This window comes from Dendrobates tinctorius, unplaced genomic scaffold (genome assembly GCF_039654945.1).
Source record: "Dendrobates tinctorius isolate UK_male_01 unplaced genomic scaffold, ASM3965494v1 ptg000145l, whole genome shotgun sequence".
Lineage (NCBI taxonomy): Eukaryota > Metazoa > Chordata > Amphibia > Anura > Dendrobatidae > Dendrobates > Dendrobates tinctorius.
In genome coordinates, this window is record NW_027361812.1 from 2,829,405 (window position 1) to 2,973,583 (window position 144,179).

At 44.3% G+C, this 144,179-nt stretch overlaps 3 protein-coding genes across 7 annotated transcripts; 2 read left to right on the top strand and 1 right to left on the bottom strand.

Moving 5' to 3' along the window:
• Positions 1 to 26,807: 26,807 nt before the first annotated feature.
• On the top strand, positions 26,808 to 114,913 carry CERS5 (ceramide synthase 5). 2 transcript variants are annotated; one of them, XM_073546121.1, is made up of 11 exons: positions 26,808 to 27,149; positions 56,263 to 56,368; positions 63,648 to 63,778; positions 67,993 to 68,050; positions 68,844 to 68,894; positions 77,989 to 78,081; positions 82,398 to 82,526; positions 91,210 to 91,316; positions 92,477 to 92,633; positions 92,871 to 92,900; positions 114,211 to 114,913. In XM_073546121.1, exons 1-11 carry the CDS (start codon positions 26,977 to 26,979, stop codon positions 114,358 to 114,360), a joined length of 1,185 nt encoding a protein of 394 aa, XP_073402222.1. In that variant the 5' UTR covers positions 26,808 to 26,976; the 3' UTR covers positions 114,361 to 114,913. The 2 variants fall into 2 exon arrangements, with proteins under 2 accessions (XP_073402222.1, XP_073402223.1); XM_073546122.1 differs by lacking the exon at positions 92,871 to 92,900 and having other exon boundaries at positions 26,819 to 27,149.
• LOC141049561 (uncharacterized) lies at positions 85,552 to 90,764 on the top strand. Its single transcript, XM_073546120.1, has 2 exons — positions 85,552 to 87,137; positions 87,353 to 90,764. Exons 1-2 carry the CDS (start codon positions 86,936 to 86,938, stop codon positions 88,126 to 88,128), a joined length of 978 nt encoding a protein of 325 aa, XP_073402221.1. The 5' UTR covers positions 85,552 to 86,935; the 3' UTR covers positions 88,129 to 90,764.
• An 11,037-nt stretch (positions 114,914 to 125,950) lies between the features above and the next one.
• On the bottom strand, positions 125,951 to 133,129 carry COX14 (cytochrome c oxidase assembly factor COX14). Of its 4 annotated transcripts, none has more exons than XM_073546125.1 (2): positions 132,979 to 133,129; positions 125,951 to 126,322 (listed from the first exon to the last, which is right to left on the bottom strand). In XM_073546125.1, exon 2 carries the CDS (start codon positions 126,313 to 126,315, stop codon positions 126,139 to 126,141), a length of 177 nt encoding a protein of 58 aa, XP_073402226.1. In that variant the 5' UTR covers positions 126,316 to 126,322; positions 132,979 to 133,129; the 3' UTR covers positions 125,951 to 126,138. The 4 variants fall into 4 exon arrangements, with proteins under 4 accessions (XP_073402226.1, XP_073402227.1, XP_073402224.1 ...); XM_073546126.1 differs by lacking the exon at positions 132,979 to 133,129 and adding an exon at positions 132,683 to 132,923; XM_073546123.1 differs by lacking the exon at positions 132,979 to 133,129 and adding an exon at positions 132,080 to 132,100.
• Positions 133,130 to 144,179: the final 11,050 nt, after the last annotated feature.

The window sequence follows — 144,179 nt, forward strand, 5'->3', positions numbered from 1 at the left end:
TATCCCACATCATCTCGTCAGAGCCACCGGATTACTACCCCTAGTATCCCACATTATCCCATCAGCCAGAGCCACCAGATTACTACCCCTAATATTCCACATCATCCCGTCAGCCAGAGCCATCAGACTACTACCACTAAAATCCTGCATCATCACATCAGCCAGAGCCACCGGACTTCTACCCCTAATATCCCACATCATCCCGTCAGAGCCAACATTGTCAGGTTAGCGCTGTTACACTGATTAAAATGATACCTAGGTTGGAGAAATCCATCTTATGTTTCTTTTTTAATCTGTTTGAAGTTTTAAGTTAATGAGATGCTTCATGCCAGACAAAGAGAAGTTACTGATTCTGGGCTCCCCTGCAGTCTGTGTCAGAGGGTGGTCTGTGTTGGCACAGTAATAAATTGTGCTATTTCCAGCTTTACAGAAGGACGATAACACCATAGAAATGATAAGAATAATAGGCCTCAGTTACCACAACTGTCTACTGGGAAAACTGTTGCTCATAGCAACCAATCACAGCTCAGCTTCTTTTAAACAGCTCCAGTGAAATGAAAGATGCTTAGTGATTGGTTGGGGCTATGCAGAGTGGGCATGGCCGATACACACATACATACATTCATTTTTATATATATAGATTGTGAAAGAATGGTTTGTTCTAAAGATCTCACTGAATTTGAGTGTAGTACTATAAAATAGGATGTCACCACTGTAACTACAGGAAAAAATATATATGTTTGTACCGTGTTAGCCAGTAGAAAGAAAAATGTTCAAAATTGTGAGTCCTCAGTGATTGATACCTTTTAATGGCTAACTGAAAAGATGGCACCATATTTTTCGTACTGTAAGGCTACTTTCACACATCCGTTTTTTTAAATCCGGCATGATGTGGCGAAATTTGTGAAAACCGGATCCGGAATTGGATCCGATTTTTTCACATAGCATGTAATGATCGCCGCATCATGCCGGATGGACATGCCGCGCCTCCGGGTTTTGCCGGATACGGCAAACATGCGCCGTCCGGCATCTGCAAAAAATGTTGGCTGCAACGTTTTTTTGCAGCGCCGGACCGGCTTTTTCAACTGCGCATGCCCGGGCACTATGAGTTTTAACCCCACAAGTGCCCGGCGCGCATCTCTCTCTCTCCCCTTCTCTCCCTCTCTCTCTCTCCATACGCTCCATACCTTTCTTTGGCTGGCTCTGTAGTCCCCCTGTCTCTCTGGCTGCTCTCTCGTCCCCCGCTGTCTCTCTGGCTGCTCTCTCGTCCCTCGCTCTCTCTCTGGCTGCTCTCTCGTCCCCCGCTGTCTCTCTGGCTGCTCTCTCGTCTCCCGCTGTCTCTTTGGCTGCTCTCTCGTCCCCCGCTGTCTCTCTGGCTGCTCTCCCGCCTCCCGATCTCTCTCCGGCTGGCTCTCTCGACCCCCGGTGCTGCGGCTCCTTTAAATGTCCTCCAAGCCGCATCAGGGGCCGCATGTACATCCGGTGTCATCGCTGCAGGCCGGATCCGGCGGCCCGGCTATTCGCCGCAGGCCGCCGGACCCCTGACACCGAATGTGTGAAAGAGGCCTAAGACACACCTAGGTTTTATAGGAGGAAATTAGAAAGAAAAAATTGAAGCAAAAAATGTGGTAAATTCTATACTTAATATCCCATATCCTGATATATATGGTCCCCTCATCCCCATCCTGATACACATGGCCCCCCCTCATCCCTACCCTGGTATGCATGGCCCCCTCATCCCTATCCCTGGTATACATGGCCCCCCTCATCCCTATCCTGGTATGCATGGTCCCCTCATCCCTATCCTGGCAGGAATGATTGCCCTCATCCCTATGCTAGCATGCATGACCCTCCATCTCATCCTAGAATGCATGGCCCCATCTCTAATCTTGGTATGCAGGGCCCATCTTCTTGTCCTAGTATGCATAGCCCCAATCCCTATCCTGGTATGCATGGCCCCCATCTCATCCTAGTATGCATGGCTGTAAAATAATGCATATTCTTGTAAAATACTCAGGACTAGTTACCAGATAAAAATATAGTGATTTATTTGGATTCTTCCATCAAAGAAAAGATTATTACAGAAAAACATAAAAATAGGTGAAAGAGAGATTGTCCATTAGTTCATAGCAAAAGCTTGTCACCTTCTTTCTCTGGGATTCCACATGGCAAATGGCCTCTGTCTCTCTTAGGCTTCTTCGTAGTAAAGTTACATACCAGTTGTTCAGTTATGTCCGTGCAGAGATGACATCTTGCGTCTGTGTCTCATGATGGTGAGGGAAGGAACGAGCCACCTCTACAGTTAGCCATGAATTATATACGTCTCTTAAAGCACGTGATCTCTGTATATATGGAGTTTGACATTTACCTCAAGCTAAACTTAAATATGTAGTGGAGCTGACATTTACCACTTGCTAAAATAGCACATGCAGTGTCAATAGAAGGCAATGTCCAGTACAGAACTGAGTGTGATAAGAATACAACTCCATAACTAATATATAAATCCATAACTAATATAAATCCATAACTAATAATATTTAACAATTCCCCCTTTTGAGGGAGACAGACATTAATTGGAACCCTCAAAATATAACAAGATCTTCTTTCTTCTTTTCTTCTTCTTTGACAAAATAATTTAATATAATAATAATAATAATATCAGATTACCGTTAGAAGTACTCAATGACATAATTGATGTGAATTCATGTTATGGTAAGCCGTGAACAATATTCATATGCAATATGTATAATTATACTTCCCTAAGTCTAAATTAAAGCATCTCAGGTCCAGTCATCATCATCTGATGTCATCTGTTCTTCATTTTGATGTCTTCTTCTTGGTTCTTTTAAAACCACAGTTTTTTCTCTAGCATATAGATGTTGTAGAAATCGTGTCGTGATTAAAATCAAAGTTCATAAATTCAAATGTTAATAAGAAAACAAAGTCTATAGATGAAATGCAGCTTTAATATCTGTGCAGTGTCACCTTTAAAAACCTGGGCTTACATTGGCTCGCCTTGGATATTCTGGAATCCTCCATCGGCACTGGTCTTTGAAAAGGTGTTACATCTTTGGTCAGCAAAGCAAGGGTTAAAATGACTCTTCCTTGCTAGCACCATAACCAGTCCTCAGTCCTAATGCACAGGACACGTCAGGGTTGTAGCTTCCTGACAATTACCTTATTGTTCACCAGCCTTCATCGAAGCTTTCAGGTGATTGGAAACTTCTGGAACTTGATAAGAACGTGAAAACACAGTTCATCTCAGCATCATAGGATCATCGTCCTCTGGTTGTCAGGTTAGACACTTTAATTGTGACTGTCAGTGGTGGATACTGCACTTGTAATTAACACAGAAATCATAGCTTTGTTACCTTCTATGAATATGAAAATTCTTTATTAACGTAATTTCAGTATGTTGCTTGAAGTCTTCATTCCCTATTCTATACCAAATCTGCTAATTTTCCTTTCCTATAATATCACAGCGTACCATAGCAATCAGTAATATCCATATAATTATTATCAGAATTTGTACCGTATATGGATTTCAATGTTTGAAATAATAAACCAATAATAAGTGATAATACATTATTATCCATATTCTTCATGTGATAGAACATTTTTTTATGTCATAGGTGTAATTACCTTTTTCAACCCATAGGTGTCACTGTGTTTTATGTAACCAGTGTTTTCATCTTTATTAATAAGGAATATATTTATTATACTAATAATATGTAGGAATGTATAACCATGAACCAAAATAAGAATATATGAGTGAGCGAATTAATGAATAAAAGAATTGTTGCATATAACTCAGAAGTGAAACATTTTCCTTTGTAATAGAACCATATCATTGCTATATTTAATGAAGCAATAGTCTCTAGTTATAGTAGATATTACTTTATTAAATATTGATTGACAGAAAAAATAAAAATTTAAGAATAAAAATAAAAATAAAATAAAAAACTGAAAATTAAAAATAAGAATAAAAATAAAAATAAGGCCTTTATGTTGATGCAGAGTAGTTATGTCCTCAGTAACATATACGCTTAATATTTCCATGATCTGGATTATTTCATAATTGTCATAAACTTGTGTTACCAAAATATTCAAATTATGCAACTTTGCATGTAATATTCTTCTTAGTGGAAAGAAATGACTCTTTATATCACTTAATGTTATTATACCCAATACTTATACCATTGTACCTTATTAATATTTCTTTTTTATTAAAATGTGTGAAGAAGAGCTATTAATCATTATCAATCAATCATTAATCATCAGTCAATACGATTAGTCCCCAGTCCCCACAATTTTAAGCGTGTCCTGAAAACGCATTTATTCAGACTGGCCTATCGCCTCAACACATTAACCTAACCTATCCCTGTGTGGCAGAGCCAAAAATTTTACCATAACCAGGTTCCCAGCATCATGTTCCCACATGCTTTATGCATCCATTAGCCCTCTGTGTCTGTACTGTTACACACTTAACATTATGGCTGGTCCATACAATCAGGGCAACTGTTACCACCCACCTTTCGTGTCTACCTCTTTCCTCATAGACTGTAAGCTTGCGAGCAGGGCCCTCACTCCTCTTGGTATTTGTTATAATCTACTGTATGTGATTATTGTTATGCTGTAATGTCTATTGTCTGTACAAATCCCCTCTGAAATGTAAAGTGCTGCGGAATATGTCGGCGCTATAAAAATAAAATTTATTATTATAATCAAATGTGATGATGTAGTCAGGATCAAAAACATATTTTCCCCCTTAATACCAAAAAATATTGTTCTATGAAATAATTCATTTATCAAAACCAAAATTATAAATAATTAATTTATAAATTGTGTGAATTTATACTTGCTTATACCATTATTTGTCTGAAGATGTGTGACCATTAAAATTAATTTGAATATCATAAAATTATCCTTTGGAAAAATTAATTCAAATGTAGATTTTCTTCATAAACCATTTTGATGTGCGATTGCACGTATCCACAATTAACTAAATCAAGAAATTACTAAAGAAATATATGTTGTGTAGATAATATTTCATTATATATCCTAATATTCTAATAATTTAACTGATCTGCATATTTCTTCTAAAGATAAAGGTTTTTGTTTTTTTTTCCTCACGTATTTTAACCCAAATTATCCTAATTATCAATGCATTGTAAACTATTTAAATTTAGTCTTAATATTTCTTTGAATATTCCCCAAATACACATGACATAAATATATGTATAGCTATACTTGAAACTTTAGGCCTGGAAAAAATTCCTTTGATTTGCAAAAGTTGAGACCCCCTTAAACATCATTTCCCTAAGAACAGGGACATAGTATACTGGTATACTTATTATTAGAACAAGGTTCAAATTTCACATGCCTCGGTTGTCATTCATGCCATGCAGTAAAGGCACACACACAGAACACATTTTAAAATGCAGTTAGTTATTTTCTTTTAAGTGTTAAATATGTGAAATCATGCAATTATTGCAACTTCCTGTGTAAATAAAGGCATAAATCCTTGTAAGAGAATTTTTCCGATTAAGTCCTGCTTTGAAATGAAAATTCTAAGGAAAAATAAAAGAGAAGGTTAATATCATATTCATAATTCTCTACTTCTACAAACACTCTATATATACTGTATATACTGCATGAATATGTATCTATCTACCAAACTATAGAACTACAGAATTATACTCTATAAAATAATTACATATAACTGACTAATTGTATAATTCTTTTACACAATATATATAATTACTTTTTCTAGCCAATTCCTACACCCACTCTTTCCCTGTAAAAGATGTCTTTAAATATTCTTGCTATTTTGAAGTTAACAGATTTTCTGAGCTGCTCAGATGGACCCTTCAGCTCAAAGTCAATGATGTCACTCACCACCTGCTTCTGTCTGTTACATTCTGCCATCTTTTTTACAGAAAGAAGATCAAAACTCATCATTTTCCTTAATTCAATCTGTGTCTTTTCGGTGATCCTTTGCATCATTCCATATGGCTTAAAACAAACATGCGATTTTCTTCGTTCTTCATAGATTTGATTTTGGGGAAAACTCATTTTAGAAGGCTTTGCTAATACCGGCTTCTGATAAGATTTTACTTTGCCTGTCTTCACAAAATTGGCACAATTTACTTTCCTTTCACTATTCTCGTGTTTTCTGGCAAAATCAAGGGATTGCGCACATTCAAATAAAGAATCTTTTTGTGACGCAATAACACGAGATGCAGGATTTAAAAACCAAAATTTGCTTACAAAACTCCTTATGAGGGACTGTGTTTTGACATTCTCACTCAGCATTTTGTACAGACGTTCATATATGGACATAAACGTAAAAGTACATTCCTTCCGACCAATCCTTAATTTTTGAAGTATATCAATATCTGGATGATTTTCATTTGATGAACAAAAAATAAGAATTTGTAATCTGTCTTTATCATTTAAATTCTCATGTGTTTCACCAGATAACTTTAAAGTCAATCTCCTAGCAAAGTTTACAGGGATCCACATTTTGAACAACTGATTCTTCTCCTCGTTAGATAAATCAAATTTGTCAACACAGCTTTCAAAAACCTCAGAGTTTCTACAAACATGGATTTTGTTATCATATGGAGGAATGATTTTGCATATTTTTAGCAAACTTTTCCTTACTTTACTTCGGAGTTGGGCCTGTGAGTCGTCTATTCTTAGTGTTACGTCTTTCCCTTGTACGTCCTCTACGTCAGTTCTGAAGTCTCCTCCTACTTCTCCATCTTGTTCCACGTCTGCAAGGTCACCTTCAATGGCCGCTACAGACACTTGATTACAGTCAATCTCGGGAACATCACTATTTTCCTTCACACAATCATTTTTGGATTTCTCTGACACAGATCTATGAAATATATCTACCATCTGTAGAATATTTTTTAATTTATCTCTTTCTCTGTTGAAAAACTTAGAATCTAACTTCAGATTCTCCATTTCACACTCTGCATATAAGCTAAGCCATAATACTTCTGAATTAGACTTGTCTACAGACTTAAATTTCAATTTACTCTGCTTAGCAAGAGAATTAATGACATCCATTTTATTTCTCTTACCTTGAAATGTCTCAGCTTGTTCCTTTGATGGACAACGCTGGGCACTTGTCTTCACACGTCTGGCTTCAGCACGTCTGGCACTTGTAATACTTCTCAATCCATCTGGCAATTCTTAGTCCTCACTTCTAGGTTCTGTCTGATTCTTGTGAGTAGTGGAGTTCCTGATAACTTGCACATATGACTGACGTTAGCAAAGTTCAATCCCCTTTTGGGCAAGTTGAGGGAAAACCGCAAAAAAAATACAAAAATTCAGATCTGGCTGGCTCTCCAATGTAAAATAATGCGTATTCTTGTAAAATACTCAGGACTAGTTACCAGATAAAAATATAGTGATTTATTTGGATTCTTCCATCAAAGAAAAGATTATTACAGAAAAACATAAAAATAGGTGAAAGAGAGATTGTCCATTAGTTCATAGCAAAAGCTTGTCACCTTCTTTCTCTGGGATTCCACATGGCAAATGGCCTCTGTCTCTCTTAGGCTTCTTCGTAGTAAAGTTACATACCAGTTGTTCAGTTATGTCCATGCAGAGATGACATCTTGCGTCTGTGTCTCATGATGGTGAGGGAAGGAACGAGCCACCTCTACAGTTAGCCATGAATTATATACGTCTCTTAAAGCACGTGATCTCTGTATATATGGAGTTTGACATTTACCTCAAGCTAAACTTAAATATGTAGTGGAGCTGACATTTACCACTTGCTAGAATAGCACATGCAGTGTCAATGGAAGGCAATGTCCAGTACAGAACTGAGTGTGATAAGAATACAACTCCATAACTAATATATAAATCCATAACTAATATAAATCCATAACTAATAATATTTAACAATGGACCCATTCCTATCCTGGTATGCAGGGCCCCCATCTCATTCTAGAATGCATGGCCACATCCTTATTCTGGTATGATTGACCCTCATCCCGGTCCAGGAATGCATATCCCCATCAAAAACACATAAAAAAAAACCAACCCATTACACTTATCTTCCCGTCGCACCCTCGCAGCATCTTGCTCCGTTGCCAGCAGCTGCTTTCTGCTTGTAAGCAGCGCATGGCAGGGACACCATGGGCTGCTTATGGGTCGCCCTCCCAAGGCTGTGGTGTACTCGGTACCGGGCCGGTGCAAGGGGGGAACGTGTCACAGCAGCGGTGACCCGGTCCGTGGCCCTGGGCGCCCAAATCAATGGTGGATGTAGTTAATGTAATAGTTCGTGACGCCACCTGTGGTGCTCGGCAAGGGAGGTGTTAAGCCGACGCTGCATGCAGATCTGCTGGGACTGATGGTGTGGTGCAGCAAAGATGGTGTAGCTCCCCACAGGTGGAGCTGTAGTCCCAGGGTAGTGTAGGTGCAATGGATGAGGAGAGGCGCAGAGTGGTGTGGATGCTGGTATACAGATGTAGCGGTGCTGAAGGTGTTAGCGCACAATTGAATGGAGGACACCAGGGCTTGCAGTTTCAAAGCTTTACTCACAGTCCGTGGTACACACTGGTGCCTGCCTCCGTGCCGCGTCCTCCGGGGCAGAGACTCAATCAACCTCCCGGGCAAGTCAGGACTCTCCTCTCCAACACTCCGCCAACATGTACCTTCCTGAACGACTCCTCTATAGCGCCTTGTGGTGTGAAGCACCCCAGTACTTAGTTACCCTGGAATGCCTCTTACTAGATGTTCCCTAGAACTCTCCTTGTGCGGCAGACAGCTGTAGCCTACTTCGGGGACTTCCTTCTCCTGAGTCCCGGCTCGCTATACAATTGCTGTTGTGCCCCAAGTCTTGGATGGGAGTAGTGCATTTACAGCCAACTACTCCACCGGTGTCTGCTGCAGAACCATAAGCGTCCATACAACCTCGGGGACCGGGCCCCAGCCTTGCGCTGAGAACCTATCGGCAGGGCTCCTCTTCCAACCCACGTCTCCTCTCTGTTCTCTCTACTCCTTCGTTCCGTACTTGTCTTTCTTTCCTATGGAATCTTAGGTTACAGTTCTACGTCTTTCTCCTTCTTCTCGGACCCGTCCTCACTCTCCTGACTGACTGTCCTTCTCCCGCCTGCTCTCAGACTGATCTGAGACTGACTGAACTCTAATTCTAAACCTTCCCACTCTTTTATATGGATCTCAACTCCACCCACCTCCCAGCACATCCAGTGTTCCAAGCAGGGAACCACCAAAGGTGCTCTGCTACTCTCTAAGCACTGAGCCGCAATGTGGTTGTGCAGAACTACCCTGTTGTGTGGGTGCAAGTGTTGGAGTGTGGAAAGGAGGTCCCAACTTACCCAGACGGTGGGGCACTACACTTTAGGAGAAGGTGCAGTACCTCTGTGACGACTGAGCCTCAGGGGCACCACACTTACAAGCCGAGCACAGCTGCCGGAATACTCACTGATCTGCACGCCAGGACTGGGGGCATGCAGACAGCAGTGAGTATTCATTGCTCTTCAGTAGTGCGCACAGTGTCAGCTGAAGCCTTCCTCCTGCTGCCGCCGGTCATGTGTGCCGCTGCTTAAGAGAAATGAATATTCAACTCTCTGGGTGTGGAGAGAGGTGAATATTCATTTCTCTTAAGTAGTGGCACATGTGACCGCCGGCAGCAGCAGGAAGCCGGTGGCTGATACTGTGCACGCTATGGAAGAGCAATGAATACTCACTGTTCTCCGTGCACACAGTCCCGGCGTGGAGAGCAGTAAGTATTCTGGCAGCTGCCCTTTGACTTGCAAGCAGCGCATGATGTCCCTGCCATGTGCTACTTACAAGCATAAAGCTGCTGCTGGCATCGGAAGAAGATTCTCTCTCTCTCTCCCCCCCCTTCCCGGGCAGCGGTTCCTTTAAAATTTTTCATTTGGCGGATCCGTCAAAAAACCGGATCCGGTGGCATCCGTTCACATCAGTTATGAACGGATCCGCTTTCCGCCTTTTTGGCAGATTTTAACTGACACTGTGGAGACCAAGTGTTCCTGCTCTGTCTCAGTAAGTTCGGGAATTCGAAGCCTCTTCTGGCATTAACATCAGCACAATCCTGTGCACCAGAAGCTTCATGACATTGATCTTCATGGCTGATCAGCTGTATGAAAGCCTTACATTACCAAGCATAAACTCATCCGCAAGAACATCTTTGGCATGATGTAGAACAGAGATTGCGAGCCCGACCCTGTTATCCAATATCAGTGTCTGACCTCACAAATGCTCTTCTGGATCAATGTGCAAAAAATACAACTGACACCTACAAAATCTTGTAGAAAGTCTTTGCAGAAGAGTGGAAGCTGTTATAGATGCGAAGGGGAAATCATTCCCATATCAATGCCTATAGTAATTGAATGACATTTTAAACATGTGTAAGCAGGTAAGAGGATACAGTAACGCAGGGATGCAGAGAAAGGGTTAACAATAGTGCGGTTTAATTTACAGCAACAAATTCCTTGCAGGGAGATAACAAAGGAATAACAGGGAGATAACAGGAAGGGGACAAGCAGGTGAAACCAGTGCTAATGTGATACAATGCAAGAGTCTTGCTATCAAATTCAACTTAGCGTAACTCCACTGTCCTTTAGTCGCGCGGGGTCTGATGGATGATGGAATGCCGGCAGAGGCTGACACTGCATCTTCAGGATTCCCCACCCAACACACGGTTCCACTTCTGGTGGCAATGGACGGTCAACGGTTCTGCCCGTTTAGCCCCTAGTCCATCAATCTGAAGAGCCGAAGTGTGGAGCTCTGCACACGTCTCTACTCGGCGCACCTGTCAATAGCTGGATACACACCCCACGATGCTGCTCTTGGTGCTCATTCCCCAATGCATGCGCGCCATGCTGCTTTGCTCGGCACCCGTCCCTCTGCGCACTCATTGGTACTCGGGATCCCTCACAGAACCCCGCCTGGGTCTCTGCTCCACGCTTCACCTTACTTCGCAGAGCACAGTTGGCCCTTGCCTTCTCCTTCCTCCGGCAGGAACTCTCTGGCTTTTCCCGCGCTACACTCTCTCTCTCATCACCCTGCTTATCATGCCCCTTCTCTCCAGGTCATGGGTCCTGTCCGGCTCCCATATCCTTCCCCCCTGCAACACTGAACGAAGCCTCGACAGCTCTGGACCAGGCACTGCACAGTTACCCGCAGCCCGGTCTTCCTCCTTACACATGTGAAAAGCTCCTGCAGGTGTAATGTATAGAAGTGCCAATATTTTGCTCCACATAAAGTATATATTTTAATTACATAGTTGGAAACGATATACAGTATATGCATCAAGTTCAACCTTCGTCAATTATACATTATCTAATGGTAGTGTGACACTAGTCGCTTCTCACGGCCAAGGCGTGAGTCGAAGTGGTCAATGAGTCCAAGGTCAGAAGCCAGGAAGGTACGTCATAAATAGAAGGAAGAGACAAAAGCGTAGCCAAGTAACGTTCCGAAGTCAGAGTACCGGGAGGTTAAAGGATCAGAACTGAAAAGGTTAAACAGGTGGATGGTCAGAACGAAGAAGTCCAAAGTCAGGCAACAAATCAAGCAAACTGTTAGGCGTCGGGTTCCTGCAGCAGCGCAACTGGAATCCAGAGCCTCACATTCTGCGGTCTCTCATTATCTATCGACCGCAGAGGAGATTGCTCAGCAGTCCCGGCATCCCAGATGCTCTGCCCAGTCCTGCTCTGTGGGTCTGGCAGTTGCTGCCACCTTTGGGTCAGCAATAGCATTGCAGGCTGCTCAGCAGCAAATCACTCCAGAGGCTAAGTCCCTCCGTCGCTCTACTGGGCATGCTCATGAGACGATCTCCCATTGGAGATCGGAAGTCACATGCCCAGGTCCTTCTCGTAATCTGATTGGTCCATCTCAGGGATCTGGAAGCTTCTGGAAGGTCCCGGCTATAAAAGATTTGCATGGCTGCTCGGCCATGCGCTAGTATAGTCTCTAGTTGCTTACTGTGTGAATGATGATGGATGCATGAACCTGCGAATGACTCATTAAGATCCCCTCCCTCTGATATTACGAGTGTGTATAGGGACTTAGGTTTAGAGTCAGCGCCAGCCAGTGGCAAGCTACTAGCCACATTAGCATCCACCACAGTGCTAGCGTCCGGCAGTGCGCCTGCTACCGGGCATTGTCGATTAGCGTCAGTGTCTGTTGCCGCGCTGCAGTCTGCAGCTCCTCTTGGCGTCTGCAGTTGTGACGCCGCATGCACGGTAGGTCTAGACGGACCCTCTGCCAAGGGCCCAGCTCCTGTGACCATATACCGTGCGTGCACTCCTCTGAGACCTGTGACGTTAACAGGCTCAGCCTTTTGTGTTTAACACTTAGGTGTCTCTGTGAATAAACAGAGATCGCTCAGCGCACCCCGGGTGACGTGCGTTATGCCGCCGTATTGTACAGAACACAAGGAACAGGAGAGCACAGAGCACAAACCTCACCATCTGGCAGTGGTCTGGGAGAAGCTGTTCAGTTAAGTAGGCATTCCAATTACCCAGAACAGTGAACACCTGAGACAGCCGACGCCTCCCAGTAACAGACTGGCTAGTCAAGCTGTCAATCAACACACTGACAGCTTCAGCACGCCCCGGTACCAGACTGGACGGCCGAGCTGTCAGTAACTGCATCCCAGACACCCTGAGGTGTGAAACCGTGACAGTATCCCCTCTTCTAGGGGGGCAACCGGACCCCCAGGCTTCCCAGGAAATTTTAGATGGAAGGCCCTGACTAGTCGATGAGCCTTCACATCTCGAGCAGGGACCCAGGATCTCTCCTCGGGTCCATATCTCCTCCAGTGGATGAGGTACTGGAGGGAATTACTGACCCTCTGAGAATCCACAACCCTCTGAACCTCATACGCCAGGCCACCGTCTACTGAAAGCGGAAAAGGCGGGGATGAAGGAGACAATGCAGAAGGGACATACTCCTTTAATAGGGATTTATGGAATACGTTAGGGATGCGAAGGGATGGAGGAAGCTTTAGTCTAAATGCCATAGGATTGACCACCTCTAAGATCTCATATGGACCAATAAACTTTGGACCCAACTTCGCTGATTGCACTTTGAGTTTAATGTTTCTAGACGACAACCAAACCTTATCCCCAATCTTAAAAACACGACCCACAGAACGTCTATCGACCTTTCATTTTTGGCGAATCTGAGCAGTCCCAATAATCTTCTGAACCTCCCTCCAGACATCCCAAGTCTCTGTACGGCGACCTCCACACCAGGGCATTCAGAATGGATCATAGAAAATTCACCAAAATGGGGTTGAAAACCATAATTACAGAAGAATGGTGAGGTTCTGGTAGATTGATTTACTCAACTGTTAAAAGCAAACTCAGCTAGAGGTAAAAACAAAGACCAGTCCTCCTGTCGCGCTGCCACAAAGCACCTTCAAATTTGTTCCAAAGATTGATTTGTCCTCTCAGTCTGACCGTTTGTTTCAAGGTGATAAGCAGATGAAAATGACAGGTCAATCCCTAGTTTTCTGCAAAAAGCTCTCCAAAATTTAGAGACAAATTGTACTCCCCTATCAGACACAATGTTCAGAGGGATCTCATGTAGCCTTACATGGGACACATGACTCTATGGTATTTCAGGAAAAGGCAATGGAGCCAATTCCTCAGCCGGCCGGCTATGACTGACTTTGGCGCGTGCACAGACTTCACAAGCAGATACAAAATCTTTAATATCATTATGCATGGACGGCCACCAAGTCTAGCAACAGCTTTCCTTGTGGCAGTAACCCAGGATGACCACTTAAAACGGAATCATGAAATTCCTGTAACACCCGCAATCTTAGGTACACAGGCACAAATAATTTGGACTCCGGGGAAGTGGAAAGAGCCAGCGACTGGACTTTATGAATCTCCTCTTCCAATTCCGAAGTTACCATAGACACCACAATACCCTGAGGAATAATGGAGGATGGGGGTTCTGGAGGAAAAATGGAATCTAGACTACTAGATAAAGCATCAGCTTTCACATTCTTAGACCCAGGCCTGAATGTAATAGAAAAATTAAATCGGGAGAAAAACAAGGATCATCTGGCCTGTCTAGAAGTTAACCTTTTAGCCGATTCAATGTAAGCAAAATTCTTGTGATCCGTGATCACCATAACTGAATGAACCGCCCCCTCCAAAAATGTCTCCATTCCTCAAAGGCCAATCTGACAGCAAGTAACTCCCGACTACCCACATCTTAATTTCTCTCTTCCGGTGAAAATTTTTTTAGAAAGAAAAGCACATGGACGCAGGTTAGTCAGAGTTTTGGGCCTCTGCGATAAGACTGCCCCCACCACGATCTCCGAAGCATCCACCTCTACTATGAACTGTTCTTGAAAATCAGGCTGGATCAAAATGGGTGCCGACATAAAACACTCTTTTAATCTTTCAAAAACCCTGATAGCACAGGTGACCAAACCTTGAGATTATGTGTAAGGTCAGTAAGTGGTTTTGCAATCTGTGAAAACCCCTTAATACATTTTCTGTAGTAGTTGGCAAATCCCAGATAATGCTGCAAAGCCTTAAGATCTCAAGATTGAAACCAATCAATTATGGCCTGCACCTTCCCAGGGTCCATTATAAACCCTTCTGCTAACAAGATAAACCCCAGAAAAAAAAACACATTTCTCCAATTTAGCAAACAGAGAGTTCTCCCTAAGCATCTGTAGCACAACACGGACATGTCCCTGGTGAGTGTCCAAGTCTGGCGAGACAATTAAAATGTAATTGAGGTAAATCACAACAAATCTTCCAATGCAATCAGAGAAAATATCATTCATAAAATTTTGAAACACAGCAAGTGCATTAGATAATCCAAAAGGCATGACAAGGTTTTCAAAAAGACCCTTAAGGCCCCGTCTCACTAAGCGACTTACCAGCGATCCCGACACCGATATCAAGGTGTCAGGATCGCTAGTAAGTCGCTATGTGATCGCTGGTGAGCTGTCACACAGACAGCTTCACCAGCGATCAGCCCGGCATCGCTGGCCATCGCTGTAAAAAATAGAATCAAAATAAAAAATATAGTTATTCTCACCATCCGATGTCCCGCGCAGTCTTCCGGCCTCTCTCCACGCTCCTGTCCCAGTGATCCTTTGCATGAATGACCGCGAGATGTCACGGTCTCGCGGGATAACAAAGTCTCGCGGTCATTCGTGCAAAGGATCACTGGGATCGGAGCGTGGAGAGAGGCAGGATGGCTGAACGGGACATCGGAAGGTGAGAATAACTATATTTTTTATTTTTTTTATTATTTTTTACACCTGATCGCTGGTCTCCCGCTGTCACACACAGCGATGCGTGCTGGCCAGCGGGAGACCAGCGACCAAAGAAATGTCCAGAGATTTCTTGCAGCGATCAGCGATACCGGCAGGGGGGCCGCTCGCTGATCGCTGTCACACACAGCAATCTCGCTGGTGAGATCGCTGTTACGTCACAAAAGTTGTGACTCAGCAGCGATCTCGCTATCGAGATTGCTTAGTGAGACGGGGCCTTTAGACATTAAAAACGCCGGTTTCCACTCATCACCCTTCCGGATGTGTATTAAATTGTAAGCCCTTCTAAGATCAAGTTTAGAAAACACCCTGGCCCCAGAAGCTGATTGTGTAGGTCGGGGATGAGTGGAAGTGGGTAAGTATTTTTAACTGTGATCTTGTTTAGTTCTCAGAAATCAAGGCAAGGACGGAGACCCTGTTAGGCGTCGGGTTCCTGCAACTGCACAGCAGGGATCCAGAGCCTTGCATTCAGCGGTCTCCCATTCTCCATCGACCGCAGAGGAGCCTGCTCAGCAGTTCCGTTGTTCCCGACGCTCTGTTCAGACCAGCTCTGTGGGTCTGGCTGTTGCTGCCACCTCTGGGTCAGCAGCAAGCCACTACAGAGGCTAAGTCCCTCGTGAGCATGCTCACGAGACGATCTCCCATTGGAGATCGGGAGTCACATGCACAGATCTGATTGATCCTTCTCAGGGATCTGGAAGCTTCCGGAAGGTCCCGGATATAAAAGGTTCCCATGGCCGCTCGGCCATGCGCTAGTATAGACTCTAGTTGCTACCTGTGTGAATGATGATGGATGCATGGGCTTGCAAATGACTCATTAAGATTCCCCTCCCTCTGATATTACGTTTGTGGATAGGGAACTAGTGATAGAGTCAGCGCCAGTCAGTGGCAAGCTACAGGCCACACTGCATATCATCCACGGTACTAGCGTCCGACAGTGTGCCTGCTACCAGGCATTGTCATCTTGCGGCAGTGTCTGTCGCTGCGCTACAGTCAGCAGCACTTATTGGCGTCCGCGGTTGCGACGCCGTATGCACGGTAGGTCTAGAAGGACGCTGACCCTGTGTCTGGGCCCGAGTCCTGTGACCATATACCGAGCGTGCATTGCGCTGAGACATGTGAGTTCAACAGGCTCAGCATTTGTGTTTAACGCCTTGGCGTCTCTGTGAATTTAACAGAGTCTGCCCAGCACACACCGGGTGACGTTCAATCTGTGTGCGCAATACCGCCATATCGAGCGTCTGCCATTACATAGCAGCAGTGTAACACTTCTGCACGTGGACCCCGGGCAGCGAACGCACTTCATTAACATATTCTTCCATGACGACTCGTTCAGGCCCCGACAAATTGTAAAGGCGAGCTTTTGGCAACTTGGCGCTAGGAATAAGATCAATAGCACAATCATATGGACGATGGGGAAGTAGTATCTCAACCTCTTTTTCCGAGAACACATCTCCAATGTCCTTCAGGTACCTCGAAGACCCTCCAGACTAGTGGAGCATATGTGTACATTTTTTAGACATTTCTTGGAACATTTGGGGCTCTATTTCATAATCTCCTTCTGACACCAATCAATAACTGGATTGTGAATCTGCAGTCATGGAAATCCCAGTACCAATCCAGCAGGTAAATTATCCAACACAAAACAGGAGATGGATTCAGAGTAGAGAGCTCCCACTTAGAGAGTGAAATCCACCGTTGCTCTTTCGACCACATTGTGAGTTAACAGTGTCTTGTCAAGGGCGATGACTTGAATGGGTCTTTCCAATCTTACTGTCCCTAAGCCTAACTTCAGAACCAGTTCCGAATCAATAAAGTTAGCAGCAGACCCACAGTCAATGAACTCCAATGTTGATAACACCTGGTTCTCAAAGGAAATCAAAGAATTTATCAGTACTTTATCAAAGGAAGAAAAAGGTAACTGGGAGTCTAAATGACCTACTCGGCCGTCACCTACTGTAGACTCAGATGTTCTCCTGACGGTTTGATAGCTTGAGGACGAGTTGGGCAATTTTTAAGAAAATGTCCAGAGAGACCACAGTATAGACAAAGTCCAAGATCTTGTCTCCGTCTTCTCTCCGCAACTCGAAGACTGGCAACTCTAACCTCAGGTAAATGGACCTGCTCCGGGGGAGTAGTACATGCGGCCTGCTGCTCACCATGTCTCTCACGGATTCTATGGTCCATTTGTATGGCCTGAGTCATGGCCTCCATCAGAGAACAAGGAGCATCATGGAGGACCAGAGCATCTTTGAGTGTCTCAGAAAGGCCTCTTTGGAACTGGCACCTGAGAGCAGCATGGTTCCATAGAACTTCTGTGGACCACTGCCGGAACTCAGTTTAATATTTTTCCGCTGGGCGACCCCCCCCCGTGCCAGGTTCATGATCTTAGCCTCCGTGACCTGGATTTTGTTGGGTTCGTCATATATCAGACCTGTGAAAAAAGGCATCAACTGAAAACCGGTCTGTGGCTTGTGGGGATAAAGAAAATGCCCAGGTCTGAGGACCCCCTCATTGGGTGGGATATGATTATTCCCACCCACTGGAACTCCTCCCATGACTACCAGGGGCACAGGGTAAAAAATAACTTACAACTCTCCCTGAATACCCTAAACTGGTCTTTCTCTCCCAAAAATTTATCAGGGAGGGATATAACAGGTTTGGGCGAGACCAACTGTACATCAGAGGGTACTGATGTCACAGCCACTGCTAGCAGTGAGGCGCTATGGGAGGTCTTCATAAAGTTATTTATCTGACCCTGCAACTGATATTGTGAAGACTCCAGACTCTGGCAATCCTTCGCCAGATCCTGAGTCATCTGCATATAATTTGCCACTTGGTCACCAAGCGTGTGAACAGAATCCATACTGGCGAAAAAGAAAAACGTAGCAGCCAGACATAATGTGATGCTAGTCACTTCTCACGGCCAAGCCGTGAGTTGGAGTGGTTAAGGAATCCAAGGTCAGAAGCCAGGAGGGTACATCATAAACAGAAGAAAGAGACAAAAGCTTAGTCAGGTAACGTTCTGAAGTCAGAGTACTGGGAGGTTAACAGATCAGAACTGAAAGGGTTAAAAAGGCGGATGGTCAGAACGAACTCCAAAGTCAGGCAACAGATCAAGCAAACAGAACACAAGGCACAGGCCAACACAGAGCACAAACCTCACAAGATGAATGTACGTCTGGCAGTGGTCTGGGAGAAGCAGCTCAGTTAAGTAGGCATTGCAATTACAGGGATAGTGAACACATGAGACAGCCGATGTCATGTCCGCCATGTTTGTCAAGTCTGCCATGTCTGTTTTGTCTCAAGAACTCCTGGAGCGATGTGCATGTGCATATCTTGTCTGCTGTCCTGCATGTTCACTAGAGCCGTGTGCACACTCACCTAATGTCTGAGCTGCAGGATGCCTGCGTTTCTGCTCTGCCTTCTGTGATCTTCTCGTCATGTCTAGGATTCCTGATCATGTGTTCCTGCCTGGATCCTGCACTGTCTGATTCTGCAATCATCTCGTCATGTCTGAAACGCTGATCATGTGACCTTTCCTAGGATCCTGCACTGTCTGGTTCGGCAATCATCTCGTCATGTCTAGAACTCTGATCATGTGACCTGTCTAGGTTTCAGCACTGGATCTGCAGTCGTCTCGTCATGTCTGGAACTCTGATCATGTGACTGTGCTCTGTTATCCTGTGGATCTGAACCCGGAAGTGGTCCCCTGGTCCTGACCTGGAAGAGGAGGTGCTATGCCCTATATCAGGCCGCCCCTTCCTATGCTCAGGGCCTGAGTATTGTGTGGTGTCCCTGCATGGCTGCTTGGTCTGTGGGGCGCGCCCTCTATTCTGTGACCTTGCACTCTGCTCTGTCGTGCATCTCTGCACATGCTCCGTGCTCGTACTCCATCTCTTGTCCCGTGCCTTGTCTTATGTTTGTCCGTTGTGCCATGTTCGTCCTTGTCCTGCTTGGACTTGTAGTCCTTCTGTTATTCTCTGCCTTGCCTTCGCTATGCTCTGCCTTGTTCCTCCCTATGGTCTGTGTCTTTGCTTGCTCTGCCTTGCTCTCTCTGCTATGGTGCTCTGTAGTGCTACCTGGCACACGCACCATTGCTCCTCTCTTTCAGTTTGTGTTCTTTTCCATGTCTAGTCCCAAGGTCCTTCCTTGGCCCGGCTCTGGGCTTCGGCCTACGCTCCGCTGCTAGCTCTGTTCTTGCTCTGACCTGATTCCGTGTTTCTGCCTATGCTTCCATTCCTGGTTCTGTACTCTGCTTAAGCCCTGCCTTGTTTCTCTTCTTGTCTTCCCTTGCTCTGTTTCTTCGTGTGCCCTTTGCATGCGCCTGGCCTTCCTAGCCTCCTGTCTGTGCCTCAGCCGTGCCCGCCCTTGCAGTGCCCGCCTGCTTGTGCCTCAGCCGTGCTCGTCGGTCAGTGACAGCTGTGTCGCCTACCATGCCTCAGCCGGGTTCGCTGGAGTCTTGCCCGTCTGTCAGTACCGCAGCCCGATCAGCTAGCCAGTGCCCCAGCCGTGCCCTCTGTGCTCCCTTGCACTTCACTCTGTTTCCGCCCTGTACTCTCTAAAGCACGTGCAGGCCCTCGCCTGCCCATGGCATACCTCCCCGTGCTTCTGTAAAAGTACGCGCAGGCTTTGCCATGTCCTCTTGCACGCACAGGCCCTAACCCTGTCCTGGAACCTGTCCCTGGCGTGCCTCTCTGCACACGCAGGACTCTGCCTCGCCTGTCCCTGGCGTGCCTCTGCATGCGCAGGACTCTGCCTCACCTGTCCCTGGCGTGCCTCTCTGCACGCGCAGGACTCTGCCTCGCCTGATCCTGGCGTGCCTCTCTGCACGCGCAGGACTCTGCCTTGTTACCTTGTGCCTTGGCGTGTCTCTACACACGCACTCTGTCTCGTACCTTGTGCCTTGGCGTGTCCCCTACACACGCACCTAGCCTCGGACCTTGGCGTGTTCCCTAACACGCACCATGCCTGGATACCTGTCGTGCCTCCTTGCCTGAAACCTGGTTTGCCTGCCGGATGCCCGGAACCTGCCGATCGCTGCCAGAGATCATAAGCTGGATGACTGCGGCCTGACGTCCGGAGCTGATGTCCGCAGCCTGATGCCTTGATGATGTCGATCGTTGCCAGCAGTCCGGAGTCCGATGCCATCATGCCTTTACCTTTACCTAGGCGTGCCACCTGGCACGTACCATGTTATGGACCTTGGCGTGCCCACGCGCGCACCTTGCACGTTTTGCTTGTTTGCACTGTATGTGTTCTCGACCCTCTCCAATCCGGTTTCCGCTCTTTACACTCCACTGAAACTGCCCTCACTAAAGTCTCTAATGATCTGCTAACAGCTAAATCAAATGGTCATTACTCCATGCTAATTCTCTTGGATCTCTCTGCAGCATTCGACACTGTGGATCATCAGCTCCTCCTCACTATGCTCCGTTCCATTGGCCTCAAGGACACCGTTCTCTCCTGGTTCTCCTCCTATCTCTCCGACCGCTCCTTTACTGTTTCTTTTGCCGGTTCCTCCTCCTCTCACCTTCCCCTTACTGTTGGGGTCCCTCAAGGATCGGTTCTAGGCCCCCTCCTCTTCTCCTTGTACACTGCCCCTATTGGTCAAACAATCAGTAGATTTGGTTTCCAGTACCATCTCTATGCTGATGACACCCAATTATACGCTTCTTCTCCTGACATCACGCCAGCCTTTCTAGAAAACACTGGCGATTGTCTAAACGCTGTGTCTAATATCATGTCCTCACTATATCTGAAACTGAACCTATCAAAGACTGAACTCCTTGTGTTTCCTCCCGCTACTAATGTACCTACACCCGACATTGCCATTTCCGTCTGTGGTTCCACTATTACTCCCCAGCAACATGCCCGCTGTCTTGGGGTCATACTTGATTCCGAGCTTTCCTTTGCCCCCCACATTCGATCACTGGCTCGCTCTTGTCATCTGCACCTCAAAAACATTTCTAGAATTCGACCTTTTCTTACTTTTGACTCTGCAAAAACTCTTACTGTTTCTCTTATTCATTCTCGTCTCGACTATTGTAACTCTCTTCTAATCGGTCTCCCTCTTACAAAACTCTCCCCTCTCCAATCTGTCTTGAATGCTGCAGCCAGGATCATATTCCTCACCAATCGTTACACCGATGCCTCTACCTTGTGCCAGTCATTACACTGGCTACCCATCCACTCCAGAATTCAGTATAAACTTATTACCCTCACCCACAAAGCCCTCCATGGCTCAGCACAACCCTACATCTCCTTCCTTGTTTCAGTATACCACCCTACCCGCGCCCTCCGTTCTGCTGATGACCTGAGGTTAGTATCCTCAATAGTCAGAACCTCCCACTCCCGTCTCCAAGACTTTACACGTGCCGCGCCAATTCTTTGGAATGCACTTCCCAGGTCAATACGATTAGTCCCCAGTCCCCACAATTTTAAGCGTGTCCTGAAAACGCATTTATTCAGACTGGCCTATCGCCTCAACACATTAACCTAACCTATCCCTGTGTGGCAGAGCCAAAAATTTTACCATAACCAGGTTCCCAGCATCATGTTCCCACATGCTTTATGCATCCATTAGCCCTCTGTGTCTGTACTGTTACACACTTAACATTATGGCTGGTCCATACAATCAGGGCAACTGTTACCACCCACCTTTCGTGTCTACCTCTTTCCTCATAGACTGTAAGCTTGCGAGCAGGGCCCTCACTCCTCTTGGTATTTGTTATAATCTACTGTATGTGATTATTGTTATGCTGTAATGTCTATTGTCTGTACAAATCCCCTCTGAAATGTAAAGTGCTGCGGAATATGTCGGCGCTATAAAAATAAAATTTATTATTATTATTATTATTATCCTGAGTTGTTCTAATGAAGTTACCTTGCACCTACGTCTTGTCTCGTCTTGTTTCCTGCTCGTCCTTGTCGTCAGACACTCGTCTAGTGTCCCCTGAGCCGGCCGTCTGGTCCCAGCAGTCGGGGTGGCTCACCCCCTTGGTCTTGCCCCTGACACTCCCTGAGAAACTGGGTCTGAGCAGAAAAAGTAAATTAATGTGCATGCAAAATGTAATTGCATATGAACACATGACCTTTACACAGAGAAAACCAAAAGCAAAACACAAACCAAAGTTCCTGGAATAAAAAAGTAAAAAAATATATTGCAAAAATTGCATGAAGGTAGTAATAATAAGGGTATTTAGTTAACATAATTTTGATCAAAATAATGTAGAAGCCATCCCGCCACGTCACGGCAACCCTTGTGGGACAGTCCTAACTCTTGTATTTAAAACCTTTCCACTTGTCAAGTGACGTAAATGTGAACAAGGACAGAGGGACTGAACCACCAGTAATAGTATAGGCCAGACAGGATGGATTTTCCAACTCAGAAACAGGGCGGTCACACCCTTATATGCACAGAATGCACAATGAAACAAATGAGAAACTGGGTCTGAGCAGAAAAAGTAAATTAATGTGCATGCAAAATGATTTTGATTTTGATCAAAATTATGTTAACTAAATACCCTTATTATTACTATTATTACTACCTTCATGCAATTTTTGCAATATATTTTTTTACTTTTTTATTCCAGGATCTTTGTTTTGTGTTTTGCTTTTGTTTTCCCTGACACTCCCTGTACTGGGGGTGGGTTCTCACAAGGTAAGCTCGCCCTCGGTGGGTGGGTGCCACGGCCCAGAGGGTCCACTCTAAAGGCCCTTTTACATTTAGCGATGCACCAGCGATCCAACCAGCGATCCGACCCGGTCAGGATCGCTGGTGCATCGCTAAATGATCGCTAGTGAGCTTTCATACAGAAAGATCTCACAGCGATGCAGCAGCGATGCAGCGCACGATACTTACCATTCACACACAGCGATCCTGCGTCCTCCCGCCCGCGTCCAGCGTCGCTCGTCGTCACAGCAGGAAGTCTCAGCAGGAAGCGCCCGACGAGAAATGGAGCCGGACATTCTCGCGCGATCAGCGATGGACAGCGGGGGAGCCGGTCGTTGGTAAGTATCACACATAGCGATATCGCTAGCAATATTGCTATAACGTCACAAAACCAGTGACGTTTTAGCGATATTGCTAGCGATATCGCTTAGTGTAAAACCCCCTTTAAAGGAAAATGGGCTCAGCAGGAGCTGAGTCCGTCACAGCTGACGCCTCCCAGTCACAGATTGGCTAGTCGAGCTGTCAATCAACACACTGACAGCTCAGCACACCCCTATACCAGACTGGATGGCTATGCTGTCAATCAAAGTACTGACAGCTCCAGCACGCCCCTGTACCGGATTGGATGGCTGAGCTGTCAGTAACACCCTGTGGGGTGGAACCATGACAGGTAGATTATTTATATCCTACATTGCCATTGGTTATTAGAAAATCATTTAGCCCTATTATATGATCTGCTATTACTAATTCTTGCAATAGAGAATCCAAAGTCCTGTTGTTTTAACTTTACAGAACCCTTGTCCAGATCCTGGAATCACCGTTCCTCTACATATAAATAATGTCCCCTAGTTCTTTGTAAAGTCATTGGAAGAAATAACACACGTTCCAGTCCTTTGTATGTAATTATACATGTAAGGCAGGGGTGCCACTAGTGTGATACTTCCGATGCAAGAGCATTGGATGCGCTATGCCAACGACACTCGGCTCCTGCTCTGCTGCAAGTGTGATCCGAGTGTCAGTGCTATGTGCTCCGATCCTCTAGCACAGGGGTGGGGAACCTTTTTCCAGCCGGGAGCTATTTGGAAATTTCTACCATCATTCGGGGGCCACACAAAAATGATCACCTTGAAAATTACCCCATTATATTTAGTCAAACAATTAATTACTGTAAGTGCTATTTGTATTTTGATGTAACCCCTTCTCATGTACAGCACCATGGAATCAATGGTGCTATATAAATAAATGATAATAATAATTACGGTAACTCACCCTTAATGTGACTGCTGTAGCTGCTTCTCTTTGGTGCAGCTTTGATGTTATTTGATACTGATCATGTTGCTTTTCACAGCTGCTTTTCTAGGTTTGTGTCGGCCAGGAGAGCAGTCAACATTTCGTCATAATAAGTTTTGTAAATCATATACTTGACATAGACGCTGGGACTAGTGTATATACACCACATAGGAGACACAGGGACTGCTGTATAAACATCACAGGAGACGCTGGGACTGCTGTATATACATCAAACATGGATGTGGAAACCACAAAAATACGACCAAAAGATCCTTTATCATGATATAAATATTTCTTTATTAGAAAGGACATAAAAGGACAAGAAGGCAGACATGTGCAAAATGCAAACTAAAGTGCAGATAGTGCCTAAAGACACCCTGGACCCCCACTAGTCACAGAGGAAAGGTAGAAAGATATACCACTCTATTATACAAGAGGCATCAAGTATATTGAGGGCAAACAGAGGCCAAGATTTAAAGTATATCACAGAGCTACACAGAAAAACCTATATCACCTCAAACAGAGGTGCCAGATATGAATAAATATCCATGATCGTATGTATATAGAAGGAACCACTGCCTATAACGTATGGTGTGCTCAAATGAACCTCCTATCCACTAATGCCATGAGCCCACATGTTGCCCACCGGGAAAACAATCCTTCCCAAAAAGGGCTAGAATATAGCCCATCTAGAGGGGTTAAAAAACCAACCCCAACATACCTCAACAGTCCTCAGATGACCAGGTGGTCCAGGTGTCACCCCAACGCGCGTTTCGGAGCCGATTGCTCCTTCCTCAGGGGGCATGAAAGTACAGCACTAATTGCCCGTATATATATGCGCGCCTACCGGAAGTAGCGCGGGCGCATCTCTCGCACATCCCGCGATGGGTGGCGCCTCCTCTCCATGACGCGTCCGGATCTATGCGGGCCCACGTGATCCGGCACCCGACATGGGCGGAGCACCAATCAACACAGTGGCAGCGAGCGCGCCTGCGCAACCCAGTAATCATGCGGCGGCCATTTTTATACAGGGCAAAGCCCAAGGCAAACGTGCACAATAATAGAAACACACAATAAGGGGCCAAAACTCGGAATACCGCCATACCAGCATATAACATGCCACATTAAACCAAACTATTAGAACAGCGTGACCAAAAAAAGGGGGGAGGGGGAAAGGGAAAAAAAGGGGGACAAAATGATAATTAGACCCATAAACATCACTATTACAAAACACATACCAATAGAAGCAACCGATACCACTGACGTGGTGCTGACTCAAAAAATCCAAAAGGACTTTCTCATACATGCCCAAAACGGGGAGGTAAATCCCCGCTATCCATGTCCCAAATGGGATACGGTGGGTATCCCACCCGGGACAACTGTCGAGATATCCAATCACCATATATTCCATAGGAGGCGCTGGGACTGCTGTACATATATATAGTTAGCAATGACACTGCTGTATATGCATCACAGGAGACTCTGGGGTCATATAAATTATAGGAGGGGCTGGGGGGGCATAGACATCACAGGAGATGCTGGGACATATTCATCACCGGGGAGGCTGTGGGGAATAGACATAACTGAAGGGCTATATACATCACTGGTGGGGTCACATGTCACATACATCACTGGGGGCTATATACATCACTGGGGGCTATATGCATCACAGGTGGGGGATATACAGCACTGGGGGGATATACACTACTCAAAGGGATATAGAACATTTCTGGAGTAAATGCAGCACTGGGGAACATATATATGACTTGGTGACAGATACAGCCTTGGGGGGATATACAGCACCGGGGGACAGCCATCATCAGGGAGGCACAAGAGCACTGTGTAGGGCTCATAGATCACAGGGGGGACACAGAGATCATCGGGGGGGGGGGGGCACAAAGATCATGGGGGCGCATATAGCTGGGGGGCACAGAGATCACAGGGGGCATATAGCTGGGGGGCACAGAGATCACAGGGGGCATATAGCTGGGGGGCACAGAGATCACAGGGGGCATATAAGTGGGGGGCAGGCACAGAGCTGTGGGCATAGAAATCATAGAGCTGTCTGTATTTGGTCAGTATTTTACCTCAGTATACTTTTCCTACGTTTCTCTCCTGGTTTCGGCTTACAAACACTGACCAAAATGTGTGAACGAGGCCTTAGAATGTTGAGACCAAAACTGGATCCCATATGCTATGTGTGGCACTACAAATTGCAGAAGGGCAACATTACATTGGTAGCAGGGCATTTATATCTCTTTTAAAAGTCCAAACTGGTTGCCATGGGAAACATCTTTATTTTTTTCCTTTGTAGCTGTTTTGATACATTTGCTAAAAAACATACTGGTGTCTGGGATTGGTCGCTATGGGCAACAGCAGTTTTAAGCTTTTTTTTTTAGTGCGTCTGCCGTCTAGCGGCCGTCTCCCAGGCTGTCGCATATGAATGACGTCATGTGAGGGGAGCGCTTTTGGGTGTAACAATATGGCGGACCGCATCCGAGTGTAGCAAAATGCCTTCTGTGGCCATTTGGTGTAGCAAGAGGGCGGCTCCTGTGAGCAGCAGATATTCCGGGCGCGGTCTGCTAGGGGGGGCGGGCTCTCGGCGGCAGCATTGTCAGTCCCGCCTGGCAGCACGTCATCCTCGGAGCGGCTGCCTCGGTCCCGTGTGTGTCGGCGGCGGAGCTGCCTGAAGATGTGTGCGCTCTCGGCCTGGTTCTGGAATGAGCGCTTCTGGCTCCCGCAGAACGTCACCTGGGCGGACCTGGCGGACACGGAGAGCGGCGAGCAGTACCCGCGGGCTGGACACCTCCTGTACGCCTTCCCCACGGCGCTGGGGATCTTCGCCTTCAGGCTGCTGTTTGAGAGGTGAGAGAGGGATGCCATCCCGGCAGCGGGCACTGCCAGTCCCCCGGTGCAGCTGCTCCACCCACCTGTGCTCCCTCCTCAGTGATGTGCTCAGCTGACAGCCCTGTCAGGGCAGCGACCTCCTGCCAGCAGCCTCACCTCGGGGCCTCCACCCTCCTGCCTGGAGGTGGCCTGACATCTGTCACTCAGCACTGGTCACAGGCTTGTGTCCTGATGACGATCCCTGATCGGGGTCTTCTCTCTGCCGCCATGAATGCACCACAGGTCTGCACTTCAGCGCCATCTGATCTGCCTCTACAGCACCCAATGTCTGAAGTAATGGTCCACTCGGAGGCCAGCGCTGCGGAGGGGTCTGTTCTCTCTAATTGCTGGTCCACGACAGTTCTGTGGTCACCCCCAGCGGGGTCTGCCGGCAGCTGGTCCTGGTGTACTGCGCTGTGTCCAGGTCTTGTGCCACACGCTACAGGGGAAGTAAAGGCCACCCGCGCGCCGCACTGGCCACCCGCGCCCCGCACTGGCCATGTGTAAATCTGTCCAGAGCTTTCCCACAGTATGTACTGAACCCTCCATGACGGAGACTGATCCTTTATGCTGCGTTCACACGTCGCATTTTTTTTCGCGGCGGTTTTTAAAGTGCAATTTTGCAGCTAAAACGCAAAAAACAGCATCCCATGCAATCCTATGGGATTCCGCACATGCTGTGCTAATGCTGTGGATTTTCCCGCGGCGGAATCGCATCGTGGAAAAATCAGCAGCATGCTCATTATTTTGCGCAATCGCAGCAATTCCGCCCACATAGGAATGCATTGTTCCGCTTACTTCCCGCATGTGGCTGTGCCCACCATGCCAAAAGTAAGCAGAACATTTGCGGATGGTACCCACAGTCCGGAGGAGAGGAGACTGTCCTCTGGGTTCTAGGTACCATATCTCTGTAAAAAATAGAATTAAAATAAAAAAATCGTCATATTCTCACCTTCCGACGTCCCGCGCAGCGGCCTCAGCGATACACGCGGCAGCTCCCGTTCCCAGTGATGTTTGCGATAATGACCTTTGCTGACCTCGCTAGACATCGACATCATCAAAAGTCATTGCTGCAATGTATCACTGGGAACAGGACCTGCTGGAGCATCGCAGAGGCCTGGGGGCGCTGCGCGGGATGTCGGAAGGTGAATATAACCCGATTTTTATTTATTTTTTTTTAACATTAGATCTTTTTACTACTGATGCTGCATAGACACTATGTTTGACGAGTGTGACCAACCTGTCAATCAGTTCTCCAAGCAATGCTACAGATAGCTTGCAAACCACTAGTTTTTCTGCTGGAAAATAGCGGGAATTTAAAATGCGATTTTCCCGCGGAATGGAATTCCTGCGGTAACTTCCGCGAGAGTTCCGCTACGTGTGAACTTAGCCTTAAGGCCCTTTTACATTTAGCGATGCACCAGCGATCCAACCAGCGATCTGACCCGGTCAGGATCGCTGGTGCATCGCTAAATGATCACTAGTGAGCTTTCATACAGAAAGATCTCACAGCGATGCAGCAGCGACGCAGCGCACGATACTCACCTTTCACACACAGCGATCCTGCGTCCTCCCGCCCGCCTCCACGCGTCGCTGGACGTCACAGCAGGAAGTCTCAGCAGGAAGCGCCCGACGAGAAATGGAGCCGGACATTCTCGCGCGATCAGCGATGGACAGCGGGGGAGCCGGTCGCTGGTAAGTATCACACATAGCGATATCGCTAGCAATATCGCTATAACGTCACAAAACCAGTGACGTTTTAGCGATATTGCTAGCGATATTGCTTAGTGTAAAACCCCCTTTAGGGTGAGGGCAGCTCCTGCTTCAGGGACAAGGTATGCACTAAATCCATCAAGTGGTCTGCTAAATATCTTATACCAAGGTGATAACCTGTTGATCGGTGGGGGTCTGACTGCCGGGGGGCTTGTATACCACTTAGGCAGGAGCAGCAGTGGCCGTGTGTGATCACTGCTCTTCCCTATGGGGCTGCCAGCGCAGTGCTCAGCTTTTACCAGCAGCCTCATAGAGTACTGTATGAATGGAGCGGTGGTCATGTATCCGACCTTCTGCGCCATCTTGAACGAGGATAAATGCTCTGACTATCGGTGATGCTCCCTGTTGCTGGGATGCCTGGCAGCTAGTTGTGGCTTTTCCTGGGGATAGATATAATAACTTGTCTTAATCGGACACATTTTTTAAAGGGAACTTGTCACCAGGTTTTCCCAATATAAAGTGCATCCACCACCATTGAGGCCTCTTCACAGCGTTCTAGGAAGCTGTATGTAAGTCCCCAATCCCTTCTGTAAAACACAAACGAATCTTTTATTTTCCCCCCAATATGGTCTAGTCCAATGGGCATCTTTGGTCTTGATCTCACGCCTCCTCTCTCATAATTGCTGCACTGGGTCATGGGTATGGCACGTCCTGCGTCCCCCAAACTGTGCCCGTCCTCAGCAGAGCAAAGTGCCCCTGTGCAGGAGCAGTGTCATGTAGTGTGCATACGCTGTTATCAGTGCTCTTTGACCTTTCTCGGCGCATGCGCGCTACATCAGTTTGCTCTGTCCTCCGCAGGGCAGAATGAAGGACGCCAGCAAACGAGCGCGATGGGGCACGCTGTGTGGAGGAAGCATATGAAGCGGAGGACGGCGAACGTAAGAGACCAGGCGCCAGATCAACCTTTTCCTTTTTTTGTGTGTGCTATGCAGCTTACTAGAATGCCCTAAAAGAGGTATTACAGAAGCTGTCCACTAGTTGGACAACCCCTTCTCACACCTCGTGCTAGGCCCCGATAAAATAAAAAGAAGCTTATACTCTCCTAACGCGCCTGCTCCGTTCCCGTGGTGTCAGCACTCGAGGTCCCAGCACTCTCGGGCGCTTGTTATGACACGTGACCCCAGCGTCCAAACAGTGTTAGCGTCACTGTTCCCCACCTTTGGAAAAATCAAACATGAAGAGGAAGTCAGGGCTGTGGCTGATCTGACTTCCTATTGATCAGTTTGTCTGAGGGTGGGGACAGTGACGCCAGCACTGATTGGGCGCCGGGGTCACATGTCATAACAACCGCCCGAGAGCGCTGGGACCGCGACTGTCGATACCGCAGGAACTGCTTGATCCTGATGGTGTAGGACGCCCAGAGCTGATGTAAAGGGAGTGTGTCTTCTGGTGAAGATTACATGGACAGCACATGGATGTCAGCCGGTCTCTTCCTCCTCCGCTGATGGAGAGGTCACTGCTAGAAGCCCCCGCACAGTGATGACGACCTTCGTAACCCGGTAGCTGTGTCCACACCGGAAAACCTCTAGTAAAGAATTATTGCAGTAATTCATCTATTATACTGTATTAGTCACCAGTACTTCCTTTTGCTGTGTAACACAGAGCCAACGTTAGTCAGTTGTGGCTGAATGATCCACATTTTTTTTTTTTTTTTTTTTTATGATGTGGTTGTGTCAAATGCATTTTTTTTCCTGCCTTTTGTATCATGGGAAAAAAAGTACCATGTGCAGCGAAAGGCTTGCTCCCACTGGTGCATAATACTGCCCAGTGCGATCTGGTATTTTATCGGATTGGCACAATGTTACACTATGGGGCTGAGCAGATGTGCAATTATTTTCTCGTGCCATTTCAGCACGATAGAACTATCACACTATGCTGCAGGTGCATCCGACAATCAGATCGCACTAACCCATACAAGTCTATGGGCGCGGGTGAAACATCGGACTGCACTCTGATGTCATCCAAGTGCAGTCCGATGTACGCTCATAGACGATGGAGAAATTAAATTCATCTTTTTCGCACCTGTGCTGCCATTCTCTTATGTGAGCGAATCGGATCACACTCTGACCCTCAGTGCACGCTTTGCCAGTGTCATCAGCATAATGTGCCCAATTCTCTCGCAGGAGAGCACATATGCCAGTGTGAGCGAACAGTGTTTTTCTAACTTAAATCAATAGGAACCTTATTCAGAGAGTACTATATTTGGAGTTAGTTTTCATCCACATCCACATGTCCGTTTTCACCGCGTGTGAGCATATGTCACTGTCTACTCCAACATCTCTCCCCATAAAAAAACCCAAACTCCACATCACCATGCTCTTAGTCCATACAGCTGTTTGGTCAGGTTCCAGGACATCAAGTCTCTCTCCCCATAAAAAATCATTGGAGCCTTAAATCACGGGTCCACACAGACTCGTCACTCCTGTGGGATCATTATAATAGGAAAATAAGTTTGTAAATGAGGTACAATGTAAAGAGGTTTTCTCAATAAGTGCATTTATTACCTATCCATAGGTTAGGGGATAAATCTTTGAATGATGGTGGTCCTATTGCTGGGCCCTCCAGTTACCTGGAGAATGGGGGTACCGGAGACCCTTGTGTGAATGGAGTTGTTTGCATGCTTGAGCATCACAATATTCACTTGAATGGGACTGATGAAGACAGCAGGGTTGTCGGACCCCCTATGAGTGATTGGCGCTGTGGTGCTATGTGAACAGCTGCTTGATTCACATAGGGGCCTTTGGGAGCACTGTTCTAGTAATCATGGGCGTCTTAGTGGTCTGACCTTCAGCGATCATACATACGTGTGCATAGGCAATAAATATATTTGCCTAAAAAAATCTTTAAAGGGAGTCCCTCACCAGTTTCTTCACCTAATCTGAGAGCAACATAATGTAGTGGCTTCCTATGGTTACGGGTGTCTTAATACGCCAGAAATGGCTGAGGTTTCTTGTTTTAAACATTTTCTTTTTTCTTCCAGTGTGATTGGCTCCAGCCATCCCCCTTCCGTCTCCTCTCAATCATAATGTAGATACAGAGACCCTGATTCCAGTGATGTCACTTAATAGGCTACTTGTTGTAGTTCTGATCACAGTTTTATCAGCAGATTATCACTAGAGGACTAGTAAACCTGCTGCCATGTCGTCCTCTATTTATGAACTGTGTAACTCCGCCACCGTCGCTGATGGGCAGCTTTGTGTACACTGTGCATAGGCAGAAAGCTGCCAATCTGTGTTGAGGGCGAGGTTATTCGGAGCACTGCTAGATCTGCAGCAGATAAAACTGGTTTTTATCAAAACTGTAGTAAAAACAAAGCGATAGATTCCCTTAAAGAGGTGCCCGTGGCTATAGGTTATATCGGATGTTGGAGGCCCAACACCAGACAGCCCACCAGCTCCAGACAATGTCATAGCTGAGCGATGGATATGCCTTGTCCCCCCCCTCTACTGATGTATCCAAAGAATAGGGGATCAGTCTCGTAGTGGAAACCCCTTTAATAAACACAGCTACAGATACCAACAAAAGTGCTCGAGTCTTGTCCCTTATTTACTCTGCATGTTAGGCGTAGTTCCAGTGCATTAGACGGGGTGAGACTGCACCCTTCTGTTGCAGTGTATATGTGCTCGGGGGGTTAAATAGTTTTTTTTTTTTTTTTTGCCCCAAATTTGCGTCTGTAATTGCCATGCACTCATGTTTCTCAATGATTGCATTGTGTGCTGCCGCCTCTCCTCCGGTCACTGCACCGGCCGCTGCTGCCACCATACCGTCTGTGGATGGCACAAAGGTTGGCTTCTCAGACATGAATGTTGTCTACCTTTTGGTTTGTCCAGATTTATTTTTTGGGAATAGAGCGCAGACCTCTTACTACGAAACCCTGTAACTTGAGGGACTTCATCACTTTCAGTAATTGGTCTTATTTGACATTGAATGGTGTAAGAGAACGACGGGCAGGACGCACAGCACGTGTAGGATATTAGTGGTTTATCAGGTGGCATCCTCCCCAAATATTTGCCACTGAGGTACGGTGCAATGAATGTGAATAGTCCACGAAGTCCCCGTACACATACTGCAGCAAGCTCCATGTAACATCTGCAGATCTTGGGGTGAGCGTCCACACAATGGTGGTCTCCTGACCCTCTTCTGCCTGCTGCAGTGTCCAGGAAATTTCATGAAAGTATGGCAGATTCCATTCAACTCTTTGGAAGTTAAGAAATCAGTCAGCCAAGTATTGATGTAGTGGTTACCGCACTCGGCATGGGTTGGGATGGGGAATCGGAGGTGGACCCCACCTATTATAGTCGTGACACACCCTGTGGATTTACCCGTTGTAATGTGAGGACGTTTCGGGGACGACTTCTGATTTGGCAGACTGTGTGCTGTGTGTTGCTGACAGCATTGTGTTGCATGGCATTGATCCATCCCAATCACGGTTATAAAATATACAGTTTCATAAGCAACCTTCACTCCTTCCACAAAAAGTGATACAGAAACTCTCCGAGGTTAAAGTGTCTTCTACATTACTGCACGTGCCCACGATCAGGAAATGGACGCTATGAATTTTTTTTTTTTAATAATCGCGCTGCAAGACCTTGGTAAATGTAGTATTGTGGAGGGTATCTGACGGCGGGGCCAATCACTGGCTTCAGAGTATGGGACTTGGGAGTCCCCCATGTGAATGGAGCTACGTTGTTTTGTGATGGAGATGGCTGAAAGCTGGCTGTGCGCTGTACTTGGCTATCTCAAGCAGTCCTATCGACAATCAATGAAGTGTTGTCGTGCATTATTCTCCACTTACCTTTCACTAAACTTTTCATGTTGAATTGGACACACAATGTAGTTGTGGCTACAGAGCGGAATAATTATATATATATATATATATATATATATATATATATATATATATATATATATATATATATATATTTTTTTTTTTTTCACCTCAATCTGGAGGTATTAACAACCTAGTCGGCACCTAATAAGTTAATTTTCTTTAAATCCAAGTAGGCGTTATCAGTTTTTCGGGGGGGGGGGGGGGCGTGTATTTCTTCCCCCCTGTATGACACTAACCAGTCATAGGCAGGCAGCAACACATGGGGAATTAAAACTCCCCCCACCGTAATTTAGAACAGGCTATTCCTGTGTGAGATGTAATGGCAGCTCTGATCTCGCTGCAGAGTATTAATAAAGTTACTATGAGCACAGTAGACCTGTATATTGTCATTACAAAAACCGTTTGAGTTTTAATTTCCTGCCAGCGACTGTTGGGGTATGGGCAGTACAGCTAAGCTTAGCTGCGTCACATTATAAAGTCTTCAATTTACCGTAACTCTCTTCTCATAGTGCTACCACCTCTGCTGTACTGTCAGGAGATGACAGATTACAGGTGTAATGAACTGAGGTGTGCTGTGCTCACAGCTCAAAGGTGTCCTGTAAATAAGTGACAATTTACCATCTTTATTAAACCCCTTTTGAGGCCTGTTCACACAAGCCTTGTAGTCCTAGCATTTGTCTTTATAGAAGCCCTTTTCCAGCACATAACTAGTGTCGTTGGCGTTTTGTTGAAGTTTGAGACGAGGATGAATTTTGGTCTTTCGCCTCCCGTGTGCTTCTTTCAGTCCGTCCCAATAATCTCTAGGTGTGAAGGCACCTTTAGACCTGGATTGTGTCTTGGATTATTTACTTTTCTGCACTGATAAGCGTTGTGCGCTCTTCAGGTCGGCATTGACATAACATAACTTTGAACTACAAACTTTGCGATGTAGGGAAATGGAGCATGTAAACATCTTTGTGTCTAGTCTGCGCAGGATTTACTGATAAGCCATGTCATAAGACGGAATTTACATAAGGCTGCATTTACAGGTGATCATCGAAATCACTCGCTGGGCTACATCTAATGCACAGTCGCTCGAGTCCTGAAGATGGATATTTCTATCATACAGGAGCTTCTCACAAAATTAGAATATCCTCAAAAATTAATGAATTTCAGTTCTTCAATACAAAAAGTGAAACTCCTATATTATATAGTCATTACTAACAGTGATCTATTTCATGTGTTTATTTCTGTTAATGTTGATAATTATGGCTTACAGCCATGAAAACCCAAAACTCAGTAAATTAGAATACTTTATAACACCAGCTTGAAAAATGACTTTAAAATCTGAAATGTTGGCCTACTGAAATGTATGTTCAGTAAATGCACTCAGTACTTGGTCCGGGCTCTTTTTGCATCAATTACTGCATCAATTCGGAGTGGCATGGAGGCGATCAGCCTGTGGGTACTGCTGAGGGGTTATGGAAGCAGAGGTTGCTTTGATAGCAGCCTTCAGCTATCTGCATTGTGAGGTCTGGTGTCTCTCGTCTTCCTCCTGACAATACCCCATAGATTCTCTATGGGGTTAAGATCAGGCGAGGTTACTCGCCAATCAAGCACAGTGATACTGTTTTTACACCAGGTATTGGTACTTTTGGCAGTGTGGACAGGTGCCAAGTCCTGCTGGAGAATTAAATTTCCATCTTCAAAAAGCTTGTTGGCAGAGGGAAGCATGAAGTGCTCTAAAATTTCCTGGTAGACGGCTGTGCTGACTTTGGTCTTGATAAAACACAGTGGACCTACACCAGCAGATGACCTGGCTTCCCAAACAATCACTGATTTGTGGAGACTTCACACTAGACCTCAAGCAGCTTGGATTGTGGCCTCCACTCTTCCTCCAGACTCTGGGACCTTAATTTCCAAATGAAATTTTTAAATTTACTTTCATCTGAAAACAACACCTTGGACCACTGAGCAACCGTCCCAGTTTTTTCTCCTTGGCCCAGGTGAGACGCTTTTGGCGTTGTCTATTGGTCATGAGTGGCTTGACACAAGGAATATGCAGCACTTGCAGCCCATGTCCTGGATACGTCAGTGTGTGGTGGCTCTTGAAGCAATGACTCCAGCAGCAGTCCACTCCTTGTAAAGCTCCCCAAAATTTTTGAATGGCCTTTTCTTAACAATTCTTTCAAGGCTGACGTTATCCCGGTTGCTTGTGCACCTTTTTCTACCACACTTTTTCCTTCCACTCAACCCTCCATTAATATGCTTGGATACAGCACTCTGTGACCAGCCAGCTTCTTTAGCAATGACCTTTTGTGGCTTACCCTCCTTGTGGAGTGTGTCAATGACTGCCTTCTGGACATCTGTCAAGTCAGCAGTCTTCCCCATGATTGTGGAGTCTGCTGAAACAGACTAAGGGACCTTTTTAAACGCTTAGGAAGCCTTTTCAGATGTTTTTTGTTAATTATTCTACTTTACTGAGATAATGACTTTTGGGTTTCTTTGGCTGTAAGCCATAAGAATCAACAGATTTAAAAAACATGAAGTAGATCACTGTCTGTAATGACCCTATATAATAAGATTCACTTTTTGTCTTGTAGAATTGAAATAATTTAACTTTTTGATATTGTAATTTTGTGAGAAGCTCCTGTATATACAATTGTGATATGCTGACATTTTACTTTTCTTGGGCCAATGGATATTAATGATGGCCACTGCATTGTCTGAAATTCCTCAGCGGAGAAACATGCACCAAACTTGTAAGCATTGTTGCCTGTACATATGCTATAGCTGACCCCCATCGTCTATGACCTAACCCAGTGTAGTTAATGGCTATATACCCTGAGATGGGCAGGGAAAGGAACCACTTTCCTAAAATCTGCCCTTACTGCTGGCTATTAAGGCTTTGCTCACAAGAGTTTTACCACTGTCAGTTAAAATGGTATTACCGAAAACTTTTTTTTTTTCCTGATTTACGACCTGAGCCTCTGTAGGCATGGTTTCTGTGATGATGGTGGCTCCTATTTACTTGTTGTCTTGCGCCAGCTGCAGCTTACTTTGATTGTGTATCCTGTAATGACACGAGCGATCATTAGCACTGATGGATTAGTTACCTTGAGATATTCTTGTCAGGGATTTGGTTGCAATCCCTGGGCTTAAATTGCATCCTGTGCCTCCGAGAGATCTCTTGTCATCTTACACAAACCCAAATTAAAGTCAGCAGTGATAAGCGACGGCCAGAAAATGCCGATCAGGGCGCTGAATTGATCTACAGAGCGTGTGGGGGGCCGAACATCCAACATTAGGAGAGGGTACGACCGTAAAGGCAGCAATCAATGGCATGAAAAACAAAAGGCCAAGCGTTTCCACCTTACATGGGGTCTGATCCGTTTGATTGGAGACACAGCAACTTGTTTCACCCCTTTCCGATGGGACTTATATTATGGTAGTTTTTGCATTTTATTTTATTCTCAATGTAGCTGTATTGGGGCTTGTTTTTAACGAAACAGGTCGTAGTTTTAAATGTAGCCATTAATACTACGTTATACCACTTTTCTTCTTCTTTTATGCTGGAGAAATGATCTGATAACATGATTTTTCAGATCGTAACAACTACATATTTAAAAAAGAAAAAAATAAATGTATTTCCTGAAACCAATAATGGAAAATCCAAATAGGACATTTTAAGAAATCTCATTCTACTAAACCTATTTGTACCGTAAACTGGCCAATGTTGTGGCTTTCTGTATGTCTGTTTATCCTGCGTATTTCGCCCTTTGCAGTGCCCCTGTTTTCACAACTGTCTTTGCTACAGGAGGTCCGCAGTTAACGCGCGCCGTGGTAGCGAACACTTAGGTTCGCCCCCTCGAGTAATGACTAGGCAAAAAGACAAATGACGTACGACGTGTGTAAGGCTACTTTCACACATCAGGTTTTTTACGACGGGCAGGATCCGGCTATTTTTAGAAAAACTGGATCCGGCGTAAATTTTGGAGAACTGAAAAAACTGATCCGTTTTCTGCCGGATCCGTCTAGCAGGTTTATATCTGTTTCCTGGGGGCCAATTAGATCTGAGCATGCGCAGTTAAAGAAAAACTGAGTCGGTGGCCGGATCCGTCTCTTTCCGGATCCGGCGCCCATAGACTTCCATTGTGGCAAAAAGCCGGCGCTGTCCGTTTTTTTTGCCAGAGACAAAAAACGTTACTAGAGACGTTTTTTCCAGATGCTGGAATCTAAATTTTTGCTGGATCTGGTGAAAACCGGAAGAAACGGAAGGCCATGCGGCGTGATCGGCGCTAATACAATTCAATGAGAGAAACTGTTCCGGCGCCTGATGTCGTCGTATCCGATTTTTCTAAAAATAGCCAGATCCTGCCTGTCGGAAAAAAACCTGATGTGTGAAAGTGGCCTTAAAACAGTATTTCTTATTATTGGTGTACAGTGAAGAAATGTTTTATCCCTGCCCAATGGTTGGGCAAACACCGGCGCACTATATGGTTGCTGATGAGCAGGTGACGCCGGCTGCTCGCTCGTTCTGTCGTCACCTTGTGAATTTGAATGTACTAGACTTACCGATGTGTAATTGATACGCCGCGCCGCCGGGTGCAAGCGGAGACTCTGCTGCCTGTCCGAAAGGTTTCCTGTCTGTCAGTCAACCAGATCACCTGTTTCTTCACACAACTCCTCAATATTTTCATCTATATTGCTGTCAGTGTGTACAGTGGACAGCACACTGACTAATTTTAAAGCCTGACCCAGCACGGTTCATTATACTGGCCAGAATAGAACGGATTCAGTCTGCCATGTTTCCATAGTTACATTGGGGACGCCACACGGTGCGTGTTCATCCTGCGTCTAGGGTGCATACCCTGCGTCTAGGGTGCATACCCTACCCGCCATCACCATTGTCAGAAATGGAGAAAAAAAAAGGAAGTGTGTATAATGGACGCGATCAACCCCAAATTCAAAAGTATAACATGATATATAAAAATAGTAAATTTTATTAGCATACAAGAAAGGACACACATGAGTGACAAGAATTAGATTAAAAACAATTTAAAAAGGCCAAAACAAATTAACCACATATGACACTCCAGAGAAAAAGGTTCTAGAATAGGAACCTAGTGCTCACCTCCTCCAGTGTGCTGGGCAAAGGCACACAATGTAATAAAGTACAAGGATGCAAATATATACATAGAGCAAAACCTATATAAACCCTGTAATAAACATATTAATGTAATATGACGAGGCATTAAATACATAGAGCAAAAAATTGCATCTCCTAAGGAGCAATCAGGTGGACTCCCTACAAGCTACCGTAGAGATACAGACCAATAGCCTTGAGATAGAAAACAAGCAAAATAATATGTCACCGTAAGTAGCCTGCAGTTCTTGATATTGGCTGTCTAAATATATTGAAATCCACAAAATATAATACCACTGGCGAATTAATAAAGCCTCCAGGTATAAATAAATGGATGTAAAGAAGGAGAATATGGAGCTTATACAAAAATAAAAAATATGTATAAGCCACTAAGGCCTCCTATAATGGAGCTTAAAATATCTCTATAATAAGAGACATGTAAGTATGCACAAAATGCCTGTAAGTTACAGACCCATAAAGATAGTGAGTCCTAGAGAGGTCCTGGAACGGAGCCAAATACCCGCATGATGTAATGGGAGGAGGGGGGAGAGAGACCTCACGCGTATCGCCACCTGCAGCGTGGCTTCCTCAGGGGAAATGGAGGTGAACCCCAGTCACCGAGGGCGTCCCTCTTTATATGCTACAGAATTAGCCTATATTACTTACATATGGAGAGCTAGTTCGGCGTTCAAGGAGCCGGCGTCCGGAAGTAGTAAATGCACAGGCGCAGAAGAGGCGCCCTATCGAAACTGAAAGTAAAAAGCAACACCAATGGCGCAGTGTAAGCCAGTACCTGGCGAACATGACCACGCAGGGCCAGAGAAAACAGGCGGCATAATATAGCCACCGAGAGAGAAAAGTATATGCGCAGGCGCCACAAAACCAATAGCGCAGGTGCAGTATAAGCCAGTACAATCACGCAGGTGCAGTGAGAATAGCGGCATACAGTATCCACTAATAGAAAATGTATGCGCAAGCTCCCAAAACAATATCAATGCGCAGGCACAACTAAGATAATTGCAGCCAAAGTCACAAACCATGAGCAGAAATAGATGTACAGGCGTTATATCAAAACGGCGCCTTTAAAGAGAGAATATCTAAATCAATAGCGCTTTCCAGTTAAGATGACGCATATCCACAAACGCTCAATCTAAAGGTGCAGCAAAAAAACACATAATAACCAAAATCACAAATAATGAGCAGAGATATGTGCGCAGGCGCAATGAATGAACAGCGACTCTTTAGAACCATAAAACATTGTTACTTTGCAGCTTGGAACAAAAGTGATGGTAGATAGAAAGATGAGCACAAGAAGCACCTCCAATAAAGATACCGAACACATGCCCAGTGCCAATAACCAACATTTGTAGATTTTTCCAAAGCATCTGAACACTGTCAAATGCTGAAGAAATCTTGGAGTGGTTTTATACACATATTTCTCAACAAAACAAAATTCCCCCATATATGTTGCCAACTCGACATGTATTTTGTATAGGCATCAGACAATGCCATTATTTCTTTTTTTTTTTTTTTTTTTGCTCTTTTATTCCCTCTTTCTCCTCCCTCCCAAAATGTTTCTAAACAATAGATAGCAAATAGACATCATGCAAATACACTAAACCGTAGTTATTTATGTCCTTTCCAGTCGTGTGTGTGTGTGTGGTCAGCAGTCCTCCTTAAATACTCTGTAGTGCCCTCAAGGTTTTTTTGTTTTTCACGCCATCACCATTGTAACACCGTAGATGCCAAACAGGTAGTCGAAGTCGACCCTCGGATCTGTGTTTTTCCTCTGCTGTTGATCCATATGGGGTTTGGCCCCACTGTCATTCGACCAAGCTATTGACAGTGATTTCTGACCAATATAAGCGACGCTGGGACAGGCCACTTATTCCCATTTTTTCTTATTCTGAAACTTTCTAATTCAAGTGAAGAAGTTTGGTAAAACCCCATTCATGTACAGTAGGTACAGAAAGTATTCAGACCCCTTAAAATTTTTCATTTTGTTTCATTGCAGCCATTTGGTAAATTCAAAAAAAGTTCATTTTTTTTTTTTTCTCAGTAATGTACACTCTGCACCCCATCTTGACTGAAAAAAAAAAAAAAGTGTAGAAATTTTTGGCAAATTAAAGAAAAACTGAAATATCACATGGTCATAAGTATTCAGACCCTTTGCTCAGTATTGAGTAGAAGCACCTTTTGAGCTAGTACAGCCATGAGTCGTCTTGGGAATGATGCAACAAGATTTTCTTTCCTTGATTTGGGGATCCGCTGCCATTCTTCCTTTGCAGATCCTCTCCAGTTCTGTCAGGTTGGATCATGAACATTGGTGGACACCCATTTTCAGGTCTCTCCAGAGATACTCAATTGGGTTTTGGTCAGGGCTCTGGCTGGGACAGTCAAGAATGGTCACAGAGTTGTTCTGAAGCCACTTCTTTGCTATTTTAGCTGTGTGCTTAGGGTCATTGTCTTGTTGGAAGGTGAACCTTCAGCCATGTCTGAGGTCCAGAGCACTCTAGAAGAGGTTTTCATCCTTGATATCTCTGTACTTGGCCACATTCATGTTTTCTTCAATTGCAACCAGTCGTCCTGTCCCTGCAGCTGAAAAACACCTCCATAGCATGATGCTGCCACCACCATGTTTCACTGTTGGGATTGTATTGTGCAGGTGATGAGCAGTGCCTGGTTTTCTCCATACATACTGCTTAGAATTAGCCCCCAAAAGTTCTATATTTGTCACATCAGACCAGAGAATCTTATTTCTCATAGTCTGGGAGCCCTTCATGTGTTTTTTGGCAAACTCTATGCGGTCTTTCATATGTCTTGCACTGAGGAGAGGCTTTCGCCGGGCCACTCTGCCATAAACGCCAGACAGATGGAAGGCTGCAGTGATGGTTGACTTTGTGGAACTTTCTCCCATCTCCCTACTGCATCTGTGGAGCTCAGTCACAGTGTTCTTGGGGTTCTTCTTTACCTCTCTCACTAAGACTCCTCTCCCACAGTTGCTCAGTTTGGCTGGATGGCCAGGTCTAGGAATACTTCTGGTGGTCTCAAACCTCTTCCATTTAAGGATTATCGAGGCCACTGTGCTCTTAGAAACCTTGAGTACTGCAGAAATTCTTTTGTAACCTTGGCGAGATGTGTGCCTTGCCACAATTCTGTCTCTGAGCTCCTTGGCCAGTTCCTTCGACCTCATGATTCTCATTTGGTCTGACATGCACTGTGAGCTGTGAGGTCTTAAGGTACTGTCACACTAAGCGATATCGCTAGCAATATCGCTATAACTTGTGACGTTATAGCGATATTGCTAGCGATATCACTGTGTCTGATACTTACCTACGACCTGCTCCCCCGCTGGTTATCGCTGATCGTGCGAGAACGTCCTGGACCGCTTCTCGTCGTCAGCTTCCTGTGGTGCTTTATGTGGAGAGACGAGAGTGGAGCCAGGCGGGAGGATGCAGGATCGCCTGGTGTGACAGGTAAGTAGCGATCCCCGTCCCCAGCGATGTCGCTGGTGAGATCTGCCTGTGTGGCAGCTCACTAGCGACCACTTAGCGATGTACCAGCGATCCTGACCGCATCATATCGCTGGTTGGGATCGCCAGTGCATCGCTAAGTGTGAGAGTACCTTTCCAAATCAAGTCCTATCAGTTTAATTAAACACAGCTGGACTCCAATGAAGGAGTAAAACCATCTCAAGGAGGATCACAAGGAAATGGACAGCATGGGACTTAAATCTGAGCAGAGGGTCTGAATACTTATGACCATGTGATATTTCAGTTTTTCTTTTGTAACAAATTTGCAAAAATGTATACATTTCTGCTTTTTTTTTTTTTTTTCAGTCAAGATAGGGTGCAGAGTGTACATTAATGAGAAAAAAAATAAACTTTTGAATTTACCAAATGGCTGCAATGAAACAAAGAGTGAAAATGTTAAAGGGGTCTGAATACTTTCTGTACCCACTGTATGTGGATTTTAGCTCTGAATTTGCTCCAAAAATCCCTTATAATTCCGTCATTTGAACACTCTAATTATTTCACAGTTTTTCAAGGATGGAAGTTAATCATTCCAATCTCATCCTCAAATACTAATTTATGATAAAATTGATAGAAAAATACTTGAATTTTTTTAAATGGAAAAGTACAAAACTAAATGTAGAGATATGAAAGGAAGGGTGTGTACAGCAGAAGCCGATGCAAATCTGCACCACGCGCGTTGTCAGGAGGTTGGTCGGAGCATACAGTGTGCAGTAGATGATGTTTGTTGTGCTCCATCAGGAGTAATTCCCAGAGGCTTTTAACATGAGGCTTTCACTATGGCTCAGAGACAGACACAGGGATGTGAAATTTCATCTTGTGATGCTAAGAGCGAGGTGCGGCTGGCGAGGCTTACAGGAAGTGGAGTGAAATATTAAGCAGAGGTTTCCCGTATGCGTCGGTCCTGCTGATTTAGTAGTGGTTACGGGCTGTGGTTAGATAATGGCATCTCTATGAAATGGGTGCAGATGGCCTTGTATCCGAGCCAGGTTACCTGCGATACTGGCTTGTAGTTGGTTGACATTAAGCCTTGTTTAGTGTGTAGCTTCTAATGAAATGGCCATTTAGGGTAAGTTCACACCTTGCGGTTTTTCCCAGAAGAAAAAAAGAATTTTTATTGCACGAGCATAGTGAGGTTTTTTTTTTTTTTTTTTTTTTTTTTTTTACCTTGTCCGTGTCAATCCTTTCATTACTTTTTCCTTTTTTAAGCCATTGTAATAAACGTGGGAAAGGCTTTTTTTATTTTTTTTATGCAGTATTTTTCCTGCCTAAAGATGTTTTGATGCAGATCTTCCTAACATGTGCACATACCCTTAGCCCTCCTTCACATGTCAATGTTTCTATTTGTATGGAATATCGTAAAAAAGGAAAAAACACGTGGCGCTATCTAAATGTAGTAAGTTTAGGTCAAGTTGTATAAGGAAACCTGCTCACCTGATGTAGTTGTGCTGCCTGAGGCACAACTCTCATTTTTGGTTTGGTTCAAAAGTGATATACCGCAGCTATTCCCGGAGACACAGGGGAAACCGCTTCCAGGAGTTTCCCACAGTGGAAGAATCAGAAATGGAGACCAGGATCAGCGCAGTCTTCTGTTGTCCCGATTTAATCTAGGACGTGTCTTTTTCATTGCTTCAATGAGCATTTATTTAAAAATGGAAGATTATGAAACCACTAGTTTATGCAACGCGTTTTGGCAGCTTACAGCCCACATCAGATGTATAAGGCTGAGTGCAGACGGACTTTTTAGCCCTGTGGATTTTTCTGCGCAGAATGGAAGAAATCCGCAGGTCAAATGACCTGCATTATTCCTGCGGATTTCTTCCATTTTTAATGGTTTTCCACTGCGGATTCCCCCCTGCGGATTTGGAGACAGGGGAGGTGGAAAACCACACAAAAGAAGTAACATGCTGCGGATTTTGTACCACGGAAAAATCTGCAGCGTCTGCACAGCGTTTTTTTTTTTTTCATTGCTTTTAATGGTACTGTACATCACAATGCGGATATGCAACGTTTCTGCGCGGTAAAATCCGCTGCGGATCCACTGGATATCCGCATCGTGTGCACACAGCCTAACAAAAATATACTTATCCATCTTTATATCCACCACCACCAGGAATTAGGAGAATATTTAACTCTTGCTCTGTACTTTTGATTAACCTCTTCCCGACCGCCCACAGTAGATAAACGTTGGCGCTTGCTGGGCTTTGTGCAGCGCCGACGTTTATCTACTGTCGGTGGTTTTGTGCCCCCCCGGGACCCCCTCATACCTTATAACGCGGGGATCCCGGTGCACAATGCATGCTGGGACCCCCGACGTCATCGAGACCTGATTGGTTCAGGTCCTGATGACGTCGCGTCACAGCAGCCAATGAGAGAGCTCGCTGGGAAAGCTGCTTGTTTCCCGGCGATCTCCCTCATTATAACGCGACTTCTCCTCTGAGCTCATGCTGACAGATGAGCAGAGGTGAAGCAGCGTTACAGTGTGACTAGATCGCTGCCTGGCACAGCTGATCGCTGCCTGGCACAGCTGTGTCAGGCAGCGATCTTGTCACACAGTAACGCTGCTTCTCCTCTGATCATCTGTCAGTGTGAGATCAGAGGAGAAGTGGCGTTACTATGTGCCGGGCAGCGATCTTGTCACATAGTAACGCTGCTTCTCCTCTGATCATCTGCCAGTGTGAGATCAGAGGAGAAGTGGCGTTACTATGAGTCAAAAATACAAAAAATAAAAAACACAAAAATAAAAAAAGTAAAGAAAAAAAAAAAGCAGGCTAGGGTTAGGGCTAGGGTTAGGGGTGTGTTGGGGTTAGGGTTGGAATTCGAATTGGGGGTTTCCACTGTTTAGGTACATCAGGGGCTCTGTAAATGCAATATGACGCCCGCAGACCATTCCATCAAAGTCTGCATTCCAGAACGTCACTACTTCCCTTCCGAGCCCCACCGTGTGCCCAAACAGTGGTCCCCCCCCCCCCACATGTGGGGTACCAGCGTACTCAGGACAAATTGGACAACAACTCTTAGGGTCCAATTTCTCCTGTTACCCTTGTGAAAATAAAAATTGGGAGCTAAAAGATCATTTTTGTGGAAAAAAAATGATTTTTTTATTTTCACGGCTCTACATTATAAACTTTAGTGAAACACTTGGGGGTTCAAAGTGCTCACCACACATCTAGATAAGTTCCTTGGGGGGGTCTAGTTTCCAAAAAGGGGTCACTTGTGGAGGATTTCCACTGTTTAGGCACATCAGGGGCTCTGCAAACGCGACATGACACCCGCAGACCATTCCACCAAAGTCTGCATTCCAAAACGTCACTACTTCCCTTCCGATCCCCACCATGTGCCCAAACAGTAGTTTTCTTCCACATATGGGGTACCAGTGTACTCAGGACAAATTGGACAACAACTTTTGGGGTCCAATTTCTCCTGTTACCCTTGTGAAAATAAAAAATTGGGGGCTAAAAGATCATGTTTGTGGAACAAAAATGATTTTTTATTTTCATGGCTCTACGTTATAAACTTCTGTGAAGCACTTGTGGGAAATGTTATTTATTAACTATTTTGTGCGATATCACTCTCTGATTTAAGGGCATAAAAATTAAAAGTTTGAAAATTGCAAAATTTTCAAAATTTTTGCCAAATTTCGATTTTTTTTTTTTTTTTTTTTTTTTTTTTTTTTTTTTTTTTTTTTTCCCCCCATATAAGCGCAGTTCATATCTAAGAAATTTTACCACTATCCTGAAGTACAATATGTCATGAGAAAACAATGTCAGAATCAGCAGGATCCGTTGAAGCGTTCTAGAGTTATGGCCTCATAAAGTGACACTGGTCAGAATTGAAAAAATTGGCCTGGTCAGGAAGGCAAAAACAGGCTCAGGCGCGAAAGGGTTAAAACCATATTCACACTGTGGCACCCTGACCCTTCTGTACTTCATGGTGATTACGCATCCTACGTCATCCACAGATTCCCCAGCGTTGCGCTTCTGCGTACTTCTCTGCCCATACGAGGGCAGATCAAAGTACTGCAGTGCGCAGGCGCTGAGAGGTGAAAAAGCCCTGGCGCATGCGCACTGCAGTACTTTGCCCTAATCAGGGCATAGAGAAGTACACAGGAGCGCAACACTGGGGAGACTATATGGATGATGTAGGACGTGTTGCCCACACAAAGTACAGATAGATGGCATCAAAGGAAGGGAGGCGCCGGACCGAGACGAGCAACACCCATTGGACTGGTCCACTCGGCAGGTGAGTATAATGAAAGGTGTTATTTCTTTTTGTTACAGACCAGATTGGGGACAGATGTACAGCATATTAAGATGCTGTATGTGATGGCTGAAAGGCGGTGGCCGTATCTCACATGGGACAAACCTTCTCACAGGTTCCCTTTTAAGGTGTATGGCCACCTTTATGTGAGAAATTTGATGTGGGAGGCTGTCGTCTAAAAACCTTATGTAATTGTAAGGAGAGAGACCAGACCTCTGGTACCTGCATGCTGGGTCCGGAACTAGAAGGGCTATATTCTCTGTTCCCGGAGGGAAGCCTGAGTGGGGCGGACCCCCCTCTGCTGCCTGAGAGAGACAGCTTCTTGCTGACAGGAAGCAGAGCAGTGCAGAGGGCAGCGCGTAGAACGATGAGCAGCGCGCTCTGCTTCCCCCATCAGTGTCCCGGTGTGGCGATGGGCCATTTAGGAAGGAGCCCCTGTCGCCAGTAGAGCAGAGCCGTGCCGCCATCTGATCCGTTGTTATATCCTTTGCCTTTATTGTACCGTTTGTATCCCCTGACTAACCCTTTATCCCCCAACTGTTTAACTATTTACCTCCATGTGTGGAGTATTCCCCTGTAGATAAACCTATTAACCCTTGCTCTGCCTGCGTCCCGTCCCTGCATTCCGCGTTCCTACTTGTACTCTTACACAATGAGGCTGGGGGGGAGGGGGGATACGACTTTTTAAAAATGCGACTAATTATGGTCATTAACGTTTTGACAGTTAGGGCCCCGTCACACATGGCGATCTCGCTAGCGAGATCGCTGCTGAGTCACAAGTTTTGTGACACAACAGCGATCTCACCAGCAAGATCGCTGTGTGTGACAGCGATCAGCGACCGGCCCCCCTGCCGGGTATCGCTGATCGCTCTTGGAAAGCCCTGGACATTTCTTTGATCACTGGTCTCCCGCTGGCCAGCACGCATCGCTGCGTGTGACAGGCGGGAGACCAGCGATCAGCTGGTAACTAACGTACACATCGGGTATCTAAGGGACGCACGTCACTTAGATACCCGATGTGTACCTTAGTTACCAGCTCCCTGCATCAACGCGCTGGTAACTAAGGTACACAGTGACGCCGCGCGCTCAGCATCGCTGGTGAAGCTGCCTGTTTGACAGCTCACCAGCGATCCTGACATGTTGATATCGTTGTCGGGATCGCTGGTGAGTCACTATGTGTGACGGGGCCTTTACTCCAACTTACCCTAAGCCCGCTGCTGCCCCTGGTCTCTGCTTATATGACAGCGGTGACATCATGATTACAGGCATGAACGCCGCAGCCAGTAGCAAGGATCACTGATGTCTATTTAAATGGCACAGGATCTCACAGCCTAGTAATTGGCTGCAGTGGTCAGTACCCGTAACATCTAACATCAAAGACCAGAGGCAACGATAGAGGGCTTGTGGGTATCTGTGACTGCCTTTATTTCTACATAAAATTATCCTTTTGGGATAAAAAAAAAACAAAACAAAAATAGGTGGAGAACCTCCAGAAAACTAAGGCTCTTTTTTTTTTTTTTTTTGGCTATATGCCACATCAATGTCATTCCTGTGACTAGTGCTCACGTTCTGAATCTGCCTGTGGGGTTTAACATTGTACTACAATTGTTGTTTACATAAGGTAATTGCATCAATTCCGACAGTCAGAGTTTTATCTAGTATCCCAAATTTGACTTCTTACTCCATAAAATATTAACCTTCTCTTGTAGCTAGGACAGTCGTGGGACTTTTGCCATATACAAATAAAATCTAAATTACAAAATAAGAATAGTGTAACACCCCCACCCTCCGCATACGAATATATTGTCTGAAAGTAGACACCTGACACTGTTAAAATGGCACGGCTCACAGACACCTTCATGAAATTATGAATTCCTCCTTCGGCATTTTTTGTTTTGCTACCTCAGAACCTGTAATGTCACTTTTTTTTTTCCTAGGGTTTGCATTAGTTAATGTAAATTGAATGCCTACAACTGAGAACATCTTGGTTTTTTTCTTTTTCTTGTGAAGCAAATAAGTAAAACAAAAGAACTGAAAACTTCAGTGTGCATAACTTTTCACCCCCATAAATTCAGAACTTTGCAGAGCCTCCTTTTTTGGCAATTACATTTGCAAGTTGCTTTGGATAAGTCTCTTTGAGCTTTCCAAGTTTTGCCACTGGGATTTTTGCCCATTCCTCAAGGCAAAACTGTTCCAGCTCCTTAACGTTTGTTGATTTCCTCTGGTCAACAGTAATCTTCAAGTCTGACTACAGATTCTCAATTGGATAAAGGTCTGGGCTTTGACTAGGCCTCTTGAACAACTCGAGTGTTGCTTTAGCAGTATGCTTTGGGTCATTGTCTTGTTGGAAGTTGAACCTCCGTCCCAGTCTCAAATTACTGACAGACTGAAATAGGCTTTGCTTCATTATATCCCTGTATTTTGCACCACCCATCTTCACCTCATCTCGGTCCATTTTCCATGTCCATCCTGCCAAAAAACATCCCCACAGCATGGTGTTGCCACCATCACGTTTCACTGTGGGGATGGTGTTCTTGGGGTGATGAGCTGTGTTGGTTTGGCACCAGACATAGCATTTACCTTGGTGGCCAAAAAGTTCAATTTTGGTCTCACCTGACCATAGCAGCTTCCTCCATACATGTGGGGAGTCTCCCATATGTCTTTTGGCAAACTCTAAACGAGCCTTACAATTTTCGTGCTCATTCTTCCATAAAGACCACCTCTATGAAGTGTACAGCTTATAGTGGTCTTAAGGACAGATATTCCAGTCTCTGCTTGGGAGCTCTGCAGCTCCTTCAGGGTTACCTTTACATCTCTGCGCTGCCTCTCTGATTCATGGCCTCCTTACCCAGGTCGAGAGTTTTGGTGGGCACCACCCTCTATTGATGATAATGGATTTGATAGTGCTCCAGGGGATCATCAGAGAGTGGAATTTATGTATTTTATTTTTTTTATAACTCAACCCTGACTTATACTTCTCAATTACTTTGTCCCTGACTTGTTTGGAGATCTCCTTTGTCTTCATGGTGGTGTTTGGTTAGTGATGCCTCTTAATGGTGTTGCAGCCTTCCTGGCCTTTCAGAAAAGGTAAAGTGTATATACTGACAGATCATGTGCCACTTAGATTGCACACAGACTTTCTGTCACTAACCATGTGACTTATGATGGGAATTGATTGCACCAGAAATTTGTAGTAACTTCACAGCAAAGGGAGTGAAAACGTATGCACATGCCAATTTTCAGTTATTTGATCCCTAATTTTAATTTATGCCAAAATGTTTCTCACTTCACCAACTATTTCGTACTAATGCAACACACACAAATCTGATTATAATTTTTTTTTTTTTTTTTTTTTTTTTTACACCGGTTGTATATAATGTAGCAAAATAGGTAAAAAGCCAAGGGGGTGAATACTTTTGCAAGCTACCGTGTGTGTGTTTATAGGAAGTTTCAGATTATGCACATGAACTAATGTAAAGTGGAAAGAGAAAAAAAATGCAAAAATTGTATTATTTCCATTGAACTGTAACTTTAGTTCTGCATTTTTAATTTTCTCAAGGCGTAATTGTAGAAATAATCCCCCCCATAGTTTACCTAACGTCTGCCTATATGGGGTAGTTACTCTGCAGTTTTTTTTGTATTGGTTGTGTGGTGTAAGTAAGAATTTTTTTTTTTTTTTTTTTCTCAATACAATTAACAAGGTTCCAAGTTTATAGTTTTTTTTTTTTTTTTAAATGTTTTTCCAATGTTTGCACAATAAAAATGTTTGTTTAAAAAATTTTTTTGTGCTGCCATATTCTGGGAGACAGAACTGTCCTTTTTCTGTTGACGTACCGTAGCTTATTTTTGGCAGGTCAAGTTTGTTTTCATTTCACCTTTGTGCGTTTGTGACTTTTTGATAACTTTTTTTTTTTTTTTTTTTTTTGAGAGACCACACACAGCTTTTCTGACTTTTGTTATGGCGATCATGAAGTTGGATAAACGACATGCTCCTCTTGAGTTTGGGTCATTTTGGACAGAATGATGCCAAATATGTATAGTTTTACTTGTATTCTATCACTTTTTTTTTTTTTTTTTTTTTTTTTAAACATTGCTGGTGTGGTACATATCTGTTCTTACACAGGGAGCTCAGGCGTAATCACCTGCCACCCTTCCAATGCTTGACATTGGTTTAGTTTAAAGGGGTTGTCCACTACTGACATCTCCTTCATTCCCTAGGTATTCCTCCTTTGTAAAATAATACTATACTCCCCTCTGGTGCAGGTGCTGTTCCTGCTGCTCTCACTTCCTCCAGATTTTGTGATTCGTCCGTATGAAAGCCAAAGCTTATTGGCCACAGGGATCGCGTGACAAGCTGTATCTCAGCGTGGATCACCGGGAGAGAAGCCATCTAGAGCTCATTTTGAAGCTGATGTTCACTGCTGTAGTCCCAGTCCAGCTGAGCTGATACAGGTTAAGGTGAAGGTCAGGCGTCTGCAGCTCTTAATTTAACCGATATTTTGGGTCACGACTACAGCAGTGAATCTCGGCTTAAAAATAAGCCCTGGACCGCTCTTGTAGCGGAGATAGCAATTATGTCCCAGATGCATCTCATACGTACTTGGTTATTGGGCTGCCACCCTGCAAGCAGGGCTGTGAAGTGGGTAAGCCAAACCTCCGACGACTCAATTTCCCTGACTCTGACTCCACAGCCCTGCCTGCAAGGACGTATGTGATAAGAGCTTGGCAGGGGAAGGATTAGGGCCCCGTCACACATAACGACGCACCAGCGATCCCGACAACGATATGAACTTGTCAGGATCGCTGGTGTGTCGCTACATGATCGCTGGTGAGCTGTCAAACAGGCAGATCTCAGCAGTGATCAGGACAGCGACACGCAGGTAACAAGCGCGCATGTCGCTTAGTTACCCGCTGTGTACCTTAGATACCAGCGTGCTGGTGCAGGGAGCTGGTATCCAAGGTAAACAGCGGGTTTCTAAGCGCCGCGCGGCACTTAGAAACCCGCTGTTTACCTTAGATACTAACTCCCAGCACCAGCACGCTGGTATCTAAGGTACACAGCGGGTAACTAAGTGACGCACGCCCTTAGTTACCCGTGGTTTACCTTGGATTCCAGCTCGCTGATCGCTAGTCTCCCGCCTGCCAAATGCAGCTATGCGTGCTGGCCAGCGGGAGTCCAACGATCAAAAAAATGTCCAGGGCATTCGAGCACGATCAGCGATACCCGGCGGGGGGGCTGGTCGCTGATACGTGTCACACACAGCGATATCGCTGGTGAGATCGCTGTTGTGTCACAAAGCTTGTGACTCAGCAGCGATCTCGCTGTGTGTGACGGGGGGCTTTAGAATTGCAGTAGTTTTGCAGTTTTACTTTAACCCCTTCACGACCCATGACGCCTACGTAGGCGTCATGAAAAGTCGTGCCCAAACAACCCATGACGCCCCCGTAGGCGTCATGCTATAAATAGCGTTCCTGCGGGTCGGGTGACCGGGGTCACTGAAATGTCACCCGACCCGCAGATACAGGACAACATGCAGTTAAGCCTGGGGGGGTGGCTTTGCACCCACGTGGTTAGGATCGCTCTGATTGGCTGTTTCACTTTTAACAGCCAATCAGAGCGATAGTAATATTTCATCAATGAAAATTGGTGAAATATTACAATCCAGCCATGGCCGATGCTGCACTAGCATCGGACATGGCTGGAGACACTAACATGACCCCCCCCCCACACACACACACACACACACACACAAACACACACACACGGCTGGCGGGGGCGATCGGCCCCCGCCACGGACTGACGGCAGCGATGGGCCGCTGCCGGTACGATCTACTCACCCTCCCCGGGACCTCCTATGTCCCGCTCTGCCTTCTGGTGTCCCGCCGTCCCTCCTGCATGGGCGCCACCATCTTGGAAAATGGCGGGCGCATGCGCAGTGCGCCCGCCGGCATTTCCCGGCTGCATATTCAATTTTTTTTTTTTTTTACTTTTTTTTTTTAATTTTGATCACGGTGATAAACTCTCACAGTGATCAAAATAAAAAAAAGTAAATCACCGTCCCCCTTATCACCCCCATAAGCAGGCACATGTAATAAAATAAAGAAAATATTTTTATTTTTCAATTCGGGTTAGGGCTAGGATTGGAATTAGGGTTAGGGTTGGTATTAGGGTTAGTATTAGGGTTGGAATTAGGTTTAGGGGTGGGTTGGGGTTGGGATTGGGGAAAGGCTTGTGGGTTAGGGGTGTATTGGGGTTAGGGTTATGGTTAGGGGTGTGTTGGGGTTAGGATTGGAGCCAGAATTGAGGGGTTTCCACTGTTTAGGCACATCAGGGGGTCTCCAAACGCGACATAGAGCCACCATTTATTCCAGCCAATTTTGCGTTCAAAAAGTCAAACAGTGCTCCATTCCGAGCCCCGACGTGTGCCCAAACAGTGGTTTACCCCCACATATGGGGTATCAGCGTACTCAGGAAAAATTGCACAACGTTGGGAGTCTAATTTCTCCTGTTACCCTTGGGAAAATAAAAAATAGGGGGCTAAAAAAATTATTTTTGTGGAAATTTTTTTTTTTTTTTTATTTTCACGCCTGGGCGTTATAACATTCTGTTGGGGGCTAAATAATCATTTTTTTGAGGGAAAAAAAATATTTATTTTCATGGCTCTGCGTTATAAACTGCTGTGAAGCACTTAGGGGTTCAAAATGCTCACCACACAGCTAGATAAGTTCCTTGGGGGGGGTCTAGTTTCCAGAATGGGGTCACTTGTGGGGAGTTTCTACTGTTTAGGTACATCAGGGGCTCTGCAAACGTAACATGATGCCCACAGACCATTCCATCAAAGTCAGCATTTCAAAACGTCACTACTTCCCTTCCAAGCCCCGACGTGTGCCCAAACAGTGGTTCCCCCCCCACATATGGGGTAACAACGTACACCGGACAAACTGGACAACAACTTTTGGGGTCCAATTTCTCCTGTTACCATTGTGAAAATAGAACTTAGTGGGCTAAAAAATCATTTTTTGAGGAAAAAAAAAATTTTATTTTCCCGACTCTGCGTTGTAAACTTCTGTGAAGCACTTGGGAGTTCAAAGTGCTCACTATGCATCTAGATAAGTTCCTTAGGGGGTCTAGTTTCCAAAATGGGGTCATTTGTGGGGGATCTCCAAAGTTTAGGCACACAGGGGCTCTCCAAACACGACATGATGTCCGCTAACGATTGGAGCTAATTTTCCATTCAAAAAGTCAAATGGCGCTCCTTCCCTTCTGAGCCCTGCCGTGCGCCCTTACAGTGGTTCCCCCCCACATATGGGGTATCAGCATACTCCAGACAAACTGGACAGCAACTTTTGTGGTCCAATTTATCCTGTTTCCCTTGGGAAAATAAAAATTAGCTTGCTAAAATATAATTTTTGAGGAAAATGTTTTTTTATTTTCTCTGCTTTGTGTTATAATCTTCTGTGAAGCACTTGGGGGTTCAAAGTGCTCACCAAACATCTACATAAGTTCCTTGGAGGGTCTAGTTTCCAAAATGGGGTCACTTGTGGGGGAGCTCCAATGTTTAGGCACACAGGGGCTCTCCAAACGTGACATGGCAACCACTAAATATTCCAGCATATTTTCCATTCAAAAAGTCAAATGGCGCTCCTTCCATTCTGAGCTCTGCCGTGCGCCCAAACAGTGGTTTATGACCACATATGAGGTATCGGTGTACTCAGGAGAAATTGCCCAACAACTTTTAGGATCAATTTTATCCTGTTGCCCATGTGAAAATGAAAAAAATTGATGCTAAAAAGAAAATTTTTGTTGGAAAAATTAAAATGTCCATTTTTTTCCTTCCATGTTGCTTTAGTCCCTGTGAAGCACCTGAAGGGTTAATAATCTTCTAGAATGTAGTTTTGCGTAGCTTGAGGGGTGCAGTTTTTAGAATGGTGTCACTTTTGGGTATTTTCTGCCATATAGACTCCTCAAAGTGACTTCAAATGTGAGGTGGTCCCTAAAAAAAAAAAAAAAAAATGGTTTTGTAAATTTTGTTGTAAAAATGAGAAATCACTGGTCAAATTTTAACCCTTATATCTTCCTAACAAAAAAAAAAATTTTGTTTCCAAAATTGTGCTGATGTAAAGTAGACATGTGGGAAATGTTATTTAGTAACTATTGTCACATAACTCTCTGGTTTAACAGAATAAATTCTAAATTTGAAAATTGTGAAATTTTCGCCAAATTTCCGCTTTTTTCACAAATAAACGCAAAAATTATTGACCTACATTTACCACTAACATGAAGCTCAATATGTCACGAAAAAACAATCTCAGAATCGCTAGGATGCGTTAAAGCATTCCTAAGTTATTACCTCATAAAGGGACACTGGTCAGAAATGCAAAAAATGGCCAGGTCATTAAGGTCAAAATAGGCTTGGTCATGAAGGGGTTAAACTGCTTGCAAGACTGTTCACCATGAATCCTTGTTCTAAACCTATAGAGAAAAGCAAAACTTTGGCACTAATCCATTTTTTACTCTTAACCGTTTTCAGTATTTACAGTGAACTTTTAAAGCACTTTACTTAATTTATAATTGCAGGGAAACATGCATAATTTAGCCAAGTGCTTGGCATGTATGCTGAAATGTGAAGCTTTGGCTTGGAAATGGGTCGGCAAGCTGTGTAGCGACCGTGCTAATTGTATAGAAAGGATCTCAGTTTGAGCTGTGAGCTGCATTCCTGAATTGTTTGTAATGTATAAAGATACAGCAGAGCTGAGTTTGATATAGTTACAAACCCTTCCAGATCTGTGTTGTTTCCTCTTATCTTTCCTCCTCACTAACTGCTGTGAGATGAAATGTGGCAGTGTTTGTAATGATTCATAACTCAGCTGTACTGTAGCTCTACACCGTAGCTGCAGAGATCAGTGAGGAGAGGAAGGGAGTGTTTATTTTTTTTTTTTTTCTCCTCTGCACAATGCTACCTGCTAATGATTAGTCATCCTCATGCAGGGGAAGAAGTAGGCTGTGTGCACACGCTGCGGATTTTGCTGCGTTTCCGCAGCGGTTTTGGCCTCTGCGGACTCGCAGCAGTTTTTGCTGCGGTGTACAGTACCATGATTCCCTATGGGAATCAAAAAACCGCAGTGCAGACCGTGCGGAATTTTCCGCGCGGATTATCTGCGGTTTTCAATCCGCAGAAAGAATTGACATGTCAATTCTTTCTGCGGATTCCCCTGCGGTTTGCCATCTCCTCCATTGAGGAGATGAAAAACCGCAGAGCAATCCGCAGGTAAAACCGCAGGTATTTTGACCTGCGGTTTCACCTGCGGATTTTCCAAAATCCGCGCGGATGAATCCGCACCTAATCCGCAGCGTGTGCACACAGCCGTACACTCCCCTAGAGACAAATCTGTCTCAGAGACACCTGACAAAGCGCCAGTTAAACGCACATTAATCTGTTTTTCAGCACTGCAGCTGCTATTCCATGATGTGGCCTGTTTAACATTATCAACAGGAGAAAGATCCATTTTATGGGTTCATAATTATTATTGTAGTATTGGTTTGTGACTAGTTATTTATGTCTTTTACAGGTTTCTTGCTAAGCCATGTGCACTACGACTGGGTCTCCAGGGCACTGGACCCCGAAAAGCTCAGCCCAATGCCATCCTAGAAAAAGTCTTCATATCCATCACAAAGGTCAGTGACTACATCTAGCTTCATGACCAGCTGCTTTCAGCATGCTCCATTGCTTTAAGGGGACCGAATATCGCCAAAAAACCCCACTAATTTCCTGCAGATATCTGGCTAATCCTGTGTCGCCGGCTGACTTAAAGTACTGCTACTTTGAGAAAACAAAGATTAATACAGTTTAATCTCAGTGTACGGCTCTGTCAGTCACCAGGGCCGTGCAGAGGAGTGACAGCTTGCTCTGCACAGACGCTGTCACTCGAAGTGCTGGGGCATGAAAACAGCCGCGTTTCCGGTGTACTGGACGGTGACGTAATTACTCCCCTGCATTGCCTGGGTGACTCTGAAAGAGCCGCTACACAGATTGCACCAAGCGTAAAGCTTCATTTTCTTTGCGTAGTTTCTCAAGTCAGCCGGCTACACAGGGTGGTAGTGCTATTTGCCTTCAGATTAATCCTATGTCTGCAGGTAAATGGCGGTTTTGGTGATTTTTGGGTTCCTTTTTAGTCTTCTCTAATGAATCAAATACTGAGATACAGATAGGGATTTATATAGTTGCACAGAATGACTGTTGAAACCAAGCACAGGCGCTCAGTGCTCTCGGCGTGGCCAAACAGTTCAGTGCTCCTTCCCACCTACTTATTTTACATCTATCTGTGCCCTTCTCGGGCTCTTTAAAGCCAGAGCTGTGAGTCAAAATAGAGGGGAGATGGCTGGAGATAGAGGTAATATAAGTAGGTGGGCAGGTGCGCTGAACTGTTTGGCCACCACTTGTGCTTGATTTGAACAGTCATTCTGTGCTTATAGACTGCCTTTTAAAGGTTATTGTCACCTTTTGGCCGGTTATCATCTAACCACAGGATTTGCTGATTGCTGGGGTCTGACCACTGGGACCCACACAATCACAATAACAAGGCTTTGAAATGGAGCTGTGGCTGCACGTGATTGTCATCACTCCACATATTTGTGGGAATGTCTGAGATAGATGAGTGCTGCTCTCTGCTCTTTCTGGTTGTCTCATTGACAATGAATGTAGCGAAGTTTGAGCATGCACATCCCCTCCCCCTCTACCCAAGATTCCAGACTGCAGATTCTGGTTCTTTGTGTTCCAGAGCCAAAATGTCAGTATCTCTGGGGCTACAGTTACAGAATATTCATGATTTTGTTAATAATCCTGCAATGTAATGTAGCATTTTATATTTTTCATGCTACAACACCAAGAAATTCTGTGGTGCCATACAGATCATTCCTTCACCCTTAAGGCCCCGTCACACTAAGCGAGATCGCTAGCGATATCGCTTAAGCGTCACCGATTTTGTGACGCAGCAGCGATATTGCTAGCGATATCGCTGTGTGTGATACTTGCCTCCGACCGGCTCCCCCCGTTGGCTATCGCTGATCGCGCGAGAATGTCCTGGGCTGTTTCTTGTGGGCTCTTTCTTGTCGGCCGCTTCCTGCTGATGCCGACGAGCAACGCGTGGGCGGGAGGACGTCTTCATCGCCACGTCTGACAGGTAAGTAACGACCGCTGCTACGTCGCTGGTGAGATCTGCCTGTTTGGCAGCTCGCTAGCGACCATTTAGCGATGCACCAGTGATCCTGACCTGGTCGTATCGTTGCCGGGATCGCTGGTGCATCGCTAAATGTGACGGTACCCTTAATCCCTGTGGGACTCTTGATATCTCCTCTATCTTGGGCCCAAAGATTAGGGCCATTGGACATTATTTCCATGCTTGGCACCCATGTGCTGGCCAGATTCAAACCCATTGTCTCACTGCTGCAGATTGATGGCACCACCCATATGTCTTGTGGGCACAGGTTGCAGAAGTGGTGACTGGAATTTATTTATTTTGTATAAATGAGTTAGAAGATTGCCAAGCTCAAAATAAACAGTGGGATTTATGAGGATCCATAAATTACACATGTACATGTCGTTACCTGCAGGCTGATGCCTCGTGCCATTAACGAATCCACGTTTTCTAGTTATTTACACATGTCTAAAAGGTTTATTTAAAAATGGACACCTTCCAATAATGACTGCACGAGCGGAAATATCTGTACAGTGCCGCAGCGCTCCCTCTGCAGAACAAAACATGGCCGCACACTGCCCATCGGTGTGATCGAAAACTTATCTGCTCTGACTTCTTTATAAACGTTCTGAATCTGGGCACCTCATCGTTGGGTGGGTTAGATGTCAACGTGCCTGACAACCGATCCAATGTGTTCATTGCGTCTTTTTCCGGCATTCAAAAACTTTCCTTTTTGAAGCAGAAGACGCTCCAGGAATCCTTAATTTTTGTCTGCAGTTTTGTAAACCTGGTTTATCTGTTTTTTTTTTTTTTGTTATTTTTTGTGGTAACTTCCTGAATACTTCTGACTTTGTTTTTTTCTTGTTTTTTTTTTTTTTTTTGTCTACTTGTGTGTTTTCTTTTTCTGAGCAAAAGCTTTATGCAAGCCATACACTTTGGGAAACGTTCAAAATTTTGGCAGTGTCTGATGGAGACATCCAGACTGTCCCCCCCCAATAGCTAGATCAGGGAAGATTTGACCACATGTGTTTATTAGAGACCCGTTTAACCCCGCACTTATGTATATGGCCAGAATTATCATTGTGACATGGCCACCTTGACTGTAAGTCACTGAGAAGTTAAGACCAACGCCAGATATGTACAATAGATAGTGGTCAGTGAGACAAAAACAGCTGCCAGACATCTTCTTTCTGGGCATGAGGAAAGGCAAATTTCCAGAGACGTGGAACTTCTATGTTGACATTAGATCTTGGTTTATGGTCTGCTAAAAGGGTTTGTGCCACATTGGTAAGTTGTCACTTCAGGGTACCACCCATAGTGCAGGAGGTAAGTTAATTGATTGCCGGAGGTCTGACCATTGGTCTCTCACCAAATCTGAGAACAGAGCTGATCTTGAATGGAGCAGAGGTCACGCATGCTCACCTTCACCCCATTTGTTTCTACGGGAGAACCGGTGCAGGCTTGACCTCCACTTTGTTCTCAGATTAGGTGGAGGCCTTTCGGTTGGATCCCAAGTAATTAATAATTTACCTCCTATCCTAATGGGGTAGTCTAAGGTGATAACGTCTCAGCTTGGCCCAAACCCTTAATTATGGGATTACTGCCCATCTGTGGTCCATAGTTCAGATCTTTTATGAGGACAGAGTTCGCTTTCCTAGATGACCGTGTCCTGTGAGACATTGGCACTTGGGTGTGAAATAGAGCGGTGTCAGGGAGACGCTCTCCCACTTGGTCCTGTGGGTAATAGGATTTGTTATCGGCTTGCATTGTACCTTGTACTCTATCATGTGGGTAAGGGGTGGATATATTGACTTGTGCAGTTTGTTTTCCTCTCCTTCTTTCCCCGCATTGTTTTCTATAGCTCTTTAATGTCTAATATTTCCATAATCTGTTTTTATTAAAGCAGAAATCTAAGGGTATGTGCACACAACGTCTATTTCACCCTGCTGAGTTTTTCAGGAGCAACACTTTTCATGAAAATGCTGTTTTTTGATTCCACTGAAAATCTGAGCTTTTTTTTTTTGTACAATTTTTTTCGACCTATTTTTAAAGCATTTTTCCAGAATTTTTGGTGCGTCCTGAAGCCTTTAAAAATGTAACAGCAAGTAACGTTAGTTAGTTTAATTCTTTTGAGCGTTTAGTTTTCGCTGTTTAAGGCAGTTTTCCAGGCAGACCCACCTGCAAGAAGTTTATTATTCTTATTTTAGTATTATTTGGCCCCATTTTGTGTGGATTTTGTGATCTTGGTCCCTGGTTTATTCTTAGAGTGGAGATTTTCTAATTGAGGACTGAATAATTAGAACAATGGTTGGATTAGACTTTTTACATGGTTTTTCTCATCAGAAGTGTAAAATTGCACGTTTATCTGACCCCAGTGTCAGTACATTACCTGTGGTCATATCTTCTATTACATGAAGACAATGCTGTAAACGGCATTACCGAGAACATCTCCATTCATCTCTTGATTATTCCCTCCTCATTATAGATATGGTCTGTAGACAGAGTAAACACGTGCAGTCTGTATACAGCTGCCGTATACTGGAGCAGTGGGTGTCATATTCCTAGGTATAGTCAGACGGGCAGATGTGCTCATTGTCGTGCATCAGATAAATCCCGAGCCTTTGTCCTGCCGTGAATAGGACTATGTAACCCAATAACAGCGGGATGTGATTGATCTCTTTGGACTGGATAATACTTCCATAATGGGTTCTTTTGTGAGTGTGATCTTCCTGACCAATGTGGACCACCCCTACCCTCAGGAGCCCGGGATGTCTTAAGCCCCCAAAGTACACTTTACACTGGTTTTGGCTGAATGAGTTCCCCCGACGGTCTAATATGTATGGGGGCACTGACCGACTGGTTGTTGTAATTTGGGCAAGTCCAATTTCGGACTGCCGATTGCATTGTTCACCCAGAGGTAAGCCAACAGCTAATGTCAGATGGTGGCTTTCTCAGCCGATTGAGCTCTCCTGTGTATAGAAGAGTCGGCTGAGATGGCTGTTGGTCAAACAACTAGCTGAAACGTTGTTCAGTGGACAGCTATCTAATGTGTATGGCTGTCTGCCAAACGAACGATCTCTCCAGACCCCCCATAAACAAGAGCATTCGGCTAAGTGTTCATGGAGAGGAGACTTCTGTTGTCAGACTCCTCCGGCAATGTGTATCTAGACCTGAAAAAAAGGAACCGGCTGTTTAAAATTCTAACTGCCCAATCCTTATTTCCCCCTCGCATTGTTTCAGGTGGGCCATACACATGAACAGGTCGGCCGGCCCTATCGAACGTATGGGGGCCTGTAGATGATATTAGGTGAAGTGCTGTATTGCAAGGGCAAAAAGGAAATCACCAGATAGTATAGTAAAGCCAAAAAACAAACATGAACTCGCCCATTAATCTGCTCTGATCCAGCAGCAGCAATGCTCTGCTGTCCACTGCCAGCCTTTCTTTTCCAAGAGAAGTAACGAGCCGCACATGATGGCATCACATCTGAGGCCAGTGATTGGTGTGAGTGTCCATGGTGGGCATGTCAGCAGTTCAGTAATATAATGACTAGATATTTTTTTTTTTTAAACATTCTACAATGATTAAATTCTATAAAGTTTTCTTGTGGACTTGATCAAGATGGTCAGAGACAAATACTGTTTTTGGCTATGTCTGCCAATCCTAGCAGTCACATGACCTCTGTCGTCCTCGCTAATATTTACATTGTGCAACTCTAAACTTTTTTCCTGGTATGTTTCTCGCTTGCTTTACGCTGTATGAATTAATTCAATTGGTTTTGTAGGAAAATATATTTTATTTTTATGGAAGACCTTACATCAAATGTTTCATGTTGAACTTTTTTTTAATATGTAAATTTCACCTCTGTTGCACGTATATTAGTAATAATAATGAGTTTAATATATATATATTTTTATTTTTTTTTAAATCCACATCAGTGTAACCAGTTTCTTTGAGGTTGCATATTTTTTCACCGTATGATGCTGACCAATCCTAAGCAGGACGCAACACACAAAGGAAAAAAAACAACCGCCTCACCGTAGCTCAGAGCAAGTTTCTCCATGTGTGATATGTAACGATGCCTCCATGATCTCCTGGTCTAACCTCCTGCATGATTGGAAAGAACAGATGACTAACACCTTTCAGATAAGATGCCGGTGAGGTGAGGGGCAGCACTGCGTAGTTAAGCTGTGTCACATTACAAACCCTTCTATCAGCTCTCCTCCTCTCCTATCACCATCAGCTCTGCTATGCTGCTTCTCCTCACACACTGCAGATGTGTCCATGTCACACTTATGTCTGTTGTGCTCAATTTTCAATCTCTCTGCACTGAAAGCATAGCAGGGAGTCATTACATCTCACACAGGAGTAGTCCAAAACAGCCTGGTTACTACTCATGTGAGATGTAATGAATGTCTAGATCTCACTGCAGAGCAATTACAAGTTGCTTTAACACAGCAGAAATAAGTGTGATTATTGACACTCTAATCAGGAGAGCTGATAGAAGAGTTTGTAATGTGACACAGCTAAAGTGAGCTGCACTGACTCCTGCAGGAGGTTAGACCAGGAGATCAGAGCTGAAAAATCTGCTCTAAGCTGGGGCTATGTACTTCCTTCCTTTGGTTGTTTTTGATTGTTAATATATCTGCATTAGAGGAAAATTGAATAAAAAGAATTATTGTGCTCAGTTCAGCATGTAAAAATGGTGAAAAAACATTTTTAGTTACTGTTGCAAGCATGTTATTTATTCATAAAGTAACATAGTTGAAAAAAAAGCTACAAAAACTTAAATCTTAAAAGGGTTGCCCAGTGGTGAATTTTTTTTTTTTTTTTGGCGAAGGTCTAAGGCTATGTGCACACGCTACAGATTGGTCTGCGGATTTTTTAAAATGACCTGCGGTTTTACCTGCAGATTGGCCTGCGGTTTATCACCTCTACAATGGAGGAGATGGTAAACCGCAGCAGAATCCGCAGAAAAGAATTGACATGTCATTTCTTTCTGAGGATTCAAAACCGCAGCTTTTCCGCAGTTAGAAATCTGCAGCGTGTGCACAGCGGATTGTAAATCCCATAGGATAACATGATACTGTACACTGTCTGCAGAACTGCTGTAGTTCTGCTGCGGCCAAAACCGCAGCTGAACAGCAGCAAAAACCGCAGCATGTGCACATAGCCTGAGGGTAGTTTAGAGAAATTGAAATTATATTTGTTTTATTGATCTCCCGCCTAACCCCCCCCCCCACCAGGGCAGTAATTGGCCATCTCACTAAGCTGATCATTGGCTGTTCCAAGCCATTTGCCAAAAATTAAAAACATTCCCAAGTAAATCCCTTTCTTAAAATGCATTTCCCAGTTTAAAATAAAGTTGTCTCCAGGTGAGTTTATAGTGTTGAAAGCTCAATTATTTAATTTTTTTTTTTTATTACCCTTTCCCGGTCCAGCGCTGAGACTCTGCCAGTGCCCCAGCCTCTTCGTCTACAATGCTTTTGTCATGGTGACATTTCTGCAGCCCATCACTTGTGCCATCTACATTGGCAAAGCTGATAAGCTCAGTGTCATCAGCTGCTGCTGCAAAGAGCTGCCCTTCCTGAGTCCAGTGCATAGTTTTTTTTTTTTTTTTTTTTTTTTTTTGGAAGCCTCTGAGGTGGCATGTACTGTAGTTATACAATGTTGCACAAGCCTTGTATAAAGACCTGCTTGTAGAGTATTATAGGAGGTATATAACCCTGTTATTCTAACGCTGCTCTTGAATGTTCCCTAGTGTCCCGATGGGAAGCACCTGGAAGGGCTATCAAAACAGCTGGACTGGGATGCACGTAAAATTCAGAGGTGGTTCAGGCAGAGGCGGAATCAGGATAAGCCAAGCTTAGTGACCAAATTTACAGAGAGCATGTAAGTAAAAGAAAATATAAAAATACTGACCTAAGTCATGCATTGGACTGCCACTTATGTCCTTTTCTATATACATCCGTTTTGTAGCCTTGCGCAAAAAACAAAAATGAAAGTGTGTGTGGCGAAAATTGAAAATATTTCCCAATGACTGATTAGTCTGTTTTGGCAATATGCAAGAAAACATGTGAATTCATCCTCCCCTTCAGGATATATTCACATGGTGCAGTCATATCACTGTTTTTGCTGCAGTAATACTGGTCTTTAATTGCACTTTTATTACAACCACAATGCTGGATGTCTGGTGGACAACTGAACTTGGATTACAAAACACTAATAGGAAAAGAATGAGTTGTATTATACCTGTGAAAGAGGCATAAGAAAGCCAAATGAAATTGAAGAAAAAAGTGGAAATGCTAATACACACGCATACATAAAAACACACACACTTATATATAAATATGCATGAATACATGCAGCGGGTGCAAGAAACTTGATGTGTTCAATACTTCTAAGTAAATCTGTAAAGGTGCTACTGTCATGAAATTCTCACCAGATGTCAGTAATGATCCATACAATCCACACAGGCAGAGAAAGTAAACCATACATGTACATCAATTAAGTTATGTGTAATGAGAGAGACACATGGAAAAATTATTGAACACATGAAGGAGGAGGTATGGAAAGTCACGACACTAGCTGAAATCGATCAGTAATTAGACAGCAATCCTGACACTTGGTTAAAAATATCAGCTGGGCTCAATTAATGGCGTATAAGAAGGTGTCTCATTACCAATGTGCCTCATAAGAAACTTTTCATGATGGGTAAAACCAGTGAGTTGTATCAAGACCTTCTCAACCTTATTGTTGCAAAACATACTGATGGCATTGTTTACAGAAGAATTTCTAAACTACTGAAGGTTCCAGTGAGCACTGTTAGAGAATATAGTCCACAAGAGGAATAAACATTATTTCTGCCACAACCATGTACTCCCTGCAAGATTTCAGACAGGAGTGAAAAGAATATCAGAAGAGTTGTCCAAGAGCCAAGGACCACCTGTGGAGAGTTACAGAAATACCTGGAATCAGCAAGTACAATGATTTCAAAGAAGACTAGAAGTATTGCACTCAACCTCCATGGCCCGTATATACTCACACCACGCAAGACTCCATTGAACAAGAAGCATGTTATAGCGCTCATACAGTTTGCTCAACAGCATTTAAACAAGCCTGTGAAATACTGTGAGAATTTAGTCTGGTCAGATGAGACCAAAATTGAGCTCTTTGGGGGCCAAAAGGCACTGCATATCACTCCAAAAACACCATACCAACTGTGAAATTTGGAGGTGGGAACACCATGGTATGGGGCTGTTTTTCAGTGTAAGTCACTGACAAATTTCATACGATTGAAGGAAGGATGAATGGATAAATGTTCCGAAACATTCCTAATAAAAATCTGCTTCCATCTGCTTGAATGATGAAGATGAAATGAGGGTGGGTTTTTCAGCAAGACAATGATCCCAAACACACAGCCAAGAAAAATCTCAATTGGTTTCAGAGAAACTAGAGCTGCTAGAATGGCCCAGCCAATCACCTGACCTGAATCCAATAGAAAATTTATGGAAGGAACTAAAGCTGAGTTCATAGGAGCCCATGGAAGTTTCAGGATGTGAAGAGTGTTTGTGTGGAAGAATGGGCCAAAATCGCAACTGAGCAATGCATGCAACTAGTTTCTCCAAAGCTGTCATCTCTAACAAACGAAGCATTAAGCGTGTCCAATACTTTTTCCCCAGTGTCATTTCACATTAGTACACACAACTTAATTTATGGACATCTATGGTTTGATTTCTTTGCCTGTGTGGATTGGATGGGTTGTTACTGACATTTCGTGACAATTTCATGTCAATAGCAAATTCATTTACTTACAAAATTGGTGAAGTGTTCAATACATATTTCACCCGCTGTGTATATATAATTGTAAAAAAAAAACTATTGGGACCGATGCGCCTATCATGTCCTTTTCCACTTCCTTTTTTTTTTTTTTTTTTAGTTGTTTCTGGACACTTGCATTGTGAGATTGCTAGGTGTGGTGTGTTTTATCACTATCAGGTGTGGCCATACTCTGCTAAATTTTTCTTTCTAACCAAATAATCTAGATTCCTAGACTATGCAGTGCTAACTTCACAAACCCTTAAACGGGTACTCCGGGGAGATAAAATATTTTAATCAACACGCCTTTTATAAACTGTAAAGCCAACATCCATAGCATTGCTTGTGATCCTGACAGTACCTGCAATGCAATGTGATGGGGATCTGCTCATTGTTGCTCCCCCTCACTTCTGGGATGTGAAGTCACAGATCAGGGGGCATGACCTGCTCCTGACTGTTGGTAACAGCCTGGCCTCTGATAACCTCTCCTTCTGTGCAGTCGAAGATCAGGGGGCCATGGCCAGTCCCTGCCAAATAGCTTCATTCTATCTGAGCTCTGTCAGCAGTCCCTCTCCACTCGGGATCTGTGCCTGCATAATTTTCAGTTTCTTTATTAGGCTATGTGCCCACGTTGCACAAATGCTGCAGAATTGTCCGCAGCATTTCTGCAACTCCCTGCCGCGGGTAAAACGCATGCGGAATTCGTGTGCGTTTTCCCGCAAAACACAAGTGTTTTGCAAGCGTTTTTAGCTTGCAGAATGCTTGCGCTTTCCAAGCGATTTGAAGCATTGCTTGGAAAAGTGATTGACAGGTTGGTCACACTTGTCAAGCATAGTGCTTGACAAGTGACCAACTTTTTACTATGAGGCTGCTTATACAGCATCAATAATAAAAGAATGTTGGAAAAAAAAAATAAAATCGGGATATACTCACCATCTGTCGGCCCCCGAAGTTCTCCCGGCCCTCTTTGGCGCTGGCAGCAACTTCCGTTTCCAGGGATGCATTGCACGAATGACCTCTGATGACGTAGAGGTCTCACGTAATGCTACGTCATCAGAGGTCATTCGCGTAATACATCCCTGGAAACGGAAGTTGCTGCCAGCGCCAATGAGGGCGGGAAGGCTCTGGGGGCCGACTGAAAGTGAGTATATCCCGATTTTTTTTTTTTTTTTTAATTCTATTTTCTACCGTAATATGGTACCCAGGGCATGGGGGGGGGGGGGGGGGGGGCAGTCTCCTCTCCTCCAGACCCTGGGTACCATCCGCACATGAAGTGCTCCCTTTATGCAAGGTGGGCATAGCCACATGCGTAAAGTGAGCGTTTCAGTGCAATCCTATGGCTGCGGAATCCCTGCGATTCCGCAGAATTAATGGACATGCTGCGGATTTTTCCGCTATGCGATTCTGCAGCGGGAAAATCAGCAGCATGGGCACAGCAACTGCGGAATCCCATAGGATTCAATGGGGGTGCGTTTTTTAAGCATTTCCGCTGAGGTGGAAACGCTTTAAAAATGCAACGTGGGCACACAGCCTTACACTCATGGCTCTCGCCATGCTCTCAGACTGCAATCCGCTGCAGAACAAGCCATGATGGTGCATAATGTCTACTTTCATGTACCAGTCAGGGTGCGTTGGCAGAGCGCTAATCCACACGTCCGTACATTTGCAGTGCAGTATAAGCCATAGCAGTGCATTATGTAATGACGTGTGGATCAGCGCTCTCTGCCTGGTACATGACCATACACATTATCATGCTGTCATGGCTTGTTCTCCAGTTGATTGCAGCCTGTATTTGCTGCATCTTTGTGACCAGTCCAGGAGCATGGCGAGTTCCACGACTGTAAAAAAGAAGCTGTGAAATAAGCAGGCATAGACCCCAAATGGAGGGGGGGGGAGTAGGAGGGCAGGTGGAGCACAGAGGGTCTGCAGCTTGGCAGGAACTCGCCACTTCGCCTGATCTCGGACAGCATGGAAGGAGGTGTTATCGGGGGGGGGGGGGGGGGGGGGGACGCCTGGTTGTTACTTGGAGCCAGGAGCAGGTCATGCCCCGTGACCTGTGATGTTATATCCCAGAAGGGAGGGCGAGCACCAGTGAGCAGATCTCCAGTCACATTCAATAGCGGGTACTGTCAAGACCATAAGCAATACTATAGATGTTATCTTTCCAGTTTGTGAAGGCATGTCCATTAAAATTATTTCCCGTTTTTTCTTCCAGTGTATTTTCACAATGGGATAAGCCATGGAGCCTGGTCTGACTTTTGACCAGCTCGCCTTCTTTCTCTTTCTAGGTGGCGGTTTCTATTTTACCTATATATCTTTTCCTATGGAGTATGGTTTCTGTGGACGGTAAGTAGTCTTCCTGCGCATCAGTCACAGCCGGTCTCAGACTGTGTCGGCTGACACGAGGTCTCTGAGATCCACTCTGTTTTGACCGTGAATGGAAATTGGCAAAATTTTCTTGGCTTGATAGAACTCGCTAAACAATGTGTAATCCTCTGCCTGGCACCATCGCCTTTTCACTGGGAGCAATGGACGGTATTTTTTTTCTGTGCACACACATTTGCCAAGTTCAAAGTGCAGATGCTTCCTGTCTCCTAATTAAACATTAGCGGTGTATTCCGTTGTATGTGGTATGTCCGCCACCAGCTGTTAACCCTTTACATCCACAAGTGGGCACGTAAAGCTATAATTTATGTGCTAGGCAAAAGCAATCTCTAAAATAGTATAAAATATCATTATATATCAAAGTTGATAGCCAAGATATGCCATTGCTTTATGATCCCCCGATGGATCCCCCTGGTGGTGGGGGTCTGACTTCTGGGAACTTCCCCAATACCTTTGTGGTCAGGTCACTAGTGGTCCTGACATCCCTTCCGGAGTGGTTACTGATTTCGGTTGGCTTTTTTTTTTTTTTTCTGTGAGACAACACATCAACTTTGGTCGAGACATATGTCATGTATCCCAAGACCGCTGGGTCGGGCATCCCCCGAGACCGCTGGGTCGCTGCCGAATTCACCATGCATGACACTCATAAACATTTGTTACTTCTTTGAAAGAGGAACCACTCTTGTGAATTCATTTTGTACTTATGGCTCTGTGCATCATAGTGATTTTATGTCTATTTTTTTTCTTTTTGCAGTCGCCCTGGTTCTGGGATACGCGACAGTGCTGGTACAACTACCCCTATCAGGTAGAGAATACTGGACCTTCATATAATATTCAGGACTTGAGCAAACAAAGCTTATATATTTTTCCATAATAATAATTAATAATCTTTATATAGCGCTAACATATTCCGCAGCGCTTTACAGTTTGCACACATTATCATCACTGTCCCCGATGGGGCTCACAATCTAAATTACTAAAGAAAGATGTTCCAGCATCATACTGTACACAGTGCCTGCAATGCTATGAATTCTTTCTTGCACCCCCTATTGCCCCACTTACTACAATGGACCATTGTACAACTGCTGACATCCCAGTGCCTGCTGCAGTCAGGTTACACAGTGGCAGTAACTTCATAGGGCGGTCTGAAGGTGAAACGGAACATGTCTACTTTCCTGTTTCCACCAGTCCTCTTAGTACAGCAGTGTGACAGATCAGCTATGTCCTTGGAGGCTTCAGATTCTCCTTCATGTATCCGTCAACAGTTGAAAGAAAAAAATGACTTGGCGTTATACCGGTTTTATGTAACTAAAGAATAATACTGAAAGACTCTATTCACATCATAATTTTTCCATTCTACATGACTGCACCACGAGAGAGGGGATTCGCCCAATGAGGACAGGAAGCCTTCAAGATAAAAGGGGCTGCTCCTCTCTCTGCATCAGTTGGATTCCTGTCCTCGATTGGGAACCCTCAAGATGAAAACCTCTTGAAGAACGAGAGGATGCCTGGGTCGGGTGATTATTCCGATCACATGCACCACCAGGAGTTCAGCGCACACCAGTATTGGTTACTGGCGGTGCGCGCAAGCCGGGGAACAGAAGTGCCGATGGGCACTTGGAAGGAGTGCGCACTACAGGTAAAATCCGGCACAGGTATGGAGAACATTATCCCCAGGCCGGATACACCCGGGTAGTAATCTGGTCGCTAGATAATACAGCACGCACCAGATGTAGTTGCCGGTGCACACATAGGCCAGCTGTAATGCGCATGCATGGGGGTACATCCAGGAAGCGCAAGCGGCCAGCAGGTGCAGGATCAACCAGGTGATCAAAAAAAAAAAAAAAAAAAAAAAATGGGGTAATGCTGTCAGAAGTGCTGGTAGGGGTCACCAACCTTTCTAGGTTGAATGTGACTGTTCTCACCTGAAAGCGGCAGCAGCTATCTTTTTAAGATTGAGAGCCTTTTTCGCCAGAGCACTTAGTCACGCCAGGAGGTGCAGGAGTGGCGATCTCGCTCAGATGAGAGGAGCCAGACGCGCCATATCTACAGTGGAAGCCGCTCGGACAGCGTACAGGAGGATCATCATGGTGTTAAAAAGGAGGGGTCCACAGTCCCAATGGGAGTCATGTGTACAGACCAGTCAGCCTCCGGATCCGGTACCCATCCTGTGAAACGTCCGAGTGGTAAGTGAGCTTCGACTTCGAGAAAGTCCAGTACGATAATGTCTGTTCTCTTTCTCTCTCTCTCTTGTCTCCTCTCTTCCCTCTTTTTACATGCATTGGTGGGGTAGAGCATTGGAGGTCCCTAGAAAAGGGGTAATTCAAAGGCTAGGAATAAGGAATATTCCTTAAGGAAAAAAAAAAAAAAATCCCTGAGGAATAAGTTGTCAGGCCTGTATTAATAAAAATAAGCCTGAGATCACTGATACAGTCATAAGTCTGTAAGTCAGGAAGGACCTTGCAGTCAACAGACATGGATGGTAAAGCAAGGGATAGGCCAGCCCGTCATTGATCTCTCAGGAGGACTCCATAAGGATCAGAGGAGGACTTAGTTAAATCTCGCTACTGAGAAGGTAGCTCAGATATGAAAGCTACGTTCCTAGTGGACGCTACAGTACAGACAAGCTTATTAAAGCAGTCCGGCCTACCATGGGGCTGGTAGATGCGAAAGCATTAGAACTCATGTTCGACAGCTTGCTATAAGGAAAATGTAGAGCCTTCCCTATTAACTAACAGTGGCAAGGACTCGGTAAAGAGAATGGGAAAAATCAGAGAAGTAGGCCCAGATAATCAATTCCCTGAAGAGGAGGTACCCCCTTGAGGAAGAGATCCTCATCCTGGGATAGCACTCCAAAGATTGATGTAGCGATCTCAAAAGTCGCCAGAAAGTCCTCCCTGCTCTTTGAGGATTCAGGTTCCCTGTAAGAACCTATGATAGACAGATAATTGTCTTAAAATAGCCTGGGAGGCCTCGGCTGGGGCACTAAGGGCCACCGGTCCTTCTAGGCCTAGCGTGAGTGCATTCGCCAGTTGGTGGTTCCTAAAGGCAATACCGGCCATGAGAGCAGCGGCAGTATTCCCAGCTGAGGTTTCAGCAGGTTTCAGCAAGGCTAGCAGCAAAATCAGCAGCTTTGGTTAATGTGGAACGCTGAGCAGTATGGCTTAAATACTGGCGGGAGGTCACACAGGCATGACGTATTAAGAAATGCCGACAAAAAAAAAAAAATTCCCAAAAAACAGCTATTTTGGGCCTTTTTGGCGCTCCTTTCAGAATGGAAGCCAACGGGAAGGCGGAAATCCAGGAGATATGGATCAAGGCACAAACAACTCTGACTAGCGTTCCAAAAGTGGGAGAGGCTTCTACTTTAGCAAGCCCTCCAAAGACACCAAAAAACCCCTTCCATTGACAGGCCTTCTCAGGTGCACTTCCTCCCAGCTTGGGAAAGGTTCTCACCTGGATCCGGTAAATTATGGGATCAGGCGGGAGTTAAGGTTACACCACTGGCTTCCACGAGGACATATACAGTCCTCTCAAGAAAGATGGTCTGGAAGGGGAAGCAGTCTCACTCCTAGACAAACATGCCCTGGAAGAGACCGCAAATACTACAGAGTGGCAGTCAAGATGAGGTCTCAGTGGCGTCACTTTTAATACGGGGCTCTGCCCTTTGGAGTAGCAATAGTCCTCAAGTTTTCACAAAGTTTAATTGCAGAAGTCACAGTGCACCTCAGAGAAAATATACTCTAAGGATACCATATCTGGACAACTTCTTGATAGTGGGAAGAAGTCTCCCTTACTGTCAAGAACAAGTCAGAATAGTGATGGAAACACTACAGACGCTGGGGTGGCAGTTGAACCTCAAAAAGATCCAAACTGGAACCGGAAAAAAGAGCCAGGAATGGCTCTGTGAAGGACCATGTCGGTATTGGGGGGGGGGGGGGGAACCTCACCTCACCTCACCTCACCTCCTGCATACCAGCAGTGAAATGGGTCAAGTTCCACACAAGGGAACTGTAAGGGTGTGTGCTACAGAACTGGGAACTTCAGGGACAGTTAGAGCAAAAGCTCACCCTCCAGACTCTGTACTCCAGACAATCAGGTGGCGGTTACAGATGGTCATCTCCAAGGGGAGTACCTTATATACATATATATACATACATACATACATACATACATACACACACACACACACACACACACACACACACACACACACACACACACACACACACACACACACACACACACCCTCCAAGGTGGTCACAACGGATGCCAGTACTTGGGGGTGGGAAGCCCACCTAGACACATTATGGCTCCAGGATCCCTAGACCAAGAAGGAAAGAAATCTATCCTCGAACGATTAAGAACTTCTCACAAATCGAAAAAACGCTAAAGGAATTGGTATCACACTTAGAGGGCACCATGTGAGAGTTCTATTAGACAACCAGACAGTGGTTGCATGTGTAAACCACCAGGGAGACACCCGTTCTTAGTCCTTGATGACCGATTGTCACCGGTCCTTTTAGGCGGAAGGTGACTGCTCTGGTCAAAGGGCCTCCGCTAGGCAGTTTGAGGCCGGATCATAACTCTGGCAGAACACCAGTTCCTCTCATTATCGGATGCATATCCGAGGTATAGACAACCTGAAGGCAGACTGTCTGAGCAGGAACCACTTGAGGCAAGGAGAATGGTACCTAAAAGAATCCATTATTCAACGGATAATGCACATGTGGGAAAAACCCAGTATAGATCTCTCTGCCTCAAAAAGCCAACAGGAAGGTTCAGAAATTCTGCTCCCTAAGTCCAGCAGACGGACCATTGGCAGTAGTCGCCTTTAGGATAAAGTGGACATCAGGTCTTCCGTACACCTTCCCTCCAATATGCCTCATACCAGCGGTTTTGAGGACGATCAGGGAGGACAGAGCCAGAGTGATTATGATAGCCCCCTTTGACCAAAAAGACCATGGTCCTACTGGCTGAGAGTGATGTCAGTCGCAGAGGTCTAGGCCTCTACAATCACCCTCAGTTATCCAGGCTGCAGTTGACAGCCTAGAATTTAAAAGGTCACTACTAAGAGGGATTCTCAGCAGCGTTAATATCTACCTTACTCAGTAGCAGAAAACCAGGGACTACAAAAAATTTGTAGGAGGATACGTAAAAAAATTCTTATCTACCTCAGACCAAAGACTGGAAGGGAAAGTCACGATGGTGGCAATACTGGATTTTCTGCAGAAAGGTTTAGGATTGGGGTTAACTGTCAGTACCCTAAAAGTACACATCTCAACCCTGGTAGCCTTATGACCAGGTTTATCCGGGCCTGTACTAAGAGCTGACTCTGTCCCGTCCTCTACTCCTCCTCCTTGGGATCTAAATTTAGTCCTATCATCGGTGACAGAAAGTCTGTTTGAATCACTAAACACAACATTAGATAAGGATTCTAACATTAAACAGCCTTATTAATGGTGCTCACGTCGCCCAATAGGTGGAGGATTATGAACAAGACCCTCCCTACACTCAGGCCATAGACGATAGTTGTGTAAAAATTAGATCAAGCATACCTTCCCAAGGTGGTATCAAAATTCCATAGGGCTCAGGAGATAATCTTACCATCTGTTTTGTCCTGACCCTAACTACTAGAAGGAGGAGAGACTCGATTGACTAGATATGAGGAGATGTCTCCTGCTGTATTTGGAGGTAACGAGACCTTGGAAGAAACAGGGGGCCTTATTTGTCTCATTCCAAGGGGCAAGGAAGGGCCTTAAAAGCCTCTAAACATACTATAGCTAGATGAGTGAAAAAGGCCATTAGGACAGCATATATCAGTACAGGCTGGGCTATTCCAGAAGGTATAAAAGACCACTTCACGAGGGCCATGACTACACCCTGGACGGAGAGAGCAGACGCTCCCACAGACCAAATCTGTAAGGCGACCTCTTGGTCCACTCCGTCTACGTTTGTCAGATATTATAGGTTGGACCTATTTGCTACCTCTGATCTCACATTCGTGAGAAGAGGGTTACAAGCAGTGATCCCTCCCTAAGAGAATAGGAATCTCTGTAACTCTCTCGTGGTGACATCATGTAGAATGGAAAAATGCGGGTATTACATACCTGGTAATGTGTTTTTTCATGAGACATGACGGCACCCTTATATTCCCTCCCTATTGATCACATCATTAGTGGGATGCATTATTAACATTATACACTCCCTTGGGGGTTGGAAATTTAGTAGTGTAAAGGATGTATTATTTTTATATGTACACTAACCTGCGAAGTTCCTCTCGTGCTCTGTAAAACTGATGCGGAGAGAGGAGCCGCCCCTTTTATCTTGAAGGTTTCCTGTCCTCATTGGGCGGATCCCCTCTCTTGTGGTGCCATCATGTCTCATGAAAGAACACATTACCAGGTATGTAATACCCGTGTTTCCAATTGTGACTACAAAGGTGTCAACCGAACCCCATAGATACTAATGGGGTCCATAGGATACTGTGTAGTGTCTGTCGTTTTGATGATAGAAGAAATGGCACCGTAGATGCCCACATCGCCCAAAGTGGAAAATTCTGATATAAATTAGTTTATTTCATCCAATTTCAGACAAAGATGTCAGAAGGGAGAATGAGAACCCTCTTATTCATCTGCAGATGCCGATCCAACTAAGAGCTGTTTTCTACGCTGTAGACCATCCCAAATGAGAATAGTCTCAACCTTTAGGACGCAGTCAGACAGCCATATGAATCTGAATGCAGTGCACAGACTGGCCATTAGCACTTCTGACCTGAGCGTGACCGCTTCATGTATTTCTGTGCAGCTGTCACGCTTGGTTTGGGAGAGCCGCTGGCCAGTCCGTGCACTGCGATCAGATCTCATTCCAATTTCTATGGCCGTCTGACTGTGCCCTTAGACTGATATGTTGCACAAGAGCGTAATATAGGGGTGTAGAAAGGTTCCCATAAGAGCAGCAAGTTCCTGCTCGACTGCAGGTCTAACGGCTGAACTTGCAGCTTATTATAGGGGTGTACAATGCTTTCGTTTCTGCTCCTTTCACCCATGGTCAGGCTGAGGCTTGTGGTTGTGATACGAATGTGTGACAATGACTTACTGTAGAGCAGCAAATCATTGAGATAAAGGAGAAATATGGATTTGGCTAAAAGAGGATGACCTAGCCAGACTATAAGTGGTCCCTGTTCTCAGATAAGCAGGACCGTACATGGTTTAGTCTCTGAATGGAAAAAGGATTTTTCTTTTCATCACTAGCAAACTTAGATATTGGTATCACAAAATGTGTCAGAAAGCTGCACTAATCTTAATTACAGAATTATGTGTCTCTACTATCAAAAAACAGTTTGTGTGCTTACTATGTTGCCGTCCATACCAGGGGCGAGTTTTCTTTAACAGGTTTCTTTTGTTAGGAAACCACACCCACTTTGCTAGCCACGTCCACTGTAAGGTACACGTTCATCAACCACATAATAAAACTAACGGTAATTAAAAGTAAAACCGCCTAACCCTGCTTATTACCCCACCTGTATCTTCATCTGTAGTCCATTGCCTCCTGTCCAGTCCCTTTGCTCCAGTCACACTGTCAATCACTCCATGGTATAGTGTAGTATTAATGGGGTTTTCTACAACTTTTTAAAGTTAGTACTAAAGAAACCCTGCTCAAATTAGAAAGGTCAACCTCCTGTCCCTTTGTCACTTCAACTGTCCGCTGCACCTAATCTCTGGCCTCAGCAGCCACAGGCCAAATATATGCGAAATACCACCACAGTGACCGCAACACATTTCCACCACATACTGACCGAATAATACCACATACAAGGGACAAATGACACCACATCATGACCAGACCATATATTACCACCACATACAAGGGACAAATGACACCTCATATTACCACCACATAGTGACCGAATAATACCACATACAAGGGACAAATGACATCACATCAGACCACATATTACCACCACAATAGTAATACCACATAAAAAGGATAAATATTAATGATGAAGCTAGCGTGCTCAGATAAGATTTTATCCGAGCATGCTTGTGTGCTAATACAGTATCTTTGGCATGCTTGAATACTATGTTCGAGTCGCCGTAGCTGCATATCTCGCCACTGATCAACAGCAACAACACATGCAGGGATTGCCTAACCAGATCGCATTTTACCACCACATAGTGAACAGATAATACTACAATAATGATCATGAAAAAACCCACAATACGATCACTAGTATTACCATCAGTGCCACTGTATGCAGGAGCTCTGTGTATAGTGTACAGGTAATAGTGATCACCAGTGCCATTATACACAGAGGCTCTGTATAGTGTACAGTATACAGTTAATACAGTGATGTCTCTAGGTGAAGTCCTTCATCTTCTTTTCTTCATCCAGTTCAGACCATGATCACATCTTCAAGCCAGGGCTCGTCTTTGCAGAAAATAAGACATCTATAGCTGATCACTTTTAGAGCACATTCCCCACTTTTTCCCTGGGTCACCAGTTGAAGAAAAAAAGCAACATGTTGCCACCCTGCTGAGTAACAGGACCTCCCTTTTTTCCCTCCATTAAAAACAGCATCCTGAAAAGTAAAATATATTACAGCAGTAATAATGTTCCCTAATTGGCCCCTACAGTAATTATGTCCTCCACTTGTCACCATGAAGCAATAATCAGTGTTCCTCTTCCCGCTATGTTCTCCCATCCTGTAATGGCCCCATATTGCTGCTATTCTTTAATAAAATTAAAATAAAATTATATATACACACACACACACTGTCCTCATACACGTTAGCAGGGTGTGCAATGAGACATGTAGCTAAACCCCCGGTCTTTAAGAAAAGAGGCTGTAAAATTGTAACCTTCTTTTATTGATTGCAGATGTGACAGGAAAGGGTGAAACTATAGGATGCAATAACAGGAGCATTTCAGAATATATAACTGCACAGAGCATAAAACCCAGTCTGCAATACACAGTACCATGAGGTAATACATGGGTACCATGAGGTAATACATGGGTACCATGAGGTAATACATGGGTACCATGAGGTAATACATAGCTGATGATTACCTATTTAATACAACAACGTTATAAACACAGGATTATAACACCTAGATAGTGCTTACCAACTATGCTTAGAGCAGGCTGTTTAAGAAGCATGAAGAACATGAATGGTGTAGTTTTCTCCTAAGACACATGGAGGAATAATGGCTGCTGTTCCCCTCACAGTGTCATAAACAAGACTATGATGTAACAGGAACAATCCCACAATACATTGCAAATTAAACTAGAATCTATGCATTAAACGGCCAGCAGGTGGTGCTGTTACCTTACAGTATGAAATATATGAAGGATTAATACACACAAAAATGACTTTCTAGACAGCAATTATATGGCTGGACAGAACAATATAAATATTATATATTCTTGCCTATCCAGCGGTGTCCTCTTCCTCCACTATGTGTGGCGTGGATGGGCCGGCCCATGGCAGTGACATCATACGCTGGCGGCATCAGCTGCCAGTCTGATACGTTGGCGGCTGTTAACTATTGTAGTGCAGGAAGTCGGTGACTCTCTGTACTGTAATACAGTTCGTGTATTGCATGTCTTCGGACGCACATTCAGTTGAAGGTGGCAGGAACACAGAACCGGATCAGGGCGCTGCTTCATGCCGGTTCGGGGGACCAGCTGCAATTTGAACCATCGGTTCCCCCGAACTGGTGGTATCTCTCAGCTGGTCCGTACAGCCAGGAGTTTTTCTTTCACAATCCCAGAGTAGTAGCGTATAGACCCTTTTTATGGTTCCCTGAGATCCGTTCATATCCTGTAGACCATGGATACATCATGACTTCCATATATCAGAATTATAACTTTACTTTTTTGTCCATTTCCTCAACAGCCGCTCACGCAGGGTCTGTACTACTATTATATTCAAGAGCTGGCGTTTTACTGGTCCTTAATGTTCTCCCAATTCACAGACATCAAGCGCAAGGTAAGGCTTCTCCGAGAATAAGGCCATCTCAAAGCTAATGGGTGGGAGCTGGGGTACCTAGAAGTAGATTCATTAATGAGAATTGGCTCCATGTACATTTTGCCCAAACCTTACATTTATCATATATGCAAGGAAGTCTCACATGTGAGCATGGGGCACCATTCATTCACCCAAAGAGCGTCCTGCCGGCCTCTATCGGGTGACATGCATTATGATGATTCCATGAATTATGTTCCTCAGTAGACCAAAGCAGCAGAAGAAATAAGAAATGAGCTTTAGGTGACTCGTACCAATAACTCGTGGTGGCAGTTCATATATCTTCCAAAAAAAAATGGCCACTGCTAGTAGTATTGCAATGCTATGCAGTAACTAATGGGGGGCAACTATAGAAGCAGGTGCTGCTACTAATGTGTTATGGCACCCAGAATAAAAGTATAAGACAACCTATTGTCAGTCACTTCCTTGCCCAAATTCTGTATCTTTGAGTCCCCATGCATACAACTAACAAATCTACTGCTAGGTGCCATGCTCACACCACAGGCAGCATGTGAGCCTGGCCATATGATTGCTGCCGGGTGTGTTGTTTTTTTTTTTTTTTTTTTTTTTTATTGCTTTTCTTTTAAACACTTCTGCCTTTCAGAGGAAATCCTCTGAAGAATCTGCCACGGACTATAGGGTGTGAAGGGGCCAGTCCAAACCCTGGGCAGTGTCTCCCTGCATCACTGTAGTAATTGACAGGTGTTTCCTGTGTGCGTACATTTGGATACACCTGTCAATCGGCGTGATGTGAGAAGGTGACCGGGGAGGCACTGGACTACTCTGGTCTTTTCCTAGGATACCCACCCGGGTATTTAAACGGTTTCCCGTGACACGCTGGAGTGTTTTAGAAAAAATCATGGCTTGCTGCAATCATACGGACAGGCTGTGATAATTGCAGCCCACGGTTTTGGACAGATTCCCCTTGTAAGCTTTACCAAAATATCGGCGTCCTGCATTGAGGTGGTGCACTACATGTATGGGCCTTCTGTAGGAATCATTGTTACTACTGGAGAACCTCGTATCTTGTTTGGTGAACCTTTAGGGTATGTGCACACGTTGCGGATTGTGCAGCGGATTTTGCTAAATCCACAGGTAAAATGACCTGCGTTTTACCTGCGGATTTAGTGCAGATTTCATGTGGATTTTTTGCAGAATTTGTGCGGATTCCTATGATGGAGCAGGTGTAAAACGCTGCGGAATCCGCACAAATAATTGACATGCTGCGGAAATGAACCCGCAGCATGTGCACAGCGTTTTTTAATTTACATAGGATAGAATGGTACTGTACACCACAGGAGAATCTGCTGCGGATCCGCCGCAGAATCCGCTATGTGTGCACACACCCTTAGGCTCACGTTTACTTAAAAGCTACGAGATCTTATCGAGGACATGAGCAATCCAGCATGGATGATGTAGAGCTGTGTGCCGGGCGGACGTTCCCTCTACAAACACTGCGTATCCTGCCTCGTGCCAGAACTTGACAGTTCCCGGCGGTCCTGTGACTACATTTCCTGTACTCGCCGGTGCTAATTGAAGCTCCTAGGACACAACCACATTCTTTCTTCATATCTTGCCCTCGTGTCTCAATAACTCAAGTCAGCCGACTTTTTATTAGGAAAAGAATAATCCTGATGGCCGTTCTGCACATTGTGAATTCACTCAACAAAGCCATTTCTTTTTATATATCTCTGATCGCTTATTGATAGAGATGGAAATGATCCTTCACCCTGTGCTGCCCTCTTGGAGATTGGCTTTCGGGAGCAATTTTTTTTTTTTTTTTTTTTTTTTTTTTTTTTAAATATGAAATGTTATTAATCTTTCTGCATATACCCTATTCAGAAGGAGGGACTTCCTGCTTTTGGGGACCCCCCTCTTTAGAGATTGGAGCTGCTACAGGGGGCAGCATGTTCTGATGACAGATCCCCTTTTAAGTGCGGTTTTCAGTTGACGTAACATCTAATCAATACGCCAGCAAGGTCTGATGGGGGGTGGGGGGGTCAGACCACTGGGCCTCATACAGTCTTCCCTGGACACTAAAAATTTAATGTCGTGTGGAATCTAGAACCGTTCACAAATGTATAATATCCTCTTTGCTGGTGTAATATCAAAAATTGTGCAGAATTTGGTGCACAACTTAAGGGGTTGTCCAGTCATCTTTTGAAAGTCTGCTTACTGTATATGACTGCAGACTTCTGACTCCTTACAGCGTGAGCACCGTACTCTCTCCAGGGTCACCTGTGAGCATTGGTGGTCACATGCCTACATGCTCGGCCTCGCTCAGTCTAGTTGGAATGAGGCTGGAAGCTTTCAAATCACTTACTTGTGATCATTTGGCCCAGCAACCCCTCCTCCCTCCCTCATCTTGGTGCATGCTGCTATTTTTCCTCGGACCATCCTCCTCCGAGGTTTGGATGGGATTCACCCATTCAACTCTATTGGTCTGCAGAAAAAATGGGAGTGTGATCAGATGCGACATGCTAATGACACTCTTCTGCTCTGCTGCGAGCGGGAGACGAGTGTCCGTGCTCTGTGCTCCAATCCTCTTGCATGAAAGCAGCACAGGGGCGGAGGAGATGGAGAAAGTAATTTCTCCATCTCCTCCCATTGCCGGTATCAGCAGGAATCTCGCCGCACTTTGGTGACATCCGAGTGCAGTGCTATCTTTCACACACACACACTCTCTCTCTCTCACACACACACACACACACAAACACACACACACACCCACACACCCATAGACTTGTATGGGTGCGTGCGATCCGATTCCTGCAGCCATTCGCAGCGTGCTGTGATTGTTTTTACATGCTGAATCAGCATGAGAAAATAATTGCAGCTGTCAGCCATAAAAAAAAAAAATTGGGGTGAGTGCAATCTGATTTTTAAATCAGATTTCACTCGTTTGATTTCATCTCAAGTGTGAGTGAGCCCTGAGACTCTAATCAGCATAATCGCTCCGATTTTCTCAAATGTGGAGAAAGGGCAGGTTCAGGGGACCGCTATCTCTTCACTTTTCAAACGGGAGCAGTGTGATAAACCTGCAGGTGTGAAGGTGTAGGGAGCAATCCTCATGTTCTGCTACTAGTTCTCCTCCATGTTTGGCTTGGAACTGCTTTCCTCAAAACTGCTGAATGATCCAAGACTCCAGAATTATTCTCAGAAACATTGTTCATTGATCACGCCGTATAGCTGGCAGGAAAACTGCAACATTGCCTCAAATGGCCTTTTATCAAGGCAAAGCAGAAACACATTATCCAAACACTTGCGGTAATATGCGGAGCGATTTCTCAGAAGGAATGACGGATCACTCCTCCATAATCCTCACCTCGGCCTCTCATACATCTGAATGAAAATGCTAAATAAAACAATGCAGTTTTGAAACTTGCATAATGCACAGAATGATAAAAACAATTTTTATTGGAGAGGTGATGTAATCCATAAAGATGAATCTGTTGGTAAAATACCATCACACACACTTCTCGGTGGTCTTTGGAGAGCACAGCTGTATTTAACGTCCCTATAAATAATGGGATCACTCCACACATCTGATCCGCAGGATGTAACAAATGCACCGATATGGCAATCATGTGGGATCCATACATGTTTACGCCAGCACAGATAAATCTCAGCCCTTTCATTAGTGGTCCAATCATGGGATCAGCACATATACCACCGCTCCTTGTGGTGACGACGTTCCTGTCACGTGATCCAGTCGCTGCCATAATCTCTGCTCATGCTAGCAATATACTTCAATCGCACAGCCAGCCAATCAAAGATCAGACCCTCCCCCATAAATATCTGTTGGGATCATTAAAGATTTTGGTTCCTGCCGGTATGAATGATTGATTCTCCCACCTTGCAGCATACAGGATCAGTGTGTGGCAATCTGTAGTCTGTCACTCTGACAGTGAACGCAGCGTGCGGCCGTTGGAAACTCTCCGTGGTGGTTCCCAGTAGCTGTGGCACCATGCAGGGCTGTGCATCTCCTGCACGCTTAGGATGCGCAGCCCATTCTGTACAGTTCTGTGTATGGCCGGGGGGTGCGGGACATGGCGCACATAGTTACATTGTAGCACAGTAGAGGTCAGCGTCTTCCTTTTCTTCCCACTTGTTGCTTCTGGCAGTAACATTTTTGCTACATCTGATTCTATGACCCAAGGTCAAATGGTGATTGTTCTACTGTAACCCCACATCTGCCCTACCGCTAGGTGTAATAAATATTTCCATACCGTGCCAGACTTGATTTCCATGTCTAATCGTGTTCATTTCTTACTTGACAGGACTTCTTAATTATGTTTGTTCACCACTTGGCCACTGTTGGCCTCATATCGTTTTCCTATGTCAATAACATGGTCCGTGTGGGGACCCTGGTGCTGTGCCTGCACGATGCTTCTGATTTCTTGCTGGAGGTAGGAGTAATAAACTTGTTTTCATAGTAAAACTGAATGCAAAGTGTATAATGCTGTGTCTAATGGGCTTCTCCATGATAACCGCATACAGACGATTGCCTTCTGTGCTAGTAAATCGCTTGGAAAAGCCCCCGGGTGGCTGAAACCTCACTGGATTTATTATCGGAGCTTCTGTATAGATGCAACGTTTTATTGAATCTCCGGTGCAGAAAGAGGGTTTTCTGCTTTTGGTAAACTATTGTCCACAGGTGCAGTTCAGTGCAGGAAAAAACCCCAAAAACACTGGGGCAACAGCAGAGACCGAGCTCAGTCTTGGCGCTGCAGACAATCAGTGAGCTCAGCAGGTTATGCCATCTACAAAGCCACTGACCTCAGTGATTGGCTGCAGAACTGTTAACATGACGTCAACGTCGCAGACAAAAACGCTTTGACCTAGGCTGCAGTGGAGACTGAGACACAGCACTGGACCCGGGGAGGGTAAGTAAAGCAAGGTGTGGGGTTTTTTCTTTTCACTTTGCCTTGGGTAATAGTATACTTACAGGGGTGGGCAATTAATTTTCCTAAGGGGCCACTTGAGGAAATGGGACAGTGGTGGAGGGCCGAACCAATCAGCTGAACTTAATTCAGCTCAATATTTTATTGTTTTAGAAAATACGGTTTTAATTAGAAATGTATACGGGGAAGGAATACAGGTTACAATAAGCTTTATAGTAAAATCTACTAGATGCTAGTCAACATGTTACCCTACAGCAAAGCAAGTACATTTTCACTACTCTAATTGTCTTTTTTACATAACATACTTTAACTAGTGATGTAATGATTGTATACTTGCGGTCACGTGTCCGCCTGGCGCCGAGAATCCTCACAGCGAGTAGTGCATGTGCTCTGAGGATTCACAAGTCTGCAGTCACAGAGGGACGTGTAACTAGTGATGAGCGAGTATACTCATTGCTCGGGTGACCTCCAACTATTTGAATGTGCTCGGAGATTGTTTGTCGCCGCATCTGCATGATTTGTGGCTGCTGGACAACATGAGTAAAACGTGGGGATTCCCTAACAAACAGGCAATCCCCCCATGTATTCAGGCTGTCTAGCACCCGCAAATCATGCAGCTGCGGCGAGAGAAACTAAATCTCCGAGCACATCCAAATACTCAGATCACCCGAGCATGCTCAGGAAATGTCAAGTAACGAGTATACTCGCTCATCACTACTTGTAACCAAAAGGCCGGACAACTCCCTTCATGATGTTTTCCACGTATAAGTTTCTAGCATTTAATCTCCAGCGCTGGATTAAAATAATAAAATCTGTTACTCACCCCAAATTTATCTCTACCATTTCGCCACTGCACTGATCTCTATTGACTGGCTGCAGTAGTGACAGCCCAACTACAGCTCACATCACTGCTGCTGCCAATCACAGAGCTCAACAGCTCTACGCTGTCTACATGGAGCAGAGTCGCCCAGCTCACTGGCTGTGGAGGTGATGTCTGCTGCACTCAGTAACCAGAGATCATAGCAGAAAGAAATCCATGGAATCGGGGAGGGCGCATAACCTCCTATTTTATTATTGTACCTACTACTGGCTATTAGAGGCCAAAAACTTATAACTGGAAAATATCATTAATAGCGTACACTCATATACTTCCTTCACTGGCATCGTTCTTCCACTCGGCCCGTGTACCCAGGTCATTGCCACATGAAGTCTGCTGTCATGACCGATAATGCTATTTACCTGCAGGTACAGTGCTTTGCGAAAGTATTCGGCCCCCTGGAACTCTTCAACCTTTACCCACATATCATGCTTCAAACATAAAGATACCAAATGTAAATTTTTGGTGAAGAAACAACAACAAGTGGGACACAATTGTGAAGTTGAACGAAATTTATTGGTTATTTTTAAATTTTTGTAGAAATTCAAACTGAAAAGTGGAGAGTGCAATATTAGGCCTGTTTCACACATCAGTTTTTGTGTTCAGTCAAAATCCGCTAAAATGGCGGATAGCGGATCCATTCCTGAACTGACCACAACGTTTGTCACCGGACCGTTATTTTAACGGATCCGTGAAACGAAGAAATTTAAAGGAACCGCTGAGAGAGAGCGGGAGAGAGAGAATTCTCCAGCCGCCAGAACAGAGTTTAGTGTTAAATTTCCGGTGTCTTTCGGGCATGGGCAGTGAGAAGTGCGGATCCTGCCGCCCGAAAAAACGTTACATGCTCCATTCGGTCAAAATTTTGGTGGATCCGCAAAAAAACTGATCCAACGGATGGGCATCCGACAAGATCCGCCGGTAATGCAACTCAATGGGGGAAAAAAACGGATCCGCCAAAAAAAATGGCGGATCCGGGTTTTTTTTGTGTGCAAAACGGCGGATTTTGACTGATGGACAAAAAATGATGTGTGAAACAGGCCTTATTCGTCCCCTTTAACTTAAAGGGAATCTGTCACCCTTTTTTTGGCCTTGCAGCTGCCGGCATAGACATCGGGGGCTTATCTACAGCATTCTGTAATGCTGTAGTTAAGCCCCCGATGTAACCTGAAAGAAGAAAAACACGTTATATTATACTCACAGAGGTGTCCGGTTCGATGGGTGTCGCCGTCCCGTCCGGCGCCTCCCTTCTTCATGCGATGACGTCCTCTTCTCCCTTCCTGTAATGGCTCTGGCGCAGGCGCATTGCTGTGCCCTGTTGAGGGCAGGGCAGAGTCATGCAGTGCGCAGGCGTCGAGAGAGGTCTGGCGCCTGCGCACTGCAGAATTCTGCTCTGCCCTCAACAGGGCAGAGCAATGCACCGGAGCCATTACAGGACGGGAGAAGAGGACGTTATCGCATGAAGAAGGGAGGCGCCGGACGGGACTGCAACACCCATCGGACCGGACCGCCCACCTCGGTGAGTATAATATAACTCGTTTTTCTTCTCTTTCAGGTTACATCGGGGGCTTATCTACAGCATTACAGAATGCTGTAGATAAGCCCCCGATGTCTATGCCAGAAGCTGCAAGGCCAAATAAAGGGTGACAGATTACCTTTAATACTTTGTTGCGCCACCTTTTGCTGCGATTACAGTTGGAAGTTGCTTGGGGTATGTCTCTATCAGGTTTGTACATCGAGAGACTGAAATTCTTGCCCATTCTTCCTTGGCAAACAGCTCGAGCTCAGTGAGGTTTGATGGAGATCGTTTGTGAACAGCAGTTTTCAGCTCTTTCCACAGATTCTCGATTGGATTCAGGTCTGGACTTTGATTTGGCCATTCTAACACCTGGATACGTTTATTTGTGAACCATTCCATTGTAGATTTTGCTTTGTTTGGGATCATTGTCTTGTTGGAAGACAAATCTCTGTCCCAGTCTCAGGTCTTTTGCAGACTCCAATAGGTTTTCTTCAAGAATGGTCCTGTATTTGGCTCCATCCATCTTCCCATCAATTTTATCAATCTTCCCTGTCCCTGCTGAAGAAAAGCAGGCCCAAACCATGATGCTGCCGCCACCATGTTTGACAGTGGGGATGGTGTGTTCAGGATAATGAGCTGTGCTGCCTTTACGCCAAACATATCGTTTGGCATTGTTGCCAAAAAGTTCCTTTTTGGTTTCATCTGACCAGAGCACGTTCTTCCATATGTTTGGTGTGTCTCCCAGGTGGCTTGTTTCAAACTTTAAACAACATTTTTTTATGGATATCTTTGAGAAATGGCTTTCTTCTTGCCATTCTTCCATAAAGGCCAGATTTGTGCAGTGTGCGACTGATTGTTGTCCTATGGACAGATTGTCCCACCCAGGGTGGATAAAAATCAATTTTTTTTAAAAAAAAAAATCAAAAAAATCGGATTTTTTTTATTTAAATCGGATTTTTTTCAATAAACTGCTTTTTGAGGAAAATATTTTACCATCCAAAGGTTCTTCCATCATGAGATAAAGCTGAGTTGTTTAACTCAGTAGAATAAAGGCTGTATATGTGTAACATTCACAATACCATGCTCTTCCAGAGGTTTCTGTAGGATTAGTGGGCAGTTTCTCTCCTATATTATCACAGACGCTCGCTTTACTTACGCAGTTCTCAAAACTGAATTTGACTCCGCAGAGGTCCCAGCCTCTTCTTCACGGCAAAAATGTTACAACATGAACAGAGTTGAGAAAAAGAGACCTTAATCCTATTGTTCTACAAACCTATGAATACAGAATCAACCCCTTAAGTGCCAAGTCCAAGAAGTTAGACAATATCTTTGATTGTTTGGAGTGGAATAGATCTCCACAACACAAGAAGAATGTGAATCTAAGTGTGAGGAGGAGGAAGGGCAAGCAGACAAGAAAATGAAAGTGAAACTTTGAGCACAATACTGCAGCATAGCCACAGACAGACAAGTCTGGATCTGTTTGTGTGTACGATCTGAGGTTTATTACATTCTTTCCTTATAATGGCAGCAGGCCGTAAAAGAGACCCAGTTTGGGAATATTTTAATGAAGCTCCTTCGCCTATCGGTAAGGCAGGCATGCGTGCAAAATGCAAACGATGCAACAAAGAGATGCAAGGCCTGGTGGCGCGAATGAGGCAACATCATGAGAAGTGCGGTGATGAAGATGACCAAAGAAACACTTCTGAACAGGCAGGATCTTCAGGTTGGTAAACATTTTTATTGAATCCTATTTCTAAAGACTGAACTGTCATGTGTGAGAAAAATTATATTTCTTATTATTACTGCATGTTACTGTCATTTGGTACAGTTATGAAGAAAAACAAATATTCCTTTTGGGGCAGGTGCAGTGATGTGTTGTGTACAATAAGCAGAAATTGTATAAACAATAAAATAACAGCATTGACTTTTTTTGTTTAGGGGAATTCATGGATTCTGGAAACTATCCACCTCCAAGATCACCATCATCCTGTTCTACAGTTTCAGAGTTATCCATCCAGGATAGTGCTTCATTAGCAGCAGCAGCAGCATCAGACACCCACAGCCACATATCACCATCACCCAAAAGGAAGAAAAAACCTTTACCTCCTGGAACCACCATAGATAGGTTTGTGATAAGAACTAGCAGATTAGAAAAAGAGTTGATTGATGAAAAAATTGCCCAGTTTATTTATGCAACGAACTCTTCTTTCCGTCTGACTGAGAACCCACATTTCATTAATATGGTTCAGTCACTGAGACCAGGATACAGTCCACCCAGCAGAGCTGATGTTGCAGGGAAAGTGCTGGATCAAGTGTATGACAGAGAAATGGAGCAATGTGCAACAGCTCTGGAGGGTAAAATTGTTAACCTAAGTATTGATGGGTGGAGTAATGTCCACAATGATCCTATTGTATGTGCTTGTATAACAACAGAAGAAGGTAAAGTCTTCCTTGCACAAACAACTGATACGTCAGGAAATGCACACACAGCAGAATACTTACAAGAAGTGGCAGTAAAAGCTATAACGACATGTGAACAAAAATTCAAATGTCTGGTACGCAGTTTGGTCACTGACAATGCTGCAAACGTATCCAAGATGAGAAGAGATTTAGAAGAGCAGGAAGGGAATACAAAGCTGCTAATAACATGGTTGCAGTGCTCATTTGCTGCACCTCTTAGCCAAAGACTTAAGTGTTCCAGAAATAAAGGCTAATGTTGTTGAAATTGCTAAATACTTCCGTAATAATCATTTTGCTGCAGCAGTTCTGAAAAGGATGGGTGGAACCAAGCTAACGCTCCCACAAGATGTTAGATGGAACTCTGTGGTGGACTGTTTTGAGCAGTATATCAAAAACTGGCCTATTCTGATGACACTTTGTGAAGAAAATCGAGATAAAATAGATGGCACTGTCACGGCCAAAATCCTCAACATTGGGCTTAAGAGAAATGTTGAACATATGCTGAGCTTCCTGAAACCCATCTCTCAAGCTTTAAACAAAATACAGAAAAATAGCTGTTTTATTGCAGATGCTGTTGAAATTTGGAAGGAACTGAGTGAACACTTAAAAACAGAACTACACATGGACAGAATTAAATTACAAGCAGTAAACAAACGAATGGGACAAGCACTGACTCCAGCTCATTTTTTGGCAAATATTGTCAATATCCAATATCAGGGTCAAAACCTAAGTGCTGAGGAAGAGGAGTTAGCTATGACATGGGTATCCAGCAATCATCCATCTTTAATGCCAACTATAATAAACTTCAGAGCTAAGGGGGAACCATTCAAGAAATATATGTTTGCTGAAGATATTTTAAGGAAGGTCACACCAGTAAACTGGTGGAAGTCACTTAAGCGCTTGGATTTAGAGACTGTTCAAGTAATTTCACTTTTAACAGCAGTAGCTTCTTCAGCAGGCGTTGAAAGAATATTCTCTTCCTTTGGACTCATTCATTCTAAATTGAGAAATCGGTTGGGACCCAATAAAGCAGGAAAGCTTGTTTTTCTTTTCCAGATTATGAATAGGAACAAAGAAGAAGATGATGATGAAGATGACGACAAGTGAGCTACAGAGGACAGCAGGGACAGTAGTATTTAAGTTTTTCATGTGTCGGCTGGGCTGACAGTCTAAGTTTCTTAAAATATATATATATATTTTGTTTAGCCAAATTAGTTAACAAACATGGATGTTTGTTTAAGCAAATAACTTATGCTGTAGTGTTGTTATTGTTTCAGTTGAATAAGTCTATTTAAATTGTTATTAAGGTCAGGATTATTTTTCTCCTTCCTAAGTACAACAGAACAGTGGTGTCCAAATATGAATGATTAACCCATTAAACTGGGGAGAAAAAAGTAATATAAAAAGTGATTCTAAAAATCTTCATCTACTTGCATGTTAAAGTAGCAAGAACTAGTTTAGGTAGAAACTTTGATTTAAATCACTGATTTAAATCAAGCCTTACTGACTAGTGATTTAAATCGTGATTTAAATCAGTTAGATTTAAATCAAATCCACCCTGGTCCCACCTCAGCTGTAGATCTCTGCAGTTCATCCAGAGTGATCATGGGCCTCTTGGCTGCATCTCTGATCAGTCTTCTCCTTGTTTGAGATGAAAGTTTAAATGGACGGCCGGGTCTTGGTAGATTTGCAGTGGTATGATACTCCTTCCATTTCAATATGATCACTTGCACAGTGCTCCTTGGGATGTTTAAAGTTTTGGAAATCATTTTGTATCCAAATCCGGCTTTAAACTTCTCCACAACAGTATCACGGACCTGCCTGTTGTGTTCCTTGGTCTTCATGATTCTCTCTGTGCTTCAAACAGAACCCTGAGACTATCACAGAGCAGGTGCATTACACGGAGACTTGATTACACACAGGTAGATTATACTTATCATCATTAGTCATATATGACAACATTGGATCATTCAGAGATCCACAATGAACTTCTGGAGTGAGTTTGCTGCACTGAAAGTAAAGGGGCCGAATAATATTGCACGCCTCACTTTTCAGTTTATGCATTTCCCCAAAAATGTAAAATAACCAATACATTTTCTTCAACTTCACATTTGTGTTCCACTTGTTGATTCTGCACCAAAAATTTACATTTGGTATCTTTGTTTGAAGCATGATATGTGGGCAATGGTTGAAAAGTTCCAGGGTGCCAAATACTTCCGCAAGGCACTATATGTGGTTAATCTGGGATGCACTGAGGCTGGTGTACTCACTGTGACAGGTCAGGACTGGGAGAGATTCCAGGGCAGCGTGCTGTGGTCATCTGACCTGCGTCTCTATGTATCTCCTAAGCAGGTCAGATGCACACAGCAATGTTCAGGACCTTGAACAACGGCCGGCCCTCCGCTCGGCCGGCCGGCCCTCCGCTCGGCCGGCCGGCCCTCCGCTCGGCCGGCCCTCCGGCCTGTCTGTGGGTTGGACAGGCACAGGCAAAGGTCCAGATGTGGCCCGCGGGCTGCAGTTTGCCCAGCCCTGGTTTACTAGAGCCAAAAAAAACAACAGTAAATCCTGAATGAAGTACTTTTGTGACCAACTGGAACCAAGCAAAAGCAACGAGAAATGCGACTCAGATCAACTAAGCGTGATAATAATGGATCATTGTTGTACTGGAACAGAGAGGGAGGAAAAAAATAAAACCAGATTTGTGCTGCATCAGGTTATGTGCACGCAACCTTTTAGTTCTTTTACTTCAAGAAGCTTCTTCCCTGGCGTCCTGTCAGCCATTTTCATCGTGGCTTTGGTGCCTACTACTTATTTTTCTTTTGACCTAGTAAATAAACTACTGAGCGTCTCTTAGGCCAGGGTTCCCCAACACCAGTCCTCAAGGCCCACAAACAGATCAAGTTTTCAGGATTTCCTTTGTATTGCACAGGTGATGCAATTATCACTTGAACAATACTAAGGAAATCCTGAAAACTTGATCTGTTGGTGGGCCTTGAGGACTGGAGTTGGGGAACCCTATCTTAGGCGGTCTCTGCCTGAAGAATGGTCGGGCTTCAAAAACCATGTGGTAGCTAAAAGAACGTCAGACAGGCAGAACATGTGCACTGCATTGTCAAAACGACTTGCTATCCAGATGTTCATTCTTTTTGGCTTTTTTGTTCTATAGGCGGAAAGCCGTTGTGTGCACATGCCCTTAGAGCTGGAGGATCAGAGCCAGGCCATGGGAGAGATTGGTGCTGGTTCCTAAACGCTTTCTTTGTTCTTTACTATGCCAGTAATGAGATCTCCTACGCTCCATATTATTTCACCTGATGCCATTTCCTCTTTCCTAAAAGGCAGCAAAGATGGCAAACTATGCAAAGTACCAGAGAACGTGTGATGGCCTCTTCATGATGTTTGGGATCATGTTTGTTACCACGCGACTTGTAGTTTTCCCAACATGGTAAGTTTTTAAAGATTTACACACAGCCGATGATTTTTCTCCTACCTAAAGCGGTTGTCTAGGATTAGTGAACAGTGTTTTTTCTTTATAGAAGTATATCGCATTCTCTTATACACTTGATAGTGGGGGAAGTCGATCTATGCGGCACCACCTAATTGCCCTTCTGATCCCACCCTACCCCCAAAGCATGACCCAGGTAAAGGCAGCTGAGCGCTGGCTCATCTTTGGGTGTCATAAATAATGGTACGTTTGGGACCTGCTGCTCCATTCAATACCTAGTCCTTTGGGTGGTCTGAGGTGGGCCCAGTGTTATAACATATATACGGATCTAATGGTTATTAGCTATCCATTGGATGAGTGATAAAGGGGTTTTCTAGCCTAAACAAGTAGGGAGGAAGCAAGCCTTCACTAATGGCTGTGTAGCGGACCATCGACCAGAGCTGTCAATCACTGCAGCACTCGCACCCATATTAGGTTTCTCCCATAGCGGAGGCCGATAGTGAGAATATTATCTCCACATGTTCTTTTCTTTAATATATTACGTTACACTATGGACCCTCTGGGGTAAAAGATATTGGGAAAATGGTTCTCTGTCTGTGCGCACGCTGCAGAGCTTTGTTCACTCACTGAGGATCAAAAAGTGACTGACTGAGTATTGGGATTTGTCAGACTCCGAGGGGAGTAGTCGTGGGTTGCTTTTTCGGAGACATTACTCAGCATGCTATTTCATGATCTTACATTGGGCAGCACGGTGGCTCAGTGGTTAGCGCTGCAGCCTTGCAGCGCTGGGGTCCTGGGTTCAAATCCCACCAAGGACAACATCTGCAAGGAGTTTGTATGTTCTCCCCATGTTTGCGTGGGTTTCCTCCGGGTACTCCGGTTTCCTCCCACACTTTAAAGACATACTGATAGGGAATTTAGATTGTGAGCCTCATCGGGGACAGTGATGATAATGTGTGCAAACTGTGAAGCGCTGCGGAATATGTTAGCGCTATATAAAAAAAAAAAAAAAAAAAATTAAAGATTATTATTATTATTGGGCGTTCCATTTTTTTATTAAATGTCCTCATCTTGTGGTGATTCGCTCTGGAAACCTTCTCACCTGTGATGTTCTCCATCCCATGATCTGGCCGCTCATTAATGAATTGTGGTGTTTGCAGGATCCTGAATACGACGATGTTCGAGAGCTGGGAGCTGATTGGGCCGTATCCCTCGTGGTGGCTGTTCAATGGCCTCTTGTTAGTCCTGCAAGTTCTGCACGTCATTTGGTCTTACCTCATAATCCGGATAGCGTACAAGTCTCTGACAAAGGGAAAGGTAAGTTGGCTGCAGACGTGTAGTGGGGTCTCCGGGGACGGCGGTAATAGGATTCTTCTTTCTTCTCCTGCTGGCTGTACCTTCTGTTACTCTCTCTCCTTTCACTTTCTGTAATCTGATGGGACTACTGCTTATCTACTGCTGCTCTGCCCTGACAAGGTGACCTGTCAGGAGAGCCTCTGATGTCTTTGCACTCCCTGCCTCACTCTTTCTCTCCCTCGTTTTTCTCTGTGTCAGGTTGGAACTGGAAAATGTCACCCTTTGCCTGTAAGTTTTCTCTGTGCCGTTTCCACCTTCCTGCCTGCTTTTCCTTCACATCCTGCATGTTCTTTATCATCACGTAACACCACAGCCCAAATTCATGAAGGCGACCTGGCATTGTGATCGTGGCTACACGCTTCCTGATGAATCTGGGCTCCAGCTTTAGTAACATGGGTGGATTATCCTGCAGACGCTCTGTGGGTGCTGGGCAGGCCATGGGTGCTGAGACAGGGTCCTGTCACCATAGCTTGTTAGAGCCATTGTTTCTGGTGTCTAATCTCCAGGACCATGGACCCCAGAAATACTTTGTATAACTGCATCTGGAATATGGGATCACATTTTTGGCCCCTTTTTAACTATACATGAGAAGTGGAGAGGGTCCAGAGGCAGAATATTAAAGGCGAAGGAAGTCTCTATTACAGAGGTCTCAAACACTCGGGCCGCATGCAGCCCCTGAGGCAGTCATCTGCGGCCCGCGGTGCACCTCATGTCTCACCCCCGAGGCAGGTAGAAGGGGGAAGGCACGCATTCAGGAGCATGCGATGGCTGCTCTGTGCGCACAGGACCTGTGATGAGGTCACATGATCAGGGGCCTCAGTGTATGCAGGATGCTGCTGTCTGTGCCTGTGCTGGATGTCATGGTGCTGGATGCGGGTAAGTTTGTGTGGGGTCAGGAGGGGTTTACAGGGTGGATGTAGCAGAGCTGTGTGTGTATATGAGGTGTAGGGAGCGGAGCCCTGTGTGTACGAGGTGTAGGGAGCGGAGCCCTGTGAGTGTACGAGGTGTAGGGAGCGGAGCCCTGTGTGTGTGCGAGGTGTAGGGAGCGGAGCCCTGTGTGTGTGCGAGGTGTAGGGAGCGGAGCCCTGTGTGTGTGTGCGAGGTGTAGGGAGCGGAGCCCTGTGTGTGTGTACGAGGTGTAGGGAGCGGAGCCCTGTGTGTGTGTACGAGGTGTAGGGAGAGGAGCCCTGTGTGTGTGTACGAGGTGTAGGGAGCGGAGCCCTGTGTGTGTGTACGAGGTGTAGGGAGCGGAGCCCTGTGTGTGTGTACGAGGTGTAGGGAGCGGAGCCCTGTGTGTGTGTACGAGGTGTAGGGAGCGGAGCCCTGTGTGTGTGTACGAGGTGTAGGGAGCGGAGCCCTGTGTGTGTGTACGAGGTGTAGGGAGCGGAGCCCTGTGTGTGTGTACGAGGTGTAGGGAGCGGAGCCCTGTGTGTGTGTACGAGGTGTAGGGAGCGGAGCCCTGTGTGTGTGTACGAGGTGTAGGGAGCGGAGCCCTGTGTGTGTGTACGAGGTGTAGGGAGCGGAGCCCTGTGTGTGTGTACGAGGTGTAGGGAGCGGAGCCCTGTGTACGGAGCGGAGATACGGGTGTGTACGGAGCGAAGATACGGGTGTGTACGAGGTGTACGAGGTGTAGGGAGCGGAGATACGGGTGTACGGGGCGTACGGAGCGGAGATACGGGTGTGTATTTTGGCATGGGGGGGCCCCCATTTGATAGTTCACAGCAGGGCCCATAACTTTGTAGTTACGCCACTGATCACGCTAGAAGAGGAGGAGTGCACCTCTCTGTAGTGGCTGTGGCCCTGTGTAATGACAGAGCGGAGGCGAGACTCCCCCTCCCCCCCCCCCCCCATTGCAGGATTTTGCAGGTGACCGTGGCTGTGCGTGTACAGCGAGATGATAGCGCCGGCTCACATGCAGAGCCGATAGTATCATTCGCTGAAGTAAGCTGTACATCGCAGCCGACATCCTATTTGAACGGCCACGATCGGTATTGGCACCGATTGCGGCCATTTAACCCATTAGATACTGCTATCAATTGTGACTGTATTAAGTTTGAAAGGAATGCGGCCCGCCAGCTTAATTTTTTATGTGCGGCCCATTTACTCTGCCGAGTTTGAGACCCCTGGTCTATTATAATGAGGTTAATAGAGGGGGGGGGGTAGTCATCTCCTTATATAAAGCTATATTTGGTCAATACAAAGACTTGCCATATGATCCATATTTTTTATTTTTTTCTAAAGACTTAAGATGTCTTCTGTTCTTCTTTTTTTTTTTTTTTTTTTTTTTTTTAACCACCAATGTGTGGTGAAAATGTAATTTTGACAGAAGTACAGGAAAGGGTTCTTTGCAGTTAGGGCATTCCATATCTCAATTGCTCTACTAGAAGAGGTAATAAAGAGAAATACTGTCAGCTTTCAGAAATCGGCTAGATAAGAATCTATTTACAGGTGAGATTAAGGGTTAAAAAAATCTAGAAATAATGACTCCTAATTTGTCTCAGGTTGAACTAGTCAGACCTGTGGCCTTTTTCTTACTTTGTAAGTATGCCTGGAAAGAAAGTGCACCTGATAATCCATCCATGTGACACGGCCATTTCACCTGGTCATCAAACCTCATGCTTCCAAACTAAACTCTAATGCTTCATCCCATTCTGGAACGATACTTTTTAATAAAGCAGATCATCAAATGCATTATACCCATGAGTGCAAAAAGTGAACGCCGCTATTTTGATACTGAAACATTACTAATTTTATTTACTTTTATACTACAGTTTTGCTTTAACCCCTTAATGACCGCCAATAAGTCTTTCTACTGACCTGAGATATAAGAGAATAGCCTCCCCATACAGGTGACAATCCAGCAGCTGTCGGCTGTACACTAGAGCTGACAACTTGCTGCATCAGCCACGATCGGTGTTTGCACCGTCCATATCTGTTTAACCCCTTAGATGCTGCTTTCAATGACTACATCATATAAATGGTTAACAGTGTGGCGTCTCCCTCTTTATTTCCATCAGCACCCTAAAATCTTGATTATGTGGTCCTGATGTTTTCCATGGCAATTCACGACCAAATAGTGGCCTAAAGGCCCTGTCCCACATAGCGAGATCGCTAATGCGTCACCGATTTTGTGCGGCAACAGCGATCTCGCCTGAGAACTCGCTACATGTTACACGCAGCAGCGCCCCCCCCCGCTGGATATCGATGATCGTGCAGGAATGTCCAGGGCCATTTTTTTTACATCGGCGTCCCGCTTGGCCAGCACGCATCGCTGTGTTTTATTGCTGGATCGTTGCTGCGTCTCTGGAGAGATCTGCCTGTTAGGCAGCTTACTAGCGATCATTTGGCGACGCACCGGCGATCCCTACCTGGTCGTATCGTTGTCCGGATCGCTGGAGCGTCTCGAAGTGAAATGGGACCCTTAGAGTCTGCCGGCTACAGTGGACTGTTCAGAAGTTACTGACATTTAGGTGGTAAAAATACATTTTTTCATAACTGTCATGTCAGTTTGCACATGAAGGGTTAATAAACTACCTGACAGCAGTTTTCAAAAAAAGCATCCCTTGACATATTGTAATGGTATCACTTTTGGGGGTTTTCAAATATATAGGACCCCCAAAGTCACCTCGAACCTGGATAAGTCCCTAAAAAAATAATTTTGATTTGGAAATGGAAAAATTACTGCTGCATTTTTAAACTTCCTAAAATGCTACCAAAATAAAAGAACATTTTACAAATGGTGCTGATACGTGGCAAATTTTATTAATGTTATGCTGTGGGATGACTATCTGGGTTAAAGGGATAATCATTCAAAGTTTGAAAATTGCTAATTTTTTTTACATTTGTCAAATTTTTGATATTTTTTATAAATGAGCACAAAACCTATTAATCTAAATTTACTATTATCGTAAAGTATAATGTCATGAAAAAAATAATCTCCAAACCAATGAGATATGTTGAAGCGTTTCAGAATTATAACCACGTAAAGTGACTCTGGTCAGATTTAAAAAATCTGGCTCCGTCACTAAGGGGTTGAGATCGCATTAATCACACGATTAACAAACAATGGATTCCATTGTCCTTTTGCCCATTTATCTCTACATGCAAATAGTGATACTTGTAGACTTGGAATAATCTGCTGACAGTTGAATGTGTTACAGCAGTTCTCGTGCTGAGCTTTATAGTTCTACTAATGCTACACACGAATATAAGGAACTTTGTAATATCTTATCCAAGAAATCTGATTTCATTTTTCTTCTCATTTCTGCCTCCTGAGCTCATAAAATAAGTCCTGCCAACGACCTACTGATATAGGGAAATTAGATTGTGAGCCCCATCGGGGTCAGTGATGTTGTTGGTAAAACACTATGGAATTAATGGCGCTATATAAGAGAGTAAAATAAAAAAAAATAATTTGGGGGTGGGAGATGTGCAGCAGAGTGAATGAGACTTTTGCTGCTACTTTCTGGTGTTTATCTCACCCCAGTGCCGGCATCACAGCTACACTGCTTAGTACTACTGTATAATTTCCTGATTCTAAACATGTACTACAGAAAGAAAGGAGAGTAAAAATGATGGGTTAACTTCAAGTACATGTACATAGATAAGGGAAATAAATGCAATCGTGATGCTATGTTTAGGCTTTGTGCACACGTTGCATTTTCGTCGTGCAGATTTGTCACAAATCCTGAAGGGGGAATCCTGATGCCAGCAAAGTGAATGAGACTCCTAAAGTCTCATGAACAAGTTGCTTATTTGTGACTTGCAGATTCATATGTGCCACAGGTCAATTCTTTCAGCGTTTCTACAACGTTTTTTTTTTTTTTTCCGCCCATTGACTTCAATGACGTCAGTTAAACGCTATAAAAACGCAGGTCTAAAAATTATTTCAGATTTGCTGCATTTTTGTGTGTTTTTAAGAAGCAGTGAATGCTATAGAGATAGATAATAGAAATACATTTGTGGCCGAAATTGTTCTTATCCTTGAAATTGTTCCAGAGTATTTCTCCCAGAAAATTATTGCAATTACACATGTGTTATTTTCTTTTTGTGTATTGGAATAACAAACAAAAAAGGCAAATTGGACATAATTTCACACAATACTCCAACAATGGACCAGGCAAAATTGTTGGCACCCACTTAATATTTGGTTGCACACCCTTTGGAATAAGTAACTGTAATCAATCACTTACACCTCTCACCTGGAGTTTTGGACCACTCTTCTTTTGCAAATTGCTCCAGGTCTCTCATATTTGAAGGGTACCTTCTCCCAACAGCAATTTTAAGATCTCTCCACAATTGCATTTAGATCCATACTTATTGCTGGCCAGTTAGCAACTTTTCAGTGATTTGTTTCCATGCATTTCTGTGTGCTTCTTAAAGTATGATTTGGGTCATTGTCATGTTGGAAGACCTAGGACACAAACCCAACTTTCTGACACTGGGCACTACATTGCGACCCAAAATCCTTTGATAAGGCAGCATAACAACCTAAAAACATCTTTGAACCCCCACCATATTTGACTGTAGGTACTGTGATTTTTTTTTTCATTGTAGGCCTCATTCCGTTTTCAGTAAACAGTAGAATGATATGCTATACCAAAAAGCTCTATTTTGATCTCATCTGTCCACAAGCCACTTTCTCAGAAGGGCTTAGGCTGGAGTCACACACAACGATTAAAAAAGGTCCGATTTTAACGGTCCGAAATCGCACAAAGGTATCTTAACCAGTGATCCGTTTTTGATGCGATTTTTCTTCATCGATGCGATTTTACTCGCATGTAAGGATCCTTTTGACATCCGTCTGGCGAGATTTTCTCGCAGGATAGCTAAATGGACATATAATGGAGCCCAATGACCGGTTTCCTCACACAAACGAATTAATAGATCTAGACACATTATATATATATATATATATATATATATATATATATATATATATATATATATATATATATATATATATATTTCTAATTCATACAGTTCTTCAGTGCAGAATAGCCGCTGAAACATTTGCCGGCTTTTGTATAGTAATTCTACTGCCCGACATGAAATGACACATGGTTTATATATAGTTAACCATTTCATTTCATGTTTTGTTTTTTTTTTTATGTCTGTCACTATTCATTATATGAGGGTTTGTGGGTAAAATTTTTTACTTTTAGGGGTTCATTTAAGGAGTTAATTCGTTGTATTAAATTGCGGGGACTCCCTGCAGCCTCAGGGACGTCAGCGGGAGTCCCAGCAGTTTAATACAACGAATTAACCCCTTAAATGAACCCCTAAAACTCCAAAATTTTACCCACAAACCCTCATATAATTAATAGTGATAGACATAAAAAAAAACAAAATATGAAATGGTTAACTATATGTAAACCATTTGTCATTTCATGTCGGGCAGGAGAATGACTATACAAAAGCCGGCAAATGTTTCAGCGGCTATTCTGCAATGAAGAACTGTATGGATTAGAAAAATATATATATAAATGTGTCTCTATGACATGTATAAAATATATATATATGTGTGTGTGTATATATACAGTGCCTACAAGTAGTATTCAACCCCCTGCAGATTTAGCAGGTTTACACATTCGGAATTAACTTGGCATTGTGACATTTGGACTGTAGATCAGCCTGGAAGTGTGAAATGCACTGCAGCAAAAAAGAATGTTATTTCTTTGTTTAATTTTTTTTTAAATTGTGAAAAATTTATTCAGAGGGTCATTTATTATTCAACCCCTCAAACCACCAGAATTCTGTTTGGTTCCCTTAAAGTATTAAGAAGTATTTCAGGCACAAAGAACAATGAGCTTCACATGTTTGGATTAATTATCTCTTTTTCCAGCCTTTTCTGACTATTTAAGACCCTCCCCAAACTTGTGAACAGCACTCATACATGGTCAACATGGGAAAGACAAAGGAGCATTCCAAGGCCATCAGAGACAAGATCGTGGAGGGTCACAAGGCAGGCAAGGGGTACAAAACCCTTTCCAAGGAGTTGGGCCTACCTGTCTCCACTGTTGGGAGCATCATCCGGAAGTGGAAGGCTTATGGAACTACTGTTAGCCTTCCACGGCCTGGACAGCCTTTGAAAGTTTCCTCCCGTGCCGAGGCCAGGCTTGTCCGAAGAGTCAAGGCTAACCCAAGGACAACAAGGAAGGAGCTCCAGGAAGATCTCATGGCAGTGGGGACATTGGTTTCAGTCAATACCATAAGTAACGTACTCCACCGCAATGGTCTCCGTTCCAGACGAGCCCATAAGGTACCTTTACTTTCAAAGCGTCATGTCAAGGCTCGTCTACAGTTTGCTCATGATCACTTGGAGGACTCTGAGACAGACTGGTTCAAGGTTCTCTGGTCTGATGAGACCAAGATCGAGATCTTTGGTGCCAACCACACATGTGACGTTTGGAGACTGGATGGCACTGCATACAACCCCAAGAATACCATCCCTACAGTCAAGCATGGTGGTGGCAGCATCATGCTGTGGGGCTGTTTCTCAGCCAAGGGGCCTGGCCATCTGGTCCGCATCCATGGGAAGATGGATAGCACGGCCTACCTAGAGATTTTGGCCAAGAACCTCCACTCCTCCATCAAGGATCTTAAGATGGGTCGTCATTTCATCTTCCAACAAGACAACGACCCAAAGCACACAGCCAGCAAAACCAAGGCCTGGTTCAAGAGGCAAAAAATCAAGGTGTTGGAGTGGCCTAGTCAGTCTCCTGACCTTAACCCAATTGAAAACTTGTGGAAGGAGCTCAAGATTAAAGTCCACATGAGACACCCAAAGAATCTAGATAGCTTGGAGAAGATCTGCATGGAGGAGTGGGCCAAGATAACTCCAGAGACCTGTGCCGGCCTGATCAGGTCTTATAAAAGACGATTATTAGCTGTAATTGCAAACAAGGGTTATTCCACAAAATATTAAACCTAGGGGTTGAATAATAATTGACCCACACTTGTATGTTTGAAATTTATTAAAATTTAACTGAGCAACATAACTTTTTGGTTTGTAAGATTTATGCATCTGTTAATAAATCCTGCTCCTGTGTGAAGTTTGAAGGCTCTAACTTATTTGCATCTTATCAAACCTGCTAAATCTGCAGGGGGTTGAATACTACTTGTAGGCACTGTGTGTATATATATATATATATATATATATATATATATATATATATATATATATATATATAATGTGTATTTAATGTGTCTAGATCTATTAATTCCTTTCTTTATTTAACCGGACACTGTGATTTTACTGTATTTGGAAAAAAAAATTGCCGGCTTTTGGTGCGATTTTACCGCAACTCACACATCGGGTTCGTTTGCAATCCAATTTTTTATCGCCCCCATAGACTTGCATTGTCGAATCCGATCCGAAAACCGGTGAGAATCGCAGCATGCTGCGATTGTCTCGGTCCGAGGATTGGATCCGATAAAAAATCGCATGATGTGAGCTGCCCCATAGAATAACATTGGGATGAATGCAATGCGATTTTTTTTTTTTTTTTTTTTTTTTTTTTTTTTGATTTTTTTTTTTTTTTTTAAATCGCATTGCATTCGTCCGATTTAATCGCTAGTGTGACCCCGGCCTTACTCGTGTACATTATGGCAAACTGCAGTCAAGTTTTGTTTGTCAGCAGTGGGATCCTCCTGCCATAGCGTTTTATTTCCTTCAAATGTTGACCGGTTTGGCTGACACTGATGCACCTTGTGATTACAGGACAGCTTGAATTTTTTTTTTTTTTTTGGAACTTGATTCGGGCTGTTTATCCACCATCTGGATTATCCTGCATTGCAACTTTTAATTTTTTTCTCTGCTATCCACATCCACAGATTAGCTCCAGTTCAATGGGTTGTAATCTTGGTTATGTTGCACACCATGGACCAAGGAGCATAAAGATCTGAGGACTTTAAGGCCCTTTTACATTTAGCGATGCACAAGCGATCCGACCGGCGATCCGACCCGGTCAGGATCGCTGGTGCATCGCTAAATGATCTCTAGTGAGCTTTCACACAGAAAGATCTCACAGCGATGCAGCAGCGACGCAGTGCACGTTACTTACCTTTCACACACAGCGATCCAGACGTCCTCCCGCCCGCCTCCACGCGTCGCTCGTCTCACACAGCAGGAAGCAGACGACGAGAAATGGAGCCGCGCGATCTGCGACAGCCAGCGGTCAGAGGTAAGTATCACACATAGCGATAGTGACATTTTAGCGATATTGCTAGCGATATCGCTATGTGTAAAACCCCCTTAAGAACCAAAATAGTTAAACAATATCAACAACCTCAAGGTTACAAATCCATCTCCAGACAGTTCTCTTCTCCTTTCTGTTCTCCATGCTTAGTGTGGCCCACACAGACACTCAATTCAAAGATTGAGTCAACTTCTCTCCTTTTTTTTTTTTTAATCTGGTTTCAGATGTGGTTTTCAGATTGCCCACACCTGTCCCTTGCCACAGGTGAGTTTAAATGAGCATCACATGCGTGAAATAAAGTTGTTTACACACAATTAGGGAAAGGTGCTGACAATTTGGCCCATTTTTGAGGTTTTGTGTGAAAGTATGTCCCAATTCTTGCTTTCACATAAAGGAAATAAATGTATATAACTTGTAATTGCAATAATTTTCTGGAAGAAATGCTTAAATTTCTGGGATAATTTCAAGGATGACAACACTTTCAGCCATGATTGTTAATAATATATAGAGATAGATACAGTAATTCCTATATGTCCAAAAAAGGACAGTAATTGTTAGATACTTCAAATAAAATACATCAACCTGGGTCTATTGCGGTTTGTTAATAAAATGACTACTAAAAAGGACAGGGCTATGAACATCCAAAAAAGGGAGGCAGATGCACAGTATTTTTGTAAAGAGCAAAGGTTAAGCAGACAGCTGATATTATCAGGCCAGGAAGGTCCATGGTTATTGCGCCCGTCACTGCCTAAAAATACTCAACGTGTGCAGGTACCCTTAATGTCCGTGGTGAACCTTGTCTGAAGGCCGCTCTGGTGTTCTGGAATATCAGGTATTTCTTGCTGGTTGACTTTTGGCCTTCCACATACAGACCATGTATGGATGGCTGCACAAGGTAAACAGGATGACTACATGCATCCTATCATTGGAGTCACCTACATGGCCACGTACTAACTTATGTACTGAATCTTACCTTTCTCTTTTAACCCCTTTCCTACAATGGACGTAATATTCCGTCCATGGGACCAGGGACTTAATTCCCATGGACGGAATATTACGGCTAATGCTATCAGCTGCGCTCAAGGGGGGAGCGCAGCTGATCGCGGCCGGGTGTCAGCTGATTATCACAGCTGACACCCGGCTGTTATGAGCTCATTGTCTTTCTGTCTGTGTTTGTGTTTTCATCTGTTTTCACTGTCAATACATGTTGGGGGCTGTCTATTGCTTTGGGGTCTGCTCTGGGGCAGTTTAGATTTCCCCTTTCTTTTTTTAGGTTTATTTAGTTCTCCGGCTGTGAATGAGGTGTCTAGGACCACCGTAGGAACACCCCACGGCTACTGTTAGTTGTTGTGAATAGGATCAAGGGTCTGCAATCCGCTAGCTACCAACCTCTCCGGTTTTCTGGACTTAGCTTGTATTTTTGTTTTTTCCTCTTCCGGTGACTCATTCATAACACCCGGCACAATGTGTCAGCTCGCAGAATAAAGCGATGCAAAAATAATTATTTTTTTATATAAAATTGCTTTCATTGCATAAAAGCGCCAAAGCATAAAAAACATAAATGTGGTATCGCTGTAACCGTACTGACCCGAAGAAGAAAACCGCTTTATCAATTTTACCGCACGCAGAACGGTGTAAGCGCACCCCCCAAAAGAAATTCATGAAACGCTGGTTTTTGTTCATTCTGCGTCCCAAAAATCGGAATAAAAAGCGATCAAAAGATGTCATGTGCCCGAACATTATACCAAAAAAAGTCAACTCGTCCCGCAAAAAATAAGACCTCACATGACTCAGTGGGTCAAAATATGGAAAAATTATAGCTCTCAATATGTGGTGATGCAAAAACTATTTTTACAATAAAAAGCGCCTTTTAGCGTATGACAGCTGCCAAACAAAAAAACCCGCCATAAATAGTAAATCAAACCTCACGTTATCACCCCCTTAGTTAGGGAAAAATTAATAAAATTAAAAAAAGTATTTCCATTTTCCCATTAGGGCTAGGGTTGAGATTAGGGTTAGGGGTGTGTTAGGGTTTGAGTTTGAATTGGGGGGGTTTCCACTGTTTGGGCACATCAGGTGCTCTCCAAACGCATCATGGCGTCTGATCTCAATTCCAGCCAATTCTGCGTTGAAAAAGTCAAATGGTGCTCCCTCCCTTCCAAGCTCTGCCATGCACCCAAACAGTGCTTTATCCCCACATACGGGGTACCAGCATACTCAGGACAAATTGCACAATAACTATTAGGGTCCTGTTACCTTTGGGAAAATAAGAATTGGGGGTGAAAAGATCATTTTTGTGGAAAAAATGATTTCTTTAATTGTACCGCCGTACGTTATAAACTTCTGTGAAGCCCTTGTGGGTTCAAAGTTCTCACCACATATCTAGATAAGTTCCTTGGGGGGTCTAGTTTCCAAAATGGGGTCACTTGTGTGGGGTTTCCACTGTTTAGGTACATCAGGGGCTCTCCAAACGTGACATGGTGTCCAATCTGAATTCCAGCCAATTTTGCATTGAAAAAATCAAACGGCGCTCCTTCCCTTCTGAGCTCTGCCATGCACCGAAACAGTGGTCCCCCCCCCCCCCCCCACATATCAGGTATCAGCTTACTCAGGACAAATTGCACAATAACTTTTGCATTCCAATTTCTCCTGTTACCCTTGGTAAAATAAAAAAAATTGAACCTGAAGTATTTTTTTGTGAAAAAAAGTTAAATGTTCTCTTTTTTTTTTTAATCAAAAAATTCCTGTGAAGCACCTGAAGGGTTAATAAACTTCTTGAATGTGGTTTTGAGCACCTTAAGGGGTGCATTTTTTTTTTTTCTACAATGGTGTCACTTTTGGGTATTTTCTATCATATAGACCCCTCAAAGTGGCTTCAAATGTGATGTGGTCCGTAAAAATAAAATGGTGTTGTAAAAATGAGAAATCGCTGGTCAACTTTTAACCCTTATAACTTCCTCACAAAAAAAAATTTTGGTTCCAAAATTGTGCTGATGTAAAGTAAACATGTGGTAAATGTTACTTATTAAGTTTTTTGTGTGCCGTATCTCTGTGATTTAAGGGCATAATTCAAAGTTGGAAAATTGCGAAATTTTCGCCAAATTTCTGTTTTTTTCCACAAATAAACACAAGTTATTTGAATGAAATTTTGCCACTAACATGAAGTACAATATGTCACGAGAAAACATTGTCAGAATCGCTGAGATCCATGGAAGCGTTTCAGAGTTATTACCTCATAAAGGAACAGTGGTCAGAATTGTAAAAATTGGCCCGGGAGTTAACGTGCAAATCACCCTTGGTAGTGAAGGGGTTAAAAATGAGAAACTGGAAAAGCGTCACCATAAAATAACCATCACTTGGGTCATAAATATGGCGCTAACAGGATTCTCAAAATTAGGAAATAAAAATCTGCTTATCTTCCAAAAAACTGTGAAATCTCATATCTATGATACCCATAACATTCATCCACTCAATGCCGACTTTTATTCCCCATTGACTTGCATTGGGGTCGGGTTAACTCCGACTTTTTTTTTTTGCCCTAGTCGGACCAGTTTCATACGACTCAAATTTTGTTTCATGAAACCCGATCCGACCAAAGTCGCTCAACTCTACTCCCAGCCATTGTCTGCCCCCCAAAAAGGAACACCGAGCACATGACAGAAATGAATCCCCCCTTCCTGTGCCGATATACACATCACACATCCTCCATCATATAGGCACATCTTCCCTCTAAAGGGATCATTGGTATGGAAGTCAGAGCAAATCCATCCAGCGCTTTGGTTTTGACCCCAGGCCTCTCTTAAAGGGATCTCTGGTATGGAAGTTAGGACCATTCCACTCAGCTCTGTGGTTGTGACCCCAGTTTCTCTTAAAGGGATCAATGGTATGGAATTTAGGGCAAATCCACTCTGCGCTTTGGTACTGACCCCAGGCCTTTCTTAAAAGCATCTCCTGTATGGAAGTTAGGGCAAATCCCTCAGCGCTCTGATTTTGACCCCAGGGTTCTATTAAAAGGGATCATTGGTATGCAAGTCAGGTCAGGGCAAATCCACTCAGCGCTCTGGTTCTGACCCAAGGCCCCTCTTAACTTCCATACCGGGGATCCCTTTAAGAGAGGCCTGGTGTCAGAACCAGAGCGCTGAGTGGATTTGCCCTGACTTCCATACCAATGATCCCTTTAATAGAAGCCTGGGGTGAGAGAGTGCTGAGGGATTTACCATAACTTCCAAATGGGGGATCCCTTTATGGTAAATCCCTCAGCACTCTCTCACCCCAGGCTTCTATTAAAGGGATCATTGGTATGGAAGTCAGGGCAAATCCACTCAGCGCTCTGGTTCTGACACCAGGCCTCTCTTAAAGGGATCCCCGGTATGGAAGTTAGGACCGTTCCACTTAGCGCTCTTGTTCTGACCCCAGGCTGGTGGGATATTAGGGGTAGTAGTCCGGTGGCTCTGGCTGACGGGATGATTTGGGATATTAGTGGTAGTTGTCTGGTGGCTTTGGCTGACGAGATGATGTGGGATATTAGGGGTAGTAGTCCGGTGGCTCTGGCTGACTGGATGATGTGGGATATTAGGGGTAGTAGTCCGGTGGCTCTGGCTGAAGGGACGATGTGGGATATTAGTAGTCCGGTGGCTCTGGCTGAAGGGACGATGTGGGATATTAGTAGTCCGGTGGCTCTGGCTGACGGGGCGATGTGGGATATTAGAGGTAGTAGTCTGGTGGCTCTGGCTGATGGGATGATTTGGGATATTAGTGGTTGTCTGGTGGCTTTGGCTGATGGGATGATGTGGGATATTAGTGGTAGTTGTCCGGTAGCTCTGGCTGACGGGATGATGGGGGATATTAGGGGTAGTAGTCCGGTGGCTCTGGCTGACGGGATGATGTGGGATATTAGGGGTAGTAGTCCGGTGGCTCTGGCTCACGGGACGATGTGGGATATTTGGCGTAGTAGTCCAGTGGCTCTGGCTGATGGGACGATGTGGGATATTAGAGGTAGTAGTCCGATGGCTCTGGCTGACGGGACGATGTGGGATATCAGAGGTAGTAGTTCGGTGGCTCCGGCTGACGGGATGATGTGGGATATTAGGGGTAGTAGTCTGGCGGCTCTGGCTGACGGGATGATGTGGGATACTATAGTGAATGTGGCTATGTGGAGTGGGCGGGGCTCCACACTCAGATAGATAGAGAGATATATATATATAATATATTAGCGAGCGATAATCGTTATAATTTGTTATAACTAACCGTAGCTCTTCAGCTAGTCTCTATATATAAAAATGAATGTGTGTATCACCAACCAATCACGAAGCATATTTCATTTCACCAGAGCTGTTGAAAAGAAGCTGAGCTGTGATTGGTTGCTATGAGCAACAGTTTTCCAACTTGACAACACCTCAGCAGACACTGACATGGTGGGAGAAATATAGCATCCCTGGGAACATAAGCTCCCAGCCATTGTCTGCCCCCCTGAAAGGAGCAGAGAGCACATGACAGAAATGAATCCCCCTCCTATGCCCATATACCATCACACATCCTCCATCCCGTAAGCACATCTTCCCTCTTAAAGGGATCATTGGTATGGAAGTCAGAGCAAATCCATCCAGCACTTTAGTTTTGACCCCAGGCCTCTATTAAAGGGATCCCCGATATAGAAGTTAGGACAGTTCCACTCAGCTCTGTAGTTCTGACCCCAGGGTCTCTTAAAGAGATCATTGGTATGGAATTTAGGGCAATTCCACTCTGCGCTTTGGTACTGACCCCAGGCCCTTCTTAAAGGGATCTCCGGTATGGAAGTCAGGGCAATTGCCTTCACATGCTCTGGTACTGACCCCAGGCTTCTCTTAAAGGGATCTCCGGTATGGAAGTTAGGTAAATCCCTCAGCGCTCTGATTCTCACTCCAGGCTTCTATTAAAGGGATCCCCGGTATGGAAGTCAGGGCAAATCCACTCAGCGCTCTGGTTCTGACGCCAGGCCTCTCTTAAAGGGATCCCCCCAGTATGGAAGTTAGGACCGTTCCACTCAGCGCTCTGGTTCTGACTCCAGGCTGATGGGATGATGTGGGATATTAGTGGTAGTTGTCCGCTGGCTCTGGCTGATGGGATGATGTGGGATATTATAGTGAATGTGGCTACGCGGAATGGGTGGGGCTCTATGCTCAGCTGTATATACAGTGTGTGTGTGTGTATATATATATGTGTGTATATATATATATATATATATATATATACACTCACTGGCCACTTTATTAGGTACACCTGTCCAACTGTGTGTTAAGACTTAATTTCTAATCAGCCAATCACATGGCGGCAACTCAGTGCATTTAGGCATGTAGACATGGTCAAGACAATCTCCTGCAGTTCAAACCGAGCATCAGTATGGGGAAGAAAGGTGATTTGAGTGCCTTTGAACGTGGCATGATTGTTGGTGCCAGAAGGGCTGGTCTGAGAATTTCAGAAACTGCTGATCTACTGGGATTTTCACGCACAACCATCTCTAGGGTTTACAGAGAATGGTCCGAAAAAGAAAAAAAATCCAGTGAGCGGCAGTTCTGTGGCCGGAAATGCCATGTTGATGCCAGAGGTCAGAGGAGAATGGGCAGACTGGTTCGAGCTGATAGAAAGGCAACAGTGACTCAAATTGCCACCCGTTACAACCAAGGTAGGCAGAAGAGCATCTCTGAACGCACAGTGCGTCGAACTTTGAGGCAGATGGGCTACAGCAGCAGAAGACCACACTGGGTACCACTCCTCTCAGCTAAGAACAGGAAACTGAGGCTACAATTTGCACAAGCTCATCGAAATTGGACAGTAGAAGATTGGAAAAACGTTGCCTGGTCTGATGAGTCTCGATTTCTGCTGCGACATTCGGATGGTAGGGTCAGAATTTGGCGTAAACAACATGAAAGCATGGATCCATCCTGCCTTGTATCAACGGTTCAGGCTGGTGGTGGTGGTGTCATGGTGTGGGGAATTTTTTCTTGGCACTCTTTGGGCCCCTTGGTACCAATTGAGCATCGTTGCAACGCCACAGCCTACCTGAGTATTGTTGCTGACCATGTCCATCCCTTTATGACCACAATGTACCCAACATCTGATGGCTACTTTCAGCAGGATAATGCGCCATGTCATAAAGCTCGAATCATCTCAGATTGGTTTCTTGAACATGACAATGAGTTTACTGTACTCAAATGGCCTCCTCAGTCACCAGATCTCAATCCAATAGAGCATCTTTGGGATGTGGTGGAACGGGAGATTCGCATCAGGGATGTGCAGCCGACAAATCTGCGCCAACTGTGTGATGCCATCATGTCAATATGGTCCAAAATCTCTGAGGAATGCTTCCAGCACCTTGTTGAATCTCTGCCACGAAGAATTGAGGCAGTTCTGAAGGCAAAAGGGGGTCCAACCCCTTACTAGCATGGTGTACCTAATAAAGTGGCCAGTGAGTGTATATATATATATATATTTTAGAGAGATTGATATAATCATTATAATTTGTTATAGCTAACTGTAGTTAGTTACTATGCCCGGGCAGCGCCGGGCTCTTCAGCTAGTGCACCATAAAAATGGCCATGTGAAGTGGTGTGTTGTCGCAAATGTGTACTGTACAGAAAATATAATTCTCCGCTAGAATGCAGTGCTTAATAAGATTCTGTATTTGCGGGCCAAAATGCAGTCACTAAAACTTATCACAAGGGCAACTTGTGCTGAATTCAATTGGTCATATATTGACTAAAATGTAAGATATTCAAGGTTTTATTGTACACTCAATGGTGTTTTATAAACTTCATGTAGCGAAACTTTAAAGGATCATTCCCATTTTTTTAAAATTCCAGAACAGCACCATGACCTGATAATCTTTCAAACTCTGCACTTCTATACATGGAATACTTGCCATCCATACTGTTCAGTGTCAAAATTGATTCCTGAAATTCTAATCCTTCTCTTCCTCTATATACTTTGCTTTAGGCTGTGTGCCCACGTAAGCGTTTTTTTTTTGCGTTTTTAAGCGTTTTTACCAGCAAAAACGCCTAAAAATCACTTTAAAAAAGCATCCCATTCATTTTAACGCATTTTGCACTTGTGCATATTAATGCGTTTTTCTCGCGGAAAAAACGCATTGCGGTAAACGCAGTAGGCTCATTAATTTTGCGGAAAAGTCTGCGTTTTTAGCTGTTTTCTATGAGACTGGGGACGCGCGGTAAAAAAACGCATAAAAAATGCGTGTTTTCTGGGAAGGAGTCGGGTTTTCATGCAAAAATTTTCTGCATACCTGGGCACATAGCCTTAAATTCTGTAAGGCATAACATGACCAGGTAGAACCAGTACTATATATCTTCTGTGATTACGCTGTAATTATCCTCGTTAGTTTTCTTAAACTAACAAATACATTATAACTTTACAGTCAGGGAGGCTGAACTGTGATGCTCCTCTACATTAGAATTGTGTGACCGGATCTGTGCAGTCATCATCAGTAACTGTGATAGGTTTGTTTTCTCTCTGGATAATTTCCAAGGTAAACTGAATTTCATTCAGTTTCAACATTATAGGCAGTCCTGATGACTGAGATGGTGACTCACTTTAGAAAAAAAAAAGCATGCGATTCCCATTGGTTCACTATGAGATCAAGTGATCTATCTGAGGGAAGACTATTCCATGAATTTCCAGATAAAAAGGAACAACTGAATAAGAGGATACTAGCTGAATTCTATATATTTAGCCTGATGGACTAGTGACAGGAAGAATAAAAAAACAAACCAAAAAAAAACCTAAACCTGGAGTTCTATTTTACAGATGGCCAAATGTCATCATGGTTAAATGGTTAAGGGCGTATTCTCAAGCTGTTTGTTCAGCAGCTCTCTAATCTGCAGTTTTCTTATTTCTTGGTTTTTAGCGGGACGGGAGCTGCACCTGAAGTGACTGTTCTGGTCAGCAGCAGAACTGTAGTATTAATAGAGCTGTAAAGCTCAGCACAAGTTCTGCTTTGACATTCAGCTATCGTTTTTTTTGCTTTGGAGTCTGCAATGCTATCACTGTATTTGCATATAGAAGCCTTTGACTATGCACACAGCTTCCTAACAATGACTGTGAGACATGGTGCTGGGAATTGTGATTCTACTGAACTGATAACTGCGTCCTCAGGAGCTGTGAAGGGAAGTGATCAGTAAACTGTTGTATAGAAATCAATGCACTGGAAAGAGCTGACTGGGGTGTTAAGAGTTAACCCTTCTGTAATGTAGATACTGTGCACATTTAACCTGAACAGGCTCTGGTGGTAATGCTCCATTGAAACCAGCTGTACACTATGTAAGATAAAAGCTCTCACTGCAGGAAAATGAGAGAGCATGTCAATTGCACACTTGCTTGTTTTAATACTGATTTAAAGCAATTAAATAATTTGAGAATACCACTTTAAGGAAATTGCTTACAAGGGATTAATATTTTTTTCCTTATTTTTAGTATAATTTTAAGATTATGTCCAATGGTCTAGTCCAAGGACACCCTCTCTTTATTTTTTTTATTCATTGTCTATTTTAGGCAAGGATTGGATCAGATGTGCTTGTTGTCATACAATTCTGACACCCAAATACAGGCGCCAGAGGAGTAATATGTCTCCCAATTAATCCTATTCGGGAAGTCTTTAAAGTCAAGGCCACATTGGTCTTAATCCTGTTTCAGGAATAGATATTTCCTTTTCATTCCTGATGTTATACAGAAGTCTGTCAGCTTTTAGTCCATGGCCAATTTGTGGTTTGTTTGTTTTTAACTCCAAGTTGGAAAAATGTAACGTGTAACATATAGAATTTGAAAAGGCTTCTTTGTCATGAGTGGTCCTAGTGTAAAGCATTTTTACAGTAGCTGGCATTCACAGTTGTGCCTGAATTCCCCATGGCCTTCCCGCCGTCATGTTCTGTTCCCAACTACTGTAGTCTGAAGCGGTCCTTGTAAAACTTCAGGGAGCCATTCTGTCGGTTGACCAGCTGATGTCCAGAGTGGAAATATTCTTGGAGATAATAGTACAAGTGTCATTGCTTCCTTACAGGCAGGAGAGCTGTGAGGACAGAAGTGTCATCATGGGCAGGATTTTCTGCTGATGGGTTTTGCTTCTGTTACTTTGGCGTTAGGGCAATTGGATTGCGTCTTCATTGACTGTCAAAACTTGCACCGATTTGTGCATGGTCAATTTTAATCAATAGAGCTTACAATAATAATTTCCACATTTGGATTTGTATGAAAATAATGTTCCTGTGCAGAGAGAATCTTATAAATGTGCCCCTGCTGTGTACTGTGTAATGGCCGTGTCTGACAAAAGAGAGGATACAGTCAGGACAGCACTGGATCACAGCTGGTTCTTTTTGTGAGGTAAAACATTGCTGAAAAACAGATAGGGACATATTTTACCTCATAAAAAGATCCCGTGATGTCCTGTCTGTATCCAATCTCTTGCTTCCTCCCCTGCCCAGGAGCTGTGGTATGATCAGACCATGTTCCTGTACGGTCATTTTATTTTTCAACACTTCCAATTGTGGAATTTATGTCCAAGATCTATTAATGAAACTGTACTTTGTTGTGGGAAAACCCCTTTAAGGCCCTGTATGTACAGCGGTTTGGAAAAACACTTAACAGTATTAATTGTGCGTTCATGATTGCTATAGTTTTGCTTCCACTTTCTGCAAAGGTACCTGATACAGGCAGTTGCCTGCATGGGATTTTCTTCCATTAGCCTACAGCAATAACCCTATGCAGAATTCACTGGCTGATGCTTTTCTGTCCACTGAAAAGAAACGTGCCATCATAAAATGGCCAAAGTTGTTAACACCATTCTTAAATGCGTTGCACTTTTCAATAATTTGTTTTATGCAATTTGCACTCTGGCCACTGGGCCTCATAGTTTGCTGACCAAACTCCTGTTCCTCTCCTGATTTTGGCTTACAAATACTGACCGTGTGAGCGTGGCCTCACTGTTCTGTGGAAATCATTTCTCAGCAGTCATCCAGTCGCCATATCCAGGATCACAGTGACAAGTAGCGCGTTTGTGCGTATACTTCACAAATGGTGAGGGTTACAGCTCGACTCTTCCACCTTCCTGCACAATGATCTCTCTACAGAGCATGCCCACGACACTCATCCATAGAAGTCAATGAGCACTTTTCCTTTGTGACTATGGGTGCATGCGTTTTAAAACTAATCTGTCACCAGGTTTTTGCCACCTAATCTGAAAGCTGTATGATGTAGAGACAAACCCTTATTTTGGCGGTCATTTATTGGGCTACTTGCTGTGCTTTTGATCATCAGCACTTTTTTTTTTTTTTTTTTTTCTTTTTTATCACTAGAGGACTAGTAGATCTGTTGCCATGCAGTCTTCCAGATTCTTGGAGTCTGTATAACCCCCACTCTCCACTGATTAGCAGCTTTCTGTACACAGAACACTATATAACACCGCAATCTACACATATTGACAGAACTCAACATTCAGAGAACTGGTAGATCTCCAGCAGATAATACAGTGAGCCAGAGCACATGTTAGTATAGATGGCATACATTAATAATCTTTATTTTTATATAGCGCTAACATTCCGCAGCACTTTACAGTTTGCACACCTTATCACTGTCCCCGATAGGGAATTTAGATTGTGAGCCCTATCAGTATGTCTTTGGAATGTGGGAGGAAACCGGAGTGCCCGGAGGAAACCCACGCAAACACAGGGAGAACATATAAACTCCTTGCAGATGTTGTCATTGGTGGGATTCGAACCCAGGACCCCAGTGCTGCAAGGCTATCCACTGAGCCACCGTGCTGCCCATACATTAGGTGTGCATTGCATTTTTTTGTACCCAAGATGTTCTATATAACTTCCTACATCTCTGCCATTACGCCATGCCAGGGGGTGCGGGATTCGTTGCAGTACAGACTAGAAACTCTGCACCATTGAGTTCCAGGACAGCTGCTGGGTGATTGTAGGTGAATGCTGGATCCACAAGCATGGCTGGGCCTATGGAGGATGCAGAATTTTGTCATTTGTCCCACTGACACCATAGCACTAATGCATCCTGTATTGCCTTCTAACCAGGGCTGTGGCGTTGGTCAGCCAAACCTCCGACTCCTCAATTTCCGTGACTCCACCAAACTGGGCTCCGACCCCACGCCCTGCTTCTAACAGTGCCTAGTATTACGTGGTATCGCTAACATGAAGACAGCGCTTTTCTCTGTAGTTACAGCATCTAGCTGTACGATAACAATCTCGTTACCGCTAATACAGATTCATTTTCTTAGCTCGTATGAACAACGATCTTGGTAATCGTCTAGTAATGATTTCTTTTTTTTTTCTTGCCAGGCATTGAAAGATGAACGCAGCGATATAGAAAGCAGCTCTGAAGAGGAGGACACAACACTAAATGGCACAAAGTCAGTCCACAACACATCCAGCAACGGGGCCAACAGGGTGAATGGCCACGCTTCAGGTGGGCAGTGGTCTGAAGACTAAGTGAATGGACAGCCAGCAACATAGTAATATGTTCCCTTTTGTAAAAGACATGCTATAAGACTCAGCCTAAATCATTCCTCACAATCAACCGGTCCTGAACTGAGCCGCCCCTGGAGGGTGAAGCACATTCTGCACCAGACGACAGCCAGATTGCATCCCAGTTATTACTTGACAGTTGGTTCCATGGATCTGGATTCGCACGCGCTGGCTGCTATATATTTTGTTCAATCTGCACCTTTTTATAAACTGTGTGCTCCATACTCCCCTCCTCCCCCATTCATCCACTTGGGAAGAGACGGTCGTGCACAAGCCGTGATTGTGCTGATCGGGCCAATGTTACACTTGGTTGATTGGCAGTTGTCTCGCGCCGGGCCCTGGAGTTCACCGTGGATGAGACTACCCTCCGAGCTCCCATAGCTGTGCCAGGTACAAGGGGTGGCAAGCCCTTTCACAAGCAGTGTGTGGAAAATGATCAGGAGTGTGCGCCTTAATGTCCTATTTTATATATCATTGTTTACTTCAGTCTGTGAAAAAAAATAAAACAAAAAATGCACATTTTTATACTTTTTTTTTTTTTTTTTTGTATTTTTAAAAAGTTGTTCAGTTTAGAATTCCCATTTTTATATAATCTGTTTTGGAAAATCCTGCAATTTTTTTTGAGGCTATTCTAGACTCCTGCCTGTGATCATGAGGCTTCTGAGCAAAAATTACCGTACTAGAAAGCATGGGACATACGAGTCCAAAAGAGGCTCGGCGGATACTAATATTTTATATCCAATTTAAAACCACAAATGCGTAACACAAAAACAAGACTTAAACAATGTGGGCATTCTCTAATAAGTTCCTTCAGTAGAACAGAGGCCCCCTGTTACAAAGTGTCTTGCTCTGGAGGACCTGGAAAGCTTTGGGAATCTGATTTTTTGCATTGAATGTATAGGGCAATGACGGCGAACCTTTTAGAGACTGAGTGCCCAAACTGCAACGCAAAACCCACTTATTTATTGCAAAAGTGCCAACATGGCAATTTAACCTGAATACTGAGGTTTTAGTTTAGAAAAACAAAAAACAACTTGTACAGAGAGCAGACGGGGGCAACAGAGGGCAGCAACAGACAGAAGTGCAGGGTACCAGACTGCAGATATTAAAGGAATTTGTTCCCTTCATCCTGGTATATGCCTCTCTTGCTGGTCTGTGCCCTCCCCAATCCTTGTATATGCTTCCCCATCCTGGTATATATGCTCCCCCCATCCTGCCGGTACCACTGTTCATCGTATAGAGAAAAAAAAAAAACACGACCCCTGCTACTCACCTTCCTAACTCTCTCCCGCATTTCGTCTTCTGAAGCTTGCAGCTGACTTCAGCATCCAAGCAACGTGGGCGCATGACGTCACTGCCATGCGCCCAGATGCGTGTACTCCGACGTCAGCTCCTGGCTTCTTATTGGCCTGCAGCGTGTATTGTGGCGCACGGACGTGGCCAGTTTGTGCGCTACAATACACTTCAGCTCAGTGTGCATGCGTCACATCCAGACAGGGCTATATTCGCGCTGTCATAATGATCTGATTAAAATGACACCTCAGGTAAAGAAATCCATATTGTAGATTTCCTTTAATCATGGTTTTGTATTCTTAATCTTGGCGCATCAGGGCGGCCCCGGGGGTGGGATTTTGTGTCGGGTCTTCAGTTTGTTTTGTCCCCTCTGCTGTGTCTGGGTATTGCTTCATTTAAAATTTAGCACCATTTCAATGAAGCCCACCATTAATCCTAGCTGTGGGCAGCGTTTGCGCGATTTATCTAATGGTGGGCTTCAGTGAAATGGCGCCGGTTGCACCGAGCAATCTACGCATTTGCTACATTTTTAAATGAAGTGATACCCAGACACAGCGGAGGGGACAGAGCAATTTGTTCTGTCCCCTCCGCTGTGTCTGGGTATCACTTCATTTAAAAATCAAGACCCTACACACAATCCCGCCCCAATGCACGAAGATGAGAAGAAAATAAGGAAATGTCAAACAAGAAAATGGATTTCTTCACCTGCAGTATGATTTTAATCAGATCAGTATGACAGCGCCAATATGACCCGGTCTGTACTTAGTAAGATGCTGCTGACAAGTTCTCCTTTTTAAAGGATAACCATCTTGATGTCTATGCTTATTTAATATGGGTATATGTTATACAGTAGTTTAGATTATTATTATAGCGCCATTTATTCTATGGCGCTTTACATGTGAGGAGGGGTATACATAATAAAAACAAGTACATTAATCTTACACAATACAAGTCACGACCAGGCCCGGATTTAGGGGGGCCCAAGGGGCCTGGGCCACCCACCAAGCGGGGGCCTCCCACCAATATAGGAATAAATATCTCAAAACCTGTAAAATACACATCTCTTTGCTGTGAACCGTTTCTATTGATAAGGAACATTTAACAAAAGAGAAACTATTGAAAGTGTAGGGACCTGGCTTCGGTCCTACATTTCAGTGGCTGGCGCAGAGCGGCAGAGTCATGGCACCTGCATCAGCATCCACTGACCTGGCTAGCCAGACTTCCTTAGTACCTGTACCTAATGCTTAGCTTATGGCATGCGGCAGCCTCCTCCGATCCCAACAGAAGATTCTAGGCTATATCGCTCCCTGACCCTCGGATTAGATCAGATGAGCGTTTGTTCAGTTCAGCTACCTTCGAGGAAGGAGGCAGAGCACGATGTTGGTGCGAGAAGAGGATTCTCCACCGTGGAGCACGGCAGGACTTCACTCTGGATCTTCAGTCACTGAAGATCCAGAGTGAAGTGATTCAGTCTTCACAGTGTCGCGGTGGGTGAGTATGATCTCTGTGTGTGTGTGTGTCTGTTTGTGTATCTTTCTTGCAGCTCCTGTCCTACACAGTACCATACTGTATATAGAGGTCCACACTATATCCTGGATTACAGTGTGTCTGTATATAGTGTGGACCGGTTTACAGTGTAGTGCTGTGTATACACTTTATACAGCCCCTAAGCCTCCATTCTATGTACAGCCAGCACAGCAGCAGCCTCTGATATATACAGCCAGGTAAACAGCCTCTGATATATACAGACCGGCAGCAGATAGATATAGATATATATATATATATATATATATCTATATGAGAGAGCCCAGCAGCAGCATCTAATATATACAGCCCAGCGGAAGCCTCTGACATAGAGCCCAGCAGCAGTCTTTGATATAGACAGCTCAAATTTCTACATACATACATACATACATACATACGTACATATTTTTAATCTTTAATTCCCTTTCAGGACTTCAAGGGTTGACAAGGTAATTTTGTTACATTTAGATTACCATCATGGACAATCATGAAGGAGATGAGCACAGACATCGCACAAGAATTTGGGAGTCTGGGTCTTCTAAAAGACTTAAGGCAAAAGAAGCAACAATGAAATCAACAGAAGAGATGGCGAAGACAAGAAAATTGGACAAGTTCTTCACTGTTCATTCAAGGCAAGTGTCGGAAAGGAGTGTTATAACCTCGCAGAATTTGATCAACCTGACAATGCTTCAGTGGAAATGCTTGTTGATCCTGGCAAATAAAAGGCTGAAGTAGTAACGTGTACAACTGAAGAACACAAAGAAAAGGAGACTGATAGTGGTACATCTTAAGAAGGTGAGGTTGAGGGCCCACCAGGGGGCGATGACATTGGACTTTGGCCATCCATTATTTCGGAACGGTTGCGAGATTACTTAGCTGCTGAAAAGGGGTGTATCAACAATCCAGCACTGTGATGAAAGTTTGTTCATTGCACACTCGGTTCAGCAACCTAGAAAGGACTGCAAAAGGGCCGCAATATTCCAAGAATGTGCACACTTGGGCTTTTCCGTCGTCAAAATCATAATAGAGAAGTCATAACGAGGAATTGTTTATGCTTCTCTCCCTCTAAAGGACGCATTTACTGCTTCACGTGCAGATTGATGTGCTTTATTACAGCATCTGAGTCTTCTCAGCTTTCATCTAATGGATTCTGTGATTGGAAACATTCACAAGAACGTATAAAAAGTCATAAGCAGTCAGCGGAACATCTGAACTCTACAATTGCTTTCAATATGAGGTTAAAAGCGATTGGGCGAATTGATACGGAGCTAACACAACAGGTCGAGGCTCAGGAGCATTATTGGAGGTTAGTATTGAAACGAGTAGTAAATGTTATTCAGTTTATTGCCGAGCGTGGCTTAGCATTTAGAGGAGATAACGAATTTGTTGGATCACCTAGAAATGGAAACTTTCTGGGCATTCTTGAACTCATCGCCCAGTACGACGACTTTCTTGCACAGCATATCAAAACTCAAGCCAATCGTGGCAAGGGTCATACAAACTACCTGTCATCTACAATTATGGAAGAAATTATCAATGTAATGGGCGAACCAGTCCTCAGAGAAATTATTTCTCGAGTTAACAAATCAAAATACTACTCCTTCTCTTTGGACTCCACACCCGATGCAGCTTACGTTGACCAACTAACCCTTGTATTGAGGTATATGGAGAAAGATGGCCCTGTGGAACGCTTTGTAACATTCATGGCAAACAAAGGCCTTGGCGCTCAAGACACGTTCAATGCCTTGTTGGAATTTTTGAAGAGACGTGACCTAGACCTGGGAAATTGCCGCGGTCAAAGTTATGACAATGCATCTGCAATGAGCGGCAAATATAACGGCCTGCAAGCCAAAGTGAGAGAGAAGAACAATCTTGCATCCTGGATTCCTTGTACGGCACACTCTTTAAATCTGGTTAAAAAGCTGCTCATGTGCTGTCCTTTTTTTTGGGACTTCCTTGAAAAGCTGTTCCTCTTTTTCACAGTTTCAACGCATCGGCATCAGCTCCTGACTGAGGCTTTGAAAAATATTGACTCAGCAACAGCATTGACTCTCAAACGTGTACAACAACGCGTTAGTCCTGCAGAGCTGACGCTACTAAGGCCCTTAAGCATGACTATCAGCAGATTAAAGATGTACTTAAACAGATTGCTGATGACTTTGAAGGAAAAAAAAAAAGCTGTGTGAAGCAGGACTGTTAATACCAATTTCAAGCTGATTCATTTGACAACACCACCTTCTGAAAAGCCAACCTGCAAAGAACAGATGCTACTAGTAAAAATCTACAACACACAAAATTCGATCTAAACACTGCTGTGGTGTCACTGACCAGCTTAAAAAACTGTCGCATCAAAGTGTGACTCCTTAAAAATTTGTGAGAAGCAAGGGGAAGAGCGGTCTGGTTCATCTGAGTATGTTCAGGCGATAACTCGACACAGGCGCCGAAACGTGTGTCTCAATCCATTGGATTATGGCCATACGGAAGAAGTACAACTCAGCCCTTCTGGAAAATACAGAACAGAAACTTTCTTGCCTATCATTGATCAGTTTATTGCTTCTCTTGACCAACGTCTTCAAGCATATAACGATATATCAAGCAAATTTAGCTTTTTTAGCCATCTGAAAGAACGGTCTTCAGACGAGCTTAAGGCCACAGCAGAGCAACTCGTCAGGTCTTATTCAGATGACTTGGACATTACATTTATCGATGAATTGTGTCAGTTTGTAACATTTGCCAATTTATTCACAGATGAGGAACCTAAAGATATCCGCACTGAACTTTTCATGTACAAGCTTATCATGGAAAAGGGTGTGCAGGACACTTTCCCAAATATTGAGATAGCTCTATGGATATATCTAATTTTGATGGTAACAAAACTGCAGTGGTGAGCATTCTTTCTCAAAACTCAAATTAGTTGAAAACCGATTTAAGGACATCCATGAAGCAGGAACGACTTGTAAATATGTCTATCATGAGCATCCAGTCAGGTATACTGTGTGAATTGGACTTTAGTGACATCATTAGTGATTTTGCAGCACGAAAATCAAGGAAAGTGCCTGGATTGTAAAAAATAAAATGATTTTACCTGAATTACTCTGCGTAAATGATTTTTGTAAATAAACTTGTGTTCGTTTCATTTTGTGTTTTTGCATTACATATTGCAACACCTTGAATAATGGGCCTCCCACCAAAATGAGCCCCGGGCCACCCACCTCTTAAATCCGGCCCTGGTCACGACTGGTACAGGAGGACAGAGGACTCGGCCTGTGAGGGCTCAGTCTACAAGGGATGGGTGAGGATACAGTAGGTGAGGGGAGAGCTGGTCGTGCAGCGGTGTGGTGGAACAAGGGTTACTGCAGGTTGTAGGCTTGTCGGAAGGGGTAGGTCTTCAGGTTCATTTTGAAGGTTTCGAGAGTATGTTGGGGTAGAGAGTTCCAGAGTGGGGGGATGTTCGGGGAGAAATTTTATATGCAATTGTGGGAAGGGGAATAGATGAGATCTTGTGAGGATCCTAGTCAGATGCCTCTCACCCAGCCAAAACAGTTCTCAGACTTTGCACTAATGAGGGGCAGTACCTCAAAACAAGTGTCTGCAAACTGAGGTTTTGGTTTTGGCTTTCATCCTAAGTCGTGACAAATTTCGTTAGCCTAAAAGTCAATTTCGACTCTGTGCCCATGTTAGCGTTTTTAAAAGCTCAGAAAACCGGACTCCTTCCCAGAAACCACGCGTTTTATTTCCGTGCATTTTGTGCATGATTTTGGCACAAAAAACACGCGTTTTTGATGCGTTTTTTTCCGCTAGGTTTCTGGGAACATTGGAAATAGCTAAAACGCGGACCTTTGCGGAAAATAATGAGTATGCTGCGTTTTTAGCCGCTAAGCTTTTTCTGAGCGGCTAAAAATGCACGCATTGGCACAAAAAGCCAAATATGCATTAAATTGAATGGGAAGCTTCTTTTAAGCGTTTCTGAAGCGTCTGTTCCGGCACAAACGCTTTAAAAAAAACGCAACGTGGGCACACAGCCTTAGGATTTCTTCTTCCCATAAATATGAGGGGAAAACACCAGTGTTGGTGGTAGGTTGAAGAGATGGGTTAGGGTTGGTATGAGGTGGGACGGGATCAGGTTGATGGGTCAAATGTGACAGATTCCCTTTAACTTCCCCTGTAGCGGCGCTACAGAAAAACTGAACACCTACTGCCAAGATTCACCAAAAACTAAACAATGGGGGTCCTCACAGGGTGACAATTCGATTTTTTCAAGAGGACCACTTGGTGATAAATCTTTACTCGGTTGTCCTCCAAGAGACTGCGATACAAATGGCTTATTGGCTAAAGTTCAGAGAGAATATTAATGGGGTTGTCCACTAAAAAAAAAAAAGTGGTGGCAATGTAATTTTGTGCCAATTAATATACGTATTCCAAGCGCTCCTGTGCTTGTGACAGCACTTCTGTCCATAAATTGTCAGCCGATGGCGGAGCATATTACCAGACCACGCAGTCAGCCTTTTCTAGTTGTTTCTCCATCAGTAGCCATTGTGCGAAGTGGAGCTGTGCTGTATATGAGAGTCTGTACTAACAAGTTGGTGGCATTTTACGAAGCGTGAGAAACTATAATGCTTGTATGTCAATAATATCCTCTATACGTTACCATAACGTGGACAACCCCTTTAAGAGCTCGGTCACATGATGTTATTGATCAGGTGAGTCCCTTGAGCCTGTACTTTGCTTCTTGCAGTAGGAATGTCACAGGTTGGTGTAGATCAATCATCCCGATTACAATGGTGAATGATTCTGTTCTATGATTAAAACTCAAAATTGTTCAAAGTAGAATGTAACGGACATCGGTGATCATAGGAAGTGTCAGAAGAGTAGCGAAGGTTGACTGGCCTCAAAATGATGCATAGATTCAAATTTATCAAGATGGATCCACCCAAGTGCGAGATCAAATCAAATGATCATCAGGAAACTTCCACAGAGGATCGGTCATCAGATCTCTCAATGCAAACTGCATGCATTATTAAATAGCTCTTGGACCTGATGAAACTGGTGTACATGGTATGAAAAGTCATGTCAGAATGACTGCATTATCCTAAGATTAAGATGGGCAGTTTGCGTCCAAGTACATTCAATCTCTGCCGAGCCTGACCGCTGCAGCTTGTTCTGAGCTGTGGGACGCTAAGGAACGTTAATCAAGATCTGTGAGCAGAGATGGGGCAGGACCCTTTAAAAAAGGCTTATACTCAATGTAAGTACACCAAGCTCATCTGTTATAAGGGATTTATTGAATAATGAATGTCTTTAGATCTTGTGCCTATGGTGAAACGTATTTGGCATGTGTTACCAGCTGAGAGTATAATGCATTAGGCTTTGCGTCCGGCTAAGAACATGATCGCCGCAGGCATATGATCTCCCAAAATTCTGCTTCTTCAGCAAGTGCTGGATACGGCCAACAGGAACCTTCTGATCTGCGCCAGATGCTTTATGGCTCGCAGGAACATTTTATGTAATCACATACTTACTATTATTCCAAGACCTATTGATTAAAATTAACTTTTGTTCGTGGGATGACCCCTTTAAAAATGACAGAACCTGTTTGTAAAATAACTTAAAGGGGTTGTCCACTACTCTGGAATATCTCTTTAAAGGGACTCTGCCAGCACAGGTGTCGGGTGCATCATGGTGCAGCCATTCATTTACATACACCTTCCCAGGTATGTTTTCCCACTATCTCTGCCCTTCTATGAAGCCAGAGCTATCAATCAAAGAGGAGGCAGAGATGATGGAAAACAAGCCGGTGGGAAGGTGTAGATAAACAACTGGCCACACTATGAAGTGGCGGGACTTGGTTTGATCAGTCACAATCTGCTCTCGCTAATGGTGTGCTTGATTCACACGTTCCTTCAGCTGTCTGAGGGAAGGGTGAAAACTAGCAGAGCTCTGCTCGAACCCCATGGAATTCAATGGGGACCCAAACTTTGGTGCTGTAAAATGGTCGTAGTAAGGGCGAGGGGGCTGCAAGTCTCTCTAAAACAGACGTCTGGGAGAAGTCTGTGGTCTGACATCAGCGGACACTTGGTGCTCGGTACAAAGCCTGACCTTTACAGGTCAGGTTCGCTCATCTCTAGGTGCAACTCTCACATGACCCAGTAATGTCACATGAGCACTGGGTTTCCAGGTGCCGACATCACGGGAACAGAGCCAGTGTGGGAAGTGAGCATGTTTTTATTTTTTTTTAACACTGATGATAATAGTATTTAGGATGTGGTTGGACACAACCTTTAACTTGGCAGAATCTCTTCAAGGAAACAGGTTTGCATTGCCCCAGTAGTGCTATATAAGCTGCTGCTTCCTGCAGTGACCACATGGTGGCGATGTAAGCTCACTTATCAGGCACACTGTATAAGGGACTATAGTGTCTGTATGAATCAGGCACAGACTGCTGCAATCAGAAGTATTCAACCCCTTCCCATAAAAGTACAAGCTTTCTGCTACTTTCAATAAATCAGCGAAACAAGAACAATTTTAATATCGCAAGGTGACCAATATCACAAATGATTTCTCCAAATTCCCTACAAAATGCCACTGTTGAAGACGACAACAGCCTCAGAATGAATAAACCCCTTAATGGCTTCTTTAGTAGAGAGAGTGCAAATCTATTCACAGGACTCGGTCCAGTGGCCAGATCAGTCATTATGGCCATCAGACAGATGCACAGAGGACTGCCTCCTACCTTCCAGCATCTGCAGCGCTGCTTTATATTATCCGGGCTTGAACACTGCAACAATATTGTCCCGGGCTGGCAAATAAGAGGAGCCAGGGGTGCCGTCATGTAAGAGGCAGTTTGCAGGGCTACCGACTGATGGTCACATATTCGTGAGCGGGCCTGCTCCTGTGAATCCATTTCCTACCTTCTCTAGCCTTCAGTACTTGGTACATCACCTCTGGCTGTTATGACCTGCTGCAGACATGAGACATGTAACCAGACACCAGCTTCTGGCAGCATACACCATGTTGCATTTTGTCTTGAATTTGAAGAAACCACTTGTTCTGTTACTCTATGAAGTTACATTGTGCTTGTTTCATTGGTTTATTGAAATCGGCAGAAAGATTGTAAATTTTGTTATTAAACCTAATTACCAATGAGGGGTGAATAGTTTGTTTTGATTGCAGTTGTATACCCCAATGGTTGTGTTTTTATTATAAGGCTTAACGACTGATTTGATTTCAGAGCCATAACCCTAATGCAAAATTTGTAAGTGGCCTTCCACCTACCATGCGCCACTAATATTGGCATTTGCCCTTGTGCCGGATAGACCTTTGTGCCTCTCAGGTGCCAGGATCTGATCACAACTGGAATGAAGGCCCTATTGGTGTCAAGCCAAGAATCTGCTCTATAAATTGGTTATTCCCATCTCATAACGTGATGGCTTACTGGTAGGGCCGCCATAGAACTTTGTGCAAAGTAAGCCCCTCATTGTATTTCTGAATACTATAGGCATTTTTGCAATAATAAAAAAATATATATATATTTAGCAGGATAGGATTTAATTTTGTAATCAGCCAGAAAGGCCAGTGCTGCTGCACTCTGCTGATGGAAAGCAGCAAGTGTTGTGTCGTCAATCTGCTCGTCGCTCTAAACCAACCAGATGCCCGGGTGTCATATTGCCAATAAACGTGCGCCACGTTGCGTAGTTTGGATAACGCTTCACCAGACTACATACCACAGATCACTACACCAGTGTTAGTAAAAGTGTCTTACTAAGGCCTGTTTCACGTTTCCGTTTTTTTGACAGTCAAAATCCGCCAATTTTAGAAAAAACGGATCCACCCCTTTTTTGGCGGATTCGTTTTTTTCCCCCCCATAGACTTACATTAGCGGCGGATCTTGACTGACGGTCGTCCGTCTCACCCGGTTTTTGACCGATCCGTCAGAATTTTACCGGCTCCCGGGCGGACTCTGAAACGTTTTTTCACAGCGACGGTCCGCTATTTTGTATTGCGCATGCCCGGCAGATTTGCTCTGGCAGGGATTTTCTCTCTCTCTAGGACGCGGTTCCTTTAAATTTGACTTCAGCGGATCCGTCAAAAAAAAAAAAAAAGGCCCGGTGGCATCCGTTTTTCGCATCTTTCACGGATTGCAACTGAACAAAAAAAACGGAAGTGTGAAACAGGCCTAAGGCTGCAGTAAGGTAAACTCAGGAGAAGAGATGATCATTAATGTATGGTACTGTATATACGTCATTCTGCCCCTGAAAGTTTGTGACCCTTGTGTCATGCCCCATCAGAAGCACTATGCCATTATTTCTCTAATTCTGTGCTAAATGGAAGCAAAGTGTAGTTATAAAAAGCTGCAGGGAATCTGCATCTGTCTACACGATGGCACCTGTGGCTTTGTCACAAATATTAGCCCTTAGCTGTGCAGGTCTCCTAATCTGCATACAACACAATTATTTTAAGACAAATTTCTTGGGAAATGTCCCAAGCCTGTGAAGTGCTATTTCCGTCACCAGATCTCTGCAACAATTATCACAGCACTGCCGCCAAAGACCAACCTCAGCGGTAGGTGCATGAAGGAGCGGCTGTCAGTGCTTTCAGACAGGCGAGGATGCCTCACTTTATCGTTTGAGACTTTTCTGGCGTCTGAGTTTTTTTTTCCATTGAATGACCCCATTAAAGACGCTTATAACTCTACAATATTATTACATCTATGGCAGAAAATCCCCTCTTTTAGCAGAAATGAGTCTATATAGAAATTTATTTGTACAGAAAAAAAATTTTTTTTACATAAAAAAAAAGTAATGCAAGAACGTCTCCATTGCACATTGGATTGCTCAGGTTGATGCCTGGTAATGAGGATGGATGAGTTATTACTTCATGAAAGAAACGCAGCATCCCCTGTGCTGGACAGACCCGAGCGCTGCCCTTTCAGTCTTTCATAATGGCTTCTGTCTGGTTCTCTGCCGCCAACGCCAGTTGTTCCCTCCGCTTGAAGTACCGATACGCCCGGACACTGCACAGGTAGCCTCCATACAGAGTCAGCAGCATCATGGACCCAGAAAACACCTTATAACCAATGTCTGCCAGGCGCCTGGAGGAAGCCATCCTTGCCCTAAAAGAGAGAAAGAGAAAATAGGGCCTTCAGCTCCGCTGATACCAGAATACAATATGGACAGTTCAGCAGTGAGACTCACACGACTGTCCTGCAATTACAGCTTAACTATTCACATAACAGACCCTATGTGTCTCATTGTTGGGACGATATGAAATCTGGGATTCTATTTTTCTGTTAGTCTTGTATTTAAAGAATGTGTGGTCGCAGCTCTATTCCAACAGGTGACATAGGACCCATGTTTTGGTGATTGATGAGACCCCAAGCAATGAGACACTTATCACAGTTATGATTATTGGACAACAACTTTAAAGGGGATGTCAAGTGCGGCTCACTTGCACATCCGGAGAGGAGAGATCAGACTCCAGGAGGAGCCTCGGAGACTCATCGGTGGACGGTGAGCAAAGAACGGTTAGTTTCTTCATAGCAAACTGCCCCCGGGGCAAAGGTTTCCTGAAAGGGGACAACCCCTCAAACTAAATATCTGTCACATAGAGCTACAAACTGTCAGAATGTGCTCTATGGAAGCGATTGCTTGTCTTGATAAAGAGATGGGCTCCCAATTCATGATGTTGCCACCATACAAAGTTTTCTTCAAAACCTTGACACCCCAGTAGCATTTGTTCTCACACCCTCCATGCATTTAGTAGCTGTGTCAGTACGGTACACATATATCCTATATACTGTAGTATATTATGACTATATTGTACAATAGCACATTTTACCATTTACCTTTCATGTCTCCCCTATTTCCTCATAGATTGTACGCCGCGAGCAGAAGGGCCCTCACTCATCTAGGTGCCCGAGTTATGTGTTATTCTGTAATGTCTATTGTGTGTACAAGTCCCCTCTAAAATTGTAAAGTGCTACAAAATATGTTGGCGCTATAGAAATACAAGTTATTATACAGAGCATTGGAGGAGTGGCGTATCCCCTGCTGCAATAAGACTGATGGCATAGCAAACGCTGTCGCCCATCATGAATATGTCGCCCGGCTCCCGTCCCATATCTGTCCACTTTGTCAAAGCTAGGTGAAAATGGAGTGAAAATGCCAAAAGTCGACTCTTTTTAGAGCCAAATAATGAGACTTTTCAAAGCTTTGCAGTTTACATTGATTCTCTCGGGTTGATTGAGGATCACATTAAAAGTTCAGCTTTTCGTTGATGTGGTCATAAATAAGCTGAGAGGAGTTAACAGAAATAAGGAGCTCACTGATGAATTCTAAGGGTATGTGCACACGTTGCGGATTACTGTGCGGATCCGCAGCAGATTTGGCCCTGCAGATCCGCCAGAGAATACAGTATAATGTTATCCAATGAATAAAAAAAAACGCTGTGCACATGCTGCGGAAAAATCTGCGCGGAAACGCAGCGGTTTATTTTCCGCAGCATGTCAATTCTTTGTGCAGATTCCGCAGCGTTTTTACACCAATTCCATTAAAGAAATCTGCTAGAAATCTCCAGGTAAAACGCAGGCATTTTGACCTGCCGATTCCGCATGGAAAAATCTGTACACGAATCCGCAACGTGTGCACATACCCTTAATCTCATTCTGCAGCTAGCAGTGAAAGAGCCTTAAAACCAAGTTACAAGCAGGGCTGTGGAGTCGGTAAGCCACAGTTGCGACTCCGACTCCTGGATTTTTTCCGGCTCCGACTCCTTCATAAATGGCCAATTCATAACAACAAATTTACTGTTGTAAAATATTAAACATCGTGCTTATTCAGTTTCTCACCATCATATAAGTAATCAGACCACTTAGAGCAAAAACTACATTTATTAGAATACAATTAGAATATAGCAAATAACTTTTATAAACTTTTCTAAACTGTAAGTAAATATGCAATAAACACTTTTATGCAGTTAATAAGAAGAAATCTATAAATTTGTCCTCAGAAAAAGTATTGCCTCTGTCAGATCCTCCTTCATGGATGCCCTCAAATCTGATCTAATTATTTTGAGAGCAGAGAACAACCTCTCTACACTAACTTGTGTTGGTGGCAAAGCAGTAACGACTCGGGCAACATCTCTGACAATGTCAGGATACAGAGGAATCGCTTGTTGCACTGTTATTTTTGATGAACGGTCAAATTTCTCAATTTCTTTTAGTGCACATGAAAAATTCTGCTGAAATGTACTGGCTGTGTTCCTTGATGGGGATGACTCTTCTTCTATGCGGGAACGCTTTGCACGGTCCTTGTGATCCAAATATTTTTCGAAATTAAATTCTTTATCAGTTGATGAGGGTGAAGATGTGGCAGGACGACCAAATTCTTCTTGTTCCTCCTGACTGTTCTGCAACCCTTTCATCCTTACTGCTATTTCAAACAAAGCTTCTTTTCCTTTACTTAGCTGTTGATCATCTAGAAGAATCCGATGCATTGGGTCTACATAAACAGCTGCCAAAAGAATGTTATTTTGTAATAGTAGCTCCTCTCTCCGTTTCATTGATGTAGCAATGCCACTTGCAATTAACCCTCCTCTTTGGGACAGGCGAAACATCAGGTTCTTCCACTCCTTTAAGAAAATACCTGGAGTTAAGTCCTCTGCTTGTAATTTTTCAGTCACTGTAAATGGGTGCTCTAGCAATTTTTCCAGCTCAGTCACCTGATTCCACTGACTTTCATTTAGCGTCAGTTGAGGGTTAGCCATGTCTACAAGAAAGGTTTTCAGTTCAACCAAGCGCTGAATCATTAAGTAAGTACTGCCCCATCGTGTGGCTTGATCAATAATTGCCCCTTTTCCAGCATGTCTCTTCAAAACTGAGTCAACTTTAGGGGTTCTGGCAACAGTAGCCAATTTTCTCACCTTGCCAATCAGTGCAGCAGCATGTCCTTCTTGCAGACTGTCTCTTATAGCCAGCTGTAGCGTATGCACAACACAGCGCATGTGATGAATGAAAGAACATATTGACACAGTTTCAACAAGATCATCTAAACTATCATGTTGCTGTTCATCTGAAGCAACTTCAGTTTGCTCCTCAGTTACAATACTGTGTTCCTCTATTTCAAACATTTCTGTGTCTGTGGACCCAGAATGTTCTTCTAGCTGCTGGTCACCATCATTACTCTCATTCATTAGCTTAATAGTACTTATCATATTTGAAGCATTGTCAGTTACGACAGAAAGAACTTGCTCTTTTTTAAGTTCATAGTCTTGCAGAACCTTTTCCACCAAGACCTGGAGAAACTCACTGGTGTGATGAGCTTTGGTGTCTTTTACTGCCAATGTCTTGGTAACTATTTCATTTTTGTCACAAACAAATCGGACATTGATGGCAAAATAGTTCACTCTGTGACGTGTGCAGGCATCCATTTTAAGAAACAGAAAGCGTCCCTTGAGAGTTTTTTTAAGTTCTTCCTTTTGTTTAAAAGCTTCTTCGATTACTAATTTTCTAATACTCTCTCCAGAGAAACACCAAGCTTGCAGGCCATTTCCCCATTCAGACACATAAAAGCTGGTCGTGAAAATAATGAAATAGGCACACTATCCTTTACAACAAGCTCTATGATCTGTTTTTTAAATGTATCTACTGTCATTGTCACAGTAACTTTGTCACTGACAAAATATCTTGCAACTGATGGCTGCAAAGTTCTCTGCTCCTTTGTTTGGCTGGAAGAGCTGGGCACTGGTTCGTTGGTTTGGATGCAGTCTTTCTCATCCACTGCTTTCAGTACTTCTGGATGAAAGCGCTGTAAATGTCTCTTTAGATTAGAAGCTCTGGTAGGAGCATTTTTATCTTTGCCTGAATATGCACTCATCTTGGCTTCACAGCATTTGTTTTCGTCTGGATCATTTGTCATACACTGACAGACATAATGTTTTCTATCTTGAGTGATGGTGAAATGTTCAAATACAGCTGATTTAATGTGATGCTTCTTTGACATTCTCAGGTTTTTAATTCTGCATTCACAATCCAAATGACAATTGTTTTTCCTAAAAACAATTGTACAAAATTATTGCCAGGTCGTACAACTGATATAGTGGTCAGTAATACTGTTATTATTCCTCATGTACTCACAGTTAACTGATGCAAAGTTTGTTGAAAAGATAATACTTCTTACAGTCTTCCTCTTCTGAGTAGCAGGCAGCTGTGAGATGCTTGGAAGACGCACACCTAGTATGATCTAGTCTAGAGGAGGAGCTTTACTACTAAGAATTTGCAACACATTTTCACTTTCAGTTTCATACATTGTAAGTAGGGGGGTTGAGGCAGCATGAGGTTAACCAAGTATAAGATTAGATAAGGGCAGTGGAGAACAGTGACACACAAGAAGTAAGAAATGTCTCTATCTCCAGCAGAACTGCTTATCACTGTTGTTCATAGTTTGACAGAACATATATATTTGAGTAACATTTATAAAATTCATATGAAAGTTCAATTATGAAATATTATAATATTAATATTAATATTTTTTTTAAAGCTGGAGTCGGAGTCGGTACATTTCTACCGACTCCGACCAAAACTAACTCTGACTCCACAGCCCTGGTTACAAGGGTTATTTTTTAGCTCAAAATACATGCATATAAGTGAAAAATAGTAATATAATGTCCATGTACAATCCTCCCCAGTTTCCCCTCATTCTAGAAATCAGGGTTGGACGGTTGGAGTTAAGCACATTTTCTGAAGTGTTTGGTTGCCGCTCACTCACCTTATGGGCAGTGAAGATAGTCGCATGCTTGGCCAAACCGAGCAGGAAAATGTAGGGGAAAGAGGGGGTCAGGAGGAACAGTCCTTGGCTTACAGCCATACACTTTAGTTCCTAACTCATGTAACTTGCACATTTGGAGAGGCACTGCACCTACTGAAATTCCCCCACAATGTTATTTTACGGCAAATACCAATGCAGAAAGTCACAAACAAAGCCGGATCAGGAAGAAACGCGAGACCAGAGACCAAGCCCGACCCATCCAGTGATCAGATAATCTTCTGCGAGACCCGTGCGTCTACCATGGTGTACCATAATTAGTACAATACAACATATTATACATATAATGTAGCTCGGGTCTTTGGGAGGATGTCACCTCTTCCAGCAGAGGAGCAGAACATCCATGGTGTAATTTCATATGGATAGAACCTACTTTGTTCTAGCTATCATCAGAGGCTCGGCACGCAACTCCCCCCAATAATCTGACCAGATGGTGATCTTAAGAGGACGGCCGCACTAAGACCAACAGAGGGAGCTAACAAACCAAGTTCTTTGAGATATAAAGGGGTCGTCGCATCTTGTTTATTTATGGAAGATCCACAGGATATCTGAAAAAAAATGTATAGTAAATGTATGTCCCACACATATAGGGCCGGCATCTATCTCAAAGCCCAGGCTCTGTGGCACAATGGGGAGATTGTCAGAAATCCCATATAAATTAGTGGAATTTACGACCACGTTTTCACTGACAACAGAGCTTGTTAAGAACCCCGTTCTTCAGACAGATGTAGGTCCTGTAAGCGAGACCCTCATCTACTGTACATTTATTACATATCCCATGGATGTGCTAGGAGTGTACAAGATCGGCAAACAAACATTTCAGATTAGATCGGTCACGGACAATATACAGCGGCATCTGTCGACCACAGGGTCCGTATCTGTGACTCCCACCGCTCCTAGGTAGGTTTGCTGGTACTCCCTGACGGCGGCCTACTGACTTCCTATTCTGTCCGAAATACGTCAAGCGATTGCTACATTGGATGAGCTAATCTCACTCCTCCTAGATCTCCTCCAACCCCGACGGAACATGTCCAATTAGCTGCAATCACCTGACGCCATTGAAAAGGAAGCCAAGAAACCAGCTGGGGACACCGGCCGCGGTACAGAGTAATGGACACCTCATGTGAAGTTATCAGCCTCTGCAGGTCAGAGGAGCCCCCCCCCCCCTCCCCACAGAGCGGGTCAGAGGAGCCCCCCCCCTCCCCACAGAGCGGGTCAGAGGAGCCCCCCCCTCCCCACAGAGCGGGTCAGAGGAGCCCCCCCCCTCCCCACAGAGCGGGTCAGAGGAGCCCCCCCCCTCCCCACAGAGCGGGTCAGAGGAGCCCCCCCCTCCCCACAGAGCGGGTCAGAGGAGCCCCCCCCTCCCCACAGAGCGGGTCAGAGGAGCCCCCCCCCCTCCCCACAGAGCGGGTCAGAGGAGCCCCCCCCCTCCCCACAGAGCGGGTCAGAGGAGCCCCCCCCCTCCCCACAGAGCGGGTCAGAGGAGCCCCTCCCCACCCCACAGAGCGGGTCAGAGGAGCCCCTCCCCACCCCACAGAGCGGGTCAGAGGAGCCCCTCCCCACAGAGCGGGTCAGAGGAGCCCCTCCCCACAGAGCAGGACAGAGGAGCACCCCCTGCAGGCAGGTGGGAGGAGCCTCCCCAGGGGGCATACCTCCAAGGTGATAAAAAGGGATAACCCTAATGTGCCCTGCGGCCACGAACAGGGTGTCAGGAACCCGGGCTTACAGCACAGCAGACAATGAGGGGGTAGACAGGACAGGAGACAGCCCCCCAGGAGTGCACCATGCGGAGGCCTCTGTACATGCTGTGCAGGGAGCAGCCGGTGCGCCCCCTGCAGGCTCTATGCTCCAGCTCTCTGCACAGCACATCCGGTGGGATCACGTCCACCCCCGCGGACAGGGGCGCAGCCCCCCTAAACCACCCACATAACACAACACACGACTTTACCTGTGACTTTCAGCCACGCTCTGACGTCATTTCCAACAGGAAACACGTGATTCCGCCGAAGAACCATAGAGAGGAGCCCTTCTATCTGGAGACATTATCTATGGTAAAAAGAGAGCGGCGCCTGAGAGAGCACGTGACTGCACCTCACCAATCAGCCTTGAGCACCTTCCCTGTGCGCGGTGTCTGCGGAGAGCCGGCCCCAGGTGCCTCCCTGCTGTCCGCTTTCTACCCGTTGTTTGTCTCCGTTGTGGTCCGGTTTCCCCTCTCTCCATTCCCCTTGTGACGTGGAGGGTTTGAGGAGTCTTCGAGTACAGTCCAAAAGGACCCGAATAACATTTACAGAAAACACAGAAGCGTAAACAAGCGCAACGCAAAAATGTGTCAGGAAAATGTAAAAAGCGCTGTGTGGAGAATCGCCGGAAGTGTCTTTTGCTTGAAAATGTCCTTGATTTTGTCTGCCCTCCAGTGCACGCAGTAAGGGTATGGTCACACGCTGCGTTTCTTTCTGCTCAGCAATGCATGTCTTGGCAGGAAAAGCCGCCAGCGTGCACTATGTGCACTTATTTGCGTTTTCGTTGCTATGTGTTCCTTGCGCTGGGTGCAGAGCGCTGCAGGCCTGCCATGCTGCCATTACAGAAGCTGCAGTGCATACATGGTGTACGTGACATGAGGCCCAGGCGGTTTTCTGGCGCTCCAGCACACATTGTTTTTATGCTGGAAAGCGTAATCTTTCATCATATGCTGGTGTTTTGCAGTATTTTTACTTACACAATTTGGCAGGATTTAGAGAGAATCTGTCACCAGGTTGTTGCTACCTCATGTGAGAGCAGCATAATATAGGGAAAGAGACCCTGGTTCCAGTGATGCGTCACTTAGTTTACTGGATGCAGCAGTTGTGACACAATGTAGCAGAGCTCAGAAAGCTGCCCCGGCCCCCATCACAGTTTTCTGTGTATATTGACGGTGAGCGGCTAATCAGTGGGGGTGGTGTGTCGGACCAGGGCTCGTGTGAGCTGTAGTCCAGGCAGTGATAATCTCCTGCTAATAAATCACTCATTGTATGTAAACAGCAGCCCACAGCCTGATAAGTGGCACATTGCTGAAATCTGTCTCAGCTGCTACATTATGCTGTCCTCAGATTACATAACAAAAAACTGCTGACAGATTTCCATTTTTTCACAATTTTATAGAAAAGCCGATGAGAGCTCCTCAATAGTGTACCCAGAGCTTGCTGTGGGTAGGCGATAACTTGCTAAAATAATAGGAATATCCATTAACCCTGGAGTGTAGCTGTTAGAATTGCACCAAGTTTAGGCAACTATCTCACTATCAGTTAAATGTAAAGGTAGAATAGAGCTGAGTGTTTTTACTCATTTTTTTAACCCGTTACTGACACATGTAGGCCGGGGTCACACTTGCGAGAAACTCGCACGAGTCTTGCACCTCAATACCCGACACTGCTGCCGGCACTCAGGACCGGAGTGTGCGGCTGCATGTCTTTCTGTGCAGCTAAATGCTCCGGTCCCGAGTGCCGGGTATTGAAACGCGAGACTCATGCGAGTTTCTTGCAAGTGTGACCCCGGCCGTACAGTGATTATCTCTGCATGATCACCACCTGATGGTGACTGCTTGCCTGGCTCCCACCATGATAGCTGAGATTGGACATAACCCAACCCCTGTCCTCTAACCCGACACAGCAAAGACCAAAGCAGAACAGGCAATCCCGTGTGAGCATCACATCATTGGGGGGCTGTAGTGGTCGTTGTACTGTATACAGGGCTGTAGAGGATCATACTGTGTATTGGAGGGCTGGGAGGAGACTTACTATTTGGGAGGTATATCAAAACTTGGTATTCCAAGGAATTTTGGAACAAATTTCTTGATTTTAATTACAGTCCATAAATAAGTACAAATATTTCTGTCTCAGAGATAGTAACGTCTGTACTTATTTGTGGACTGCAATTAAAATCAAGAAATTTGTTGAAAAATTCCTGTGTGTGCCAAGTTTTTGATATATTTAATTGTTTTTTTACCTTACTTGAGCACTGATTCAGGAGTGCCATGATTTTCCTTCATACTATTTGGGAGGGAATGTTAGGACCGTCATATTATGTGTTGAGCTGGGAAGACCATTGTATTGGGGGAGGGGGCTGTGAGGACCATTAAGGTGTGTGCACACGCGGATTCTGCTGCGGATCCCCAGCGGTTTTGGTCCTGCGGATCCGCAGCAGTTTCTGCTGCGGTGTACAGTACCATTAAAATCAATGGAAAATGAAAACCGCAGTGCAGACGGTGCGGATTTTTCCACGCGGATTTGCTGCAGTTTCAAAACCGCAGCATGTCAATTCTTTGTGCGGATTCCGCTGCAGTTTGGCACCTGCTCCATGGCAGGTGTCAAACCACAGGGGATAAAACGCAGGCTAAACTGCAGAAAAACTGCAGATTTACCTGCGTTTTTTGACAAATCCGTGTGGAAAAATCCGCAAGACAATCCCCAGCGTGTGCACACACTCTTATACTGTATTTTGGGGGGCTTTGAGGATCATTATACTGTATTTTGGGGGGCTGTGAGGACCATTATACTGTATTTAGGGGGGCTGTGAGGACCATTATACTGTATTTAGGGGGGCTGTGAGGACCATTATACTGTATTTAGGGGGGCTGTGAGGACCATTATACTGTATTTAGGGGGGCTGTGAGGACCATTATACTGTATTTAGGGGGCTGTGAGGAGCATTATACTGTATTTGGGGGGCTGTGAGGACCATTATACTGTATTTGGGGGGCTGTGAGGACCATTTTACTGTATTTGGGGGGCTGTGAGGACCATTATACTGTATTTGGGAAGGCTGTGTGGACCATTATACTGTATTTAGGGGGCTGTGAGGACCATTATACTGTATTTAGGGGGGCTGTGAGGACCATTATACTGTATTTGGGGGGGCTGTGAGGACCATTATACTGTATTTGGGGGGGCTGTGAGGACCATTATACTGTATTTGGGGGGGCTGTGAGGACCATTATACTGTATTTGGGGGGGCTGTGAGGACCATTATACTGTATTTGGGGGGGCTGTGAGGACCATTATACTGTATTTGGGGGGGGCTGTGAGGACCATTATACTGTATTTGGGGGGGCTGTGAGGACCATTATACTGTATTTGGGGGGGCTGTGAGGACCATTATACTGTATTTGGGGGGGCTGTGAGGACCATTATACTGTATTTGGGGGGGCTGTGAGGACCATTATACTGTATTTGGGGGGGCTGTGAGGACCATTATACGGTTTGCAGGGGTGTCATACTTTGTGGAAGAGCTGTGGGAGCATCACACACTTCTGTATTATGTTTGTGTGGCTATGGGAACATCATCGTGTGTGTGCTTGCGAGTGGTGCTTTTGAGGTACAAGGGGTAAATAACAGGAGCATAGGATTTATAAACGTTCTAAAAAGTAGTAAATGACATGGCTTTAATCAGCTGCTATAGGTAAGAACACAAGTTACCATAAAAGTTATCATAACGTATTTACATAGCAGCGAGTCACTATACTTACCGTAATTCTGCTCAATATTCATACAATTATTATTAATGCAAAATAATTATAAATATTATGTTAATATTGAACATAATTAATTTCATCCTATTAGTTCGGCCCTCCACAACATCCATGGTGTCTCATTTGGCCCCGCGGAAAAAATGAATTGCCCACTCATGAGCTAACCCCGTAGATCAGGCTTGCACAACATACGGCCCACGGCTTGCGGCCTGCCGAAGGATGTTGTGCGGCCTGCAGACTCCCGTTCCCATCTTCTTGTGCTGTATTCTTTAAGATGCAAATACAGTTAAAGGGAAGGTGTCATAAAAAAGTGTTGTTTTTTTTTCAACAAGTGAAAAAATGTATTCATGTTTAATTTAAAAAGAAAAAAAATTATTTTTAATGAAGTAAAGGTGCCAGGACAGGGATAGAGGAGCGCTCTGCAGCACCCGCCCCAACTTTCAGCAGCGTGATGAGGTCATCATTCTGTGACCTCATCATATTGCTACTGTTGCCGGCACCGCAGCGCAGAGGAGGCAAGGACGCACCGGTTAAAGTAATCGCTACTGGAGGAGCAGAGGATTAAATATACTATAATAAGAGGAAGCATGGGGTTGCTGTTACTATGATGTCACATTATGGAGCTACAGGGGAGAGGATTGTGAAGGAGGCACTGTATGCAGAGGGGTAGGGTGCGTGAGGGAATATGACGGAGAGAAGCCTTGTGGGGTGAATATTACAGAGAGGAGCACTGTGGGGATATTACCGAGAGGAGCGGTGTGGGGGGGTATGATGGAGAGAAATGGTGTTGGGGATTATTAAGGAGAGGAACTGTATACGGAGACAAGCTGTGTGGGGGGTGACATTGCAGTTAGGAGCAGTGTGGGGGAATATTACTGAGAGGGGAAGTGTAGGGGGACAATGCGGAGAATGGCAGTGGGGAGAGGATTTTTCGTGCAGGAAGGACACTGAGGAGCAATTATTTGTTCCTGGGGCACAGCATGGGAGATATTTATATTTATGGGGTAGTATAATTAAACTTTTATTTTTAAGGGCACTGTTCTGTCCAGCCATATAATTGCTGTCTAGAATATCTAGTCATTTTTTATGTCTTCGATTATTACAGACATTGTATTTTGTGTGTATTAATCCTTCATATAGTTCATACTGTAAGGTAACAGCACCACCTGCTGGCCGTTTAATGCGTAGATTCTAGTTTAATTTGCAATGTATTGTGGGATTGTTCCTGTTACATCATAGTCTTGTTTATGACACTGTGAGGGGAACAGCAGCCATTATTCCTCCATGTGTCTTAGGAGAAACTACACCATTCTTCATGCTTCTTAAACAGCCTGCTCTAAGCATAGTTGGTAAGCACTATCTAGGTGTTATAATCCTGTGTTTATAACGTTTGTTGAATTAACCCCTCTGTCATGTGACGTACTATCCCGTCCATGTGCCCCGGGACTTAATTCCCAGGGACGGGATAGTACGTCACAGCGATCAGCGGCGCCCACGTGGTGAGCGCCGCTGATCGCAGCCGGGTGTCAGCTGATTATCACAGCTGACACCCGGCACAATGTGTCAGGGGCAGTCACGGACCGCCGCGACACATTAACCCCTTGCACACCGCGATCAAACACAATCGTGGTGTACTGGGGGTTAAAGGGGAGCATTGGCAGGGAGGGGGCTCCCTCCATGCTTCCCTGAGCCCCCCACAGCAGCGCAATGTGCAGCGCTGCTGCGGGGGGCTCTGTCCCAGTGATGTCCCACCTGGGACAATGTAATAAAGTTAAAAAAAAAAAAAAGTTTAAAAATAATTTTAAAAAAATCGCTAAATAAATTAAAAAAAAATATTCCCTAATAAATTCATTTTTTGGAAATAAAACAAACAATAAAAGTACACATATTTGGTATCGCCGCGTCCGTAACGACCCACCCTATAAAACTGTCCCATTAGTTAACCCCTTTAGCGAACCCCTTAAAAAATAAAAAACAAAGCAAAAAATGATTTATCATACCGCCGAACAAAAAGTGCAATAACGTGCGATCAAAAATACGCATATAAATATACATGGTACCGCTGAAAACGTCATCTTGTCCCGCAAAAAACGAGCCGCCATACAGCGTCATCAGTGAAAAAATAAAAAAGTTATAGCTCGCAGAATAAAGCGATGCAAAAATAATTATTTTTTATATAAAATTGTTTTCATTGCATAAAAGCGCCAAAACATAAAAAAAGACCTAAATGAGGTATCGCTGTAACCGTACTGACCCGAAGAATAAAAGGGCTTTATCAATTTTACCGCAGGCGGAACTGTGTAAACGCACCCCCCAAAGGAAATTCATGTAACACTGGTTTTTGTTCATTCTGTGTCCCAAAAATCGGAATAAAAAGCGATCAAAAGATGTCACGTGCCCGTGCATGATACCAATAAAAGCGTCAACTCGTCCCGCAAAAAATAAGACCTCACATGACTCAGTGGGTCAAAATATGGAAAAATTATAGCTCTCAATATGTGGTGATGCAAAAACTATTTTTACAATAAAAAGCGTCTTTTAGCGTGTGACAGCCGCCAAACATAAAAACCCGCCATATATAGTAAATCAAACCCCCCGTTATCACCCCCTTAGTTAGGGAAAAATAATAAAATTAAACAAATGTATTTATTTCCATTTTCCCATTAGGGTTAAGGTTAGGGTTAGGGCTAAGATTAGGGCTGAGATTAGGGTTAGGGGTGTGTTGGGGTTAGGGTTGGAGTTAGAATTGGGGGGGTTTCCACTGTTTGGGCACATCAGGGGCTCTCCAAACGCAACATGGCATCTGATCTCAATTCCAGCCAATTCTGCGTTGAATAAGTCAAATGGTGCTCCTTCCCTTCCAAGCTCTGCCATGCGCCCAAACAGTGTTTTACCCACACATATGGGGTATCAACCTACTCAGGACAAATTGCAAAACAACTTTTGGGGTCCAATTTCTCCTGTTGCCCTTAGGAAAATAAAAAATTGAGGGCAAAAATATAATTTTTGTGGAAAAAAAATGATTTTTTTTATTTTCACGCCCAGGCGTTATAAACGTTCAAAGTGCTCCCCACACATCTAGATAAGTTCCGTGGGGGGTCTAGTTTCCAAAATGTGGTCTGTTGTGGGGAGTTTGAATAGTTTAGGCACATGAGGGGCTCTCCAAACGCACATGACACCCCAGACCATTCCATCAAAGTCTGCATTCCAAAACGTCACTCCTTCCCTTCCGAGCCCCGACGTGTGCCCATACAGTAGTTTTCTCCCACATATGAGGTATCAGCGTACTCAGGACAAATTGGACAACAACTTTTGGGGTCCAATTTATCCTGGTACCCTTGGGAAAATAAAAAAAATTGGGGACTAAATTATCATGTTTGTGGAAAAAAAACGATTTTTTTATTTTCACGCCCGGGCATTATAAACTTCTGTGAAGCACTGGGTTGTTCAAAGTGCTCATCACACATCTAGATAAGTTCCTTGGGGGATCTTGTTTCCAAAATGGTGTCATTTGTGGGGGGGGTTCCGCTGTTTTGGTACATCAGGGACTTTCCAATCGCAACATGGTGTCCGATCTCAATTCCAGCCAAAAACGTCAAATGGCGCTGCTTCCCTTCCGAGCTCTGCCATGCGCTCAAATAGTCGTTTACCCCCACATATGGGGTATCAGCGTACTCAGGACAAATTGCACAATAACTTTTAGGGTCCTGTTACCCTTGGAAAAATAAGAATTGAGGGTGAAAAGATCATTTTTGAGGAAAAAATATGTTTTTTAATTGTACGGCTGTACGTTATAAACTTCTGTGAAGCCCTTGGGGGTTCAAAGTTCTCACCACACATCTAGATAAGTTCCTTGGGGGGTCTAGTTTCCAAAATGGGGTCACTTGTGGGGGGTTTCCACTGTTTAGGTACATCAGGGGCTCTCCAAACGTGACATGGTGTCCAATCTGAATTCCAGCCAATTTTGCATTGAAAAAGTCAAACGGCGCTCCTTCCCTTCTGAGCTCTGCCATGCACCGAAACAGTGGTTCCCCCCCCACATATTAGGTATCAGTGTACTCAGGACAAATTGCACAATAACTTTTGCAGTCCAATTTCTCCTGTTACCCTTGGTAAAATAAAAAAAAAATGAACTTGTATTGTATTTTTTTGTGAAAAAAAGTTAAATGTTCATTTTTTTTTTTTTTTTTTAAATATTCAAAAAATTCCTGTGAAGCACCTGAAGGGTTAATAAACTTCTTGAATGTGGTTTTGAGCACCTTAAGGGGTGCAGTTTTTAGAATGGTATCACTTTTGGGTATTTTCTATCATATAGACCCCTCAAAGTGGCTTCAAATGTGATGTGGTCCGTAAAAATAAAATGGTGTTGCAAAAATGAGAAATCGCTGGTCAAATTTTAACCCTTATAACTTCCTAACAAAAAAAAAAATTTTGGTTCCAAAATTGTGCTGATGTAAAGTAAATATGTGGGAAATGTTACTTACTAAGTTTTTTGTGTGCCGTATCTCCGATTTAAGAGCATAAAAATTCAAAGTTGGAAAATTGCAACATTTTCAAAATTTTTGCCAAATTTCTGCTTTTTTCACAAATAAACACAAGTTATTTGAATGAAATTTTACCACTAACATGAAGAACAATATGTCACGAGAAAACAGTGTCAGAATCACTGAGATCCATGGAAGCGTTTCAGAGTTATTACCTCATAAAGGGACAGTGGTCAGAATTGTAAAAATTGGCCCGGGAGTTAACGTGCAAACCACCCTTGGTAGTGAAGGGGTTACATTTTCATTCCCAAAACTAACACCTGCATCAAATTAGATCTGCTCTTTAGTCTGCATCTAAAAGGAGTGAGCACCCATTGGAAAGCTGTTGCACCAAGTGGACTGACATGAATCATGGCTCCAACACGAGAGATGTCAATTGAAACAAAGGAGAGGATTATCAATCTCTTAAAAGAGGGTAAATCATCACGGAATGTTGAAAAAGATGTTGGTTGTTCACAGTCAGCTGTGTCTAAAATCTGGACCAAATACATACAACATGGGAAGATTATTAAAGGCAAACATAATGGTAGACCAAGGAAGACATCTAAGCGTCAAGACTGGAAACTTAAAGCAATATGTCTCCTAAACAGGAAATTCACAACAAAACAAATGAGGAACGAATCGGAGGAAACTGGAGTCTACGTCTGTGACCGAACTGTAAGAAACCGTCTAAAGGAAATGGGATTTACATACAGAAAAGCTAAACGAAAGCCATCATTAACACCTAAACAGAAAAAAACAAGGTTACAATGGGCTAAGGAAAAGCAATCATGGACTGTGGATGACAGGATGAAAGTCATATTCAGTGATGAATCGCAAATCTGCATTAGGCAAGGTGATGATGCTGGAACTTTTGTTTGGTGACGTTCCTTGAGATTTATAAAGATGACTGCCTGAAGAGAACAAGCAAATTTCCCCAGTCATTGATGATATGGGGCTGCATGTCAGGTAAAGGCACTGGGGAGATGGCTGTCATTACATCTTCAATAAATGTACAAGTTTATGTTGACACTTTTCTTATCCCATCAATTGAAAGGATGTTTGGGGATGATGAAGTCATTTTTCAAGATGATAATGCATCCTTCCATAGAGCAAAAACTGTGAAAACATTCCTTGAAAAAAGACACATAAGGTCAATGTCATGGCCTGCAAATAGTCCGGATCTCAATCCGATTGAAAATCTTTGGCGGAAGTTGAAGAAGATGTTCCATGACAAGGCTCCAACCTGCAAAGCTGATCTGGCAACAGCCAGCAGAGAAAGTTGGAGCCAGATTCATGAAGAGTACTGTTTGACACTCATTAAGTCCATGCCTCAGAGACTGCAAGCTGTTATAAAAGCCAGAGGTGGTGCAACAAAATACTAGTGAAGTAATCGAGTGTTTTTTTTGTTGGTTTTTCATGATTCCATAATTTTTTCCTCCCTCAGAATTGAGTGATTCCATAATTTTTCCCCTATGCTTGGTTTAAAAAAGTAACCATTACTGACACCACATTTTTTTTTCTTGATTTCTTTTAGTGTTTCTTAAAGCCAGAAAGTTGCCATTTGAATTGACTTTAGTTTTGTGCCATGTCTGTGATCTGCTTTTATTCTTCAAAATTAAACAACTGAATGAACATCCTCCAAGGCTGGTTATTCCATAATTTTTGCCAAGGGTTGTATATGGGGATGACCTGAAACTGCAATTGATCAATATACTAAGCTTGGTGATGTATTCCTGTACTGAAGGTGGTTCTTTCACTGCTTTCCTGTGCTGACGGTTGTTCTTTTGCTGCTTTCCTGTGCTGACTGTGGTTCTTTTGCTGCTTTCATGTACTGACGGTGGTCCGTTCGCTGCTTTCCTGTGCTGATGGTGGTTCTTTTGCTGCTTTCATGTACTGACGGTGGAACTTTCGCTGCTTTCATGTACTGATGGTGGTCTTTTCGCTGCTTTCCTGTCCTGATGGTGGTTCTTTTGCTGCTTTCATGTACTGACGGAACTTTCGCTGCTTTCATGTACTGATGGTGGTCTTTTCGCTGCTTTCCTGTCCTGATGGTGGTTCTTTTGCTGCTTTCATGTACTGACGGAACTTTCGCTGCTTTCATGTACTGACGGTGGTTCTTTCGCTGCTTTCCTGTGCCGATGGTGGTCCTTTCGCTGCTTTCCTGTGCTGACAGTGGTCCTTTCGCTGCTTTCCTGTGCTGACGGTGGTTCTTTCGCTGCTTTCCTGTGCTGACGGTGGTTCTTTCGCTGCTTTCCTGTGCTGACGGTGGTCCTTTCGCTGCTTTCCTGTGCTGACGGTGGTCCTTTCGCTGCTTTCATGTACTGACGGTGGTTCTTATGTATCTCATGTATCAATTCATAACGTGCTTCATGTTAAAACTAAAAATTCCTCAAAACTTAGTTAATTTGTTTGGTTTTCCACTTCAAAAACTCAGTGTAAGTTGTTTGGGTGTGTTCACATTGATTTTTTTGGAGCAGAAACTTTCCAAATCCTTCTCATAGACTGCTTCCATATACCTTTAACCCTTTAATGACCGCCGATACGCATTAAATCGGGGTTGTTAAGGGGCCTTATTCCCTCATCGCCATTTTAACATGGCGATCGGGAATAAGGGAATAGCGCTGCCTAGCGGCCACAATATTCACGGGTGTCAGCCGTACGGCCCGTTTTGAATCTAATATGGGCCGATTAACCCCTTAAATGTCGCTGTCAATCGCGACAGCGGTATTTAATTGGTTGCAAAGGTGTAACAACACCCGCTGTTATGATGAGTCACCGAAGGAGGAAAAAAGAAAATACCAGCTAAGTCCAGAAAAACCAGAGAGGTTGGCAGCTTTCGGATTGCAGACCCCTGAACCTATCCACAAGAACTAGCAGTAGCCGTGGGGGGTTCCTACGGTGCCCTAGACCCCTCGATCACAGCCGGAGAACTATATAGCCTAATGACAGAAAGGGGAAAAACTAAACTGCCCCAGAGCAGACCCCAAAGCAATATGCAGCCCCCAACATATAATTTTAGTGAAGCAAGATGAAAACACTAACACAGATAGAAAGATAGGTTGAGCAAATGATGGGGCCCAAGCTAACTACATAGGACAGGATAGGAAAGCTGCTGTCTGC

What these genes read in the sequence shown, in the direction of transcription:
- CERS5 (XM_073546121.1), top strand. Translation starts at nt 26,977, where the DNA reads ATGTGTGCGCTCTCGGCCTGGTTCTGGAATGAGCGCTTCTGGCTCCCG. An exon ending in TTCAGGCTGCTGTTTGAGAG is followed by an intron (nt 27,150 to 56,262) that starts GTGAGAGAGGGA and finishes TGTCTTTTACAG; the next exon opens with GTTTCTTGCTAAGCCATGTG. An exon ending in GAGTATGGTTTCTGTGGACG is followed by an intron (nt 68,051 to 68,843) that starts GTAAGTAGTCTT and finishes TTCTTTTTGCAG; the next exon opens with TCGCCCTGGTTCTGGGATAC.
- LOC141049561 (XM_073546120.1), top strand. Translation starts at nt 86,936, where the DNA reads ATGGCAGCAGGCCGTAAAAGAGACCCAGTTTGGGAATATTTTAATGAA. An exon ending in TGAACAGGCAGGATCTTCAG is followed by an intron (nt 87,138 to 87,352) that starts GTTGGTAAACAT and finishes TTTTTTGTTTAG; the next exon opens with GGGAATTCATGGATTCTGGA.
- COX14 (XM_073546125.1), bottom strand. Translation starts at nt 126,315, where the DNA reads ATGGCTTCCTCCAGGCGCCTGGCAGACATTGGTTATAAGGTGTTTTCT.